Source organism: Amborella trichopoda, chromosome 6 (genome assembly GCF_054954075.1).
Source record: "Amborella trichopoda isolate Santa Cruz 75 chromosome 6, AtrichopodaSantaCruz75HAP2 v2.0, whole genome shotgun sequence".
NCBI lineage: Eukaryota > Viridiplantae > Streptophyta > Magnoliopsida > Amborellales > Amborellaceae > Amborella > Amborella trichopoda.
The window spans coordinates 46,671,634-46,815,812 of NC_142341.1; the positions used below are offsets into that span (position 1 = coordinate 46,671,634).

The 144,179-nt window shown below is 35.9% G+C and overlaps 5 protein-coding genes across 24 annotated transcripts in view; 3 read left to right on the forward strand and 2 right to left on the reverse strand.

The window, feature by feature from the left end:
• The first annotated feature begins 5,700 nt into the window (after window positions 1–5,700).
• On the forward strand, window positions 5,701–38,042 carry AUG3 (HAUS augmin-like complex subunit). Of its 4 annotated transcripts, none has more exons than XM_011627873.3 (19): window positions 5,702–6,198; window positions 6,928–6,964; window positions 9,278–9,381; window positions 10,557–10,752; window positions 13,434–13,500; window positions 13,842–13,945; window positions 14,348–14,432; window positions 20,121–20,178; window positions 27,343–27,474; window positions 29,583–29,652; window positions 29,885–29,942; window positions 30,025–30,080; window positions 30,323–30,475; window positions 30,776–30,887; window positions 31,085–31,226; window positions 32,329–32,404; window positions 36,579–36,674; window positions 37,166–37,317; window positions 37,713–38,042. In XM_011627873.3, exons 1-18 carry the CDS (start codon window positions 6,023–6,025, stop codon window positions 37,292–37,294), a joined length of 1,851 nt encoding a protein of 616 aa, XP_011626175.1. In that variant the 5' UTR covers window positions 5,702–6,022; the 3' UTR covers window positions 37,295–37,317; window positions 37,713–38,042. The 4 variants fall into 4 exon arrangements, with proteins under 4 accessions (XP_088724881.1, XP_011626175.1, XP_088724882.1 ...); XM_088868756.1 differs by lacking the exon at window positions 37,713–38,042 and adding an exon at window positions 37,481–37,603; XM_088868755.1 differs by lacking the exon at window positions 37,713–38,042 and having other exon boundaries at window positions 5,701–6,198; window positions 37,166–37,351.
• A 1,424-nt stretch (window positions 38,043–39,466) lies between these two features.
• EMB3012 (embryo defective 3012) lies at window positions 39,467–79,613 on the reverse strand. 8 transcript variants are annotated; one of them, XR_016056874.1, is made up of 36 exons: window positions 79,143–79,613; window positions 77,802–78,067; window positions 77,329–77,504; window positions 76,843–77,059; window positions 75,173–75,519; window positions 72,991–73,170; window positions 72,746–72,884; window positions 72,467–72,615; window positions 62,807–62,918; window positions 62,059–62,654; window positions 61,751–61,874; window positions 61,357–61,637; window positions 61,128–61,259; window positions 60,953–61,015; window positions 58,839–59,030; window positions 55,896–55,955; window positions 55,734–55,802; window positions 55,402–55,548; window positions 54,938–55,057; window positions 51,528–51,644; window positions 51,025–51,180; window positions 50,768–50,830; window positions 50,494–50,627; window positions 48,351–48,765; window positions 47,967–48,069; window positions 47,731–47,858; window positions 47,408–47,479; window positions 47,245–47,326; window positions 46,918–47,025; window positions 46,616–46,741; window positions 43,156–43,239; window positions 42,793–43,036; window positions 42,345–42,399; window positions 40,691–40,782; window positions 40,512–40,572; window positions 39,467–40,185 (listed from the first exon to the last, which is right to left on the reverse strand). XR_016056874.1 is itself a non-coding variant. In XM_006852243.4 (36 exons), exons 1-36 carry the CDS (start codon window positions 79,385–79,387, stop codon window positions 39,824–39,826), a joined length of 6,033 nt encoding a protein of 2,010 aa, XP_006852305.2. In that variant the 5' UTR covers window positions 79,388–79,613; the 3' UTR covers window positions 39,467–39,823. The 8 variants fall into 8 exon arrangements, 2 of the variants coding, with proteins under 2 accessions (XP_006852305.2, XP_088724880.1); XR_016056876.1 differs by having other exon boundaries at window positions 47,688–47,858; XR_016056875.1 differs by having other exon boundaries at window positions 46,616–46,757; window positions 47,688–47,858.
• A 5,715-nt stretch (window positions 79,614–85,328) lies between these two features.
• Window positions 85,329–95,573, reverse strand: LOC18442018 (uncharacterized). Of its 6 annotated transcripts, none has more exons than XM_011627872.3 (10): window positions 95,272–95,573; window positions 90,487–90,553; window positions 89,304–89,332; window positions 89,009–89,217; window positions 88,775–88,893; window positions 88,511–88,615; window positions 88,299–88,374; window positions 87,612–87,765; window positions 86,844–87,024; window positions 85,329–85,671 (listed from the first exon to the last, which is right to left on the reverse strand). In XM_011627872.3, exons 1-9 carry the CDS (start codon window positions 95,458–95,460, stop codon window positions 86,854–86,856), a joined length of 1,119 nt encoding a protein of 372 aa, XP_011626174.1. In that variant the 5' UTR covers window positions 95,461–95,573; the 3' UTR covers window positions 85,329–85,671; window positions 86,844–86,853. The 6 variants fall into 6 exon arrangements, with proteins under 6 accessions (XP_011626174.1, XP_020527702.1, XP_006852304.1 ...); XM_020672043.2 differs by having other exon boundaries at window positions 85,329–85,674; XM_006852242.4 differs by having other exon boundaries at window positions 85,329–85,705.
• An 18,772-nt stretch (window positions 95,574–114,345) lies between these two features.
• LOC18442015 (protein DETOXIFICATION 29) lies at window positions 114,346–122,090 on the forward strand. 5 transcript variants are annotated; one of them, XM_088868762.1, is made up of 8 exons: window positions 114,346–115,042; window positions 117,548–118,089; window positions 118,212–118,298; window positions 119,578–119,634; window positions 120,161–120,399; window positions 120,885–121,003; window positions 121,118–121,204; window positions 121,830–122,090. In XM_088868762.1, exons 1-8 carry the CDS (start codon window positions 114,749–114,751, stop codon window positions 121,893–121,895), a joined length of 1,491 nt encoding a protein of 496 aa, XP_088724888.1. In that variant the 5' UTR covers window positions 114,346–114,748; the 3' UTR covers window positions 121,896–122,090. The 5 variants fall into 5 exon arrangements, with proteins under 5 accessions (XP_088724888.1, XP_088724887.1, XP_020527724.1 ...); XM_088868761.1 differs by having other exon boundaries at window positions 114,347–115,042; window positions 119,578–119,673; XM_020672065.2 differs by lacking the exon at window positions 118,212–118,298 and having other exon boundaries at window positions 114,347–115,042; window positions 119,578–119,673.
• A 10,800-nt stretch (window positions 122,091–132,890) lies between these two features.
• The window catches only part of LOC18442013 (protein DETOXIFICATION 29), a 20,581-nt gene continuing 9,292 nt past the window's right edge, over window positions 132,891–144,179 (forward strand). Inside the window, exons 1-2 of the mRNA XM_006852237.4 lie at window positions 132,891–132,943; window positions 138,073–138,614. Coding sequence (XP_006852299.3) covers window positions 138,079–138,614 — 536 coding nt within the window. The 5' untranslated portion in view covers window positions 132,891–132,943; window positions 138,073–138,078. The remainder of the gene's footprint in view (window positions 132,944–138,072; window positions 138,615–144,179) is intronic.

The window sequence follows — 144,179 nt, forward strand, 5'->3', positions numbered from 1 at the left end:
TTTGGTTGATTGTGTTTTAGGTTTTTTATCTCAGACCTTTAGATCAATAGCTGAGTATTTGTCCCTTTTTTTAAGATGTGATTTGAAATCAATACAATATTTCTTTATCCTTCAGAGCGCAATGGATATGCTTTGGTTATTTATACAATTGTTTTTCTCTTCATTTTTGCTAATTACAAATCTAGTCGATCAAATTTATGCCCTCCAAATGCCTTAGGGAAGGGTAGGCCTCTTAGTATGTTAGAATTCGTGAGAGCTTTTTTGCTCTGATACCATGTTAGAATTCGTGAGAGCTTTCTTGCTCTGATACCATGTTAGAATTTGTGGGAGCTTTCTTGCTCTGATACCATATTAGAATTCGTGGTAGCATATATGGAGATAGAAGAAGATAAAACATAACATTTACGTGGTTCAGGCCGAAGACTTACGTCCACATATCCAAAGCCCCAACCGACTATATCTTCACTATTTTGGATGAATATTTACATCAATTAGTACCTCTGTATATAGAGGACAATCACACAATTAAAGGAGATAAATATAGTATGATAACTTGATGACCAAAGACTTTTGGCACAAGGCTGGATCAGGCACCGACCTCTCGTCACTCACCACATCCACCTTGGAAAACCCTCTTTCTACAGGTTCCATACCTTCCTTTCTTTAAACTATTAACTTATGACCTATGAAACCCTCTTTCTGCAGCTTCTCTACCTTTCTTGAAAGGTTAACTTTTGATACAGGTGCAGAACCTCCATTAACATTGGACACTCTCCGACTCCTCCTCTCTCACGAATGAAAAGGCGTGCAAGATATAAATGGAAAACGATAAGTGCCTATGGACCCCACTCTCCATTTCCCTACTTTCAATTCCTCGTCATCTTTTGATGCAAAAATTTGGAATCATCAAACTGCACGTCTTCCTATTTTGGCCCCCCTCACTTTCTCTCTCTACCCCTGCTTCACTCAGTCATGCGGGAGAAAGCAAGATTGCATCATGGTTATGGCAAAATCCTGACTGAGAAGTCATTTTCCGATCACCAATCGATCAATTTCCCTGGCCTTGGCCGAAATCCGGCAGCGACTAAGGGTACAAACCCATGGAAGCAGTCGCTATTAATGGGATACTAAGGTATGGAGAGAACTTAGTGGGTCTGCAAATGGAGAAAACTATGGTGAAGGTTAAAGGGTTTTACAGGTGGTGATGAGAGAGAAAATCCTTTACAGTGAGAAAATATTTGATGCCATAAGCTATATGAAGGGTGCATTTGTTATTCGCATGTTGTAGGCTTGCCTCGGGGCAGAAACTTTTCAAATATATTTGGCTGCATACATAAAGAGGCATGCATATAAAAGTGTAAAGACCGAAGGCTTATGCGCTGTGCTTTCTAAGGAATCCGGAGAACCAGTGAATTCGTGACAGCAACAGTCATATCTTTCTTGCTCTGATACCATATTAGAATTCGTGAGAGCTTTCTTGCTCTGATACCATATTAGAATTCGTAGAAGCATACATGGAGATAGAAGAATAGAGAACACACCATTTGCATGATTCAGGGCGAAGCTTTATGTCCACAGATCCAAAGCCCCAACCGGCTACATCTTCACTATTTTGGATCAATGTTTACATCAATTAGTACATTTGTATATGGAGAACAATCACACAATTAATGGAGATAAATATGGTATGATAACTTGATGACCAAGTAAATATTTAATCTTATCAAGAGAATTATACATATACATTTATAATTATGTATATCAATATGAACATGAGATAACTATATCCTAACCTAGTATGTGACTTGGTTTTTAAATGTTTCTAGATCTTGTGAAAATGTCAAAACTCGAGGCACTTTGTTATAAAGGTAAACCATTTCCTTTCTCTTGTCTTTAATGGCTTTGTTCTGCCCTAAAAAATCATTATGAGTAGCAAATGCAAAAGGTAAAACTTACTGATCAAATGGTGAAACCTGTTGTATACACTTTATACTTCTCTTGGATATGTTCAAACTTTTCATATGAAAAATAAAAGAACTTGAAATTGAGGTAAAATGAGATGTTTAGAAGAGGCACCATGGAATCATTATGGTCCTTGTATGGAAAGGACTTGGGCTATTATCATGTGGCTTTGGTAAAAAAAAAAAAGATTTTAAATAAAATAAATCACATATAATTTAAAGCATAAATTTAACCTTTTAAGCTTTACTATCCATGATCTAAATTGTACATTTAATTTTAAATATGGTGGATGTTGATTGATTTTAAAAAGTATGAACTTGAAACAAATATCATTATACCATGACGAGAACTTTAATGAACACTTAGAATTGACTCATTTCTAGGTCTCCTGGTTTCCAAATTACCAAGTTAATCAAACACGGTTCCTAGACTGCCTAGAATTTCAGGCATAGTCTTTATTGATTTCATATATCAAAACAACCAACCTTAGAAGTCCAAAAATCCTAATTTCTTGATAACTTCCAGTTCCAAGTTACCAAATAGGCCCTAAAGGTTTTAAAATTAACCAAACTAAAACAAAATATATGGACTATAATTTTAATAATAATATGAGTAGAAATGAGAAAATAGTTAAGATTGATGACCAATAAGTATCTGAAAGATATTATTTTTGACATATTAGATCGGTAGTCTAATATAATTATGAGATTGAGGAATATATCACACATATAATTATAGCTAGATAGACAAAGTGGATATGTACTTTTGAAGTCTTGTGCGATCAGTGCAATAACAATAAATTGAAGGAAAAGTTCAATAGTAAGATGTCACACACGGAAAACTTCTATTAGGCCCAGCTCGATTTGAAATTGGCCAAGGCATCTTTGGCCCCACATGGCCATGCTGAGCCTCCAAAGACCTGGGCCAACACTGCTCTGGCCCAATGCTGCCAGTTTGACTCAATTATTCATTACCCTTAATTTTAAAAAGGAAAAATACTATCAACGCTCGGTGTGAACATTTTAACTGTTTTCAACTATTCCAAATCATGATCATTTGTATTGTGATGGGTATTTTGAAATTGAATTAAAATTTATTGACAAAATATAAAATATCTTAGTGCATTTTGATAAAAGGTGCAGTTTGTATAGAGCCGAGGCTCTAAATAGTCAAGGTAAAGCGCACCTTCAAATAGTGTCGAGAAATGTGGTTTCAATGCTGAAAATCTTTGTGATAGCCTTAAAATATATTTTCATCTTTAATTATAAATTTTAAAGCTTAAAAAATAGTATAGATCGATTAGTTATATGAAAACTTGAAAATCTTGAAAATTGACAGTAAAAAAATATGTTACAAGATGCACTATTTCCAAAACTTGAAATCTATTTTTTTCTCATGTCCATATATAATGATGTTGAGATGATCAATATGATGATATTTGGGCATCAAAATAACCTTTTATAGAGCGCGTTTGTTTTTATGAAAGATATCTTCTTGAAAGTTTAATGTTTTTAAATATTATGAAAAGTTGAATGTTTAAATAAGTTACGGGTACTGTGTTTGATAACTTGCTGGAATGTTAAGAAAGTTATGGGTACTGTGTTTGATAACTTGCTGGAATGTTAATAAAGTTATAGGTACTGTGTTTGATAACATATACAAACTATATAAATATAAATATATAACATAATATAATATATTTTATATATTTTATTAATATATATTTGTATTATATAAAACATATAATATAATATACGATATTTATATATTATATATAATATATAGTATAATATAATATATTTGTATATTATGCATATAATATTAATATTATTATTGATTTTATTATATATGATATTTGTTTAATATAATAAATTTATTTATTATATTGTATAATATATATTAAGATATTTATATATTATATACTATAAATAATAATATTTATTATATAAAAATATAAAATATAATATAAGATATTTATATATTATATATTGTAATAATATAAATATTATATAATATAATAAATATATATTATACAATATAATATATATATATATATATATATATATATATTATATAGCATAGTACAAGATATTTATATATTATGTATATAATATATATATTATTTATTATACTATAATATATGATATTAAATATTAATATATATATTTAATATAATAAAAATATATAGTATTTATATATTACATATATTTTATATAATAAAATAAATATATATATTATATAATGTATTAGAAAATATTAAATATATATTATATAATATTATAAATATAAAAATATATAGTATTTATATATTATATACAATATAATAAACATATATTATATATACTGCATAATATATTAGAAATATATAGTAATATTATATATTACTTATAATATATAATCAATATACTACATAATATAAAGAGTAATGATCCTATGAGACCCTCCAACACCCATGTATGTAGGACTTTGAAGAATTGCCATTAAATTTGACACATATCTTTAGAAAAGTCAAGTCCCACACCTATGTGATCACTTTTGTAAAGATCTATGCCAAATTTAATAGTGATCATTTGGAGTCCTACATGTGGGAGGGTCTCATAGGATCATTATTCTAATATAAATTATATTAATAAAATAAATTTTTTGTTAGGCTACACCACTTGTGGTGTATACTCTTAAAGTGCTCAACATTTTTAGACATTTAGATACCATTATCGTGCAGTATAATAACTTTTTGTTTAAGGGTATTTTAAGTAATTACTCAAAGGTAAACTATAAATTTCTAATAGAAACAATACTATTTATTAATCATAGTGGACAATCCGATACGGTGTGTGACATCATGTCCCACAAGATGCATTATATGTTTTTAACTACTAATAGAATGCCATTATGTTTTTATAAAAATATTAATTTTACCTTTTTAAATGATAAAAATGCCCTTACTTGAAAAATTTTGTATTACAATTCAATGGTATTTTAGTGTCAAAAAATATTGAGTACTTTAAAGGTCTACACCACCTAATAGTGGAGCCTAACAAAACCCATAAAATAAATATATAATATAATATTACAGTAATATTATATCATATTGATAATATTAATATTATATCCTCCCACACCTATGTGTGCATGACCCCAAAGGATCACCATTAAATTTGATACAGATCTCTAGAAAAATCAAGTCCCACACCCACATGATAACTTTTCTAGAGATCTATGCCAAATTTAATGACGATCATTTGAGGTCCTACACACATAGGTGTGAGAGGGTATCGTCGGATCATTACTCATTTATATTATACATAGCGAATAATGATCAATAAAAAAGTGATGAAAGATTAAGTTCCTAATCCTCTTAGGAACTGAATTTTTCGTTTTTTAATAAAATAACGGGAACTTTTGTTGAAAGATTAGTTTCTGAACTTTTCATAAAAAGTGTGAAACAATCTTAGAACTTTTTCAAAATTTGAAAAAATACTTTCATAAAAACAAATAAGCCATGTGAAATTTTTGAGGTGGGCGCTAATTTAATTGTTTAGAGCCTTTGTTATGTATAAACTTTTTCCTTGGATAAATTTCCTCATAAAATATATTGTGATCCATTTAGGCCGTAAAAACTGTGGCCTAAACTTATGACCGTTCAATTAACTGAGAGGCACAGGAGCGGGTCCCACTACCTCACCGCCGTTGAAACTAAGAATGGACAGTGATAACACGATATTCTTATTACGGCCATATGGATCGTATTGTGCGGGCGCAAGCCAGTGTACGAGGGCGGCAAAACTTTGTTTTCATTTCCTTTTGCTTAAAAGCCCGTGCATTTCAAACGCCCACAACACAAAAGAAAATATAGAAAAAGAAACAGCCGGCACCCAACTCATAAAATCAAACCTCTGTTTCAGTTTTTGCTATTTTTCAGGCTTCTCAAGCTGCATTTTGAACTCTTAGAAACCCTAATTTAGTCTCTTATCATGGACGATGCTCAGAGAAAAGTTTGATTGAGGTTATTTTGACCCTGCAAAGGAAGAAGCCTTTGAGAATAATTATCGCAGAGGAGATGAGTGGGGCGAAGCTTTGCAGTGTATTGGAAGAGTTAGGTTTTGAGGATTACAAGAAGCTCGATCCGGATAGCTTTGAATGGCCATTTCAGTATGAGGAGGTGCGTCCTTTGCTTGACTGGATCTGCTCCAATCTTCGCCCCTCTAATGTCCTCTCACCTGCTGAAGTTGCACAGTAAGTCTCTCCCTCTCTATGTATGCATATTTACCCAAATATTTGACGCTTGGATGTCTGATCTCACTCTTCATTTGCTCAATTTGTGAGATTGGATTCGTAGGATTAGTAGACGGTTATCCTAAATCTCTCTCTCTCTCTCTCTCTCTCTGCATTGATCCTGCAGTCTATCGTTTGATTTTCCTAGTCGGAAATGAGAAATCTAGTATTCTCTCTCTCACTCTCATCCTCTCCCGCTTTTTGAATGTCTGTCCCTCGAGCGTACTCTTTGCTCCAAATCGTTGCAATTTACTGCTTTCAATTGGTACTATGTAATTTGCGTGCCATTTCCGTAATTTGTCATTCCATCTCCTTTCTGATATCTCCTTACTAGATGGAACCATAGGATATGGTTGACTTGCCTAATTCAAATAGGGATCTTTTGCAATGCCAAGCATGCCTAGAGCTAGGGCAACAGGAATGGCCATGAATAATTGGGATTAATATTCTGTTATACGGCAACTGATGCTGTCAATTATTTTATCTAAGCTTTAAATCCTTAAGATTTTTTCCCCTCATTTTATGCTACATAAATACAAAAAAGAAGGAAAATCAAATGTTTCATTTGCATGATTTTTTCTACTGTATGGTCATCTAATTTCCAATTCATTTCTTGACTTTTTCATTATTGCCTTATGACATTTGCGTTGATATTGCTTGGTCTTAATTATTGCAAATTTCTTTTGGCAGGTATGAACAATTTGTACAGGAAGGAAAATTGTTGGAGGTATTACTGGAAACCTACCCTGTTATTCTCTTCTTCTAGGGCAGAACATGTTGAAAAACTTAATTTTGTTAATCATTTATTCCTGCAAATACTTCATTGTGTTAATCATTTATTCCTGCTAATAAAACATTGGCAATTTCCTTATATTATATTAACTAAAGCTCGTTGCTATGTCTATTAGATTTTATGTGCGTAGTCGTGGTTGCCTTACCAACTTTGAGGTGAATTATACGAATACCTAACTAATTTTTACATTGGTGTTATGCTCCTAGATTGATATTTTATATTCTCATAGACAAGTATTCCAACATAGGATAGAAATGTAGGGTACGAATAGTGGTTGATTATTGTGTGTATTTTTAAGGGTGATCGTGGACATAAATCTTGAAGCCCAGTTCTTTAACCCATATCCTCACACGCTTGTTGACACACAAAATGTGTGCAGAATCACACCTCAGACCCAAGAAAAGGACTATGATCCTTGTGCTTTTCCTAGACTAAATGTCAATCCAAGACAATGCATTCACTACAGTGGATTTATTACATCATATTATATCTATAGTCATGTTGAATTTGATTGAAGTAGATGTTCCTTTATCTTTTCATGCTCAATTGGATAGGAAAATATAAGCTGTGTCTGTCCAAGATGTGAGCATGAATTCCTTTATGAACCGCCATAAAATTTGGAGTTAGTTTAAGATCTATTATTTTTTTGGTAAATGGTAGCTTGATAAGATATTCACGATAGTTCTTTTCAAACTTCATGAGATGTCCACTTTTATGACCATAAGTTATGTAATCTGAAAATTGTTCAAGTTTCTCATGGGTTCGTTTAATATTATACTAAACCAATTTTCAAAAAAAATGGCCTGCCAAGCACCGAGGCGACCGGCCCAGCCCGCCCCCACCTAGGGGACCAAGTTTACTAAAGTTGGTTTGTGACTAGTTTTGTGCCCCCCTCCCCACCACAAAAAAAAAGCCCTTAGATTCAAGAATTTTTTTTTTCCCCTTTTTTGAGATTAAATTTTTTTGCGAAGTTTGAGAAATCACTATAAACCTCGCTTTTTTTTTTTAAAATTCTTTTGAATTTCTCTTTTATCATTTTATTTTGAATTTCTCTTTTATCAATTTCCTTTTATGACTTTCACTGTGTGTCGTGGTTTGAAAATTGGAACTTTAGAATGTGTGTGGAGATTCATGTCCATATATTATGGACTCGAGGTTGTAGACTTGTATTTCATTTCAGCTATTAAATATTTGAGTAATTTTTTTTTTAGTTTATGAATATATAATTATTGATGTTATATCTTGGATATATATATATTTTTTTGAGAGTTATTAACTTAAATATATAACTATCAATGTTATATTTTTTAAACTTTTCTCCTTTGTTAATTTAACCTTAGATTACTAAGTGAATACTGGTTTATTACAATTATGAAATTTGGTCAATGATATCAATGTGTGCATTCAGGCGCATATATATACATCATACGCACAGAGACACACATATGCATAGTTAAAATAAATATTTAAAAGTATCATGTGAGTCACGGGATGCTTGCTCTCCCTGTCCATTAAATGTTGATCTTTAAGGTGGATGTTAGAAAAAGGGGATCTGACCAAAATTTAAAAGTAAATGATGCAAAAAACAGAAAAACACTTTTAAATTTTAAAATTTGTTTTTTTCTTTTTTCTTCATTATGTCTATATTATGATCCCTGAAAATTTGGATCTAGAATTATATTTAAGATGGATTTCAGAGGGGAATGTCATGAATAGGTGTGTCAGGTGGCAAACAGAAATCCTACTCAATAAATATAAATGCTTAAATATACATAAATGAAACAATTATATGCATATATGTACGTTTGAAGTGCACATATATGCTTATATTGTCTCCAGGGCTCCTTGAGAGCGCTTGCCTAGTGTCTAGGCGCCTAGACTTTCCCCTCCCCATGACCCTCGCCCCCCCCCAAAAAAAAAAAAAAAACCCTACAAACACTGCCTCGGCGCAGCCTGGCATTTTTTTTCAATTTTGGCTAAATCAATAACTGTCGTCTTGATAATCATGGTGTAAGGAGGGATATATAGGCATCAGTGTTGCTTCTGAAAATGAGTTTAAGTGGTTTATTTTATTTCTTTATGGGGTTCATTGAAATGGAGATACTTTATAATTGTTATGAATTGAAATTTGGAAGTTGTTGGAATGGGACAGATGCAGAACAATTTGTACTATTGTCTTGACAATTATATGCCTGATTTGGATCCTCGTTGAATATCCCTAATGGTTTAGTGACTTTAATTCTTCAGGGAGATGATTTGGACTTTGCCTACGATAGTATTTCAGCCTTTTCAAGTCGAAGGAACAATCAAGAGGCAGTTTTAGGTGCTGAAGAAGGAATAAAAGAAATTAGGTAAACACTGTTTCCACAATTTCTCTTTGATCTGTGTCGATTTTTGGCATGATGAAAGGTTTTTTAGACTTAATCAAATGGCTTTTGAATGCATTGCTTCGTGACAGTTTACCTTGTTTTGTGTGGAAGTTAGCTGTTTATTTCACTACTTAGTCAAAAAAAGAAGGAGAGAATGTTTCTGAAATTATAAAAAAAAAGGGATTGTATATTATGTTTTTACCGTTTTTCTTGCACCACCCCAACCTATGGATGTCAGCAAGGTACTTTTGGGGTGTGTTGTTCCTCAATTTAAAGTCCATCATTTTAATATCAGCATATTAAGGAGATGCTAATACACTGAAGGAAGTCCAAATGTCTGTATATGATACTTTACTGAAAAAAGAGCTAGTTGTTTATAAATTTCAATAAAGTTTCAAGTCTTTTAAGCTCTGGTGAATATATATTTGAAAGTTAAATGCTCGAATCTACTTCTAGCATGTGCCCTTTGGAATTGTCAGAGATAGGTCTATGTTAGCAGATCTTTACCAAGGAGCAGCGTTAGTTTTATGTGTTTGCTACTTCCTGGTTTACTTCTATTTTATTTGGATCAACATACAAAACATTCATTTCAAATACATTATTATGTATATGTGTCTGTGTCCGCGCACGTGCATGTGTGTGCACATATGTATGCACACGCACATCTATTATTGTTGGAGTGTCCTTTGATATGTTGGACATATATATTTGATTTATTGACTTATTTTTTTTTTCTGGTTTGATAAGTGGGCATTATTAACATAAAATGGATAAGTTTAATTTATGTAGTTCTAATAGACCTTTAGTAACATATCGTAATAGTTTAAGTCATAGTTATGAGGACTGGATGGGACAGATTTTGATTGGATCAGACTCCTCATAACACTGGTTTTAACTTGCTATACTCCTTGGTAAAGTATAAACACCCATTTTAGGCTGTGTATTTGCCAATTATTTGGCCTCCTTAAAACTGGTCGAACTTTTTTTCTTAGTATTTAGTATAATGCACTAGAAACCTCCAGTGGTTACACCTAAATTAGCTTATGGTACTGATGAAGTGCTCTTCCTTTGGTAGATGTGTTATTATTGATCTGAAAATCTTACCAACAAAAAGGGTTCTATATCTATTTAACAAATGATGTCTTGTATTCATCCAGGGATGCCACCTTGGCATATAAAGAGGAAGCTCTGGAACTGCAAAAACAGCTTAGGCGTTTGCAATCTCAGCTTGATTTACTTACCATCCAAGCTACAGGTTTGATACAAGGGAGAAGAGCACGAGTTGCAACAACATCCACTATAAATGGTGAACTTCTTTTGGTCGATGAGAAACTTTCTGCTAGGAATCTGGAGGTACCATCTCACTTGCAAAAATTCAGTCACTCTATCTGATTCTGTTTTCTTCATCAACCTACAAAATACATGTATGTTTCTCCTGCTTTTAAAATTAAAACAATGTCATTGTTTGCTACATTTTATTCAATGCATATGGTGAGAGTTTCAAGCACTAAAAATCTACTTAACACAATTTATAGCCCGAGTTCAACACATTGTGGCTCCCGATTCACTTGTTTGCAGATGTTGGTGTCAACCTTTCTACAGTTTGGATCGGAATCACATGGATCGGCACCTTATATATGAATGTCCCAAGGATTCAGGTCATGAAAGGGAAGCTGCACTTTCCTTTTCTTTTATAATTACCTGGTTCACTCCCTGGACTGTTGCTTATTGTCTCCTACTATCTTGTTTAGGTTCATCCTAGATTCCTTTTCTCTAGCATCATATCTTTCTGTTCCACTATTTGGTCCAAAGCTTAAACAACTAGGTTCTTCAATGATACTAAGTTCAGAATGTCCCTCGATATCCGACTACAAGTCTACAACAACTGAATATACCATTGAATAACTTACATCAACTCATGGCCATAAATTCCTTTAATCTTATTTGTTGGATTTTGTCTTCCTGTGATGCCCTGTAGTAATACTCCGAAACGGTCAAGGGTACTATATTCCATTTGTGTGCTTGCGCTGTTGGTTGCCCATTGTTCAATTTTGCCTCAGACATGTCTTTCCTTACTATCACTTTGACATCCAGAACCTTCCCATACATAGAGCAAATGGTCTCTAATGTCGATGATACCCAACAATGGAGCTTTTAGCTGAGGTCCACATCATTGTAATCCTGGCTGGCACTTCCATGCCTGGATGCCACCATGTCAATAGATTCTTCTTGAAAGTTATTCCAGCCACCTTCTCTTTTCGGAGCTTGAATAATGGAAACCTTCCACTCAAGACCTTAATCCTCATAGGAAACATTGTCTTCTATTGCCTAGATTCGCACGTGATGCCCATCAGCCCAACTGCATATTGCAGTATTTTTGGGCTTTGTTGGGTAGAAGACCCTCCTACCAAGTGGGACTCCTATTCATGCCTTCAATAGTTCAAAATTTATTCTTTGACAAAAATCACCCAATTTGCCTAGTTGGTTGCTACCTGAAATTTCTATTGAAGGTCTTGCTTTTTGGATAGTAAAAAGACAAAAAAAAGGTTTTGCTTCTTGGAACAGCCGTACTACATTTGAGAATGATAGATGAGATGCTTCTCTATGATAACCTTTGCTCTAGAAGTATCTTACTAGATGTAGTTGCTTACCAAGTTTGGTGGTGCTTTCTCTTTTGAGTCAATTGGTGGACACTAAAAAGATATTGGGTCTTGTTCTTTGGGTTACATGTGATCTGATTCTTGTTCTTTGGGTTACATGTGATCTGATTCTTGTCTCTACTTTTGGTTGTCCTTACTAAAGGTGCACTGCGTTATTCATCTATTGGATTCATTGCAAGGAGAATCACTTTTTAACCTTGGGGGGCGGTTTGTATAAGGCCGAGGCTCTAAACAATCAAAGTAAAGTGCACCTTCAAATAGTGTCGAGAAATGTGATTTCAATACTGGAAATCTTTGTGATAGCCTTAAAATATATTTTCATCTCTAATTATACAATTTAAAGCTTAAAAAATAATATAGATTGAGCAGATCTATGAAAACTTGAAATCTTGAAAATTGACGGTCCAAAAATGCGTTACAAGGTGCACTATTTCCAAAACTTGAAATCTATCTTTTTCTCATGTCCATGCATCTTGAGGTCGAGATGATCAATTTGATGATATTTGGGCATCAAAACAACCTCTTCTAGTTAAATTTTTTAGGTGCGCCCTAATTTGATTGTTTAGAGCCTCACACTTATATAAACGTTTTCCTTAACCTTGAAGTTATTACCTTATGTGTTATATTTTCTTTTTCTGCTGGCTTCACATGCTTTGGTTTTGGGCTGGCATGGTTGTGCTTATTTATTCTGTTGAAATCAGGAGTGACCTGAAATTGCAAGCTGTAGTTTTTTTTAATCTGTAACACCTTGCAAACATGCTACTTTATTAGTGCAATATCTAATTTACACAAGGATTTAGAAAAGTGTGTGGAAATAGTTCTTCAAAGATGTATTCACATCCTGAATGTAGGAAGGGAGAAATTGCTTTTAAAAAAAATCAGGAAGAAATTGGAAACTTTGATGATTTCAAATGCATGTATAATGATGTATGAGAATCGCAAAAGCTTAAGAGAGAAACTGGTAACGTTGAAGATTTTGTTCGTATGGCTTATGAAGCTGGGACGTAAGTGTATAATGGCTTACTTTTGTGAAGATGAGGATATGCAATGACTGATAATCTGAAATTCCTAATCTACCTTGCTTCTTTATATTATATTATTTTATTTTGATACGTAACGGTTCTTGATATATATTTTCAACCAGTAAGAGAGTAAATTATTGTTGTCAACATTAAAAAAAAAAAAAGGGAAAGAAAATTGTTGGTAATGATGATATTAATGCCATAGACTTTCTCTGCAGATACTATATTTTTGTGAATATCACATTTGTTGTATTTATCTCCATGAGATGTGTGATGCTTTAAATTTTTATAGGGCATTATTTCAATCCCACAATAATTCGTCTGCTCTACAATTCTGTTGTCCTGCTATTAGATGAATGCAGTTGTGGAGAAAATTGCTTCATCTGCACGGGAGCTGGCTCACTACCATTCAGGAGATGGTACAGTTTCATTTTTTTGTTCCTTGAACTTTGGAAGAACATAAATGACTGTATAACTAATCAATTGACCCTCCAATGATTCCTATTCTAAGAAGTTCCAAGATTGTGTTGCAATCTCATCAACTGGGTTTATACTATCTAAGTAGGGATTCATTTGAACATTTGATTTAATCCATTGTATTTCATTTTATTTTTGGCCTAAGTTGTTGATCGGGAACTTTGCTTTCCATAACTTGGATTCTTAAGAACTGCTTCATTCTTTCACTTTTAGGAATTTGTGCCTTGAATGGGAATCAATACCTCATTTAATAGTGCTCAATTTGTCAATTTGAGTTGTGCAGAGGATGGTATCTACTTGACTTATGGTGATTTTCGCTCATACTTGTTGGGAGATTCTGCTTGCTCAAAGGAGCTAAACCAGTGGTTTGTTAAACAATTTGAAGCGGTATTGCTTATTTCTGATAGTTTTTGGTTAATTACTTATAGAAGTGTCAAGATGTTTGTAACCCATGTCAAGGACAAATTTGGCACAACAATTTATCTCATTACCTCTGTTTCTCCAATAACTGGAACATTTGTGATTTTGAAAGTCACTTCATTACTTTAATGCAAGGAATCCATGAGCATATTCTCTATTGTATGCTCATATGCTCATATGCTAGAGAATATACTCATTGTAACTATAGTCTAATGGTAGGAAAAGAGCTCGGCTTAATTGGTTAGTGCTTGACGATTTGCAACGCTACGTCCTAGGCTCAATTCCTATCAAGGGTAGGGGCTCTCTCCCCATTGACTCACTAAAAAACTACAGTCTAATGGTATTCTCATTTTCTTTTCACTTAATCAGGGTCCTTTCCGACTAGTTGCTGAAGAGGGAAAATCCAAATGTTCTTGGGTGAGTCTTGATGATATCACAAATAACTTCGTACGCGGTATTCTTTTGTCCCTTGTCTTTTTACATTGCTTTATTGTAAATTTTGTTGATTTTACTTAGCAGTTGTTTTGGTTGCTTTATTATTTTTCTTGCAAATGCATAATCGTTAATTTGAGGATACATGTCCTTTTTTTTATGCTTTAGTTTTATCTTAGCTCATGTGATTAAAAAAGTTAATATGGGTGACTTAACTAGGCACCTACAAGATAAGGTACCGTGGTGCATGTTGTTCGTGGATGACATCGTTTTGATTGATGAGACCCGAAAGTCAACTCAAAGTTAGAACTTCAGAGGGGTGCTCTGGAATCCAAAGGTTTTAAAATTAGTCGGACTATGACAAAGTATATGAAATGCAAGTTTAGTAATAATAATAGAGACGAGGAAGTAGTTAATGTTGACGTTAGGAAGTACAAAAAAGACTGCACTTTCGATATCTTTGGTCGATAATCCAAGAAAATGGAGAGATTGAGGAAGTTGTCACACACAGAATTCGAGCTGGATGGGTAAAGTGGAGATGTACAACTGGAATTTTATGTGATCGCCGCATACCAATGAAGCTGAAGGGCAAGTACTTTAGGATAGTTGTGAGACCAGTTTTGCTCTACGGGACGGAATGTTGGGCAGACAAAAAATAATATACCCATAGAATGAGTGTAGAGGAGATGAGGATGTTGAGATGGATAAGTCGCAAGACAAGAAAGGATAGAATTCGAAATGAATCCATTTAGGAGAATTTAGGTGTGGTACTAATCTGCGATAAGATGAGAGAGAGTAGACTTGTTAGGAGGTGCAAGTTAGTTCAAGTGGAAGGACTGAAAAGGGCAAGGGGTAGGCCCAAAAAGACGTGGTTGAAAGTTGTCTGAAAGGATATGGAGACTTATGGCCTCACTGAGGGTATAGCCTTTAATAGAACAGAATGACGGACTGAGATTCGTGTAGCCGACCCTAATTAATTGGGAAAAGGTTACGATGACGATGATTTAAATGGAGTAGAAGAAATATATATCAAACAAACAAATATACTTTTTCATGGGGACAAAAATCTACAACCCTAAAACTTCCTTGCTAGTTACCAAATGAACCAATCAATTTGCCGAACATTTGGTTTGGTTCAATTAATGGCTAATGCCACATCCATTCGTTACCTTTCAAACACAGTCTTGAAATGTACTATGTGCTGTCCGTGGGACTTGGCAATCTTTCTGAACCGGAATTAAGAGTTTCTTTCAATAATCGTCAGCTTGCTGGCTTACTAGAATAAATTGTCACTTCTAACGTAGGATCTTCACCTTAAGCATCTCTGCATTTTTGGAAACAATGACCTTATCCTCTTTTGTATCAGTTGGAGCAGATGATTTTTAATCCTTGAAAAATGTGGTGATGCTTGATGTGATTCTAGTTATCATTTTTAGAAACTATGATTTTAGAGCTCAGTTAAGGGATCACTTGAAGGACAATGTGTTCCTACCATTAATATGTATTTTAATAGAAAAATTATTAAACATGTTACGTGATAATGTAAGATCCAAAGAGCATAGGTAATTCCAATAAACCTAATTATTCCCTTTTATGTTCAAAGTGGCTATGCCATGTTCTGTTACATTCGCTTGCTTTGTGCATGAGTTCTTTCAAATACTCTTGGGATAGATAGCAATCCTCAATTTCTGGAAAGTTAAAAAAGCCCTCCAAAAGGGGATCACTTTTTGTTAAGAATGTAAAACAAAGTTTAGTGGGTGGCCTTAATGTGTGTGCCATAACTTCTCCAGTTCTTCCCATCCTTGTCGTTGTGAACAACGTAGGTTTTCTATTGAACTAGTAGATTCCACTTGACTGCTTGCCTTCATCTATTTTTATTCCTAGTTCTCAGATTTCGAATGGCACAATATGGAGGATAAATGGTTAGGGAAAAGTTTCACGTCTTTTCAACGACTAATAGAGAGAAGATTAGCAGGGAATGAAAGGACATGGAGAACATTTGATAAAAAAGAAAAAACTGCAGACAAATCTGCATTTCCGACTTTGAGAGCTAGGGTGGTTGATCCATCAACAAGACAAGTATTTTTGGAATAAGATAGATGATGATAATGATTTGGTTTCTATAGTTTACTTGTCATATGGTCAACATCAGTAATCCAGTTTATTGTTGGGCTAGTGAGAAGAGTAAGCAAGTTACCTACTAATTAAGAAGGAGATGAAGATATATTGTTATGTTCTCCAAGGTATTGAAAAATCTCAAAATAGTAGGATTAGTATGAGTAGTGTCTGTAAGAGCAGTGGAAAAGTTGACCATGTGAAGACCAACACTTGCGTTTGTGGTGGCCATCCTTCTTGCAGTAGGTGCAATAAAGTTTTTCTTGATTTGGGTGCTTCTCTTAGTTGGGATGCCCTTGAGCTTGGCTTTTTCCGTGAATTCCACCTAAAATGATTTTTTTGTTATTTGCTGCCAGAGCAGGGAGCTGAACTGCAATTGTCAGGTGAGAACCTTTCTTCCCTTCTCCACTTTGAAGAACAATTTAAGTTGCATAAAGAATAAATAAGTTTTTCTTGATCTAAGATTTGATTCCCAGCAAACTTGAATTCTGATCAGGACCTACATGCAGCTCATAAGCCTGACACTCTTCTACTCTTGACTCTTGTTATGTGCTTTTCAAGACCAGCTGCATGATCACATGAAGGCGTGTTATGGTAACTCAGTTCATTCCACATCTCTTTTAACACACAAAAAATGCAAAAAGAGGCGGGTCATGGTAACTTAGTTCATTCCACTTGCCTTTTGGGAGTCTTTTTAGTACAGTTTCAAGAAGCCTCCACAAAAATCTCAGGTAGCAAGTAACAGGCATTCATAAGGATAACCTGTACATGGGCTCATTTTCTACGATTTTGGGGACCTGGGAATTCTGGACCCCAAGGTTTCAGGAGAGGTTGCCTCTTTTGAAGAATAGATCTTTGCTGGCTGATGCTCAAGTCCCTGGTATCCTTGGAGGGAAAAGAGAGTAGATGTGCTCCCCTAATCAGAGGATAACAGGTGATGTGTTTGAGTTCCAGATGGAAACAACCCATTTCTGAAATTTCCACCAGTCATGTTTGGGTGCTCCAAAAACAGCTATCGGAGAGTTCTTGATAAAATTTACTCTCTTCTGAAGGAAATTTCCTTGGATGTGGATGAGACCTTGTCCTGGATGCCTCAACTGACTAAGAGATTGGTTACGGTATTCGAAGTTAAGAGGTTAGGTTGTCGTGGCTTGGGTTTCTGCCCAACATTTTTTACGCTGATGTTTAAGACCCTCTAAGGCTCAATGAGGTGTTTGTAGTTGTGGTATAACCGTATAATAGAGATGGGCAGGCTACATGTTGATTCACAATTGGTTTTTAAGGTCTGACGGTAGTTATGGGGATGGTTATGAGGTTGGTGGAGCATTGATTAGGGTTGTGCAGTTTAGACGATGGAGTAGTGGGATGGCTAGAGCTGCATGTTGTTTTCATGAGTTCGAAGCATTTGTGGTAGAGATGCGGCACTTCAATATTAGATTCAACGTTCTTTTCCAGAGGTTTGGGGGCTGAGGTGTAGGGGTCATTAAATTGCACAGGCAAAGAAGGGAGTCTTGAAGCATTGGGAAATGGGGACCCTGTTTGAGAATATATGCCAAGGGGGGTTACCATGGATTCACAGGAGCACAGTGGGAAGGGGAAGATGTAGTTGGGCAAGCAGAAGGTTTATAGTTGACATTGATCAAGAAGACAGGGTAGTAGTCCACCTCCACCCCCCCCCTCACGCAGGGTTGGGGGGCGGGGGGGGGGTTGAAATGGTAGAGAAAGGGATGAGTTGAGAGCAGAGATGGGATCAGATTGGGTGGGATAGGTTTGATGTATTCACTGGGAGCAGAAGAAACACAACAGGTGGAGCCATTTCCTCTTCTAAGAAGGCCTCAAGGAATTAGTTGCATTCTGTCGTCTGCATACTATTGCATCATAAGCTCTTTTCTGAATTTTGGATTTGTAGAACTAGGGGCTTTCAGTGTCTCATGTATACGATCCATTCCATATCGCCTTAATGAGCCAATTTGCATTCATTGTTCCCAAGATAAGTTATTTCTTCCATCCAATTTGGTAATCATACAAGGAGAAAAGTGGTTACAATCCTTGAAATAAAAAGGATAATTGAAAAAATTGTTGAGATCAAGAAAGAGTTACCTAGAAAATAGGTATGCCAGTCATTAAAAATGTAATATCATTACAAAGAAAACTCCAAAATTCATGAAGCCTGAGTCATAAATACATAACGTTTGGGAAAAACTATTGGTGTTGGACAACCCCAAAACATCTGCTAGGCAAGCAGAGCAGGGATAAACAATTCAGATAGCACATAAACCAGATGCTACCTTGATATCAAAGTTCTAGCAAGTTATTGGAATGCTCAAAATGAAGATCCACTATGGTTTGACATTATCCAGCTTCAAACAAGTGGTATTTTTCAAAAACCCTATGAACTTGGTGAAATCCCTCTTTCCCTTAAAAAGAACTTTTGATTAGATACCAAGCCCTCAACAAATTTAAATTTCAAAGGTGTTTGAGCAGGTGACATTGTCAGTCTATAGCAATGTTGCAAGCCCTAGATTCCGATGCATAGAAGCTGAGCAGTGTAAGATCACTGTTCTGATACCATGTTAAATAGATTAATTGTTAAGAAAAGGTTGGATTGGTGCCGACCCACTCAACAATGTTGAATGAGAGAAACAAGACCAAAAAAAAGAAGAAACTGGACAGAACCACTGCGATTCCAGCAGCATTTCATATATTTTATATTTGTAGCATCCTCAAAAATGGCTAGGACTTTTTATGTGGTACACTGAAGTCCTTTTATGGGCTCTACATAAATATAACATAAGCGTAGTACAGAAGCATACATAAAGGTAAAAAATATGCCATTATTGGTGACATCCATCTACATAATGCCATGACTGTGGAGACCATATCTTAGTGGTTCCTAATGGCTATATTTGGAAACTGAAAATTTACTTCTTACTACTCTTAAGCTACTAATATTAAACCAACATAATAACAATGACCAGATGTAGATAACACATTAGTTTGTTTTCCTGTCTAGTCTGCCTACTGGAACATGTTTGTTGTGAACCACTTCCTCTGGGATGTAGTCGCTTGATGGTTTGCATCCATTTTAGCTGAAGTTCTTGTTCCAGATTGTATTGAAAGGATGAATCTATTTACATATTGGCTTGCCTTGTTTATGGCTAAGGGATTAGAAAAATTTGGACATATAGGCTGATAAGTCCCTTCTTTTGTGAACCTCATGTTTTGTTACAATTATCTTATGCAGATAATGATGAGTTGCATATTCTCCGTTGATTGCTCCCTCAATATTTTACCAATTTTAAGTAGTTTATCTGTTAAAACATTCTTCATGCTTTTAAAATTTTGATGAAGTCCAGCTATTTGGAATCATTTATTGAGTAAACGTTTTTTTTTTTTTTTTTGATGTATAATCATTTCTTGAGTAGTTACATTAATGATGTAGCCATCATGCTCAGTCGCTGGGTTGGGCACTTTAATCATTACTTGATCATGCAGTTTGGGCTTGCTTTGTCTCATTCTATGAAATGTTTTGTACTAAAGTTTATTGATTACATGGCCATCATAACTATATAGAGAAATCTTTTTACAATTCTAGGAGACTCAGAAAAAACTTATCGTCACCGTGTTGCTGAGCTGCAAAGGCTTCGCTCAGTGTAAGTAATTCATATTGAACACTTCTCTTTCATGTAGAGTGAATTTCAATAAGCATAAGGTCTTTATACTGTCCATTGTTTATTTTCTGTTCTGCATAAGCTACCTCCGCAGTACATGAATTTAGTTCAATACTTAGATTGATAGAAGTCGGATACCTTTTTTTTGCACCAAAATCAAGAGTCTACTGCTGTGGAGCTTCACGGGGGCATTGTTTGGGATGAGTTGGTACTCCCTAAAGTAGCCATGAGAATGAATGAAATGCCAACTTTTGAGATATATTTGTTTTTAATTGATCATTCATGTGCCTTAACTGGAAATTCTTTTTTGAGAACACCTTATCTTGGAGTTTGAAAACAAAATATGGAATTCTTAACTGTATTAAAATCAACTATTGTTTGTTTTTTTGGGGTGGGCAATTGGCAGCTTTGGATAATGTATTTTTATGGGGGTTTTAAAGTGTGAAGCATGAAATAAAATGACATGGCTGATCCTGAGATGGGCTAGATGAATATTACATGGGAATATTGAGAAATGTCTTGCGTCACATATTGGGAGCAAGTCCAACATAACATGATGGCCATTATATACAAGGTTATATCAATCATGAAAACCTGCAGGAACGCACATATAAGTAATGCTTGTGTTCTACAAGATTGATTGGAACGCAAAAAGTAGTTTGCTGTGATATACTTAGTCTCAGCTAAATTTTGTGGTTTTCCTTTATATACTGGGGCAAACCAGTTTCCTTTTCTTCCTCCTAGGGAGTTTATGTAACTTTAAATGCACACATATTACGACCAGTAGATTTTCTATCGTGGTAAATCTTTTATATCACCCCCTCACCTTGAAAATTATCAACTGGGGTCCTTGCTCCTAACTTATGTTGGTTTTAGCCGTCAAGACTTATGATTCCTTTAGCATGGTGCAGACCAGTGTTTAAAAAAACGCCGAGTCGAACCGGACTTGCCCGGTTCGACTCGGGAATCGCCATGGACTGTTCGAATCAGTGAAAAAACGGGAATCGTCCGGTTCTAGAGAGAACCGGACGATTCTGCACAGTGACTAGCCAATTCACCGTACGAAATCAGCGAGTCCGTACAGTGAATCGGCGAGTCCAGTACGTAACAAATTAATTAATTAATTAATTAGTTTTTTTTTTTTTGTAATCCATGATAGATTTTTTGTAATACTTGATCGATTTTTTTGTAATCCATGATCAAATTGTTTTTTTTTTTTTTTTTTGTAATCCATGATAGAATTTTTTGTTTTTTTTCTTTTTTGTAACCCATGATAGAATATTTTGTAATCCATGATCGAATTTTTTGTAATCCATGATCGAAATGTTTCTTTTTTTTTCTTGTAATCCATGATCGAATTTTTTGTTTGTTTTTTTTTTTTTTTTTGTAACCCATGATAGAATTTTTGTAATCCATGATCGAATGTTTTGTAATCCATGATCGAAATGTTTGTTTTTTTTTTTGTAATCCATGATCGAATTTTTTGTTTTTTGTTTTTTTTGTAACCCATGATAGAGTTTTTTGTAATCCATGATTGAATTTTTTGTAATCCACGATCGAATTGTTTTTTTCTTTTTTTGTAATCCACAAGGGAATTTTTTGTTTTTTTATGTTTTTTTTTTTTTTGTAATCCATGATCGAATTTTATGTAATCCATGATCGAATTTTTTGTAATCCATGATCGAATTTTTTGTAATCCATGATTGAATTTTTTAAAAATTTGTGATTTTTTTTTTTTAATCCATGATCGAATATTTTTTTGTAATCCATGATAGAATTTTTTGAAAATTTGTGATTTTTTTTTTTAATCCATGATCGAATTTTTTTTTGTAATCCATGATAGAATTTTTTGAAAATTTGTGATTTTCTTTTTTTAATCCATGATCGATTTTTTTGAAAATTTATTAATTTTTTTTTTAATCCATATTATTCAAAGAGAAAATGAGAGAGATGATGATTTTGAGGCCACCCTATCCCAGCCATATTATTCACATATCGAGTCCCAACAGCAACAGTGTAGGGATAAGCACGACAGTGCAGGTGAGCATGAAGGATGGACAAGCTTCGGGGATATTGGATTGGGAACACAATAAAACACTAACACTCAGGGATTTGGGAATAGTCAGACGCCTGCTAATATCGATGATTCGTTTTTAGATCGAATCAATGAATTGTTAAACGAATTCAATCAATGGCACTAGCGTGACCAAGAAGAACAATAACATCGTCTATCATTTTATTTTTAGATCATATGTTACTAATTTTATGCTTTATTGTAGTCCATGTATGTTGATATACTTATTCCATGATAATTCTATGTTTATCCTTTTGTGTGATGTAAATTAAATGCTGAATGGCGGTTCATGCAGGGAAAGAACATATCAATATTCGCATATTCATTCAAAAACATGAAAATTCGTAATGGAGTACCCACATTTTTTCTTGAATTTCTAAAAAACAATATTTATAATGAATTTTAATAATATTTTCGGATTTTTTTTAAGCTTTATTCTGACTGATTCACCTGATTCTCGATCCGGATCGTCGATTCGCCGATTCGGATCGGTTTTTTGGGTGCCCGATCCTGGTCACCGATCCGATTTTTAAACCATTGGTGCAGACATAATGGGTTTGAGGTAATATCTCTGGCATGTGGTCTGGAATTTGCTTATGAGATGCTGTATAACAATCTATTAGTTATTATAATTTCTACTTTCATAAGAATTCAGCTGTTTACTTCTTTCTGGAGAGGATGTTTGTTTAAATTCAAATCAGGAGGGGCATTCCTGAATTTTAGATAGCTTCTGGTTGTCAGTTTGGCTTGTTTATCCATTCATCCACAGTAAAAATTTGAGTATCCTATAAGGCACACCTGCTTTTGTAGTTTTGTGCTCATCAAATTTGGGGAAATAAATATCCCTTTCATTGGATATGGCATGTTTGATTGAAATGATCCTGTCGCCATATTCCAAAGTTTCTGAATAAGCTACCAAGTCAGTTTAGCTTCTTCCAGTGTCAGGGATATGCCCCATGGCCTTTTGAGGCTCAGATATTAATAGCTGTAACAAAGTGATGCACATCAGGTTTCCAGCAAGACATGGCATGGCCTTGGGTGATTCTGAAGGTATTGCTAAATGATGTGGAGCAGGTCTTGTTGTGGTCCGTATACTGTTTTGGTGTTCATGGATATCTTCATGGATATCTTCATGGAGATGTATGAAACTAGTTAAAATTTGGGGTCTCTGTTATGCTGGAGGAAATGTCTTGGGGAGTTCGTTTTGTTTTGGTAGAATATCCTTTTTGTAATTGATAATTTGGGAACCGTGTGAACCCTTGTACAAGATGTGAAGTGTTTGTGTCAATCATTTTAAGAGAATTGTAGATTGGTTTGTTGAGTCGCTCAAAAGAAATGTAGCAAGAAATGAATTACTCAACATGTTTACCCTTTTTGATACTACAAAAACCTTCTTCCTTTTCCGCATTTGCAGATGTATTTTTCATTTGTATAGAAGAATGTGTTACCGCAACATTTTTTTGACTGACTTCTGAACGTTATGAAATGGAACTTTAGCACATGCAAAGGGCTGTATTTGGAATCTCTTATCACAGTTTTCTAATAAATATTACACTGTAAGATGGATGATATCTGAATTATGTACAGCATTTAGTAGATGGGAATTTTAGGTTCATTTTGTGCTTGATAGTTGCTAAATTATAGGATGGGCTTGTAGTGACTCAAACAGGTTCAATACAATCGTTTGGAACAATGTTTGAAACCTGGATCGGCCGGGTGAATCGGTCATCCGGCCCAGATCAGCGAATTGGCGATCTCGGTTGGTGGATTGGGCAGTTCGGGCCGATTTGACCTTAAAAGGTTTTAAAAAAATTGCTTAAATTTCTTTGAAATTTAGTTTTTTAGGTTTCCAAAAAAAAATGGCCGTGTTGCATTATGGATTTTCATTATTTGACAAAAACAGTAAATATTGAGAACATCTTTCATGTCTGAGAATTTGTTGCCCATTACATTCATTTCACAGTCAAACTGAAGTTTAAAACGCAACTCATCGCAATAAAATGGATTTATAAGAGCATCCAATTATCAATAAATTATATTGTTATCATGTACCAATATAGTGATTTGAAATTCGAGTCATTTCACTAAATGACACTCACATATGGTGAGCTCCATGACTACAACAACGGAATGAATCTACTATATTAGAAAGAAACAATAAGCAGATTGTACATGGACAATATTTAGAGTCCCCTCATACGCACATCATGCTCATTTGGCTGACCAAAAATTTTGTGAAATCAAAATGAAAAATACTTTTAATATAAGGTTTCCATGATTAAATCAATGTAATAAATCATTTACTACAACAATAGTAACTATAGTTTCATTAATTATAATTATGATAGTTTTTTTTTTGAGGAAGTTAACAGGTTGTATGGCTAAAAGAAGAAGTGTACATCAGTAAGAGTCGAGAGTACCCACTGACTAGGTCTCTCAACCAAAAAATGTCCACCTAGTAGTGGACCTGTACAAAAAATGAAGGGCTAATAAGATACCCCCAAATAGAAGAGATAAACTGTGCAAAAAGGATGGCTTATAGGAAACGCCCAATTACAAGAGATAAATTGTGCAAAAGGAATGAAGAGCAAAGGTCCAGAGCAAAAAAGGAGATGGACTAGCGACCAAACCATAGTCTAAGTAGCTCAACAAAAAGTCGCATCTATACGGGGGCTTCAGCTTGGGCCCGAGCGACGTCCTTGGCCAGAAGATTTGTGAAGTTGTTTGACGTCCTCTAGATATGCGTCCAGGAGACATCTATAACCCTGCAAATATGCTCAATTTCGTCAAAAATATGGGCAAGGTACCAAGGAGGAGTGGCCTTTCCAGAGGCCCAAGAAATAATGTTTTTGGCGTCCCCCTCGACATACAACTACGAACCCAAGGTTAGGTTGAACTTCTTAATGCCCAACAAAAGGGCCGTAGCCTCTGCAAACTGAGAGTCTGTGTGGCCTAGGTGATCTTAGTAAGAGGCCAAAATATTGCCATTATGGTTGTGAAAGACCCCACTGGCTCCAGCTGGGCCTGGGTTACCAAGGGAGCATCCGTCGAAATTGAGCTGACGATACCAACCGGGGGAGGCAACCAATTATTGGCTCTTAATACCCGAGGTGGTATAAGGTATGTGAGATTCTCCGAGTCGTGAAGGAAGGTAGCAGCCGAGACTCCAACGAAATCCCTGTGGTTGGAAGCCTAAAAGATTACCAACGAGTAACTTATGAAATAGAGCTGGGACTTCACTTTTAATTCCACAGAAAATCCTGGAATTTCTTTCAAGCCAAAGGACCCATAAAGTTGCTGCTAAGGAAGCTTTCCATAGGATTATGCACGACTTCGGCCAGTGAGAATCGAAGGAATAGGTAAGTAGCACTGGTATTGAGGGTGGGGTAACCTATTGTGTTATTCTAGTGTCAATTATAATTATGGTAGTTGCACTGCATTATCAAGCTTTTATTTAGATGCTAGTAAGCTATAGTGTTATTATTAATGACAATTATAAATCTATATAGTATATGTTACACAAATCTTCAAAGAAGGGTTTTATATTCGGTGAGTTAATGTATTATTGTTATTATGTTTTTTTTTCTATTTTGTTTTGGTTTTGGATGCATACCTACCAATATGAATTGCATATCTCAAATGTAAAAGTTCTATTTAAAATATTTCACATCAGACAATGGGGCACTTTTTTATTTTGTTCAAGGCCACTTTGACGTTGGTGGTTGTCCTAAGGATGATTTTAGTACTAAAGATGAACTTAAAAATTAAAACGTGATGATTTTTAAAGTCGATGAATCATCATGTTTTTCAAATAAAGATTATAAAAAGCATCAACAATCGATCATCATGTTTTAAGAAATTTTATAATCAAAATGCTCTTCTTTTATGGCAGTACATACATGATTTTAATATGGATCCCAGATTATCAAATAGAAAATGTCCCTAAGTATGTTATTTGCCAATGGATGTAAATCAATCTTTTTGCTTCCTCAACACATGCCATCTATAAAATCTACTGTCGATTTCCTGGCCATGACAAATTCAATAGTATTTTAAGTCATTTGGATTCTAATTATTATAGGTCACGTACTCATCGGCAAGAAATAATGTACAAAATCAACAAGAAAGAATGAAGATTATAAAAGAAGAGACTACATTTTAAAATCATCAAGTAGTAATAAAGATGAGCTTAAAACATGATGATGGATAGTTGTTCTTGCACATTATTTCTCTTACAAAATCAACAAGAAAAAATGAAGATTATAAAAGAAGAGGATACATTTTAAAATCATCAAGTTGTAATAAAGATGAGCTTAAAACATGATGATGGACAGTCGTTCTTGCATATTATTCTCTTATAAAACAAAAGGAAAAATCCGCATCAGGGAATTAGGACAGAGTTTGGGAGATTGGGGCATATAAAAGGAGGCAAGTCAAGGGCAAGATGAACTTAACTTCGTCAGTGATTGCCCAGTTTAATAGGCTGTGGGTGGGACCATTTTTATTAAAAGATGGGAAAACAGTAAAGTATAAAATTTTAAAAAGAAGTAAAATATTAAAAAAGTGGGAATGAGGCAATTTGGCCAGCTGGATCGTCCTGTTTCTTGACAAAATTAGCCATTTCTGTCAGAGAACCGTCTGGTTCTTTTTGAAACCTCATGGTTCCCAATATATTTGAGGGAACCAGGATAGTCCCCAACGATTCCCAGGTAGGCTCAGGTCATTCCAATTTGACCTGGCGATTTTAAAACACTGGTTTGGAAAACATGTGACCAAATGGTGAGATGATTATTTTGTGGTTGTCAAATGCTTCATCTAGACTTCTAATTGTTGCTCCATTGATATAATGTTTGTATGATGTAAATTTTATGTTATGTGTTCCAAAAGAAGTCAGATCATATAATTGTAAGATCCATGGCTTAATAGAGTAATGTCATTGGCTTGTTGGTTATTCCGTATGAACTGATATGCATGCTGGTGTAATGCATATGTATGTCTAATGCCTAATGATTTAGGATGAATTTTTCAACATTCATGAGGTGCCATCACTTGGTTGTGGCATATGTCTGCAGATTTGGAACAAGTGAGAGACAATGGGTGGAATCCCAAGTTGAGAATGCAAAGCAGCAAGCCATTCTCATGGCTCTCAAGTCTCAAATTACATCTGATGAAGCTCACATTCATCGTGATCTGAATTCTCTACGGTTTGTTTATAGTTGTTCCTTCTCTTTTTCTTTCTTTGTTTCCCTTTGAATGTATAAATTTACTAAAGAAATATCAATAAATTCTTGTACAGATGTAATGCTGTATGATTACTTCAAACCCAGCAATTGCAAATGTTAATGTGCATAATAAGTTTGGGAAATACTCAATTGTCTGGGTTTTGCATGATATTCCCTGCTAATTGCAGAAAATGATCTCAACAGGATAATGTTGAATGATCAGATGATATCAATTATGATCTAGTTTAGTCACTCCAGTCATCCTTGTTCCTATTAACATGGAACCTGATTTCATATATTTAAACTTCGAAACATAATCTTCTCTGATATTATTGTAGTTGATGTAGCTGTAAAAGAGGTCAATGATTACTAGGAAGAGGAGATAATGATAAGTTTTGGATCCTCATATCTTGCTTGTTAATTTGAAATAAAAAATAGCTTGAAAATTGTCCCAATCCTTGCTGTACAACATAATAAAGGCTTCAACTATTCTGGCTTCCTATTGAGCTTGTGTTATGTTGATATTGGTGTTTAAAAAAGTGGACTTGGGGTTCAGGCTTGCCAGGGTCTCGAGCTCAAGTCACCCGTTCTGCCTCGGGCTTGTTCGAGTCCCACTGGGGAGGATTTATGAAAGAAAATTAAAAAATATCTAAACATGGGCTATTTGGGCGATTTCGGGATTCTTTGACCTGGAATCGCCTGGCTCCCGATCTAGTCCGACTTGGGCGAGTCCCGAGTTGTACCGGCAATGTTTTAATCACTGTTTAGGATTCCTGTTCATTCACCAATGGCAGGGGCGTAATAATGATTTCCAAAATATAAAAAGGTACACTTTTGTTGATATGGACACCATAATGGTGTCAAATGTACCTTTGTTTGCAATTGTTAATTTATGGTGTTAGATGTGCCTTAGATGCCTGGCAAGGTGACTCCAGAAATCCTAATATGTTCACAAATAGTTGTGAAAATACTTATCTTGACACTTGTTTCCTATTGTCTGACAAAGTGTCAGAATTGTCTTGATGCTTTTGATGAAATTTCTTGAAATTTCATGAAAACTTTGCGCTAGCCACTAAGTCATCTGTTAAGTAGCACGTTTCCTGTTTTTCCTGTACTGAGACATTTGGTGATATATATATATATATATATATATATATATATATATATATATATATATATATATATATATATATATATATATATATATATATATATATATATGTGTATCTATCTGTATATTTGCAACTTTGTGAACCTGTAGCTGTATTCACATATGTATGCGTGCATGTGTGCCTGCAGGTATGTCTGCTAGGGATTGTATGCGTGCATGTTGGTGCCACGATGGGTATATGTTTTCGCATGTCTCATAAAAGTGGTTGTTTGGACATATGTCTATCCATATATTAAGTTTGCGTAGACATGATAAAATATTAAATATGAAGCAGTAAGTTGTGTGAGACACATCAGTAGTTGAATAACTTGTAATTTGTAAAAATTAAGCTCTGGTTGGGAATGATGATTGAAATCTTGTGAACTCAATTTAATAATTAGAAGGATTTTTTAGTAATGTTCTTTGTAAATTTGTGTTGATTTGGATACATTAAATTTTTTTTATTAGGGAGCTGCAGCAGATTCCTTTGGGGAAAGTTGATATCTTCTATAGATTATGTGTAAGCAGAGGGATATATACATTTCCCCATGAAAAATTTCTGTGGTGTACTAAACAATATTTTCCATACAAATACTTCGGTGTTTATTTTGTGGGCCCCAAATGACTTTCAGGGGTTCCTTTATTTGGAATTTTGCAGAACATAAAACAATTAAGCACACTCTATTACGATTTTAGAACCTTGTAATCAGCCTGGGGGCCTTTTGTTATAATAATGTGTTCTATGAATTTTGTATGTATGCATGGAGTACGGACAAATACATCTGTGGCTAATCATAGGTTTCCCTTTTTTATGGACATGGACTCGTAGTTTACCTTTTCATTGAGCATTTTGTTTGGTACCCCATGGCATGTTTTAATGGCGGCTTTAATTTTTTCCAAAAAATTTTCTCTGTCTAATGCCTTAGAATTGACCTCCCAGGATCAAACATAATGAACTTGAAAGAGAGCTTTCCACTCTATATCAGATGGAGCAAAAGTTGTTGTCTGAGGTCTGTGAATCATTCAAGTTGTTTTCTGTTTTCATAATTTACATGGGTTTGTAGTTTTGCCATGTTGTTATTGTGCCTTTGTCTTTAAGATGTTTGGGATATGTTGAACATTCTCAAGTGAAAGTCTGATGTTTTTGTGCTTATTCTTGATAGTTTTATGGCCTGCAGCATCTCTTTCGAAATGTTTATATTTTTATTTGTCGAGATAAGTGACAGCTTTTTTTTCTTTCAGACGATTCCCTCCCTCTGTTGGGAGCTTGCTCAGCTCCAAGATACATATATATTGCAAGGTACCGCATGCTACGAGTTGGTAAATTGATATGAGAAAGGAATAGTGTTTCTGTTGACTAACTTCCTTACTTTGATTTATAGGTGATTATGACTTAAAAGTCATGCGTCAAGAGTACTATATGACCCAACAAAAAATGGTTTGTTCTTGTGCCTGGCATTTGTGTGTTAAGAGTACTGTGTGACAATGATATTCAGATTTTGACCATATTACTTTGGATACTATTTTGGGATGGTTAGGCACTGAACCTCCTCTAATGAATCTTGTTCTGTTACTCGAAAAAACCTTTAGAAAATGGTTTTTCTGCATCTATAAAATAGATTTGTGGTTGGGCAGTCAGGTTTGATGAAACTAACAGGAGATGATTGCTTGCTGTGACAGTTTATTAGTCATTTGGTTAACCAGCTGGCTAGGCATCAATTTTTGAAAATTGCCTGTCAGCTTGAGAGGAAGACTATGAATGGAGCATATGTGTTGCTTAGAGTTATCGAATCCGAGTTGCAGGGGTACTTGTCAGCAACAAATGGTCGTGTGGTATGCAGGCTCTTGATTTGTTTTTGTTATATAGGTAGATGCTAATTTTGTTTTTTATTTTTTTCCTTCTATTTTCTTCAATATAATATTTGATAAATATGGCTATTTGTTTCATACTTCTTATTTGTCAAAAGAAAACATTGCATCGAGATCAAATTGTATCTTAGTTCTTTTATCTTCATTTGGCTTTTCAAATACTCTATATATACTTTCAATGTGAATGCTGATTGCTTGGGTCTGTTATTTATGCATCCCTTAGTGATTTTTCTGGATTAGAAAGACATTTTTTCCTCGTTGTAGGAACGATGCTTATCATTAATTCAGGCTGCATCTGAAGTGCATGAACAAGGTGCAGTGGATGATCGAGACACGTTTCTTCATTCTGTGAGAGATCTTTTGAGTATTCACACTAGTAAGTTGTAAAATATTATCAAATTACATATCCCCTTGTGTTATTATTAATAAAGTTTTTTTCAGCTACTGGTATAAAAGGTTTGAACTATTCTAAACTTTATTTACAATGTGTCTATGTGCAATTGGATTTTTTGGTATAGGATATTGGCTATTGATTATAGTTGCAACTCTAACTATTAATTCCTATTCTTATAGATTCTCAGGGTGTATTGCCTATGTATGTTTCGGCACCTGGAATTGTACAACAAGTATCAGCCCTGCATTCTAACTTGCTTTCTCTTCAATCTGAGCTTGAAATTTCCATTCCAGACGACAGAAATCGATGTATCAGTGAGCTGTAAGATCCTGACTTGCCTATTGCTTTGAGTTACATCAAGAAACTACATATTCACATCTTCTGATAAGGATTGCAGGTTTTGCTTGGCTCAAGAGGCTAGACTGCTATTGTTCTTCAAAATTCTATGTAGTTGCTATACTTTTCAAAATGTGTCAGCTGAATTGCATGTAAATTACTTAAAACCGCATGGTTTGCTAGTTTTCCTAACACAATAATGATACACAAAGGATGCTTTATGTGAGTAATTGCTATTGACTTGTTAAATCTGAAAGTTAATGATTCACTTAAATTTTGTGGAATCTTTACATTATATAGGTAAACTTCCTTAGCATAGTCTTGAGTCCCTGACTGTAACTGTTTGGGACAAAAGAAAACAATAGCAAGCATATAATCGTACATGTTATAATTATCTTCTAGAGCACATAATGGATCTTCATATGCTAGATTATCAATTTTATAAAGGTCCATTAACAATCTCTGGATTTTTTTTCCATAAAAACATTTATTAAGACAAATAAAACATTCAATATGTGCTCCATGGTTTTAAAGTTCTTAGTCTAATAGTAATTAAAGTAGATAAAAAATTCATACTCCATATGGTATATGGTTTTGAGCAAAAGAAATTTCGTCACTTAAACTTTTGTGTTTCAAATAATACCATTTTTAGTTTTTAGTTTTTATACTTTTTCTATAAAAAAGGGATGACTTTATACCGATTTGGAACAAGAGGAGGGAGAAGATGAGGGAGAATCTGTAGACTGTCCTGAAATTCGTTCAAGGAAAGCCAAACATGTGGTAATTTATGCTGATAACGAGGAGAATACGAATACCTATACTCATACTGTTGTTGGGACTACTCATGATCCAGATAATGATCAAATGGAAGAGGTGGATGTGATACGTTACGCACAGAAACCTGCTTTTCGTCGGGATCTAATCAAAGGATTGATGCACGCTCAACGACGGAAAATAGTTACTTGGGAAATGCTTCAAAGAAATTTGCATTCCCCCGTCTGTTTGGATAGAATAGACTAAAACCCTTTTTTTTATTTTGCAATAAATACTCAAACACTAATATATGTATATGTTTGCTATTTGTTAGGTGCACTTTAATTCAAAACATGCAGCAACTCCTTTTTGCTTCGTCAACTACTGCACAACCAATATTGACACCTTGGGTAAATTTTGGCATTTGCTTTTTCAACTTTCAACTAACTTGTCTCCATTATACTCGTTCTTCTTTGAATAATATAATGCCATGCAATTTGTGAGATAGCTTTGACTTATTATTTTGGTCTGTTTTTGCAATCTTTTAGTCTTACCACTCTATATGATATTATATTGCTGCTGTTTATTGCTCATTATCATCTGTTATAGTGTTATTTTGATGCCTATGACACATCCCCATCTAAGCTACGGATAAAAGGATCCATTGTTACCCTCATCCTTAATTATGAAACATTTTTGGTTAGGCGTATATTTGATCTGTTGAGGTGTCACATTTATTGTGCTGATGTTAGCCCCCACATGGTATTAAATGGTGTCACTACTTCACACATTCCCATGCTTTATGGGTTGTTTCTTAACTTTGTATTGTCCATTGATAAAGAAATATTGGCCAAAAATTGATTTTTAATCATATCTGGGTTGACATTAAATGATTTTTGATCGAGTTATTTCTTAACTTGATAGTTTTATGCTTCACAAACCCAGCTCAGCTGTGGAACTCATACTTTGATGGGTCCATGTTACTCGGGCAAATTCGAGTCGACATGCCTGAGTTTGCATTGAGCTATTGAAAGAGCCCAAAACAAACTCAAAAAAGGGGAAAAAATAGTGAAAAATTGATAAGAATCAGACAAATTGGAAAATTAATGATAAATAATAGATGTTATAGGATTGTACTCGATGAAATTAATTGACAATCTAATGTAGCACTGAAGATATTGTAATTTATATTTTTATACTATTCTAATGCCATTTGAAATGAGGCCCATCAATTCCACTTCACATTGAAGAGTAAATATTAGGTTAATACACTGCTTACACTCTACATTGTCATAGGCATAGACTCACAATCTCAGAGAAAGCTAGAGATATAAACCCTACAAAATGCACTTTAAGTAGAAAAATATATCATTCCGCACTCAATAGGAGGACCTTGAAAGTATAATGGGTCCTTTATGTCGAGAGGGTGTCCTTCTCAAATATCCTTATCATTGTGGGAGTGGTCCCTATGCTGAAGTTTCCGAGGCTAGTCCAACCCTCATGCTTAATGCTACCTTAGCTTTGTTGCTCACTACCTGGTTGTATTGCTCACTGCCGTAGATCTATTGCCCACCACCTTGGCCTTCCTCTTTATTAGAGCTCCCACCATCTTGGCCCTCCTCAACTTCCTCTTGCAGCTCCTCCTGTTGAGTTTCCACAACATCCCCGTCTCCTTGGAGGTCATTTGGCTCATCAGTAACTTGATCATCGACTCTCTTGTTGATTACTAGTTATTCTCGCTCCACCAACCATTCTCTACTAGATCCTCCTCGAATATGAGGTCCAAGTTGATAGGACTGTAATACTTCGCCTCCTTCTTCAGCTGCCTCTTTCTTTGATATTGTTTGTAGTGCACATGGACAATCTTGTAGAGCCTCTCATTTTTCGACCTATTCCTCATAGCATGGATCAACTGGAATACTCCAGTTTATGTTACACCTCATGGCAGAACGAATTTGTATGAGGATTCTGATTGCGATATTTTTTAAGGGGGGTGTGTTGCCTCTATGTACCTTCACCATCTCGCTGAAAAGGCAAGGATCATTCAGTCAAATAGGAATGCAATAAGAAATACTAGATATACAAACATATATGACCAATGGAATGTTGAAAGCTAGCCTGGTTCTACGTGTGTGCAATTTATCCTCACGAGATTGGAACCATATTCACCTTGTGCATCTGTATACAAAGTAAGTTAAGATAATAAAATGCACATTTTAAAGTGCAAAACTACAACAGGTTAATGATCAACATTGTTTCACATTTCCATTAACTTTACTCAGAAAAAAAGAAACACTTTTTCACTTTTGAAGTTTTAAAAATTTTAAAAATCTTTACTCAGAAAAAAGGCACTTTCACATTTTGAAGTTTTAAAGATCTTTCCTTTTTCAAATTCAAGGCTTCAGTTTGGATGCGTTATCTGGCCTAAATCCTTTGTCTGAACATATGGTTTTAAATGTTTCTTCAAGTGACTGATTCCTTCTTGGTCATTGTCAGTGACAACGATATCATCACCACAGACAACAAAAACAATTATTTTGGAGTCCTGTATCCAAACAAACACTGAATGATCTGCATGATTACGCTGAAATCCATATAGTATAACAATTTCACTGAATTCAAACCGTGCACATGGGGATTGTTTCAGGCCATAAATTGGCTTTCTTTAACTTACACACTTTTTCGGAACCCCCAGTTCACAAACCCGGGTGGTTGCTCCATATACACCTCTTCTTGTAGCATTCTTGACATCAAATTGCTACAACGGCCATCCGTTGTTGGCAGGCAAAGATATAACCACTCGAACTAAATTGAGTTTAGCAATAGGGGTAAATATTATTGAGTAACCAATGGCAATTGCCAAATGTTTCTTTGTATCCCTTGGCTATCAATCGGGCTTTAATCTTTCTACAGTGCCATCAGGTTGATATTTAACTACATAAACCCATTAATGCCCAACAGCCCTTTTCTCAGCTGGTAACTCAGTGAGTTCCCATGTATCATTTGAATGAAGTGCATCCATCTCCTCTTCTATGGCTTTCTTCAACCCATATGAGAAAGTGCTTCGTGATAAGTCTTAGAATAAAAAATAGACGAAAGGGCTAAAGTGAAACTTTGATATGATGGAGACAAATTTGTAAAGGCAACAAATTATGCAATTGGATGTTGAGTATACCTTTACGGATAGCAATAGGTACATCATCAACACAAGAAGGAAGATTGATGTGCCTCCCCTCCATAAGTGGCTTATTTTTTTGGCTGCTATCTTGCAACTGGAAGTGATGTGTTTGGAATCAATGTTATTAGAACTGGACTAGATGTCAAATTGGAAAAGTTTAACGTTTATATTTTTATAGTTTGGACTGATGGTAGAGCCATTTGGACTGGTTTGTATTTTTTAAATAATAATGTAAAAAAGGACAATATAAACAGGTAAGTTAATGTGTGTTTGTGCATGTGTGTGTGTGTGTGTGTGTGAGAGAGAGAGAGAGAGAGAGAGAGAGAGAGAGAGAGAGAGAGAGAGAGAGAGGAAAGGTAGAGAACGAAAATATAGAGATTTTTTTTTTTAGAAACATTGAAAAAAAGAAAGTATAGAGAATCAGAGGTGGTACAAGGAGTGAAGGTTAGCAAAAGGTAGTCCCATGTCGCCCACGTGAATAAGGCCCCGAAGAACCAAAAAAATTTCAAAAGAAGCCTTCAAACTTGGAGGTGCCGATTCTTTCTCGACAAGATGAATTGGCTGGTTCGAGCAGTGGAACTAGTTCACTCCCATGTTTTACCAGTTCTGAGGGACTGAACCTGTTCTGGGTTTAGGAGATCATTCCGGTTCCAGTTGAGCCAATCGTTCCAGTCTGATTCTGATGACTTTGATTATAATAATCTTGGTCTTTATTGTAAGTTTCATTCTTAAGTTGGGTTTCAACAGCTTTCGTGCCTGCTCTGGGTTTCTGCCTGTTAGCAGGGGACAAGAGTGGCCTATCTTGTGGGTTCTTTAAATTTTGATAATTAGAGAAAGTTTGTTGCCATCTACAGAAGTGATTGCCGAAACCATGTTCTTTTCTTATTAGCTGTAGTTTAATGATCAAACTCCAAGGCTGAGACCCTTGCCTCGAGGCTGGATAGGATGTACATGATCCACTTGTTGCATCCTTTGTGATTGATGGGACTGCTTTCAATTTTCCATTGTTTCCTAGGAGGATGGATTCCTGTGATGTACAGTAAGATATTTTCTGCAATAAATTGGACTATACCTTGAGAACTTAAGACACTGGATTTCTTGTAGAAAGCCTTTGACAGTTGTTTGACTTGCTGAAATGTGCTTCAATTGAGAGTAACTTGTCTGATGAATTTTTACTACATTTTAGCAGTTAATTGAAGTTTGCTTCAGTGTGATTTCACTTGTAAGTGGCTTTTATTTTGAGGTGAAAACTTCTATGTTAGCTACAGATCCAAATCTGAAGTCAGTTTCTGCTGCCTATCATTTTAGGAAAATTAAGCTCTGGCCTTCAACCTACTGTAAACATGGCCATATGGCTCATTGTTTTTTCTTTATAAATTCTAAGTTGCATGCTTTCAAAATTGCAGCCTCTCATGAAAGAGCTTGCAGAAATGGAGAAAGTGAATTCACAACTCTCTGCTGCAGTTGAAGAAGTAACACGTGAGCACAGGGAAAAGGCTGAGGTAATCTTTCCTTGAGTATGCTGTCTTTCATTGCATCATGATCATTGGTTTGTAAGTTTTTGGGTAGATATGATCCTTTGGTCTGTCATTCCTAACACAATTGTCTAGAATTGGGCTGGAGAGGTCTTTGTGCTGTGTCGGTGAGAGTTTCTGTACCAGTAAATGATCATATTATAGAAAAGCTGTTTCCTATGCATGAAGTCGACATGGATTAAAGAAAAATAAAAAAGACAGATGAGAGGAGCACCAAGTTGCATGATATACTAATGAGTTATAACTTTTCAGTTTAAATACCACCCATGCTTCTGCAAAACCATATGCCATTCAAAGAGGCATGCATGGTCAGTGGAATCTTGGCATATGTGAATGTGTTTTGGTTCTATTTCAACTAAGTATGGCTGGTAGTTGCTGGAAGCTTGGCTTGTGTGCACATTCATGTGCCTAGCTATGTTGCTGTTATAAGTCACTTTAATACTTTTGATCTGGTGCAGATTGTGAAACATCATCCACATGAGGTGGGAAGGGAGCGACAGGTGTTTGTTGATTTCTTTTGCAATCCTGATCGCTTGAGGAGCCAAGTTAGGGACCTGACAGCTAGGGTCAAGGCTCTACAAGTATAAATACTTTGGTGGATGCTTCCTCTGTGAGTCTGATGTCTCTCAAAATATATGGTGAAATTTATATGCCTAATGTAGATTATAATCCTCTATTGATTTTTTAGAAGATTCAATTCGAATTTGTAAATTTGATTAAAAAGTGTAGAATTATATTTAGAGCTTAGAGCTAGATTTATGTTTTTTTGTCAGGGCCACTAATCAAGCCCCTTATATAAAGCTACTTGCCTCTCTAATCAAACATCTACTTACATTGATAGGCCAAAATAAGTCTTAGCCAAAAAAATGTGTTGTACTCATGCTCTGATCATTCTGGTATTTACATTTGTTCACTTATTTTTTCCTTTTTGAATCTCCCTATCGTGGTTGGGCAAGCCAAAATCTGGACTCTAGGATGGCCACTGAGCATGACATTGAATTGCAGGTTTATTGCCATGGGGGTTCATAAGACTGTTTTGAGGAAATGGGAGCGAGATGGTCATTGTGAGATTTGAATATGGTTGATATGCGCAATGGCCTTGATCTGTGAAGAATTCTTGGTTTGAGGATTACATTTAAACTATTTCAAAAAAGAAAAAGAAAAGGATTTCATTTTTAGAGATTTATTTCTACAAGTTCCTTACTACTATCGGAAGAAAATAAAATGTCTGTAATGGTTTGGAATAAATAATTTGTCATGTAACTCAAGCTGACATTATACACGCAGAAACTACCCTCTATATTAAGTTAATGGAACAAATAATTGACCATGTAACTGAAGCTGACATTATACACACCGAAACTACCCTCTATATGAAATTATAAAAATGTCATAATTTTTTGTATAATTACATTCATGCTCATTTTATTCCAAAATGCCCTCACTTCAAGCCTAAAGGAATAATGAAATTCTTGATTTTGGATTTTTAAGTCAATGAAATACTTGAACTTCAGATCTTAAATGCATGAAGTGGAAGTGCAGTTCGGATGAAGTGAGGGCACTTTGGAGCTTCAAAGTTTGAAGGAATGCTCTACACCTATATTATGAATATTACGTTTTGACCCAATTTGTAGGGGAAATTGACCTGCAATATTCACATGGCCTAAAGATTGGTTGTTTTGGGAAACCATTAATATCTCGCGTACTAAACTTTTTTTGTGGGAATGGTTGTAGGTTCCTTTCTTCAAATCGCAATGTCGTCGCGAACTTTTTCTTTTTGGCCATGGGCCAAACAAAAATCTTGGAATTGATTTTTTTTTTGCAGGTCCAAAGTTCTCACTTTGGAGATTTAGTGTAATACGCTCATCTTGTATTTCCACTTCATACCTTTAAAGTCTGAAGTGCAAGTATTTAGTTAGGCTATGAATTTTCATTTTCACCGGATCTTTAAGATCTAAAACAAATATATTTTGAGAAAAATTAAAAAGAGATAATTATGAGCATAGAATACAAAAAATTAGAGGGAACTTTATAAATTTGAAGGCATATGATATTATAATTAAATAACAAAAGGGCTCACTATGAAGGCATTCAAATGCAGCAACATTCAGGGTGTCAAACCCGCTAACCTCTCTAAGCGACTTAAAAAATGACTGGTCGAACTTGGTCACCGAGTTTAACATGGAATTATTGGGTAAGCAGTTTGGGTCTATAGATTCTTGGATCCTAGGAATCGCCAGGTAACAGTTCTTTATATTTTTATCTTTTCCGAATCACTGATCCGCCCGTTCCAGGTTAGTCTAGAAGGTGGCCAATTCCATGGGCTAATCCTATTTGCAAAACACTGGTACCCCAATGACAAGGATTCAAGGGAAAACTTTCAGTTATAACTAGAATTCAGAAGCCTTCGACACAAAAATGACTGCATTAACATTATTCTACAAAATATCTACTATACTTTTATTAATACATTAAAACATCCCATTGTAAAAAGAAACCTGTTAATAATAATAAAGAAAACATACTTTAGATCATCCTAATTAATGCATGCTTTTGTTTTTTCCCTTGAGAGAGAGAGGGAGAGAGAGAGAGAGTGCCACCTGCTGATAGGTATATTAGTATACCAATCTTCAAGAACATGATACAGTCCGAGGATAACTGAGATGAACCATTTCCCATCAAATGCAGAGGAATAGTCTTTCCCCACCCTCAGTTTTTGACGATGGTTGAAGGTAAATTTAGCGGAGTCTAGAACTATATGTATAATAGTGTTCAACCTCATTAACATTGTTGTAGTATAAGCATCCTTTGGAAAACATACATTTTATGTACTACACAGTTCATTTTTCTTTGTCAACATCAATAGTCATCTTAAACTCATCGGCAACAAGTTTCCCCAGTTCTGTAGCAAACCCTAAGTCAAACACATTAATCTCCAAAGTTTTGCGAGATAGAAACTACTAATTCTAAGGGTGCAAAGATCACCTTTTTTTCCTACTTGTAAGCTAATAAACATTCTTATATGGGATGTCATGGCATTCTCTTCAAATTTCTTTCTAGTCCCTTGTACGATATCCAGTTTATCTTCTTGTGCCAATCCCCATAAAAATGCAATTCTAGTATGTATAGAGAGGATTGAAACGCCTTCTCCCACCCCTTCTCAAGTGAGGGGTCCCATCCATTGTCTGCCTCACATACTCAGTAAATGGCACAGGCGTTGTCAGTGCTGGCTGAGGTGGGGTATGCACACCATTGATTGGAGTAATTGGTTGTCGCTTTGGTGTTATGGGCTCTGTGGGACCCACCAAAGTGTTCGATGGCCTAACAAGTTGTTGTCTTCCCCACCATCTAAGTAACACGATCAACAACAAAACCGCAAGGACACAGGCAAAAGAAGCAAGAAGATATAATTTGCTCCGCATGACAGGCTCTTCAACTTTTCCACTCTCATAGCTAATGTCAACCACCTCTCCCTGCCCTGTTTGTTTGATTCAGATTAGAAAGATACTTTTGATTGCAGAAACTATGAAACCTACATTTGAGGAAGTATACATTAGTCCAGTGGACTATGTGTATGGTACTCCCAATTACATCCACTGGCCATTCCCAATGTGACGGTTGGAAATTAACAGTACCAGACCGAATGTTCATGTGAAGGAGACTTGAGTTAATATCCAATGATTGGGAACAGAGTGAATGGAGTCTTGGAGGACCATGTGTGATAGTAACTGGACCAAGGTGTACTCTCTCTCGTAAGATACCTAATCCACATCATTGATGATAGAAAACACAGTTAAACAGTACCTGTGGCTGGAAGCGTCACAATCAACTTATCAGTGAAGCTTTGGTTGTGTATTACTTTGATCTGCCATAATGCATAGGCAAAAATGGATCCTCCCATTAACAAAAATCAAGATTTCTATTTAAGGAGGATACTTGTGGCTCTGTTATCTTGGAAGTTAAGATGAAAGCCCTGGGCTTACCTCATATTTTGCACGTCCCCCAATTCCTGGTTCATCAAGGGTCATTAAGGTAACTGACATTAGATCTCTGGCGTGCCAATGGATTTGAATATCTGTCAAGTGCATGAGCATCCCTTTAGCTAGAATACAATGAGTTTCTGTGAAGTACGTCTCCAGTTATATACAAACATCAATCACCCTATACATGCAATCATACAAACATATTCATACATATATGCAAATATATGCACATGCATGCATCAATATCACCAAGTGAGTTAAAAAACGCCGGGTCAGCACGGAATCACACTGTCCGACCCAAGAATCGGCCACCCCATTACAGTTCTGTGTATACATAGGAAGACAGCTGAGTCTAGAAGGGAATTGGTTCCGCGCAATAAAACGGAGATTCTCTATAGTAAAATGGTGATCCGAGTTGCCAATTCATTGATCTAAACAGGTTTTTGGCTGGTTCATTGTTTTTTCCGCACAGTAAAACGGCAATCCCGATCGCCGATTCACCAATTAGGACTGGTTTTTGTGGTGCCCAATCCAAGTCACCAATCCACTTTTTAAATAATTAATCTCCATATATGCATATATATGGCTCTTAATAGAGTAGAATGGTAGACTAGGATTTGTATAGCCAACCCTAATTAGTTGGGAAAAGGCTTTAACGATGATGATGTGCGTGTGTGTATATAGATACATATATATATATAGGAAAAAGCTAAGGTCAGCCCACTAGCTGATGGAAAAGTGTAAGCCCAACGGCTCAGATTGAATTTGGGCCGATCTGATGGTCACGACTGTATTTTGTAATATAATTTTAACATTTTTTATATAAATCCAAATAACACGAAATTTGAGGCATCCACTCTTCGCATCAAGGCGCACCTAATAAAAATATTTAAAAAATCATTCGCAAAAAATAAAATGACCAAAATACCCCGGAAACTTTTCATGGGTATTTAGGTCAATTTAGATTATTGCAAATTATTATTTTTGATGTTTTTATTAGATTATACTATTTTTAAAGAATAAACGATCCAAATTTCAAGTGATTTGGATTTGTAAAAAAAAATGAAAATTAAAATATGAAATGCAATCATGATTATTAGATCGCCCCAGATGCAATTTGGGCTGTTGAGCTTACACTCTTCCATCAACTGGTGGGTTGACAGTAGCTTTTTCTCTCTCTCTCTCTCTCTCTCTATATATATATATATATATATATATATAAAAGATGTCAACCTTGTACTATTGAAGAAGTAAGGTACACCTCAAAAATCCTAAAATCCTCTAGAAGAGAGTTTTCTGATGTAGGATAACCCACCAATTGATCATCCTGACCTTGAGATGTATGAATATAAAGAAAAAATGTATTTCAAGTTCTAAAAATAGTGCATCTTGTAACAAGTTATCTAGGCCATCTATTATGAAAATTTCCAAGTACTTATAGATCGGCTCGATCTTTATCATTTTTGGAATTTTAAATTTTATAACTAGGGATGAAAATAGATTTTCAAGCCATCATAGGATTTCTGACACTGGGACTACATCTCCAGGAAAAATTTTGAGGTGCGCCTTATTTCAATAGTCTAAGGAGGGCACTTTATATACATCTCATGTAATATAGATACATGTAAATTATGAATGTATAAGAAGACCTCACCAGTATTCCCCACAATTGTTATAATACTCGTGTTAGAATTTGGTGTCAGATTCAACTGCAAGAAACACCAACAAAGACTAACCAACTCAGGAAAGTGATATTTGCGCATATATTAATTAGATGCACAAACAAACACAAAGTCTGAAAGCTATGAAAAGAATATATAAAGGAACTTACTGATTTTGACAGGCTAATCATCAAATAATAAAAGGGAAAAATTATCAAAATACTCATGTTAGATCTACTATTTAACATTTTACCCATCTTGTTTGATTTAATTTCAAAATACCCTTACGAAACACATGAATCACGAGTTGGAATTGCGCCAAAAGTGTAAAATGCTAAAGAGTGCATCTTCATGGGTATTTTAATAAATTTCCCATAATAAAAAGACGAGGCAATAGTTTTTATATAACAGTAATGAAATTGAGAAGCATTTCCTGGTTACCTTTGTTTTTTCAAGGATAACAAATCCTCCACAAAGGGCAGCAACAGCTGATCCAGCCATCTGCTTTAACCCTCTTGGAGAAGCTGTAATTGAAATGTACGTAAGCCCATCTTTAATCCTACTCTCCAAATCTGGTCTGGTGGCTTTCATCTGGGGTATGGTACGAGCCAAATATTCTGGGGAATAAGGGATAAAGAGGCAAAAATGTTTGCCAGACTCGGGATCTCTCCATGGTTTTGTGTACCTATGAATTGCACAATTATAAAACAACCATGAGAAAATACTTTAGGAGGTTGGACAATAAGTAAATATTTTAGGAGTTGGAGAAAAACAAAAAAGTCAAAGAACGAAGATGTATCACACCCTATAAAGGCTGGATCAACATGGCAGTCGTACAAGACCCCCACATTGTTTCCGACATCTTCAAACTTCTCGTCATGTGTACCACTACAAGGCAAATGGAAGAAAATTAACAGTTAGGATCTTATCAAAATAATGAGTGCAGGATCTTGTTCATCTATCAAGGCATGTAAAATGTTCAAGAAGCTCAAAATGTGGATGGAATTAAACCACAACAAGGCAAAATGTAGAATACATTTGAGAATAGAAGTAGAATTAGTGTTTTCTGTGTTTACTTCAAATACTCATCACTTGATATAGTAACCTCTCTCTCTCCACGGCGTGTGTGTGTGTGTGTGTGCACAAGTTTGTGCAGAGAGGGAGGGAGGGAGGAAGGTGTTAGGTTATTAAAGGCCATTAGCTCGTGCTTGTTTTATGTACCCTGGTTATTTTTTAGTACTCATTCTTAGAATAGTACTCGTTTTAGATGGTGTATTGGGCTCTGTGCTTTAAAGAAGTTTCTGATATGTCATGATGAGTGGGGCTCTTCAGAGCAGGCTCAATTAGCAAATCTAATATATAGATTGGGCTGGCATTTGCGTTAGTGCACTTAGGGACGCTATTCTTCAGTTTGCAGTCTGCGAGCCTCGTAGAGTCAGATCCACATCACAAGACTGCTAAGGTTTTGATCCTCACGGATAGCCTGTCAACGCTGGTTGTCTAGTGTTGCGTTCATCAACAAGTGTATGCATAGGCCACTGTGTGGAGAATGGGTTTGTTAGGACAAGGGCCATAACCCTAACACATTCATACTTACGGCATAAGGGCATGACTTCTGCATTGACCTAGTAATGGTTATATCCTGGATTTGGGATGGTGTATGTCTGCTAGAGAGAGACCTTTGAGATTGCTACACAAAAGTCATTGCCGGAATAAATTGGCTAGATATGACTTGTCCTTGAAGGGCACATCTCCAATCCTAAGTGAACTTATAATGTTATTTACTTCTTGGCTGGCTTTGATGGGCCAATCATGAACCCCTTACATGAGAGTACTTATGGGTCATTGGGCTTATTGGGTCAGTTTGAGGATAGGCAGTAATTGAGAATATTATCTAAGAGCGCCTAGTGGAAAAGGAATTTTTTTCTTCCCAAAGCATACTCACTTTTCCAATGAGATCTTCCAAGTTTTTGAGACAAACATATTTAGACACCACAATCTTGTTTTATGGTTTGCTTAATTAGAAAAGGACTTCCAGAAAATATTAATTTGTCGTAAGGAAAGTAATTCTCTGCAAATACTATTTTTAATTTTTTGAAAGAAACCATAATTGGAATTTACAAAGGAGGGCACATGTATTTTCATCACATGTTTCCCTTTTATAAGCACACTTGTGGAGCCATGTATGGACATGTGGGACCTGCTTCAATGGGTGCCACGTGGAGCCCACATGTGGGGCCTACGGGTGGAAAGCCCCACTCCTTTTTCATCTTGGATTTTGTAAATTCTAAAACAGAGGTGGTTAGCTAAATCCTCCTGGATCCTAGGAATCCTAGGAGAATATCAGTTGTTTTCTAAAAGGAAACAATTTGGTTACTTAGGACAAGATCTAATTGGACAGTTTTGGAAGGTTCGATCCTAATCAAATTGGAAGGTAATTGGAAATGATCATACTAGGGATAACGGTGTGATTCCAGCACTTGGATCATGATGGCTAATCAGAGTGTTGATGACTGAGATTTAAACTCTCACCCCTTACTACCTTCTCTTTTCAACCCAAAAGAAGAAAGGAGATGTGTGGAGTGCCGGAGGTTGGTATAGAAAGATAGAGATAGAGATAGAGAGAGAGGTACTTGGAAAGGCTGTTGTTTTCTATAGTACTTGAGACAAGTTTTTGTGGATCTTTCTTCTGTCGAGAGAGAGAGAGAGAGAGAGAGAGAGAGAGAGAGAGAGAGAGAGAGAGAGAGGGAAAGGCTATTGCTTTCTAAAGTACTATTTTGAGAGAGATGTGAGTCAAGTTTTTGTTGCTCTTTCTTCTATCAACATGTGCCTCTCTCTGTAACGCAACGTCAACTTACTTAAAGAAGAGATATTTGCCTACAAACTAGCTGTGCCATTGGTCTAGGGAAACAATAGGTGTGTAAGAGGTCCTAGAAAGGTACCTCAGGCAACAAATCTGTTTTCTGTTTTTGACTGCAGAAATCAGCTGTATTCAAACTGTTGGTTTTTCACGTGACAACTACTTCTCCTCGTGCAAGGTATGCCTATTTTCTTTGTTTTTGAGACTACTTTCTTCTTGTAAAATCTCAGCGAAAACCCATGAATAGTTCTTGAGATAAGGAAACTTTATCGGGAGGTGCCCTGTCTGTTTTCTGCTGAATTCTACCTTACATAACATTGATCATATGTATACTCCATGGCTTGTTCTTCAACGCGGTAGCAAAGCTATCCTAGAGTGTTATTTGCTTTTTGTGTTCCTCTCTCTTCTGTATTTACCAGAGGAGAATAGGGGTCACATAAGTAAGGTTTTGCGCATGATAGCAGAAATCAGTAAAAGATGTTAAATTTTTTTAATACAAGCCCTAGTACACACCAACCACACAACCACCCTAGTACACACCAACTACACAACCAACAGGAGAGAGAGAGAGAGCATCTGTTCTAGTTGACAAAAGATCATAGTTGATGAGCAGAATATGATTCCACATAACTATCTATCTAGAAGGATTGGGATATAAGGTCGTGGAAAGAGTAGATTTCTTGTCTCATGAGAATCTGCTTGTTTCTATCCTGAGTGATTTCTTTTTGGCCAAAAAGATAGGTTACATGGGCAGATTGGCTCAATGTGTTTTTCCTCAATATTCTCCACATTGTCTGGCAATTAAAAAGGATTTCTCTTCCAAGGCTTCAATTTGCACTCTTTCTTCAAATGCTGATTAAACATCATTCCATTTGTGGTTCTACTTAATTTTCCAGGGTATGCTGAAGTTTTATCTCCAAAGGAGGATCTCTGGTATCTCATTCAACAAACAGGCACACTTAGAGACTCAATTTAATACCCTCAAGTACATTGAGTTTTTGTGAGTCTATAGTTGTCTTTTATTTGGGCAATACTCTCTTCCAAAGCACATCAGATTGTACGCTGGTATTTCTCTTTTTTAAATATTGAGGTATTCTTCATAGGTGATGGTAATGAATATCCGCTCCTGAAAAATCTGTTTGAGGGGTAGTCTTCACCTCCCATCAAATCAACTAAAAATAAAGCGACCTATCAATTTAATTTTTTTAAATTCAATAAGAAATTTCCAAAGAGGAAACAAGAAAAAGATAAAGAGACATACAAACATACAAAGGGAAGTCTTCACTTCCCATCAAATCAACTTAAAAGATGCTCTTTCAATTTGACTTTCTTTAAATTCAACAGGGAATTTACGCAGAGGGAACAAGAAAAGTGCTTTGATCAAGGATAAGCAGGCATACAAACCTAAATCTTACAGAAAACTCATATCCCTTTCCAGGGGAGGGCACATTCGTCAACAATTCTGATGGAGCATCAATTAGGACCGCGTCTGCTCTCTTCACTGTGACTGATATTTGCAATTTGAAGCCTCTGCTTTTGAAAAATACTAGAGATAATGATAAACACCAATACAAGGAAAATAAGGAGGTGATGCATGAACTTCAGATATATGTGAAGAAGAGGGAGCATACACTTATAACAAAGGATCCAAATTCTGATACAGAATGGATAACTTCCACAAATCAGAAAAGATTTTTAACGCGTACCTTGAGTTGCACCTTCTCCAACACCTTGTGCTTCCCCAGATAGCCTATCAATTGATATAATGCTTTCATTGGCACTCAACCATTGACCCCCTTCTACATCAGCAGTTTCTGCAAAGAAGCACTTATCAAGAGGAAAGTACAACTGTCGAGAACTTATTGCAGATGTTGAATTGAATGCCTTTTGGGATTAAGGATGAAAGATTCTCATGTGCACATTGATCCCTTAATTTTCACAATGATTAAAATAATTTGCATATAAACCTTGAACTTAGTTAGCTCAGATGTCTACCACAATTCAGTGTTGAAAATACTAAAGGCATGTTCTACCTTTTCCAATAATGGTGAAGTTAACATGACATCCAACTTGGAGGACTGGATTCTGGGGGCTGATGTAGGCACCCACTGACACCTGAAAATAGACAGTTCTGATACAGCTTAGGCATTATAATATTACACAAGGCAAGAAGTCAAGAGACGGCAGAGACCATACCAAAACATAAGCTGACACCTTTGGATTGTTGTTGATTGATATGCGCACAAGTGCTCTCCCATAATGCAAAGCCTACAGGAAAGAAACAGTCAGAAAACAAGGTAGCGAAGCTTTAGAGGAAGCACTTAAAATTAAGGAAATAAACAATCAGATAACTGGCAAATGGGTGAGTATGTGTGTGCTTTGCTTTCTAGATCAAAAGTCATATAATGCAAAAGCATATTGAAACCGCTTCGTCGTTTAGTTAACATGTCTCCTAGAGATATTGTTCCACCCTTACCACGAAAGAGGGACCAACATACGTGAAAAACGCCACCACAAACCTTCAAATGAATACTTTGAATGTTACTGAGTGTGTAGTTTTCCTCATTGAGATTTAAAATGGACACTACATCTGGATGATTGGTATCAATGGATAATGGAACAGCACCGGCTTCAAAGAAGGGGATGCCTATGTACATATAAATATACGCAGAGAAAACAAAAACATGGGATAAGTGAAACGATAAACCCAACTCAGCTTTAAAGGAGGTTCAGGCATAAGGGGCTGTATACATACCAAGAGAATCATGATAGTTTACTGCTAATTTCTGACTTGCACCAACAGCAAGGTTGATGATATGAGAAGGGAACTCTTCAATATTTATTCTTACTTGGGCTACCTGCTTGAAAAAGAAAACCTCCTCATGCTTAAATCTAATAGGCTAATAGCAATCCACTAGCACTATAAAATTCAACAACTAATTGTCCATCTCACAGAACCGGATTAATGATCTAAAGTTTTTGCAAGCTCTGTTTTCAGAGATATCACAAGGACAATAATGACAAATAATTTATCTAACAGAATTATATAGCAACCTGAAGATTAGAATAGGTATGTTGGGACTTTTTTTTAACACTCCAGCTGATTTACAGCCATAGGATATAAAGTAAAATATCATACCTCAGCAACTCTTACACAAGAAGCAATTTCAATTCGTCCACTTAAACGGTCTTTTGCTTGAATGCAGTTAATAACGTTACTGCCCATAGTCACCACACGCCCTCTATTGATAGTAATTGAATCCTGTTCCATAGTACCCTGTTTCTTACAGCAGGACTTTAATACTGAGTACACAATATTTCCTTTCCGGCTCCGCGAGTCCATATGAGAGGAAGCTTCTGATGACATAGGCAATTCAGTCGAGGATGTATAGAAAGGTGGAAGGACCCAGGTAATAGGAATTCCAAGAGATAGGGGAGGATCAGCAATGACCCATAACACTTCTGATGCATTATAATTTACTGTATGTGAAATATGACCCGAATAAACAAAATCACATGAAAATGAGACATTGACCTTTGTTCTCCCTGGGAACCTGGTGCAGCAAAAGAGCTTATTAGAGCAACAAGATGGAGAACTGAATGGATGAAACGATAGCAGTTCTACGCACTTATTTCTGTGTAAGTAAGAACCGCTGAAGGCACAAAGTTTTCAGATATGAGTGCATTGTAGATAACAGGGCAATGTAAAGCATAAAGAAACCATGAGTCCAGCAATGCAGTACCCAAGAATGACCTTCATACTACAAATTACACTGATCCATATGGACAATTAGTGTGAAACCAAACTTGCACCAACCCATGTGTAATCAACCATCATGGGGACATGATATGAAGGGTATATATATATATATATATATACTTATAGCCCCTTAAATTCATTCATTCACTTCAAAGACCATTTCTACAATGATAATCAATTTAATATCAGACTGCAGAAAAACTCCAAGAAAAGAATTGCATACTGCAAAAGAATCCTGGAAATAAAAACATGAATGACAGCTTCTTTCGTAGTGCAAAAGACACCCCAATTATTATTATTATTATTATTATTATTATTATCATTATTATTATCTTTTTGGGGAGTTCATTGATAGGAATCGAAGACAACCCGATTAGTTTTCTTTTTACGTTCAGTTTTGGGGATCAATAATATACAATTGCACCAAGATACCGAAATTTGGTTTGAAACTTTTGCCAATTCATGCTGGTATTGTTTTATCATTATTGGGAGTCCATATTAAAAGAAACTTCAGAAAGATGATACAAGTTGCCAAAACACAAGTGACTAGAAGGTTTGCTGCCAAGGATTTCATTTTAGATGTCATTATTGATCCAAAAGCATGCTGCTCAAAATCATGGTTGCAAATGAAGACAGAATGGACCTAGATCTCAGGTTAAATTTGATGAATTTAGAATGAATGTATGAATATTAAGGGTGCTTTCAAGAGAGACCCTAGTAATTTGCTTGGGCGTGCCAAAACACACATGATGATAGTGGCACTTAAGGGAAGACCGGTAGGTATCAAGAACCAACAGTGAATAGATAAGATTCATGCACTTTTTAATTTTTTATCACATATTGTGGCAATGTTGGTCATGCCAATTTGGTAGCTTGTGCAGCACTTTCTCATTTTGCAGCCTGTGTTATATGCGGGCCAACAGATGTTTTGGGAGCCTAACACGAGGTAAAACCAGAAAGTATATTTTCATAGCTATGCTGTACCATACCCAAGTAACAATGTATACCAATTTGTGTGGCAAAAAAGCTAGGTGTGTCTATGCGTTCACAAATATCCATCCTACAGGCATGTTGAAGGTGTGATGCAAGAATGGAAAGAGATGGATATTTTAAGGAGCGCATGAATTGTTCGATAAGCATTTATAATCCACTTAAGATGTCTAATAGCAGCGGGCACAGGTTTATCGAGCATCCAAGTTAGGACCTCTGTTTTTGTGGTAAGATGCTTGCTGAAGGGATCCCATGGATGTTCGTTTCTGTCAATCAATACGTTAAGGGGTGATGAAGAAATGAAGCAAAGGTAGACAACTCACTAAGGTGACATGAGATTTAAGGAACCCATGTCCGAGTACGTTGTCAAAGTGATGGCCATCAGGTCAGATCTCCTAGGAATAGGATAAACATTTAATGTATACAAATAACTCCTTCACTTCGACAAAAATACCATAACACACACCGTATCAGGTGATGTTTTCATTAAATCTAAAACACAATATGTTATGTACAAAACTAAACATCTCACCTTCCATATACTGTATTTATAAAACCCATATCATCGCTATCCGAATAGAAAATAAAACCCTTGTCTGTGGGACTTGAAAAAGAAGCCTCATGCTTATCATTCTGTAGCAATTTACTCATCTGGAAACCTAGTACCTGGCATATAATGGGAGAGAATATTATTCTGCATATATATTGGGACACCAAATGGACTTTATATATGCCGACATGGAAGTAAACAACAGAAAACATGGGCAACAAGCGTTGAAGTATCCTGCCAAGGAAAAAAAAATAACCTGCTCATCTTCTATCATCCATTTGTACCCCTTGCAAAGCTCGTAGAATGAAAATAAGTCACCCTGAATTTCCAATTTATATGTTAATTTCTCACATGTAAAAACTCAGAATTAATAATTGAACTAATGGGGACCTAAAAAAAAAGGAAGTAGCAGAAGAAGAAGAAGAAGATATGGATCAATAGTACTGAAGCTCTTTGTGTCAACTCCAATCACTAGATTCAGGCTAATTACAGACATGAAGAAAAAGAGCTCACATAAGATGACGTAGGGTATATTGACATTTCACGGCCAACAGCCAGCTGTTCACTTTGAAAATTAATATACATTGAAGAAGGGATTCCCACGTTCACTGTTCCATATGCTTCACATAATAAAGCGCTGCCACTATCATAAATGGCAGCACGTATGCTCTGATAACAACAGATAAAAAACCCATCTTTAGATCCATAGCACACACCAATGAAAGTGGGGGGAATCTATTTAGAAAATTGAACCTTGATCTTGACCAAATGAAAGATTCTCAACAGGAATAAAATGAATAATTGCTATTTTTGCTAAAAGTACCTATATATATATATATATATAGGTGGGATCAGCCAATTTGATATTCCCACCCATGTTTCTAGATAGAATACCAATAAGATATAGCAAACCCCCCAAAACGGGCAATCTAAATTTTGGCAATAAACAAAGCCAAGAAATGAAGGATCCAAATGAAGGATCCGATTTGTAAATACTGCAGTTTGGTTTTACATACAGTATTTCCTGGTGAAACTGCCAAGAGTTGTCCAGATGATCTCTGAACAGTTGCAGTGGTTTCATCCATACTAGCATACTCAACATTTCCAGTCCCTGGGCCCCCTGTCACAGCAAGCTGCAAAATGGGCTATTAGAATTCCAATCACCATTATATGCAAGGGGAGAAGATGAGCAGGCCAGAGTACAAGAGGTAATCCAAAAAATTGAAGGCATGCTCTTCATCTAGGCATTTAACAGTAAACATTAACCCAAAAAAACAAAAAAAACAAAAGCACAACTGTCATGTTAGAAGATAGTATAAGCTACAATATAAAATGGTTAGTAATTCTATGCTTCCATCGGCTGAAACTTCAGTTCAATGACTTTCTAGTCAAGAGAGAAGAAGCCACTTTAATTCAAGATGCAATAAAAATAAGATCTGGATGACGTAGAGGAAAGCAAATTAACTAGACCCATATTGAAACCTTTACCAACAAGGAAGGAAGTTAAGAGCCATCATCTATGAGCTATGCCCCTTGCCAAAAACCTCTAATGGAACAAGCATGACTCCTTTAAGCAGAAGTTCCTTGAATTCATGATGCAAATTGGTACTCAATTCCATGTTGCAATGATATCTTTTTCTAATGAGATGGAATTGTCATTCTTGAGAGATACAGGAGGAACTGCATATGTTCTAGAAAATGGGTAATTACTTCAAATAACTTATCATACAGAAGTGACCAATGCCAATTATGAGTATCTATAGAGGGTATAACTTCTGCTAATCAATGTATTATCTTGTACAGTCATTCATAATTTAATATGCATTATAATCTATTCCATATTAAATCGGGATAGCTCCAATAGGCGATAAAATGAGAGAAAATATATTGTCTAGTCATGTAAAGCGTCGACCTAAAACAACACTAGTTAGGAGGGGTGATTTGGTTCAAGTGGAAGGCTCTAAAAGGACAAAGGAAAGGCCCAAAGAACATGAATAGAAGTAGTGAGAAAAGATATAGTGAATTATGAATCGAATGAGAGTAAGACCTTTGATAGAGCCATAGTTTCAAAAAGCGTTTGGTGGGTCCTAGGCGGCCTGAGGGGTCGAGGCCACCCAGCACCTAGGACCTAGGTGGGCGCCCAAAACCTGGGCGGCCCAGTCGAATCCAAAAAGGATGCCTAGTCAAATATGCTTCTAAGGCCTCAAAATCTTCTAAAAAACCCCCCAATAGATTTACAAAACATCAAAAATTATATCTAATATCAATGGATGATGTTTTGATCAATTTTTATCAACTTTGAAAAAAACAAATTCCGCCCTTGGTGGGGCACAGGCCTTGGGCGACCTCCCTGGGCTGGGCGCCTGCCGCCCAAGGACTGCCGCCTAGGCGCTAAGCGGTTTGCTTTTTGAATTACTGGATAGAGCAGAATGATAGAACAAGAATCGTGTAGCTGACCTCAAATAGCTGGAATAAGGATTGAATTATGCTAATGATGATTACAGTTTGTGCCCCATAACATATAACATCGTTGTCCTCTACATATGAGTTATAAGATGTCTAAACGAAATTAAGTGAATTTCATATTACAAAATGATATTCGGAAACATGGAAAACACCTTTTCTCAAGGAGAGCACAAGGAGCAATGGGAACTTCAGAGTATTGAAAGCTAATAATTTATCTAGTGTTCAATCAGCATAGGTTATAGTATTAAAGGTATTAATTGTTACGCTAAACTTAAGAATAAAAATACAATTCTTTACATTATAATATAAATTTCAAGGCTTTTGAAAGAAAGAAAACCATCAAATTTGTCTTTTTAGGCATTATATATCCATGTATAAAATAAGATATACTCCCACCACTCCCCCGCCCCCCTCAAAAAAAACAAAGCAAAAATGGAAAAAAATCGCAGCACATTTCTGGCTTCTTTGTTTTTTTCCAAGAGGGCCAAAAGACAATGCGAGCCCTCTTGCACAGATCATGTTTAAAACAACGCTTAAGAATGAAAAATGGTAATTGAAATATCCATAATTCATGGGAGCCTTTTAAAAACAGTGAAATACAAGCATATTGATTACTTGTATTTCACCTTTTTTTGAACTCTTAAAAATGAAAAAGGGTAATGGAAACACCAATATTTCATGGGTGCCTTCTAAAATAAGCTAAAATACATGGGGTTTGAATAACATATTTTGCCATTTTATTTTTAAAAATCCTAAAGATAAAATAAGGGTAATTGGAATACCCATGTTTCTTGGACACCGACAAGACACGGGTGTTTCAATTATCACATTTTATTTTTTGGATTTTTTACTTGGAACCCTCTCTCTCAAAAAGTAAAAATATGTGCATCAATTACCCTCATTTTATTTTCCTCCATATGCGTACAATATTTCTTTTAACTTTCCTCAAATTTCATTGTTTTCCCATCTTTTGGCCAATTTGTATTATTTTTTTCCCTCCCTTTTCTCAACCAGGAGCGAACACACCAAGCCAACTCGGTCTTGCCCTTTTAGAGCCCGACATGGTTCTAGGTTTTAAAACACCACATAAAACAAGCATACTATGTTAGCAATTTTAGAGATTTCACTAATTTGACATGTTTCTAACCACCAAAACCTGTATCAAATTCCAAACTTCCAATGCATATCTGAGACCAAGAATGAAAAAAGGAAGAAGCCATCACATAGATCATGATGGAGGGTAAAATTATACTTATTTTTAACTTCAATTCAATTTTAAAGGTTGCATATTTTGATTGTAGTTTTAGGATTTATTTTAAATATTTTAAGTCTTATATTTTTTTATTTGCTATTCATAAGTACTATTCATGGTACTATTTTTTTTTAATCTAGGGATAATTTTAGAGAGAGAGAGAGAGAGAGGGGGGAAGAAAGATAAGGAAGTTTGAATCCTTGAGCAATCCACAGGGTTACTATTCATGGTACTATTCACAGTTACTGTTCACACATTACTTTACAGTAACTGTTCACGCTCTACTGTTTACATTGGTATTTTTGGAAGTTTTATATTGTTGTAAGGGTATTTTAGAGTCTTAAATATTTATTTGGATCTCAAGCTAATTAAGGTTTCATAAGCTTATAAAAGGTTGGATGTCATATTATGGGAGGCATATGTTATTGAAATAAATTTTATTTTATGAATAAATAGAGTTCTTCTTCTCTTGGCTTGATTTGCTGACATGTTCTTCACCCAATATTGCTGATTTTAATTGTTTAAGGTTCAGGAAAATGGTAGATTTAATTTCCCATCTTTCCTTCCTGCATCATATCATCAAACAAATGGCAATACTATTGCATAATAGAACAATTGTCATCATTAGTAAAATCATTAGAAATGCATGGCAATGGCACATCAAGGGATTCAGGACAAGGTCAAGAATTATACTAGTCCCATACATACCACATACGATGCACCGGGAACAAGAAACACATCCCTTGGATTAATCCTCAATGGAGCATAAACCTCCACCTTGATAGTTTGACTTAGGACATCACGCCCAGATGATAGCCGAGCACTGACCTGAAAATATCAAATTCTTATGAGACATCGAATGTAAATGGCTGAAATATAAATAAGCAGGCACAGGCACACAGACATGAAAAATGCAAGAATTAGAACAATATCATTTATACATGCACCTGCACAGCTGCACATACCAAATGGACACACAAGAACTAGAGCAGAAGCAAATATACACGAACCTGTGCCGGTGCGTGCGTGCGTGCACGCGCGTGCACACACACACACACACACAGAGAGGGAGAGAGAGAGTGTGAGAGAGAGAGCAAATAAGAAAAATATGCAATAAGAATGAGTCTCTTATTGAAAGGTGAAAAGAAAGCGTAGTCAACATATAAGCTTACATGTAAAGTAGTCATCCCAAGTGTGACAGCATAAACAACAAAACTCGGACCCACAATTTTATTTGCATCAGAGCTTGGAAATTCATCATCACTAACAAGCTCCAGCAGCCCATCCTCTAGATGCACACGGATGTTCATGTAGGAATACTTCAAGAAAGAAATGGATTATCAGCCTGACATGAAATAGGCAAATCCACAACTCCTAGGCATCTAATAGGTAAGGAATATGCTCAACAGAGCTACCAAAAATAGAAAAAAACAATTACATGGCACTATAGAGCATTTACAAACAAGCTTATATGGCACCGTAGATCATTTACAAACTAGCTAACCTGTGAAGGGTCGAATACAGTTCCATCATCTGTCCCAGCCTCAAGATTGATGGTCTTTCTAGTGCCAACCTACACACAATAGCATGAATCACATCAAAGAAAATTCATCACGGATGCTAGCATTCTAGTGAAATACAATGTGTATTAAACCAATCAACTAACCAGAAGGCTTATCTCTTCGGGTAGAAGAATTTTAATCCAATCCAGACTCGCGACACGAACCTGCATATCATGCAACTTGAGTATAACACAAAATATCAAACAGAAGATAGGGTATGACAATGACTGCAGGATTGATTAACTTAAAAAAACATGTCAGCGTTCAAACCTGCTATGCCTAATACACTTGAGTACAAAAATAATAGGCATAAATACAAAAATCCAGTAAAAGTTTGGATATAGCGTTACTTGAGACATATCACTGCAGTAAGAACTAAATGAAAAGAAACTATGCCAATAAAATTAACAGGTACAAGATTCGTTAAATATGACATATGATATCAAATTGAATTAGAAAAATACATGTAACAATCATGAACAAGGTAAGTGGGAGAGCTTCAAGGATCAAATTTTCAAGAAATACTCGCAACATTTTCTTCCTACTCAAAACATTCATATTGAACAACTATCTGTTGGGATTTGTAGCCTCCAAAAGGCCATGAGAGCATGTAAAATATACTTATAGTTGATCATAGATCATACACTTCAGTAGGAGTGTGTGATGCTTATGCCCAAAGGTTAGGTGGTTTATGGCCCTCGTCATGTCCAAAATCCTTTCTCTTGAGCATGTGGCACTAAAAAGGGTGTATAACAGGTCATCCCTTGTTGAGGTTGGAGAGATGCTTAGGGATGGTTTGCAGGCCAGGAGAGCTATGTGGTATATTGTGTACGGATATAGGCTTATGAGAACAAGGACAAATCCTCAACAAACTTCCAAACGGCAAATACATATGATGATCACATTAGCGGGAAGCAACCCTGAAGAGGGATACATGTACACGCGCATAAAGGGAGTTGCCCTTGCACTATAGTGATATGTGCTTGACTCAGTGTTCGCAAAATCGAACCAGAATGGTTAACCGGACATGGGCCCTGAAGCTGTTTAACCGGCCTAACCGGTAAACCGGCCGATTCAACCGCTCTAACTGGGCAAGTCCCAGGCGGTCAAAAAAGTGTAAGAAAAAAAAAAACAAAACAAAAAAAATCTACTAAAATATGAAAAGCATATAAAGAATAATTAAAACAAAAAACATTCAAATGAAGTTGAAAATTAATGAAAAAAATGGATTTTAACCCATTTTATATTTTCCAAGGGCTATTTTTAAAATTTTCTAAAAACGATGGGAAAATATAAAAGTGAGTATTAATGACCAAAAAATTTTTTAGTCTTTACCATAATGTAAAGAATATTTAAAAAAGCATTAAAAATCAAATTCCTTATTTTTTAGAATTTATATACATTTTTCTGAATTTTTCTTAATAAAATACCGGTTGATCACCCAACATGAGACAGTGGGTCATGGGTTTCATTAGGTCGGTTTGAGAAGAAAATTGTGGATCACAATCACTAGGTCAAGTGGAGTGCTCTTTTAGTTACTAACTTTGATCCATTTGGTACCAATCCACTTCTAGATATTTTATTCGGTATTAGATTTGTTTTTGAGAATTCCAGAATTTTTTTCTAGAACTTTAAAATTATTTCTATTATATTTTTCTCGAAAGCGGGTAGTTTTGAAATTTTGTGAGGAAGGGCACATGTGGAGCCCTTGGATTCAGCCCCACATGTGTGCCACATCCGATGGGTGGGGCAGGGGGGCCAATGGGGGCCCACATGTCCCACATGCGTGGCATGCCCCCTTCTCTTTTTATGCTTTGTTGTATTTTAATTAAAGATGTTTTTAAGTTAGTTTGTCTTCAAAAAAGAGATGTTTTTAAGTTAGTTAAACATAATCTTTTTAAAGAAAGACGGTGTGTTTTATTTTGTGGGAGTTGGATTTGATCAACATTATATTACTCCCATTTCTTATAATTCTAAAGATAATAAAAAAAAGTTCTAGAAGGTTTTTAAATTGGTTTAATCCTAATTAAACTAGAAGTGGATACGCGTCAAATATTAAGGGGATACAATTCATAACATGCCTGCCAAAATCATGACGACTAATTCGTGGGATGGATGGCTTTGTTTTATTCTCTCACCACACAAATTTCCTAAGTTCCCGTTGGTCAAGGTGAGTCATTGGACATGCATACCTAGGGGGCCTTAAGGTCTATATAGACCTCCTTGTATCCACTCTCATAAAATAATTTTTGGAGCCTCTCTCTACTAATACTCTCTCTCCTCCATGCCTTAACACACGCTCGCTCTCTCTCTCTCTCTCTCTCTCTCTCTCTCTCTCATGCCCATCTCTCTTTGATCTCATAGCATTAGTGGTACGCCACCCACAAGCAAATTAAAGAGGGGGGCACACTTAGCCCAAATTAGGGTTTCCTAGGAAGACAACTAGTCTAACCCTAGAAAAGGGGAGGTGCCTTTCCTTTTGAGGCATGTTTTAATTGTGTTTATATGCTCTCTAAAACCTTAGTTTAAGAGGTATTGCCTAAGGAAGCTTCCCTACACTGAAATTCTAACAAGACCAATAGGATCAAAGTGCGCCATCAATTAGGAAATCAAACAATGGTTCGTACTAAGTCTTGTGTGGATGACCCTAGGCATAATCCAATAAGTCTTCCCAGCTATTTAATTTATTTTTTTCAATTAAATTTGCATATTTATTCTGAATTTCCAGGAACATTATTTGTGTTAAAATTGATAGTAGAAGTTTAGTTTTTATTCAAGTTTTGTCTTTTGATTTTGGCAGTAAAAAAAAAGATCCTAGGTTGTATTTAGGTTTTAATTTTCATGTGCAGCAGTACATTGTGGCACTTATAAGTGGAATTACGATTTAATAACAAAGAAGAGAAGAAATCTTTTTAAAATTTATAACATTGAGTTCCATATAGCCACATCTTTGATTATCTACATCAAGAAGTCAAAATTTTCCGGCATTAACAACATTACAAAACATCAAATTAGAAAAAATGGATGACAGAAAGGAGGGAGATTACCAAGGCAGAAGCTGTTACGGGAGGAGAAAGCCCAACATCTCTCACAGTGACGACTGCAGAGCCCAATCCTCTAGCACCCAACATCAAATGCTTGCATGAAGGACTTTGTTCCTCTTGGATAACTTGTACCACATTGCTAACATTCAAAACAGGAACCACATCGCAGGTTCCCCCCAAAATAGACAATCTAACCTAATAAAGATAAAAGAAGAAAAAGCAAATAGTGTCAAATCCTTTATTTACACAGGAAAAAGGAAGAAAATAAGAAAGGGCCAAATAGAATGTCAAGAAAAAAATAGCATACTTCACATTTTAAAGGACATATAACTTGCTTGACATGCAAGAGACAAAGAGCTATGAACTGCTCTCCTAAATTAAATGTTCTAAAAGTTAAGAAGCAGACCAGAGAGAAGCAGGAACATCAAACATCGCAGATATGCACAGTAGTGCATTTAGCAAAGATCAACCTTATTTTAACTAACATAATATACCATACATATTTAATTAAGGTGTCAAGAAAAGATGTGCTTTCCACAAGCTGGTTCACATATGTTGAGAATGTAATCCAGTAAAAGTAGTAGTAAATTCTTCACTGAACGCACAAAACGCAGAAAATGGCATGAGTAAAGACAGTTTTCATAAAAAGAGCTACACGGACAAGTCTAGATTTTTTTTAAAAGAAAAAAAAAGGCACACTTAAACACCCAATTGACGCTTGCTGTCCTGAAAAACCCAACTGAATCATGAGAAATTTGGTCTTCGTAAAACTAAGCGTACTTGTGGACACAATAAAACAAGACTGAGCCTCGAGATAGCATTTCGTTTGTCACCAAAAGATGTTGCGTCACGTTTATATATGCAAGATACCTGTTCAGGATGTCTAGGCAACAAACATAGAACTCTGAAGCTTGAATGGTAGAACAAATATAGAGCCTAATATGAAACAGGAAGAGTTTCAAACAAGAACCCAGAAAATTTCTTGGTGAATGCATTTCAGACAATGCCTTTTTCAGAAGGATTACTTTTAAATTCCAACATTATATGGGTGAAATTTAATGATGTAAAAGTGTTTTGTAAAGCGACGGCGATATAAGCACCCAGCCAAGAAGGAATAAAGGCAAATTGTAAATTATAGAAGTGAATTAAATGATGGAAAAGTGTCACAAAGTTGCAAGGACATTGCTGTATATAGCGGCAGCCCAAATCTCACGGGAAAAATGAGTCCCTGTGCTGAAACTCTGTTAATCCATCATCTCCACCTCAATGAACATGGACTGAAAAATGTCGATTTAAGTTCTAAAAATGGTCATCTTGCAACATTTTTTATGGATAGTCTATTTCAAGTCTCCATAGATCTGCCGGATTTGCACCATGTTTGGAGCTCCAAATTTTACAGTAAGTGGCAGAAATAGATTTGCATGCCATCTCACTGGCACTGGATACAAGTTTTTTTGTGAGATTTTGAGGTGTGACTGTACATAGTTGATGCCTTACCAAAACCTCATCCTTAAATGATTATTACACGAACTATTTCTTCACATGATTCATAGTAGTTCTATTACTGGTTTTCCGTTCAGTGCCAGTATTATTTGATAAATTGCATTTTGTTCCCTTTACCCTTTTACTGATATATTCTTTCTGTCCTGTTAAGTTTCCTCATTTGCAGAGCTTTTTGCCACTGCAGTTTTCTATTGTTTTCTCACCAGTCCTTCCATTTTGCTCTCCCCTGACTTGTTTTGCTTTCTCTTTCTTCATTTGCCAACATTTCATGGGTCTTTGGGTTGAGCTTATCACCGATTTGAATTTCTGAAGCATTGGTTTCTTCTACTGCCGTGCCTTTCGTTGCCATTTATAAGCATTTGTGAAACTTTAATTATCAACACTCTAGCAATTTCCCTGTTGTTTATTCCCTGTTATTTTACCAAGTTTAACAATTGACTGCTGTGTTTACACAAGCAATCGAAGTTCACTTAAATGTCTACAAGAAACATGTCTCTTGGGTGCATCTTAAAAAGGTGGTTGAACGAACTCAACCACACTTCAGTTATATAAGTTGAAGGTTATTGAGGAAGAGGCCAAGAGAGAGAATCTGAATCATCTGAGGATTGGGGTACCTTTGCATCTGGGTGAAAAAACAACAAGATAGACTCTGGAACAATCCTCAGTGAAGAAACCAGCTGAAACACACCATCAAACAGTAAACAATTAGTCTAAAACAGGAATAAGGAAGATCTGCATGAATACAATATAAATGTGAAAGCCAAATCGTCTAAAAAGATGATATAATACCTGTAGTTGAACAGCATCTGCAAGTCTATTTTCTGCACTTTCTAGAAGTTCAGATACTTTTAGAAAAAGCATCCCAGTTGCGGCTTCAGAAATAGCTTCAGAAATACCAACCACAGTAGCTCGCACCATGCACTGAAAGTAGTACAGGTAATATGTTTTCACTTAGATTCTAACCATTCAAAGTATACTATATATTCTAGATGAATGCAAATTGCAAGAATTTGTTTACCAATCCAGACTCATTTTGCAAAACCAAGAACCTCTCCCAAGTGGTTTTGAATCTTTCTGAACTGCTACTATTTTCCTCCCAATATGCCAGTTTATCACAGCTGCTAAGCTCCCAATTCAGTGATAGCGAAGATGAGTTCGCAAAAGGCTTCCCAGATTTGTGAATGCTAACAGCAGCCAACCGAATAGTGCAGCCATTCATCACAGTGATAGGTGAGACACGGATTCTGCCAGGACCACGAGCAGCCTGAGTTGCGGACCATATAAGGTCAGGCAAGTTTGCTTTAGAACAGGCAAGAAAATATATCAATTAGATATGAAAAACAACTTGCAAGAAAGTCAAAATGGTAAAACCAACAAATCCAAAGACAGTATAAAGGCTAGGAAAAACAAACCTGGTTCATTGACAATCAAGATGATTGAAGAAGGAAAGCTACAAAAGAGAGAAACTTCCACGTTTGCAAAGGCTGGAAAAGGATGATATTCCTCAACTGAGTTCCCACGTGAGAAGAATAGCTTCTGTTTCAGGAAAAGAAGTGTGCTCAATCCAAATTTCCGTACATACATTACTTACAGAAGGAAAGAAAAAAAAAAGAAAGATTCAGTAGATGGACAAAAGAACTTGATTCAAAGGGAATCTACCCAGTAGTCCAAGAGTGAAAATAAGTTTAATATTGACAATATGGGGAATCAAATAACTCACAAACTTTCCCAGGGTTTGGCAGAAAATTCTATACAAACTTTGACCAGGGCTAGATGCCTTCTTAGCAACTACTACATCTTTTATAGGAGGTGTTTCGCTCTGTTCAGTAATGATATCAACAGACTCAATGAGATCTATCCCTGGATGCCACCTTTCAGGCCCTCCAACAAGAAATATATCGATTCCTGTCCCTGGAACAAGGTAAAGCTCATCCAAAGAAGACTGGCTTTTATCCTCAACCTTGTAACCACCAAATTGGTTCCCATCTCCTGCCTGTAGAGCAACAAGTGGAGAATATGCAGCGATAATAGTTGATGCTTTTAGATTAAGAAGCTTATCCAAGGAAGACTGAATTTCAGAAGGCTGAAATTCTTTGGAGAAAATTGCATGAAGTGTTGCTCTCCCAGGTTTGGAAGCATACAGTAGGGTCCATGCACAAAGCGAAGCATCAAGAAAACTGGAATCCTGCACATATGGTAGCAAGCTCAAGACATGTGCATGGTTCGATGAATTGACAATTTGAAAAACCTCTGCTCCACTAGAAACTTGCCACCTGATGGCAGAACTAAAAGCATCACATTTATGGTACCCTTCACCTGCAGTTGCCAAAACATACAGCTGATAAGGACTTGGGAGTGGGATGCAATGGAATTGGAAAAAGCACGGGACAGAAAGTAAACTCCTATATTAGATTAGCTTATGCCCTTTCTTTTTTTGAGATATAAAATATTAATATATACTTAAATACCATTTAGCGTTCTCATAGTCACAGCAGCTGGAAGATGGGTTCCAATCATAGCCTCGACAGGCAAACTTGGTAGAACAACCATCGATGAAGGAATCAATACTTCAATAACCACCTATAAAAGCAGAGATGCCATTAGAACACCTAATCGACAGATCAGAAATTAAACTGTAAGGACACAATCAAGCAAAAAACAATAGTGTAATACAGAAAAAGAAAATTAATAAGTAGTGGATCCAGATCGCACTATAAAAGCCACAGGAGAAAAATGGTATCTCAATTGAACATCACAAAAAACATGGATACACTTCAATTTAAACTATTTCTCATTCACACAAACTACATGAGAGGAAGAATGAAAATATGCATATATTGCAGAGAAATAATTCCATAACATGTGTATATATACATACTGCATAGTGATACATACAAAGGTCATGTGTAGGGACCATATGCTAACAACAAACAAAGTTGGAGTCACGCAGACCATCCATCCAATGTCCATTATTTATCCACAGACGGAGATGAATCGTTGTTCTCCTAATGTAGAAGGGCATTTAAAAGCAGGACGGCAAGTAATCTCCACAGTTCCTTGATAAAACAGTCAATGGATGGCTAGCATATGTTTGCAATACTTGTTATATGTAAAAGAAAACACATAATCTTGCACACTTGAGCAAACATTTATGATAAATACATGTGCAATTGTGAATTTTAAATGCACAATGAAATTCCCAACAAGGCACTTGTTCAAAAAATTAATGACTCGGGCACGGAATCGCTTGACTCACTTGGAACCGACGACCGTGGTTGCAGAAGGTCCTTACTTGCTAGAGCCAGACACCTTGAACAACCCACTAGTTCACTGGAGCATACTGGCATGTTCTTTGTTGGACTTAGACCCGTCAAGTTCGATTGCTTTACCTTATATCCAGTGCTTAAAAAACGAGTGATCCAGATTGGAACCAGCCGATCCAGATGAGGAATCAGTCTGACCGATCTAGATCCCCTACAACATTAAGAACCGGCCCGTTCCCCCATGAACCGGCCGGTCCGTACTGGTTCTCTTCCAAAACCACCACCCGGTTCGATAAGAGAACCAGTACGAAGCAGCTCCACTTTGTTTTATTTTTAAATTTTTTAAAATTGTTGAATTGGTCGGTTCTCTGACAAAACTGGCCAAAACCGACCCCACTATCTTTTTTAAAACTTTTGTTAATCTTTTTTGGATCGCCGATCTGCCAAACCGGATCGGTAATCTAGTGGGGCGATCTGATTACCGACCTGTTTTTTCAAACTTTGCTTATATCGATTAGGTCTAGCAATGGATTAGCCCAACCCAGGAAAATCTAGGCGCGAAAAACAAAATTTGATCCAAAAACTAGACCCAAGCAAGGCTTGGCCTAGAACCTGGCCTTCCCAACCCTAGTTTTTCCCTTCTTGGAATTGTTTTCTCCATTAGTCCCAGGCTCCCAGCAAGCCCCGTCAAGGTTTGGGCAAGGCCCAGGCCATTGCCAACAGTAATATCAATTTTGGTGGAAAAACCCCCTCTAGAAGTTGGCTTTTCCTAGCCAATAGGGCGTATTAAGCCCCGGGCCCTTCGAGCGCTTTTGAGCCCTCTATTAGATCCATAAAGAAGATTGCAAAAGATTGACAAATGTCCACGGATTTAAAAGAATTCAAATTTCTAATTTCAAGTTTGAAAACATTAATTGAGCCTCAAAAGGTTAAATTTCACTGATTCCGAAGCCTAACCACAAAAATAGTTGTGGTCCAATTTTGCAGCCTTAGGATTGATCTAACACTGTTAATTGTTTTTTTTTATAATATGAGAATATGGTGCCCCAAACTGTCATCCCTATCCCTGCTTCCTCTACTGCTCATCTCGTCGAGCAGTAGAAATCCTTGCTTATTGGTATCTTCCACCCTCAGCCAAACGACTGCAAAGGTATCGAGAGATGGGCGAAGGAACTGTGGAAGGAACCAGGTATCACATGTCGTCCCCTATCTAATGGGTCTTTCCTGTTTTCCTTCCCAGCATTGGTCTCTGCTCTTTCCCCTCTCACGAGTTCTGCTTTGCCTCGTTCAAGGGGTTACTCTTCACCTCTCCAAGTGCTCTGAAAAAGTCGAAGCCTTTCGTCGTCAAAAAGTTTGGGTTATGGCTTCTGACATCCCTCTTCATTCATGGTGCCTTGACAGCTTCAAATCCATAGGCAACGCTTGCGGCTCCTTCATCGCCATGCACTGGAAATCCATGGAGAGCTTACCCCTAGGATCTCTCCATCTTATTGTAGACGTCCTGGACCCCCAGAGCATACCTTCTGTCCTTTGGCTCGATGTGGTTGGAACTTCTACAAGATTTTCATATCCAGGTCGACGATCTCCCCTCCATCGCCTCGCTTTGTAGCTCCACTCGCTTTTGGGAAGGCTTCATTACCTCTGCATCCTTCTTTCGCTTCCCCCCTAGAGGCCCAAAACCATTAGACGTTGGTGTCCTGAAATCGACAGACCTGCAAATTCCACAACTTCCAACCTCCCCGAAGGGCTTGTTGTCCCTTAGTGCCCCCCACACACCCCCCCCCCCCCCCCAACCCTCGGCACCACCACCGCCTCACCTTTCGCCACCACCCCCCTCAACACCCACTCTGCCACCTACTATGCCTCCTCCGCCACTGGCTACAATCTTCCCTCATCCTCCATATCCTCCGCCCTCACCCTTGGCCCCGACCTCCCTGCTTCGCATGTTGGTGTCTCGAGAGTGGCGACTGCAGAAGTTGATCGTCAGGACACGAGTCTATCGCAAGTGCCTGCGGGTCAGGTATGTCCCACCAACCCACACAACTGTCAGCCCTCCATATCTCATAGGGCCATTTCGACAATTCCTCCCATGCACACCACCTACCAACCCCGATTCTCCCATCCCAAGGTTCTCTCTAACCACAACCCCCATCCCCTATTCTCTTCAGCTCCTTGCCGGTATCCCTCCACCTTCCTCTTTGTGGGGGCCTTTCACCATCCTACACGCTATCTACCATCACCTCCACCCTCGATGCCTGCCATCCCGTCAACTCACCGCCTTCATCATTTCGCTCTACAACCATCCCCTGCCTGATATACCTTCTTCCCCTTGCTGCCTTCTCTAAACCGTTGGATCAAGCTTCCGATGAGATCCATGCCTACAATCCCTCTTTTCCTCCCCTCATTGATCTTCATTCAGAGAGGGAAGCAGGCTACATTCCTCACCATCTCTCACAGCCGAAATCCCCTGAACCAGAGTTCCGATTGCCGAGAAGTCCACGAAATCCATGGACCCCCGAGAAATGGCGCTTCCACCTGTGCTCCAGGACTACCCGACAGACACCTCCTATGGTGCTCCCATCATTCTCTCCGTCCCTGTCACCTTTTGTCACCTCGTCCCCTTCCCTTATCCCAACCCCCTATTCTCTCTCTACCTCACCCCTATTCTAACCCCTTTGCTTCTCTTCTCCCACCTTCTTTCTCCGCCCCTCTTTTCCCAGCCTTCACCAGGGACCTATCTTTACCCACTACCTTCCCCTCTTTGCCTCCCCGCTGCCTTTCTTTCCACCTTTTCACCTTCAACTCTTTCTCCGCCTTCAGTTGCAGCCTTCACTACTGCACCCCCCACTTGCCTTTCTTCCTCACCTTCACACAATCACTTGGAGTCGGTCGTCATCGATCTGGCACCCACTTCTATGGAAGCTTCAACTGACCTACACCCCTCCTCTTCTCCGACTACTATGAGTTCCTCGCCTATCGACGACCCCTTTGGCTTGTCTTCGGGCATCTTCAGACCGACAGTTGCTGATGGTTTGGCCTTCCTAGTTCTACCGGCGCTTCCCTCCCCTGTTGCTCTATCTCCTTCTGACTCTTTTGATTCTCTACTCTCGGTGGACACTATGTGGGACCCTATGTCTCCCCCCTCGGTGGATTTGGATTATGTCAACAGTATTGACAAGGGCCAAGGCAAGATTCGAGACGTGATGAAGGTTTCCCTCAAGTGGGACTAGACGAACCTTTCCAAGAATTTTTCAAGTCTGACCTGCGGGCCAAAATCCGAGTAAGCAAGAAGGGATCACAAGAATTGGCCAACCTAGCCCGCACAGTTAATTATGACAAACCTTCTACCTCGCACCAATCTTTCTCTCCCACCCTACAAAATCAATCCTCCAGTGGCTAGCTGGTGAGATGTTCCCTTAAGAACTCCCCTCTCTCTTTTATCCCCCAATGATAATCCTATCTTGGAATATTAGAGGGCTGGGACAGGCCCAACAAAAACAGGTAGTTAGAGACCTCAGCTTGAGGCACAAACCGACTGTTTTTGCCTTCACTGAAACCAAACTACCCATCCCCACTCTTTCTCTGGTCTAACAGATGTGGGGGGGCAGACCTTGTCAATGGGCCACTCAACCTTCGGAAGGCGCCTTGAGGGGAATCTAGGTGATTTGGGATCCCACAGCCCGCTCCATGAATTCCACCCACCTGGTGAGATTCTCTATTTCAATCCTGATGACAAGGATTGCAAACAGTCTTTCTTGGAAATTCTCTGTGGTCTATGGCCCCAACGTAGATTTAGACAGACCTGCTCTTTGGGAGGAGTTAAACCTCGTAGCCCAGCTACCCGACCCTGTGTAGCGCATTGGAGGGGACTTCAATGTAACCAGGTGGTTCCACCAAAGGAATTCTTCTTCTAGGATCACTCCAACCATGACAGCCTTCTCTGATTTTGTGGCCCTAAATAACCTAGTCGACTTACCCTCGCTAGGACCCAGGTTCACATGGTCAACCCCTCGCTTTCCAAGTTAGACAGATTCCTAATCTCTATTGATTGGGCATCCTCACTCCCTGGAAGCCATTCTACCTCTCTTCCCAGACCTACCTCTGCCCACTGCCCAATCCTGTTAGAAACCAAGCTTGTTAACAGTAGTCCAAAACCTTTCAGATTTGAATTGACCTTGTTAGAAGAACCCTCTCTTCTTAACCTTATCACGAATTAGTTGCTGGCACTCTCGGATCTGGTAGAAGGCTGGGGTGGATTTAAACTCCAGCGTAAACTCCAATTATTGAAGATCTCCCTTAAAAATTGGAGCATGGACCTACCAAGTTTCCTTGGCCCACAGAAATCTGCTACGTTCTAGGCAATCCAATCTTTAGATGTCATGGAAGAGTCAAAACCTCTCTCGGACTCTGAACTTCTTCAAAAGGATCACCTCAAGCTTCTCTACCAATCCATCCTTAAGAAAGAGGAGATCTACTGGTACCAAAGATCTAGGATCAAGTGGCTGAAGGCCGGTGATCTCAATACTAGCTTCTTCCATAAAACGGCCAATTGTAGGCGAAGAGAACTAAATCTCCCACCATACTGATGGGAGCAATGTGCTAGATCAACCCCCCGACATCAAGCAAGCCATCCTTGGCTACTTCAAAAATCTCTTTTTTGCTCCCCCAGACCTCGACCTCCCATGGGGGACCTAGCCTTCTTAGCTTTGCCTTCAAACAAAGTCTCATGGCTAGAAAGACCGTTCTCAAAACCAGAAATTGTTGTTGCCATCTCTGATTAGGATACAAACAAAGCCCCCGGTCCCGATGGCTTTCCCGTCGCCCCCTTCAAACAGTTTTGGGTCTCCTTTAGAGAAGACTTCCTCAACTTCTTCAATGAATTCCATTCCAAGGGGGTAATTCATAAGGCTATGAACGCCACTTTTATCTCACTTATTCCCAAGATCGAATGGGCCACCCAACTCAAAGACTTTCACCCCATCAGCCTAGTTAACTCCACCTATAAGATCCTTGCCAAAGTTTTAGCGTCCCGACTGAAAGAGGTCCTAATTTCTACCACTCAAAGTGCCTTTATTAACGATAGGCAAATCTTGGACGGGGCACTTGTGGCCCATGAATGCATCCATTCCAGACACTTGGCTAGAGTACCTGGCATCCTAGCCAAACTCGACTGGGAAAAGGCCTCCGACCATGTAGATTGGGTCATACTCGAAGAGACTCAATCAAGGGAGATTTGAAAGTACGTGGAGGAATTGGATGAAAGCATGTTACTCCCATCCTCACTTCTCCATCATCATTAATCAAACCCCCAAAGGCTACTTCCTCTCTACTATAGGCCTCATACATGGAGACACACTCTCCCCCTTCCTTTTTCCCATAGCGGCAGGGGTATTCAGTAGGGTACAACTCTAGGATATATTCGGCAAGATGCCTTCATGGCTTCTCAGTCGATCCACAGGCCCCCATTGTTACCCACTTACAATACGCAGATGACACCTTAGTGTTCTACAATGTTGACCACGCAGAAGTCAGAAACCTTTTCGTTTTTCTAAGGTGCTTCGACTTCGCAACTGGCTTCAAAGTAAACTTTGAGAAAACCAAGATGCTAGGGGTCAATGTCGACCCTACTATCCTCTCGGAGTTTGCCAATTGCTGGGGCTGTGGGGTATAGACTTTTCCCTCCAAATACCTAAGTCTTCCTCTTTGCTTAGGCAAACCCAGAAAGAGACTTTGGTCCCACATAGTGGACAAAGTGGACCACAGATTGGCAGGCTGGAAAGGGCGCTTTCTCTCTCTGTGAGGAAGGCTTACTTTAATCAAAGCCCCACTTGCCAATATTCCAATGAACCAAATGTCCACCTTTCACATGCCGGTCACTGTAAGCTCCAGAATTGAACAAATTATGAGGTCAGGCAGCAAATTTTATTTGATTGCTCGGGATAAACTAAGGCAGCCCCAGAACAGGGGAGGTCTGGGAATTAAGAACCTCAGAACTCAAAACATGGCGCTGCTGGGCAAATGGAGCTGGAGATTCTCTACCCTCAATAATCAGTTTGGATTGACATCCTTAGACATAAATATCATCAACCGAACTCCCCTTGGCTGCCGAATTTTAGATCCAATCAGAGGTCATCAAGCATTTGGAGGTCAATTTGCTCAGCATTCCATGCCTTCAAAGCTCGCATTAGATTTCACCCGAAAGCAGGGAATTGAATCCTCTTTTGGCACGACCTTTGGTTGGGCCATACTCCCCTCCGGGATAGATTCCCCGATCTCTTTTCACGAGCCAAAAACCAAGAGGCCTCGGTCGCTCAAGAAATGCTTTCGACCGGAGCACTTTGCTCATGGAATCCAACATTCAGAAGGCCCCTCACGGATCCTGAGATTGATAGCTTTGCCACCTTCGCGGCAGAACTGCAATCCCACTTCCTACCCCCCTCAGGTCAATATCACATCATTTGGTCTCCGCCCCCGACGGGAACCTTCTCTGTTTCCTCATTTACCACAGCCTAAATCTGCCACCAACTTTCCCTCTAGCTCCCAATGCACTCGCAGCCAAGGCATGGATATCTTGTGTACCACCTAAAATCAAGATCTTCACTTGGTTGGCTCTGTCCCAGAGAGTACTCACTGTATATCAATTGCAAAGAAGAGGGATCCCATCCCTAACCGTTGTGTCATGTGTCTTGAAGCCGAAGAGACCAACGACCACCTTCTACTGCACTGCCTTTTTGCTTACAACATTTGGGGATCCATACTCAAATTGTTCAATGTGCAATGGGTGCTACCAGCCTTGGTAACCTCCATCATCACCCCTATTTATCCTTACCCTTGGCACAAGGCTGGGATTCTCCTTTGGGAATCCATGGTGGCAGCAGCTTTGTGGGTCATCTGGGTTGAGCGCAACAACAGAATTTTTGGAGGGGAATTCTCTTCTTGGCTCAAAGTTTTCCACAAGCTCAAGTCTATGATCACCTTTTGGGCAACCAATCATCAGTGCTTTAACGGAGTTCCAGCCTCGGTTTTTCAGCCAAGACTGGAGTAATATTCTGCATTTCCATCGACCGCGCATTCAAAGGACCTCTCGATGGAAACCTCCTCCATTGGGCATCTTAAAACTCAATTTTGACAGGTGCTCTCTCAGCAACCCAAGCCTGTCAGGGATAGGAGTTGTCCTAAGAGACCATCTCGGCACTTTCGTGGCCTCAGTCTCCAAACACATCGGCCACAAAAACTCCATGGAGGCTGAAGCAATAGCCCTCCTGGAAGGTCTAAAACTCACACAACCCTTCCATCTGCATTCGCTTGTAGTGGAGGGAGACTCCAAGAACACCATCACCTGCGCACAGAGTCCTTCTTCTTCCCCCCCTCCTTGGACTTTGGCACACGTCTTTGATGAAATTGATGATCTTTGCAGGAATACATCAGTCGTGTGGATGCATACTTGGAGGGAAGCAAATCAGGATGCTAACTCCCTAGCAAAAGACGCGGCGGCTACAGTTATCATCTAGCCTTTTTCAGTTTTTCCTTATTTTGCGAATCAACCTATTTTTCTAGGTTGTTGTGCCTCACTGTAACCTCTTAAAAGAGGATTTTGATTCAGCTTTTTGTTGGTTCTATCCCTTGAGTATCCTCACATGTGGATAGCCAAGGTGTTTTGTATATTCCCTTTTATCAATTAAAGGTAACATTATAAAAAATAAAAAAAAAAATTTGCTTTTATACAATTTGTTCTAGTAATTCCATATTTTTTCTCAAAGTTAATGTTTTCAAAGTAAAACTAAATTATTTTTCAAAATACCATAGGAACATTGATGGAGGCTTCATTTCAGCTAGGTTTAGATTTCATTTGTTGATCAATAGCTACAACATATACTTATTCTTATATTTAATATTTGTTTAATGTCAAATGATATATATATATATATATATATATATATATATATATATATATATATATATATATATATATATATATATATTTAATTTAGTTTTAAGATTTAGTTTTTGGGTTTTTAAGTTTTGCAGGGGTATTTTTGAAATTTCAGTATAGAATAGGGGTATTTTAGAGTCTTTAATGTTGACTTGGATCTTAAGTTAATTTTAGATTTTCATAGGCTTATAAAAGGTTGAATGTCATATTTTGAGATGCTTATGCTATTTCGAACGAATTTTATTTTATGAAAAAAGAAAGTTCTTTTTCTTGGCTTGATTTATAACCATGCCTTTTCTCCATTATTGCTGGTTCTTACTTGTATGACGTTCGGGAAAAGGTGGATTCAATTTCTCACATTTCCTTCCTGCATCACCAGGCTACTAAAAAACAAGTCCGACATTGTTTTCTCTAAATAAGGATGACTACATAAACCTTCAAAATGGAGACATACACCGACAAATACAACCCCATGCATGATGGCCTATTTTTGTAAGGTTATATAGTGTTACTCACTAATACATTTACAAATTGCAAGTTATAAAATCATATATGCTAGATGGAACAGTATAAATTTGGCCAATTGATAACAGGACAATAAAGAAAAGTCAAGTTGCTATAAGATGGAATAAAAGAGAGCAAGTGAAGTAATTTACTCATCAGATTTACTAAATTAGGGTTTAATTGGACAAGAACTTCACGGTATGGGCACTTTCTGTACTTGAAACTAGAAGCAGTTCCCAAATGAAGCTTCAAATAAGAAATGACATAATTCGTCACCAAAGAAATGAACGCTGAACTTTTTATTTTATTTTACTTTTTCAATTTTGAGGTTCAATGAACAAGGAATGTAAAAATTGTTGTTCTTCTTTTTTATAATGATAAAATTGTTCACCCTTATGTTTAACATTTGGCAGCTTAAATTTTCCCACCTCATCATAGTTAAGAGAGTCAAAGACAGATTCCACTTTAATGATAGCTTGACCAGGGCGCTTTGCCTGAACATATCCAGAAGCCGAAACAGATACAATACCCTTGTCGGATGAGAACCAACGGTAATCTCTCGATGATATGGCACAACCTGTATTATTAATAGTTAAAAGCCAAATTAGTGAACATTCAAAAAAAAAGCCCAACATTAGTGTACCACACATCAAAATGCTGGAATATGAATAAAAGGACTGGAGGGATCATATGATTCATGGTTCAACCTCCTATTGCCTTTAAGTCGACCTCCTGGTACACACCAGGAGCCCAAGGAATGCGAATGGGCGAAGGCACAATATCCACTTCACCCAAAAAGATTGTGACACGATTGCAGACTTGAACTTCTTGCATGACACAAAGAACCTATAATGAGAATAGATAGCTAACCCTTAGTCGCCATTAAACAACATCAGAGCAGGCATATACAGTATTTTCAACCAAATAAAACAGGCCTGCAGAGATAGCCAACCTTAGACTCTTCTGGATTTCCACTATGATACGTTAAAGAAGCAGACAACTTTCCTATGCCCTCAGAGATAGCTGTCAGGCGTGTGCAATTCAGCCAACCATGTTTAATAGCAATCTCACCTGGGACTGCAGACATAACCCAATATTCAGGCTTATCATATTCCAGCTTCAAATCTTCATTCTGCAAAGAAGAAAAGTGAATAAAAATATATGCAAAAGAAAACATATGCCAAAGCATCTAAAAAATGGTTAAAACATTTTTAACCTTTGCTAGCTAGCCTGTGTCAATATAAAAAAGTATATAAAAGAAAAAAGATGTATAGTAATTTTTCTCACTCAGAACTCTTAAGATGCAAATCCACTAGACATAAATAGTTCAAATTCAGAACACTCTCAACAATCATTACCAAATATACTTCCAAATATCTTCAGTTTTTAAGGTAAAGAACTACAAATAAATGAAAAGTTGAATATGACTTCGCAAGTTTCCCTTGCAAAAACCCAACCACAAAAGCTAAAAATGCCCTTCAATCCAGCAAAGATCTAGGTTTTACTTGCACCAAAAGGAGTATTAACAACAAAATATAGCCAAAGAGCAATTTCTAATTTATTATATTGCAATATTTTTTAAAACAGAACATGGATGTTTAGTTTTCTGTAAGATACTACCATGCCATGTTCTAAAACTCGTGCCTGGGTCAACTTGGTGAGTTTCACAAAATTCACATGAGTTTAGAATCGACTCAACCAAGTCGTTACATGACCCAGCAAAGTCAAACCAGTCTGACCAGGCTCAACACCAGGCTGAGTCCTGAGCCTAGTTTGACTTAAAAAATACCACTACCGAGTCAAGGATGAAAAAATGGCCCAAGTGTCTCCTCCTTCCCTATATGCCCAGGAAATGAATGTAGAAAACGGAACTATAAATGTTTTGGATTCTTGACAGCTCTACAAGTCCAAATATATGAACTTGGTAAGTTTGATGAGTATTCACCAAGTTGACTACACACCTCAGAGAATCAAGTTTAACAATTAAAGATTTGCCATCTGAAAATGCCTATATCTTTTAGTATAGAATAGGCCAAGACTCATCATCCTTAGAACAAGAAGAGCATGATGACCTAATGTTGAAAGTTATAGGCAACCAGTTGCCACTAAGCACAACCAGAAGAAAAGACATGATCGAGTTTTCAGAAGAGCTTTCAAATCCAACACAATGATCAGGATCTTTCAACATGAATTCATTCCTTGAGCCAGACAAGACCAAAAGAGGCTGGCGTTAGCAGAATTATATGATTCATGGATAATGGCATTTCCATGATAATATCCATTTCTACGCAGGTGAGCATCAATTGAGGGGAAACTTACCCTCCCCATTTTTCAGATTAACCTAAGGCAACATGGAGGAGCTGAGGGTGATTATACAATGACACTCCAGTCCAACCAGTACTTCAAAGTTGCCATGTTGCCCAAAGCTAGGGCCGCCTTGGGAGGAGGGACAACCGAGTCTAGGGTAAACCTCAGTCCAACGATAACCAAAAAGAAATTCCACAAAAGTGATTGGATTGCTAAAAGTAAAATATCATCCCTTGAAGAAATTGGATGGGATGTTTTAGAAATAATTCATGTTAAATTGCTACATTGCCCATGTTAGTTAGGCCTAGGGAAGCTAATTCAGTAGCTAATAAGTTGTAGCAAAAGGCCTCAAAGCTTAACTGCAAAGTTAGAATTTTGTTTTCACAACTTTAACCCCAGCTTTAGACCAAAATGGTAAGCATTAAATTCTTTAATTTGGAGCACCAATCACAACAACAAAATTGCCTGCAAATTAAAGAGATCCATGCACAACAGAACTCTCTTAAAGACCTGTTACATCAACCAATGCAACATTTTTTATTTCCTAGTGGTATTTAAGTATCATCAGTGCACCAAATCTGTAAATTCTAGAGGAAAAAAAAAAGAAGAAAAAAAATGAAATATCAACAAAAAAAATTGCCCACAAACTAAAGGGATGCAATCACAACAAAACTTCTTAGAAGACCTATAACATCAACAAATACAGCTATTTCAATTTCTCTACAGTATCAAAGCATCATTGATGAACCAAATCAGTAAAACTAGAAAGAAAGGCATAGAGAAAAAGAAAGAAATGAAGAAAGCAGTGAAGATAATTGGAATCAAACCTTAGTAATGTACAACGCTCTCTCTCTATATTCAGGTGAGAAAACCTTCAAATGGACAACATAATCTTGGCCAACAACTAGGTACCAAGGGACTGAAGATGGTATAGCCTCCCTCCCTTCTAGTGGGACAGATGAAATTGTTATTGGCAATAAAAACAACACAATCCTATCTGGCATGACTACATGCATCGATGATATCTGTTGATGTCCAGCGACCCTTATGTCCTCAACAATGATATTTGTGATTCCCAAGTTCTGAGCATAAGCTATACCCATTAGAGGGTCAACCAATGCGACAGAGGAGTTTACAACAGACCAAATATGATATTGTGACGGCAATGGAATTGCTGTTACAGACAAGAGAGAGTAAGAACACACACAAGCGACCATAAAACAAAAATATTAGAAAAAATGGTCAATTGGCCATCAATTCATGCAGAAAGAATAAATCATATGAGTACAAAATGAAGCATCGCCACAAATGAAATAATGGACATTTGAAGACCTCAAAATCAAACAGAGAACAACTAACCATAACAACTGGCAGCACTATATAGAGAATGAATATAAAACACATCAATAAGAAGAAACACATATAATGATAAAATACATAATTATACTAGAAATCAATTTAATGAACAGATTCTAGTCTCTTGTGATAGATAAGCAGGCTTTGAGAAAATATCTTAAATATTACATGAATAGACATGTCCACATGATGGATATCCTAAGTATATAAAGTCTTCCATGTCAATGATCTATTCTCACTAAAAAACAGCAGACGAGCAAAGGGTTTTTTGGGGACAAACTTCAAAGGTCTCAACCCTTTGGCTCCATCATACAAACTGATTTAGACACATCCACTTTAATTGTTCTCTTCAAAAGAGAAAAGAGAAAGAGATGGCTAGGATATACTAAAATAGAAAGAAGACAAAACTGTTAATTATTTTCTGTCTCCCTAGTCATCATTTTTCTGCTTTTCCTTACAAATTTAACCAAAATTATTTTCTTCATGAAGCTTAGCTCTACCAACCAGTCTCACATGATATCCAATGAACTCACTAGTCAAATTTCAACAACAGTGTTATGGATTTTCAACAGTTTGGACAGCGCATCATGCAAAGTTTATGAAAACCAACAACACATTTTAGTGTGCCACAAAATGATTGATTATGATTAACTCCATGCACCTATAGGAACCATACCTGCATATGCTTTTGGGTTGTTTAAATAAGATTCGAACCTTGGATTCATTGAATCAAGAAATCCTAAGCATGCTGATATTATAAATGTATGATTGAAGATTCGCAAATAATACATACACTGAACCTGAAACGGCAGGATCACTACTTAAAAAAGAGATGTCATGCTTTAATGCATCTAGTTCACACAGTCAGAAAATGATTTGCATATGAAACAATTTCAACTGTTGAACCACAAAAAAGGCCCCGGGAGCTAGAATAATTGTCACTATCTGAAATTATAAGGATGAGCACAAGTGGTTCAAAGAAACTACAGGAGAGCAAGATAATAATGCATAATAGTATAGATCAAACTAGAATTGCAGCAATTTAGTAAAAGCCACTTTGTGCAATTAATAATACAGATTCTGTGCACTTGATGACACAAATTTAGGTGAAAAGCTATTACATAAATTGGTAGGAACAAACCTTGAGGAGTATTCTTACGGAGAACTCGCAGACTGTAGTGTACACAAGCACCAATAATGACCAAAACAGGAGATGGAGGATCCAGAGACATAGATTCTACAATGGTCAATGTAATGGTATCTTGAACGTGCTCAAGGTGGGGTTCAAGTAGATGAACAGCAACAATCTCATGGCCAATACCAATTCCTCGTACAACATATAAATCAGATCCCACACCCTACAGTGCATATGGAAGAATCATTTTATATGATAGCAAAGGCCAAGTTTGCTATCAAAGGCCAACCTTTTAGAACAGAATTACATCTCATTATATATGATAGCACTACGTTATAGGTATCCACTTACACTCTCTCACACCCTACAATGCATATGGAAGAATCATTTTATATAATAGCAAAGGCCAAGTTTGCTATCAAAGGCCAACCTTTTAAAAAATAATTACATATCATTATATATGATAGCACTACGTTATAGGCATCCACTTACACTATCTTCAATCTTTATTTGGGTACTTATATCCCCACAAAAACCACCACAATCACTCAAGGGGGTATCTTTCAATGGAACATGAACAAGGCGATGAAGTGGCTCATCAACCTCTGCATCCTTAGGCATTAGATGCCACATAAATCGTAGGCCCGCCAAAGATGAAAATATGTTGTCTGCATCAAATGGCCATCTATGAGTCGGTATAAAACTACAAACAAGGAAAGTTCAGAGCTTAGATAGAATAGAAAACGATTATAGCACTTAACTCAATTAGCCAGAATAAGCTAAAGTACTGCCTCCCAAATAACTAATCAATGCAGTCTAGGAATGCATCGGATATATGTATGAGAGTTAGAATTTGAATACAAAAGAAAATAACCGATGAAAATGCCTCTCAAAACCACCATATTAACAAAGTGCAGTGGCCAAACAAGTCACAAATCACAGCAAAGGGCGCAGGTATAGAGCACCTTCATCATCAAATGCACGAACTTGGAGAGTAGCGAGCCCATCAAGATCCAATTTAACTGAGTGATGAAATATCTGAATTCGAGATATTTTATCAATAAAAACTTCACATCTAATGACGGTCCCACTATGAATATCAGTAGCATAAACAGCAGACTCCTTCCGACCACCATACGGTGCAATTGATATTATCCGTGCACTGGTTGAACAGTGGCTAGTTCCATTATACTCAGGCTGGACATATAAGATATCATGGTGATCCCATGACCTGTCAGGTGGGAGAAAGATTCCATGAATATCAACTAATATAACCCATGACAAATATGATCCAGAAATTATCAGAAGAACTCGATGTTCACTTCAGATATAAACAATAAAGTTGGTATATTATGGTACACATTTATGAGCATGAATGTTGTCATATAACTATGTAGATATTTCTTTAGGAATATTTGTTGAACTATGTTTTATTTGGTTCATCTGAAAAGCACATTGTAACGTTCACAATTCATGACTTAAGACTTTCAGCATGAATTCCATGAGTCAAGATGTGAAATTCATTGGTTACAAATTATAGCTAGTCATGCATCAAGAAATAAAATGTAATAAGCTAGAGGCTATCGAAGTCATGAATTCCATGAGTCGAGATGTGAAATTCATTGGTTACAAATTATAGCTAGTCATGCATCAAGAAATAAAATGTAATAAGCTAGAGGCTATTCATATATAGCAAATATTACACATACCCTCACCTGAATTTCCCCCTTTGTCTGTGAAGGGCTCCTCCGTAAGGATAACAACAGCAAAACAGCCATACATAAATTACCAACTAGACTGAATCATTTCAAATATAGAGAAATAAATACAATATTATTCATATCAATAAAAAACAGTAATCTGGCAAAACAACAAATGAATTAGACAAAGAACAATCAAGCAAATGAGCTGATACTAACCACACATACTGATCAAGGTTCACAATTTTAAATTTCGTTAACGAAAAAGTAGAGTTCCGAGGTTGCAAGCTTGACGCAGCACTCATAGTACATCTCATTAAACTAGCACCAAATAAAACCATTTCAAAATGACATTCTCGAAATAAAAACAAAAAAAGCAAAGAAAAATACTAAACAAGTAAATAAGCAAAAAGCTCTGAACTAACACTATATATGCACTGTGATCCTATTTACGGCCAAATTTCACTCCAGATTCATAAACTGGCAAAAAAAATCAAACTCCACCAACTCTGACCAAACAATTTAATCAATCTTCTAATTCCATCAATATCAGCACAAAATCCTTTGTTCCCAAAAATTAAAAACAAAAACAAGGTAAAATCGCACCATGAAAAACAACCATCAGTTCCTTGAAGGCGATACTCAACAGGCTTAGTTATCAGAGGAGGCAAAAGCACATTCAAATCATTTATATGAGGTCCAGAGGCTGAGTCCACTGGTGAAAGCAAAGCTATCAGAAACCCGCCCATGGCTGAGTAAAAGCTCAATAAATTGAAGAAAGACATTCCGAAATGGACTCTATTAGGTTCTGAAGTGTGCTCCTGCATTGTTAACCGTCGGTTGAGGTCCATTTCTAGGGCAGAATCAGTATCTTTTCATCTTTGAGTTGCAGGAGCATCAGCGAGAGAGTTGAAAAATAAACAAGGGGAAAAATGGATTAACAGTGATAAACCCTAGTAAGAGGGATAAACCCTAGAAGGCCATGCTCTGTGGTTTTCTATTTTTTACGTTCTTTTTTCATTTAACTGGACTAGTAAACGCGGGAAACTGCTTTTGTGCGAACGTCACATGGCGACTGAGGAGTGGAGGACAGGTGCTAGGGTTAAGGGCACGATGGCACGAGTCTTGCGCAATGTGGCCTGACCAGTCCTTTTCATAGATCGGGCCGGGTTTACATACTTTCTCTAAATTCATAAAATGAAAACAAAAAGCGACAGGGCTAGGCCATAACCCCTACCCTAGGGGTGGCAATCAGGGCGGGGGCGACCTGAACTGGGTATGCGTCCAGGTCCATAGTTTAGACCTAGCAAGACAGGTCTAGGCCCAAATGACTTGCACTAGTTCGAGTCTAGGTTCAGCATTGGACCCTATCAGGCCAGGTTATACATAAAATGTATTATGTAATATATATATATATATATAGAGAGAGAGAGAGCCGAGGTTCTAATCAATCAAATTAGAGCATACATTCGTTGAAAAATGTGGTTTCAATACCAAAAATATTTGTGATAGCCTTAACATATATTTTCATATTTATTTGTAAAGTTTAAAGCTTCAAAAATAGTGTATATATATATAGAGAGAGAGAGATAGAGCCGAGGTTCTAAACAATCAAATTAGAGCCTACCTTCAAATAGTATCAAGAAATGTGGTTTCAATACTAACAATATTTGTGATAACCTTAAAATATATTTTCATATTTATTTGTAAAGTTTAAAGCTTTAAAAATAGTGTAGATCAAGTAAATCTATTAAAACTTGAAAATTGACGGTCTACAAATGCGTTACAAGATGCACTATTTCCAAAAGCTTGAAATCCATTTTTTTCTCATGTTCATGCATACAATGATTTGAGGTGGACTTCAAATTTTTATAATTGAATATAAATATAGATTTTGAGATAATCCTTATAATTTTTTACACCAAAATTACATGTCATGATAAAATTTAGAGGTGTGCCTTAATTGGATTGTTTTAGGTTGCAACCTTATAGAAACCACACCCATTTTTAAATTGCCAATATCACATTTTTCTCAAAGGCGTATTTTCTTTTTCTTTTTTCTTTTTGTTGTCATTTTTCAGTTTACAGTGTTTTGGATATCCAATGTTTGAACACATCTCCTACTTGCAGCGAAACAAAAAATAAGTGGTTTCAAACATTTATCAACCCACTCATTTTCTAAATTTGGACAAATTTTATAAATATATCCTTTTACGTGCATAAAATTGCAACCTTGATTGGGTGTATCAACTCACTAGTCCACACTATCAAATTTATTTGGATGGTATGGATTTGATATTACGTTAAAAGATATGTCGTATTTTGATACTATTCGACAGTGTCAAATTTAAACCATTCAACTAAAATAAATAAATATAGTACACTGCAGCCTTACAACTTTAGAAACCAACTAAAACAAATCATATATAACGCTACAGCCTTACAACCCTTAAAAAAATGTCTCTTAATATTTTTTATTTTATACTTATACCTTTTATATAGGGTTATGTTAAGGTACTCACAATATGGAAAATTTATCATTGTACTCAACAAATTTTAGACACTTCTATACCATTGTTTTGTACATGAAACATTTTTTTAATAGGGGTATTGTTAGTAACGTTGCAGTTTGTATAGAGCTTAGGCTTTGAACAATCAAATTACAGCCTACCTTCAAATAGTTTCGAGAAATGTTGTTTCAATATTGGAAATCTATGTGATAGCCTTAAATGTATTTTCATCTTTATTTATAAAGTTTAAAGCTTCAAAAAATAGTGTAGATCGACAGACTGTGAGAACTTGAAAATCTTGAAAATTGACGGTTAAAAATTGTGTTACAAAATATACTATTTTAAAAACTTAAAATCCATTTTTCTCTCGTGTTCATGCATCTTGATATCGAGATGATCAATTTGAGGATATATGGGCATCAAAACAACCTCTTATAGTGAAAATTTTGAGGTAGGCTCTGATTTGATTGTTTAGAGCCTCAACTTTATATAAACATTTCATTTTTAGTAATGTTCCATATGAGTGATATAACACCCCATGTAGATGACGTCACACCCATCTTAATGATAAAAAATGCCCCTACAAAAAAAAGTCCATGTATAAAGAAAATGTATATAAGTGTCTAAATTTTGTTGAGTACTGTGTTAAATTACTCCATAATGTGAGCATCTATATTTATTAAAAATTATTGATGTACAAAACAAAGATATAAAAGTATCTAAAATTAACATAACCCATATAAAAATTTTATTTTTCTAAAATACCTCCATGACTAAGCCACGTTTGGGTCAGTAATCCAAATTCCTAACTATTTTTGTAAACAGTTAAAAATTGTTGATTAAACATGAAGTTTTGATTGGATTTATCGCAGGTTGGAACTATATCTTCCAAAGACAGTATTTTTTTTTTATGTTCAAGTCGGGCCTCAAAGTCCCACCAAGCCCACATGCCTTTAAAACCTCATCACTTGCAATTTCTTCACATGCACTCCCTCTCGCTTTTTTTTTTTTTTTTTTTTTTACCATTCTCTCACTCGTCTTTTCTTTTTTGTTACCATCTCTCTTTCCACGTCTTTTGATTTTTGTTACCGTCCCTCTCTCCATGTCCTAATTCAAATGGTGTTTGGAAAGCCTATGAGCCTAAGTTCAAGAGCTCCCTACAGCTCAACGCACCCTCCCACTCGAGGGAAAGGTTAGAAGTTTTATACCCCGATCTAGTCGTTCAAGTTAGATCAAATAAGTCATTGATTATTTGATGTATCGAAATATTTTATTTTTAATTCTTATTCTACAAATTATATGAGCGTAAATTTTGGTTGTGCCATCATTTCGATGGAGCACATCTAAAAAATAAAAATAAAAAACAATATTTTTAATAAAATAAAATAATCAAAATACCCCTGAAACTTTCAAGAGTATTTTGATCATTTTATTTTATCAATAATACTTTTCTATATTTTTGCAAGTGTGGGTTTCAGAGAAAAGTGGACGACAAAATTTTGGTGTCAAAATTAATTGTTGAAAAAATAAAAAATAAAAAATAAAACAGTGGTAGACATTGGAATTGGATTCATCTCAACTGTTCATTCAAATCTGATGGCTAGATGAGGGGAAGTATAAAACACTTATACATTAAGGAAAGTATAGAAAGCTTGCCTCTCACTCCAAATGTACACTTCTCTATTTAAACCCCAGTGTGTCTCCCTTTCATCAAACTCTAGATACCTATGTTCCTCTTCTAGGAAAAATATATAAAAAGACTTTTCATTCAAGAGACCTTTCACAATCATTCTTGTCCATTTGAGTTCAAATCGGATAGTTGTGAGTGTATCTTTGAATAGTCTCACAGCTCAAACAAATATTTCCGAAACTTCTTAACATACTCCAAGCCATCCAATATGAAGCCAGGAGTATTTGTGACCTTCGTGTGCCAAAGACAATTTCAATACAATCTCCCTCTTCTATGTGTAATTATTACTTTGTTTTGTAGTTGTTCCCATGTTTTTTCTCCATTTTTATGTATCATTTCACTCTGATAGTTGAATTGGGGTAACACGTTAATAAGTTAAGGGTGTGGTACGCATAAGTTTGCCCTTAAACAATCCAATTAAGGCACACCTCTAAAATTTATCATAAATGTAATTTTGAGAACCTATTTTTATCTCTAATTATAAATTTTTAAATTTGAAAAATGGTTTAAATAAAGTAGATCATAAACATATGAAAATCTAAAAAATAGACGGTCCATATAATATGTTTCAAGACACACTATTTTTGGGATTCAAAATTTTTTTTTTCTTTTCATATTCATTCATCTTGATGTCGAGATGATTAAGGGGGTTTCCAATACCAAAACAAACCTATTTTTCAGGTGCACCTTAATTCTTATATAAACTTTTTCGATTAGTTAATCTCAATGTTGTCTATGCCTATATCTTCCATGTAGCGAGGTTTAGACATTCTGCTGCTTGAAATATAACAAGCTTTTGTAGCTTGAAAAGTGATGCCCGACTTTCCCATTAATGTTTATCAAGATGATTTCTAATGTTTGTGAATTGCTTATAGTCTAAATTTGGAACTGCTCGGCAAACTTGTGTGAAACATAATGCTACTCGATGGCATTGCTTATATTTGTATAGCACTTTGTTGTGTTTCTATGCTCTCTTTGCATCTTGTTTGATTGTGTTACGAAATTTGAGGTGCGAGTTAAGGAATATGAGGTTTCGCACAGGAAGGTTATAATCAACCATAGTGATCAAATGTGAAATTCAACGGCTTTGGGTAGAGGGGTCTAAAAACTTTCTCTTTGAACTTTGAGCTCAATTAATGGAAAACTCCTAACCGTCAGATTTGACGTATAATGTTAATAGTGATTACGACCTCCTTATACTAAAAACAAATAGGTTTTTTTACTTTCCTTTGAGTAATCCATAAGTAATAATTGCTGAAGTGTGTAAGCACATAAAAGTTCACTAATAGAGGGTTTAACTTTTGTATTAACAAACAAATATTTTTAAAAGATATGGGAATGGGGTTGGCGGATGATGCCTTAATACAATATCCAACCCTACATTCCCACAAGCTTAGAACTCTGACCAATACTACTTAAAAATATATCGTGTAGACTATTACGTGACATGAATATTATTTTCAGTAATCATACCCAAAACAATGGAAAGTTTCGGGTAAATTAATCACCCCCTTTAAGCATCGATTATATGGCATGCGTTGATGATTTAGGTGTGACCACTAAAACCATTGGGTGGCAAAATGGAAGACATGAAAGCACATCAGACTGCTGGGTGTCAAAATGGAAGACATGAAAGCACATCAGACTAGGCTATATTCCGCCTGTTGCGGACCTCCAAAATAACTGCTGCAGTTTCCCTAGGGTATTGAAAACTAATCATATAATTCTCAAAATATTGCAGTCATTAACTAGGTAGGATCTATGATGCTGGAGGACAAGTTCTATACAACTGTTTTAAGATCAACTTTGTTTTATGAGACGGAATTTGAACAGTCAAGAAACAATATATGCCCAAAAGATGAGTGTCGCTGAGATGTAGATGTTGAAATTGATGGGTGGCAACAAAAGAAGGGACAAAATTCAAAATGAATTACCTTCAAGAAAACTTAGATGTGGTTCCAATAAGCAATAAGTTGAGATAAAATAGACTTAATGTACAGATGATATGCAACGCAAACCCAATACAACACTTGTTAAGAGGTTCAAGTTAGATCAAGTGGATTGGCTAAAAAAAGACCAACAATAAACCCGAAAAGACATGATTGAAAGTAGTAAAAAATATATAAAGGGTCTTATAATCTTACAGAATGTATGACCTTTTTTTTGGATAAGTGAGTGTATGGCGAGAATGGCGTGGAATTTTGATAGTAATATTGCCGAGCATCATGGTGAAATCTCTGACTCCATTCTCACTAAAAAGCAAGAGCGTTTTGGTAGTAATATTGCCGAACCCCATGGTGAAGTCTTTGACTCCATTGTCACTAAAAGGCAGAAGCCAAATCCCCACTGACATACCACTTTAAGAAAAAAGCCCAAGCTTAATTGGTTAGCGCTTGACGATTTGCAACACTGCATCCTAGGCTCAATTTCTATCAAGGGTAGAGGCCCTCTCCCCACTGAATCACCGCTAAAAAAGGTGAGTGTATAGCCTTGATAGAGCAGAATAGTAGATCACGATTCATGTAGCTGACCCAAAATAATTAGAAAAAAACTTTGATGATGATGATGAACTAGTTATGACCAATCACCACATACGAAAAACTTCATGGACTAATACATTTTCATGCAGTACAATTCAACTGCTATAAACAAAATAGCTGACCAAAAATAATTTCTGGCCAACATTTAAATAAAAAAAAACATCTAGGCATAGAGAAACTAGCCAAGACATTCCTTTATGTACAAAAATGTTATGGTGGCCACATAAAGCTCTGACTCTTCAGTTTACTAAAAGTCTCCTAAAATCTCTCAAGAAATGCTTTTTACACAAAATTGAATTTAAAGTGGCTAAAAAACAATTTGGCTCTTCAGTTTCCTATATCCCTCACTGGTATTGGGGGCACTGCCTCAAAGTCCACTCGTCTTTCTCGCTAAACTGCTTCAGATCAACATTCAAAATATCCTTTCAACTACATCGCAAATAGCAGTTAGAAGCAGTGTCTACAAGCACCTATTAAAGTATTAAACTACCAACAGTTCAAAATGAGTTAGAGAGTATAAACTAGCCATAGTTTCCAACAGTGTTTAACCACTCGGCCAAGTCCACTCAGACTTGGTCCCTTGCCGAGCTGAGTACCTGGGTACAACTCGAGCATATTAAACAAATAAAAAAACATAAAAATTGTATATCATCACGGGATCAATGTGTACATATTGTATGTGTAATTTGGATGTTTTTGCAATGACTTGTGAGCTTTTTCTGTCATACGCCATATTTTTGTAGTTCCCTCTTTTTTTTTTAATCTTTCCGAAATGCCGACAACCATAAATCAAAATTTTCTAAATCCATCTTTCATGACTTTTTCAGCATATTTGGGCATTTTCGGTTTTATTTCATTTTTTAAAATGTATTTTATTTTTAGCAATTTTTATTTAGTAAATTTTTTGGGTTTTGTACTTTACTCAGCCAAATCCACTCGGATTCAGCTGAATTACATAGGCCAGGGCCAAGTTCGAGGCCTGAGCCGAGTTTAAAAACATTGGTTTCAAATGTTGACCAAACTACAATAGATGCGAAGAAGTTTACAGATATATCAGTCATTCATAAAAAATTACAGATGTTAAGTTTGAAATGCATGATAAGAAAACCACTGGGATCGTTCCCTCCCTCTCTCTCTCTCTAATGCATCATAAGACAACCACTGGGATCTCTCCCTCCCTCCCTTTTCTCTCTCTCTCTCTCTCTCTCTCTCTCTCTCTCTAAGCCCACTGTTACACCAAGCAATTAAAAAGGTTGAGTTTGCATGGATAAAGGCAGTTCCATCACAACCACTAGGCAGATGGCAGCATTATTGCAACGATAAGTGGGTTATAGCCTTGTATGCTTTCCAAACGATTCATAGTATCCCAAAACAAGTGAAGTAAAAGGCTGACAAATAACTTGTCCAAGAGCATAATAGTTTATGGGATTGAGGTTCCCATAACAGAGCAGTTCATGAGATTGATATCTCACAAAACAACCATAATAGTTTATGAGATTGAGGTTTTCCTATAATTATTATTCAAATTCTAGCTTAACAAAATTTTGAAAGATTCATCAAAACTTACCCTTATTTGTTTAATCAGATGTTCTGGAAATTTCCCCCGATTTCTGTAATGTAAGTTGAGCTTTCTGAAGCAAATTATTGGAACTTATCCAAAGCTCTTTTGATAGCTTCGGGTCATAAGAAAGAAAGGTCGACTCAAGCGTCCTGCCTTTTCCTCCAAAAAAGTAATGTCCAGATGCTTCCTGAGAGCACAAAACGAGCATTAGTAGAGGTGTAAATTAGTTATGGTAAAATCATAAATGCAATTTAGCTGATGCAACCAAAAAAATGCAATCATACAAAAATACATGATAAATTGTATTTTGATTTTTGCACAACTTTTACAAAACAGCCATTGCTTTTCAGTAGGTGATGAAAGAGATCACCACACTTTTTATAACAAGATGTGAATGTGTCTTCTCAATGGACTTCGAGATGGACAAATAAAAAACTAACAGAAAACACACTCACCAAAATAGCTCAAATTCAAAGTTACAGAAAAAGTACAGAGCTCTCTATCTGCCTCCCATCAAGATCGGGTGTGTAGGGCCATTTTTCTCAATATCTAAAACCATGAAATGGTTCATTTTGCCCTGAAAGCTAGTGGAAACTTTTACTTTTATTACTGAACCAGTTGCAATATTCATTTCACAACAGAACACACTTAAGGAGTATTCCAAAATTATCATCTTTTTTGAGCTCTCTACCGTGCACCAAGCTTTCTGTCCCAGCCAAACAAGTGACTTGAGAAGTTCAAAATTCACTAAGAACACAAGAAAGAAACACTTACTGGAGGTGCAAGGGCTGCATCGATAATAGATTGCACCCCACTTTCAGGAGAGTTCAGAACACACAGAAGATCCAAAGCAGTATAGGCAAGCTCTGCTAAACTTTGAGGGACCTCCCTCATGATGTTAGTTCTTACGACCCCAGGATCAGCGGCCCTGTTAGCCAAACAAAATTCACAAACAATGTTAGCTCAAACAACTTTTATCGAAGCAGTAATTTACGTTTTTTAGCAACCCCACATCAATGAAATTGACAAGATATGTTGAGTATTCAAAAACTTAAATAGGTCTTGATCAATGCCATCAATCGTCGAGTTTTTTTCCCTTTTTTTTTGTTTAAAGAATTAGGGGAATTGAACCTACTCATCACCTAAGTCCAGTCACACTGCTACCACATTGGGAGCGATCATTCAAGAAAGAAAATTATATGCAAGAAAACTCCGGAAATATCCAAGTTTTTTTTTTTTTTTCATCAGTATATCCCAAAATTTTCACTTATAGGGCACCTGACTAGTCAATTTTACTCGATTGAATTTCTCTCACTCAAAACAAGTTTTCATTCATCACCCATTATATCTTTGTAGGAAACAATTTGTGGAGATTTGTGTTGCAGAATTAACAGAAAAAATATAAAATACAAGATAGCAAAAGACAGAAAATGAATGGACTGGATTTGTCTCAACACGTACATGACCGAGATGTGATGAGAAGGATCCGCTAGGAAAAGCTGCCTATGGAGCTCATATGAGAACAGAAGTACACATACTGTTAAGCATCAAGAGAAGAAAATAATGTCGCATTAGTGTTCTTATGAAAAGCACGGAGGCATGCAATGAATTAAAACCACCCCAGTTGTAAAAAGTACAAAACTTTCCCTAATTCCAGGGAGAAAAGTACCCACATTTTGAGTACTCATAAATGCGAGACAATGGATATGATTTTCCACTTGATAAATGCTGCAAATTCCTGCCAGCCAATGACTCCTCATCGAACTGTGCACCAGACACTGCAGGAATAATAAAAAACATAGTTTAGAATGAGATATTTGCGACTTGCTAAAGGATAGCTAATACAATGAGCATATCGATAATATATCCATTGTTTTAATCAAAGATGGTTTGGACATACATAGCATTGCAAAAAAGAGGGGCAGGAAAGAGCTTACCACAATGATGGGTGAAAGATGTGACATTAACTATTCGTGAGGGTTTAGAACTGTTCTTGAGTAGTGGCAAAAGTACATTGGCCATGGAAAATGCACCCATGTAATTAGTCCCCATCATCCTGGATTGGAAATATGAAACAGAACATCACATGAGAGGGAGAGTATTTTGAGCAACCCAAAGAGAGACTTAATGATCTACAAACATTTATTCCCAGGAAAAGCTCCGGTAGTTACTTATCATAGCCTTCAGCTGTGAATCTCCGGGATGTTGCCAATATTCCAGCATTGTTTACCAGAAGTTGAATAGAAGGATGCATGTGTAAATCACAAAGCCATTGTTGAACGGAATTCTTGAAATTCAGTATTGAAGCTAAGGAAGACACATCTACTTGAAATGCTTTTAGGTGAGCATCTTCTTGCTGTTGCTTGATTTCTTCAATGGTCTGTTCCACAATTGGCAGAGACCTGAGGACACAAAAAGATAGAACTATGTCGCTTTGGGCTTTTGGACTTTGGCCTAGGGATTTACCTTGGATAGGAGGTGATCTGAACGGCCAGCTACCAATATGGCAAAGAACAAAAAAATTTAGACAGGGAATATGCATGACTACAGAACTCATCCTAAATCAAACAAGGCATCATACTTGTAACCAAAATCAAATTCATTAGATTGTAATACTGGGTATCAGAGCTAATGTGAACCGTCAACTCTTTGAGCTCTTCACATCGTATACCTACACCAGATTTTGTGGGTTCAAGATTTCCATATTTACCAATTACCAGTAAAAAGGAAAGAGAAGAAATGTATGATAGGTGCAAGTTTAATGGCTATATGTAAATACAACACATGGAAGCATTACTATGTTGAGGAGTGCATATTCCATCCCATGATTTTCTATGTTGCGTAGTTTTGAATGGCTGCCTGCTTTATTATCAAATTCTAACCAAATTCTGATTTGATTACTTATAATGTTTAGCATGCTAATCTCATCACTCACAAAATTACGTCTTAAAACATCGTTGCAAGGGAACTTGATTCCAGATGGCAAACAAGCCGTAACAAACAAAGACTACGCAACATTGTGAAAAATGCATAACAGATAATCTCGATTGACCAATAAAAAGGAGAACTAATATAAATTCAAGATCAATGTGTAAGAAAAGGATCAAAATTCTCTATGGAATTAGTAAAAGATAGATCCAGAAAGTTGAAGAAGTTATATGGAGATTAATATGCCTTTAGAGCTAAATACCCCCATCTATTATTAAATGCCCTAGCGTGCATAAGATTTATCTGGCAGAGTAAGACTCTAGTGGTGCAAAATACAGTGATCTCATTTCAATTCTGTTTTTAAAGATGACAAGAACTCTGCCAAATGAATTGATGCCACCCCAACTAGAGTCATGAATTGCAGGCCATAAACATTGCATTGATGGATTCTACTAAAACATAGAATAGATTTATTTCAGGGGAAGAAAAAGGTCTAAAAAACCATAATAAAATTATTAAGAAATAAAAAGAAAAAATACAAAAGCCAAAAGGTCTAACAGTAATGTTTAACATAGACAGTGATCAGAGTGGACCAAGAGTTCCATTAAAAAATTAATAATTAAAGTAATTTGAATTCAATCGACATCACCCAGTTCATGGTTTGACGAGGATCATGCTTAATGTCAAATAATAACAAGATTAAATTATAACAAAATCTTACCAAGAATTACAAAGTAACGTTCCATTGAAAGAGCGTGAGCTGCTGCTTTGCCCAAACCAGACGTGGCCTATATGCATCAAACACCAAGACAATGAAAAAACAAAATAAACTAAAAGAAAGAAGAGGCATATGAAACATGAAGCATTCAGACTAAATCGAAAACGTCATTGTACATTGGAGAGAAGAACAAAGAGATATGGCTTTATGCATCCACAATATACATATAAGCATTTGTACTTTGGAAAACCATGTAATTCTTACACCTGAAAATTCAGTTTTTTTTTAATTTTCAACCACACTGGATTAAGGGAATTTGCAAACGAGTAAAATGTTATTTGAACAAATAAATGTTCTTTTTCCAACAAAATGATTGATATTACAAAATAGGGCCCTAATATAGAAGGAATTCACAAAAAAACACCATATTTGAGATTTTTACTCAATTATACGATGATACAGTATTTCTGAAATAATTGACAACTTGAAGTAAATGAAACCACGGATTAAGGAAACAATTATATAAGGTTCACACCTTAAAATGTAAGATTTAACAATTCTAAATAAAATATAAGATTTAAAAATTTTGAATATAAAATAAAATATTTTCTAAAATTATATGGTACCTTTCATGAATATGGGGGCCCAATTTAGAACATGTGGGATTGGGTGGGGCCCATGTGTGGTCACCAAAGGGTGGCAGGCCCCACCCAAAAGGACTAACTTGTTCTCCAAGATTGGGTGATAGTTATCCCCTTGTTTGTTGGCTTTTCTTTTGGGTATAACCAATTTACATGATAAGGTTGAATATTTAGTAAATCTTTGATCAAGATTGTTTGAACCAAGAAAAAAATATTTATTTAAAGATTTGATAGGAATAGATCTAGGAAAGGGAGGATAAGGCTCTAACTCATCTCTTTGAATTTTGATGGTGGACCAAAGAGGTGGATGACTCAAATCTCTCACCCCACAAGTCTCCTGAGATTGACGTTCAAGATTTGACCATACGAATTGAGGCAAACCCCAAGGCATAGAAAATCTATAAAAATAGGCTCTCCCACCTCATAAAATCTCTACACTTATTTTTTCTTATCTTTCTCTCTCTCAAATATCTCTTTATAGGTGGCACGGCCCACCTAGGGCTTCAAGATCTCTCCCAAGTTTTTTCTAAGGGGAACATACCCCAACCAAAATCTCTCTCAAGGTCAAAAGGGCACGCCCAAGTCATCTCTCTCGTTTCTAGGTGGCACGCCCCACCTAGGGCTTCAAGATCTCTCCCAAATTTTTCTAAGGGGAACATACCCCAACCAAAATCTCTCTCAAGGCCAAAAGGGCACGCCCAAGTCATCTCTCTCTCGTTTCTAGGTGGCACCCCGAAGCTAAGGTTAACTTGTGGTGGTTTGATTTTTGGGTGACAAAGGGGATGATCCCCTTGCTAGTAGATCTCTCCCTCTCTCTTTGATCTATCTCTCATCTCTCCAAAGATCAAGCCAAATGGGTTTGAGTAAGACTAGGGCAATAAGGCATTAGGTGGTTGGCTTTAGAACGAGATCCATATGCCATTGAGAGGGTTTTGCCATATGTAGGAGAATCAAGAGACCGATCATAGATCCTGAGCACCATCGGAAAGAGGAGATTCGGTGTGGACAATATTAAGCCCGATTGAGGTAATCTCCGGCACTCTCTTTTTGTTTCTAGTCATATTTAATTATATCGTATTTATATTTTCAAGCATAAAAATTGTAGATATTTTCTTTGTTTAAAGAAAATTAGTTTAATGGCATCAAGGTTTTTAAGATCTTGGATTTGTTAGTTTTATTTTCTTTGAAACAAGAGTTATTGTAATAAGACATTGCAATAAGACTACTTGTAAGTAATATTTGCCAAAAGAAAAGAAAAAGAAAAGTGGTGAAAAGAAAAAAAAAAAGAATACATATACTCCGACAAGATTACATTAGTCTTTCATTCATTGGTATCAGAGCTATTGAGACTTGATGTCATTAGTTGTCTTTTCTCTTTATTGAGTCTAGATCAAGCTTGAGAATGAGATCTAAAAAAGCTAATGACCTTTGTGGTCGCGTAATACATCCATGGTTAAAAATTATTGGAATATTCAAACACCGAAAAAAGGTATTCTATAGAATGGGTATTCTCTTCATATCAATGCTCCAAAATAGCCCAGAATACCCATATTCTATAGAATGGGTATTCTCTTCATATCAATGCTCCAAAATAGCCAAGAATACCCATTCTGCAGAGTGCAGAACCTTTTTCGGTGTCTGAATATTCTAATAATTTTTAACCGCAGGTGTATTACGTGACCACGAAGGTCATTAACTTTCTTATATCTCATTCTCAAGCTTGATCTAGACTCAATAAAGAGAAAAGACAACTGATGACATCAAGTATCAATAGCTCTGATACTAATGAAAGAAAGACTAATGTGATATTGTTGGGGAATATATATATCCATATATTTTTTTCTTCTTTTCACCCTTTTTCTTTTGGCAAAGATCACTTACAAGTAGTCTTAATTTCAAAAAAAATAAAACTAATAAATTCAAAATATTAAAAACCTAGATGCCATTAAACGAATGTTCTTTAAACAAAGAAAATACCCACAACTCTTATGCTTGGAATATAAAGATAATATAATTAAATATGATAAGAAACAAAAAAAGAGTGCCAAAGATTACCTCAATCGAGCTTAGTACACCCTACACCGAGTCTCCTCCTTCTAATGGTGCTCGGGATCTATGATCGGTCTCTTGATTTTCCTACATATGGCAAAAACCTCTCAATGACATATAGATCTCGACCTAAAACCAACCACCTAAGGCCTCACTTTGGAGAGATGAGAGTAGATCAAAAAGAGAGGGAGAGATCTACTAGCAAGAGATCCTCCCTTTTGCTACTAAAAAATCAAACCACAACAAGCTAACCTTAGGTTGGGCGTGCCACCTAGAAACGAGAGATATGACTTGGGTGTGCCCTTTTGGCTTGAGAGAGATTTTGGTTGGGGTGTGCCCCTTAGGGAGAGATCTTGAAGCCCATTTGGCTTCAGACAGATTTTGGTTGGAGTGTGGAGAGATCTTGAAGCCCTTTTGGCAAGAGAGATTTCGATTGGGGTGTGCCCCATAGAAAAACTTGGGAGAGATCTTGAAGCCCTAGGTGGAGCGTGCCATTGATAAAAAGATCTTAAAGAGATCTTTGAGAGAGATAAACCGTTAGAGAGAAGAGAAAATAGGTGTAGAGATTTTATGAGGTGCCACCTATAAAGAGATATTTGAGAGAGAGATACACCCTTAGAGAGAAAAGAAAATAGGTGTAGAGATTTTATGAGGTGGGGCAACCTCTTTTATAGATTTTCTATACCTTGGGTTTACCTCAATTCGTAGGTCAAATCTTGATCATCGATTTAAGGAGACTTGTGGGGTGAGAGATTTGAGTCATCCATCTCTTTAGTCCACCATCAAGATTCAAAGAGAAGAGCTAGAAGCATATCTTCTCTTTCCTAAATCTACTCCTATCAAATATTTAAATAAAAAAAATACTATTTTATTTTCTATTTTAGTATATCCAATCTTTATTTCTTAGATTAAGCAATCTTGATTCAAAGATTTACTAAATATTTCAAATATTCAACCTTATCATGTAAGTTGGATATACCCAAAAGATAAGTAAACAAATAATTGGGCCCATATTTATGGAGGGTACCATATACTTTTAGAAAATATTTTATTTTGCACTTAGAATTTTAATTTATATAAGGTTCACACCTTAAAATGTAGAATTAAGGTAAACCTATAAAATCCTTTGAAAAAGGTTGTTTTGATATTGAAAAAATATCTAATTGATCCTCTCGACATCGAGATGTATAGATATAGAGAAAAAGAGAGATTTCAAGTCCTAAAAATAGTATATCTTGCAACATATTATCTGGACCGTCCATTTTCAAGATTTTTATACTAGATTTGAACTATTTTTAGATTTTAAAATCTTATAATTCGAGATAAAAATAGATTCTCACACCATCCTAAGAATTTCCGATGCCAAAATCTCATGACATAGTTTGAAGTTGCACCTTAATTTGATTGTTTAAAGTTGCAACCTTATGCAAACCACACCCATTAAATAAAGAAACAATTCTATTAAATAAAGAAACAATTCCATGAAATGCAAAACAAGTTAACACATGACAGTCAGCATTAAACAGTACCTGCCTGAGTAAAACAGATTAGAGGGGAAAAAGGGAGAGGAAACCATTTTAAATAAATAAAGAAATCAACACTCAATAAAGTGAAACCAATCTAGGTTCAAAATAAGTAAAAGAAAATATAATCCATAAGAAAAGGACTACATAAGAACTTCCGCATAATTAAAAGGTAGAGGACAAATGATTGAAAAATTATAATAAACATATAGAAACAAAAGCTTTGGGAAGAACACGAATATATCAAGCTAAATCAACAATAAAGAAATGGTGGGGGAAAAATGGAAAATGCAATAAATAACTGTTCAAAAAAATAAAGGAAAATAAAATTTACTCCAGTGATTATGCATACAGGCCTGGTACTAGGGTTTAACAACCGGCATAAAGTTTCCCGTAGTTAGACGAAATTTGGGGATAAATGATCTAAAATATAATAAATATGTAGGAGAAAACGTTGTAAACATGAACTTAGGGGAAAAAATTGAAATAATACTATGAACAATAAAGAAATAGTCAAGCTTAAATGGAAAATGGAATAAGGATTCAAAATGATAATGGAAAAAAAAAAGACTTACTCCAGTAATTATGCAAACGGGCCTGGTGCTAGGATTTGGAGGGACGCGAGGAAATGCCGGGGTTTTTATTGAAATTCCCCTGAAAAGGAGCCGTAATTGCGAGAAGATGACAGCTAAGGTCCATAAGATCCCCATTCTCATAAAATCCACTGAGAAAATGAAATTAAGAGCCCTCCGATCCAAAGCCATGGCAGAATCTCAAAAAAACCCTAAAACTTCTCTCTATTAAAACCCTAGAATTCCTTGTCAGAAACCCCGATCATACTCAAAAGCCTAGTTTCATATGAAGAAACCCAAAGCCTTTATTACGCAAAGCCCGAAATATTTCTTCCACTCGATTTATACTTTAGAAACCCGATCTTTCACCTGCAAATCCGGTGAAAGAGCGATTACCGGTGGAAACAAGATTTCCCGTCGTCGTTACCGTACAGATCGTGCACCTTCTTCAAAAGAAAATTGTATTTTATTGTATATGTAATCCTCATGACCATGAAAAATTCGTACAGCCGTAGGATTCGAAACTAGATGGCGAATCAGTGATGACCTTATTGATTTCCCATGGTCATGCGGGAGTAGAATGTCCATTACTCCTTCCATAAAATCCTACTCTCAAATTTTGGGGATGTAACTATTTTTTTTACTAATTAATGCTTAAAAAAAATAATGTCTCGAGATTAAATATATAGTATCCAATTTTTAAAAGTGAGATGTAAATGTTGAAACACTCCAATTTCAAAATTTTTTAAAGAATATCATCTAATAGTTCTTAAATAATTCCCAAATTTAAAAAAATCCTCCCGTCCAACTGAGAAGAAGCGCATCTTCTTCTGACGGAGTAGAAGCACAACTATACTCCTAAAGGAGCATACTATACGTGCCCACCAGCATATTACTCATTTTTTACCATTCCACTATACGAAGCCAGAGGGATAGGGAGAGAGTGTGCGTGCCCTCCCTCTTTAATTAGGGGTGGCAATGGACGCGGAACCGACCTGTGATCTGATGGGTAAACCCGACGCGGTTTGGATTTGGGTCTGTGTTCGGTAATATTTTTTGGGTCGTAAAATATTGTTAATTATTTAATTTTTTGATCGGATCTGTGTGAAATATCGTTAATAGTTTAATTTTTGGATCGGATCCAATCAGGTTTGGGTCTCAGTCTAGGTCCCAAACTATATTTTCAAGTCCAGATTTAGGTCTGGTGAATTTGGGTTTGGAATCAAGTTCCATGCCATTTTTTTAGCCCTGGTGTAGTTCTGGCCGGGCCGACCCGACCCGACCCCGACCCGACATGTTGGTACCCCACTCAATTAGAATCTTGCGAGAGACTTTAGAGACATTGTCGATCGAAGCAAACAAACAACGTACTAACCCATGTGCCATCTTTTTAGCACATTAGAGTGTCCTATACAAACGCTTGGATGCATGCATGAAAGCCAAAAGCTATTATACAGTGTCTCCATCTTAGTAGATAAACATGAGAATTTTTCATCCAAATTTAGTTAGATAAAATTTAGCATATGTTTTCACTCGCCAAATTTAGTTAGATAAAAGTTAGTGTATATTGTCACCCTCTAAATTTAGTTGGGGAAGATTGTGAAGGGGATGATGAGCAATAAAGTTGGTGAAGAGAAGGTGAAGGAGAGTAGCAATGGTAATGAGAAGAGAAGAGATGAATTTGGAAAAGAGGGGGAGAAGAAGAGAGTGGAAGAGAGAGAAAAGGGAATTTTGGGGATGAGAGAGAAAAGGGTGGAGCAGAGAAAGTCATTGCCTCATAAACAACAGGGCTTGAGCAAATGTAAATGATGCAGTACCTCTTTCTTCTTTGATTTGCAGGTTTCATGTGGAATGTAGCTCTTACTTCTCCTCATCCCTCTCTCTCTCTTACTATCTCTCTTTTTGTAACTCTCTTCATAATTCTCTACTCTTTTTCTCTTACACTATCTCTCTCTATTATTTGTCATTGAATAATGCTTATTTCGGAGCACCGTCTGAAGTTCCAATTTTCGGATCATGGTTTTTTTTAAAAAAAGTAACAAGCGAGGTTCTAATTCTTGGATCGAGATTTTTTTTTAAAAAATAACAAGCGGTCTAAAGATGGAGATGTCAGACCTATCAAAAAATCGAGCTGTACACAGTCCAAGGGGTGGTAAGTTGTTTTCTATCAAAAAAGTACATGTATGAGGACTCGAACTGCGGACCGCTTGGGCACCTGAAATTTGGTACACTGCCCTACTAAATAATAAAAAAATAAAAATAAAATGCGGTTCTAAGTATCCCATCCTCGGATCAAGAGGTAATTTTGGGGAAAGAATATTACGTGTTTACTAATTTATTTATTTTTTTTTGTAATTTTTCAGCTATAAACGAAGTATACTGTATTTTCAATACTTTTTTTAAGGGCCGTATGTATTTTTCTTTTGGTTTTATGAAAGGGGAATGTGACCCCAACAACATATGAGTTAAATTTGATTTCACTTTTTTGTCGATCTGAATTGAAAGTTGCGATTATTCATGTCATGTCACGTCAAACACTGTTTTATTTTTCATTCTTTTTCTATGAAAATTTTTTGGATGAAATTTTGGGCCTCCAATCATAAAATTAAGGCAAACCTGAAAAATATAAAAAAAATATTTTCCATAGAAATAAATGAAGAAATTCCCCTTAAACTTTGAGGGTGCTCGTAATTGTTATCATATTGTTTTTATTTTTATTATATGCGTTCTTGTCAGATCTACGTATACCTCAAATTTTGCTTTAATAAGGGCATTTTTTTTTTATGCTTCCTTAACAACATAGAAGTTCTTTCCTCTTTTTTTATCCAACCCTCCATCTTGAATGGAGGGTAAGATTGTTCCAATCACAATGTTATGTCTCTACATTATTTTATTTTTAATTTTTTTTATAAAATATTTTGACATTAAATTTTGGATGTCCATTCCTCTATTAAACTCATACTAGCGAAAAATATAAAAAAATATTTTCAATAAAATAATATGATAAAAATATTTTTGAAAGTTTTAAGGGGTATTTTGGTCATTACAATTAATTGAAAAATTATTTTTAATATTTTTTATAGGTGCGCTCCAATGAGAAGATGACACGTATCAAATTTCATATTCATACAATTTGTATAAAAAAAGTTAAAAATAAAATACTTTGAGACATCAAATCTAAGATCAAATAGTGAGTAGCTCTCTTGATCAAAATTGGACAGCTGGATGGTAATGAGAGGATAGAATTTCTATGTTGTAGGGAAAGCATGGAAACCTTTCTCTACCATATAGGTGGATGAGCATGGAAACCTTTCTCTACCGTATAGGTGGATGGGTTTCTATAGAAACATTTTCCTTTATGAAAAGTTTATTTCCTTAAATCACTACACACGCCAGTATTTGAATCAATACATGCAGTCAATCAAAGCCTAATTTGAGTCCTAATTTATATTTCTTTGTTGTGGTGTCCATTGTAAACCTTTTTCTTTAAGGTTTTCTTAAGAGATAATTGTATGAATGACCCTATCATGTCCTTGTCAAACTGGCCAACAATTTGGAACAATCTCTCTCGAAATGTAATATATTATTGAAGGTAGATTTAGAAGATAACATCTGGAAAAATCGATTACTAATAATAAGATAATAAAAAAATGAGTCGTAGAATATGATCTTAAAAGATTACTACTCCTCCAAGAAGTTTTAAAGGAAAGTCCAGTCCAAATTACTTTAGTACAATTTACATCATGTACATGATTAATTTACGAAAGAAAACATATAATCAATTAAGGACGTGGTTCATATTAGGTGTCAAATCTTAAATACTCAAGTAAGGTGCATTTTTTAATCTTATTAAAAGATGTAGTTTCGGCGTCGAAAATTTTTACGATGGAATTTATTGTCACACTTAATAATAAATTTTAAAGCTCTAAAAATGGAGTAGATCAATCCGATCTATAAACATTTAAATTTAGGGATTGCATACAATGTGATCATTTATTTTTTTTTTACAGGAAGGTCACAATTAGTTACAATCAGTTTGATGTGAAATCTGATAGCTTGGATGTGTTATAAAGCTTCAGAAATTTTTTTTTGAACTTTGAACTTGGTCAATAAAATAAATATAGCTACTCAATTTTACATTCAATGGTCAAGATTAATTATGACCACTTTGTACTAAAGATAAATGATTTCATTATATATTGTTTTTTAAATTTTTTGAAAATAGACACTGGGTTATAATATGCACTATTTTTCAGGACTTTGAAATTCAATTTATATATATATACCTCGGGTCAAGATGATCAACTGTCTAGGTTTTCAATTTCAAAATATTGTTTTGGAATGGATTTTTAAGGTAGCCCTTACTTCTATAATCTAAGATTAAAAACTTATATAAACCTCGGTTGTATGGTAAGTTATGGTAAGATTTGTGTCATATGCAATCACAGTTTCAAAGACTAGGATTAGATTTAGGAACATTTTTTTTTTTTTTTTTGGCAATAGCCCTATTTTTTTCAAATATATTTTTATTTATTTATTTAAAAATCGAACTTGAGATATAGCATTGCTTGACGTCAATTGCTAACTACTTGAGCACAAATCCAAGCCCAAGCCCAATTCCTCTCTTCAAACCTCTTTTCTTAAGTAGGAGGCATGCCGCTCTGACCACAAAAGGGTCAATTCTTTTGAAGTCTTATTCATGTTTAAAATGTTGCCATCCTAAAGCTTCCCTAACACTATTAATAGGGCTGAGAATTTATCCGATCATACCTGGAACCTAAATTTCAGACTTTATCCGATGGGTCGGATCTGGATCTAAATATTGGATTTAAATAGTAATTTAGATTGGATTTGGGTACAAGTGGATTCGATCCGACTCAGTTATTAAAATATCATATATCATATATATGAATACATTATATAGTAACAAAACCCTCTTTAAACACGTTCTGTATGTTATTTTTATTATATATTATTTTATTTTATAGATATAAAATAATATATAACATAATTTTTTACGTTTGATTAGATCTAATTTAGATCCGAATTCCATATATATATTTTTAGATCGAGATTCGAATCTGAATATTTGGAATCCAGGCCATCCCATATAGAATTTTCGGATCCAAATGTGAATCTCCATGGACCCAGACCCCCATCCCACCCCTTCTCAGCCCTGCCATTAAAACGCGTTTTTTGTATTTGCCAGAGAAGTGAACATCTTAGAATTGCTAAGGGTATAGAAAAGAAAAAACAAAAAAAAAGCTGCTTTTTTGACATGATTCTCACATAAATGTATTTCACTTTTATCAACAATACAATTCATCATTGAAGGCCAACCCTATTCCACTATAAAGGATTCGCCTATCCATCATCCAATATGATTTACGTTATTTAACTCCTTTTTTTTTTTTGTCTTTTCTAAAGTTAGAAAGTGATGCAAATTGATGTAGGGAGAATAACAACACTAGAAAAATAAAAAGAAAAGGTTTAGCGAATATACCGTATTTCATAAGTCTAAGAGGAAATTCATCTCAAAATAATTTTTTCGACCAAATTTTATTAACTCATTTATTTGAAGCCAAACGTCCCCATAGACTAAAAAAATTAATAAACTCATTCATTTAAAGGGAAACGTCTTTTAAATAGACTAAAAAAATTAATAAAGAAAGATAGACAATGGACTTTCCTATTTTATTGCTCCCCCTATTTTCCTATCTCTTAACCTAGTTTTTTGATCATCCCTATCTTCTTTCTTTAACCACCATGTACCAAAATTTTTCCACATTTTATCCAAAGCGATGCTTCCCACGTTTTTATGTAAAGCATTCCTAATAAAACTCCCTTAGATTTAACTAACTCCCCTAATTTAACATTATCTAATTACCTTTCTAAACTAACCAACCAATTGATAAGTATCATGCACATGCACAAACGAAACTCATGCTCACCTATCCCTGCGTACCTCCTAATTTAAAAGATAAACTAAAAAACTAATCATAAAAAAAATTAATTAATTAATATTTTTTTCACTGCATCGTTTTTTTTCTCGGGGTTGGGAGAAGCTCGACCTCGAGCTTGATTCAAAGCGGATCTCCTTCTTCATCACCATGGAGGTCTATTTGTTGCATGTGATATTTTGGAACTTCTCTTTCTTCCTCAGTCAAGTGTACCTCTATTTTCTTTTTTGGGCATTCAAACGAACGATGTTGTTGTTCGTTGCATCGACAACACATAAACTTTGCAGCATCTTTTTTTTCTTCATTAAATTTCGGTTGGCGTAAAACCTCCTTCTGGGGTAAAAGCACTTATTGCTGCTCCATTGGTATTTCGTTTCTACTCGTAAAGAAACGTCACCCCTTATGGTAGGTTGAATGCCATTTACATATCAGTGCTCCATTGGTATTTCATTTGTACTCGTAAAACAAGTTGAAAAGCTTCACTTAAAGAAACCTCATCCCTAATGGTAGGTTGAAGGTTATTTACATATTGAGCAATCTTTTGTCCTTTCGCCTCTTGGAGGTTATTTCGAACAACTAATTGATAAAACTCCCCGGTATAATCATCTACTTTTTTTTTTTTTCATTATGTCGAAGATTTTGGAGTTCTTGAAAGAAAATTTGCTCATCTTCATTAAATTTCGGTTGGCGTAAAACCTCATTCTAGGGTAAAAGCGCTTATCGGTGCTCCATTGGTATTTCGTTTTTACTCATAAAACAAGTTGAAAAGCTTCACTTAAAGTCCATGGGTGATGTAGAAAAACCTCATCCCTAATGGTAGGTTGAAGGCCATTTACATATCGAGCAATCTTTTGTCCTTCTGTCTCTAGGAGGTTATCTCGAGCAATGAATTGATAAAACTCCCCAGTATAATCTTTTACTTTTTTTTCATTATGTCGAAGATTTTGGAGTTCAGAAAATTTGCTCATGATCAGCAAGAAGAAATTTTTTTCTCAATTTCTTTTTCATCTTTTGCCAGTCAGTACTTTTTCCGTTTCCATTACGAATTCGGGATTGTTGAACCTGCTCCCACCAGGCCGCAGCGTACCCACAGAGCTTGGTAGCAACAAGTTTAACCTTACGTTCCTCTGGCAATTCATTTCATTCAAAATAATTTTCAATTGCACTTAACCAATCAATAAAGCCTTCGATGTGGAGCTTACCATGAAATTCTGGGATGTCGACTTTAATACCAAAATCTCGTGGTCAATTTATAGGACGTGGATTTGGCTTACAATCTTCTCGTGGTGGTCATTCTATAGAACGCGGATCTGACCTATAATCTTCTCATGGTCGCTCTATAGGACCTTGTAATCTTCGTTACGCTCAAAATCAACAACCTGGTTTTGTCGTGGAATTCCTGATGCAAGAGTAATGTGGTTGCTAGTACCTTCTTCGTGAGAAAGGTTATTCTCCAACCGCTGCAACCTCTGATCCAATCGTTGCATCATCTGATTCATCTCTCATACTTTAGTTCGAAAATCCTCTAGGGCTTTAGTTCTAATTTCTTCCCAACGATCATCCATAGCCGGAGTCGGATTAGCTTGGTTTGCTTTTGGTGGCATTGTAAACTCTAGACCTAACTTGCTCTCTTGATCTGACTTGCTCTGATACCAACTGATGCAGGGAGAATAATAACACCAGCAAAATAAAAAGAAAGAATTGAGTGAACGACCCTCTCTCAAAGGTGGGAAAAAGAATACACCTCAAAATATACCAAATTTTATTAACTCATTCACTACTTTACAATGAAGGCAAACATCATTTTAAATAGACTAAAAAAATTAATAAAGAAAGATAGACAATGAACTTTCCTATTTTATTGCTCCCCCTATTTTTCTCTCTCTTAACCTAGTTTCTTGATCATCTCTATCTTCTTTCTTTAACTATCACATCCCTATCTTCTTTCGAAGTTTTATCCAAAGACATGCTTCTCACGTTTTTATCTAAAGTATTCTTAATAAAACTCCCCTTAGATTTAACTAACTCCCCTAATTTAACCTTGATCTATTTACCTTCCAAAGACATGCTTCTCACGTTTTTATCTAAAGCATTCTTAATAAAACTCCCCTTAGATTTAACTAACTCCCCTAATTTAACCTTTATCTATTTACCTTCCTAAACTAACCAACCAATTGATAAATATCATGCACATGCACAAACGAAACTCATGCCCACCTATCCTTGCGCACCTCCTAAGAAAAAGAAAGAAGGTTGAGAGAATATACCCTATCTCAAGTTTTGCAAAGGAATCCACTCTAAAACAATATCTCACGAGACCAAATTTTATTAACTCATTCACTCTCATTTACAATGAAAGGAAATCTACCTTAAATAGATTAAAAAAAGATAAACGCTTCCTATTTTTTCTCTCTTAACCTACCCCCATCTCTTAATCTCATGTACCTATTTCTCCCTTACGTTTTATCCAAAGCCACTTAAAAGATTTGCTTCCAACATTTTTATCCAAAGACTCCCTATTGCTGCAAAGATAAAACTTCTTTTAGATTTATCTTTATCCTATTCACTTTCCAAACTAACTAACCCAATCTATACAAGATAAACCCAATATAATTTCATGCCCTCTTAATTATCGTACCCCATATCCTATTCTTAAAAATTAAAATAACCCTAACAATCTAAACTAACGTAATTTTTAAAAATTCCCGAAATATAACCCTACGTAAAAAAATCGAACTAAAAAGGCAGCTGCTAAAGTTCCAATTTATTTGACGACAAAGGGGTGATAGGAAACTTGAGGCAACACCAGGTCCTGTGTATAAAGTTCCTGTCCTATTCATTTGGACAACTATAAAAAAGAATTTGACAATTCTTTAGGGTCCATTTGGTTTCTCAGAACTGGGTATCATAAGGAAATGTCTCTCCTAGAATTAGTGTCTCCTGGAATTAATATATTCTAGAATATATGTATCCGCTATTGGGATAGTTAAGAGATATGGAAGATGCCTATCCACTTGAATTTGACCTCAACCCGTTCTATAAAATATTATACAACCCAAGTTTTTGGGGCCCTTGGCTATCTTTTAATTTCTTGAAAATGTTAATTTCACTTATTTTGATTGAATTGATATTTTTTTTTAAAAAAAGGCTTAAAATGTAGAAATCAGTCTCCACTCAGAAATAGGACTCCGGCCTTGGGAGGGAATCCAAACATCATTTACATGTTGTTTCCATAAGAAACAAACAAAACAAACAGGCCCAAAGGCATGAAAATCTTCTAAGTCACCCAACTCAACCACAACCTATTAAATTAGGAAAAGTATATAAATAGACCATTTACTTTTAATACTAGGAGATCATAGTCATTCATGTCCATCATATTTCAAATCGGGTGATTGTAAATGTACCATTGATTACATTAAATGTAAAATTTTTTTTTTCTCAAACTTTGTTATACACCCCAAGCCATCGTTTTTGGAATCTAATTACCATTTACAATTGTGACCTCTTTGTAACAAAGATAAATTGGCTCATTATATACAATCCCATTAAATAAATTAAGAGTAGACTCTTAGGTCAGCCACTTTTAGATATATCTCAATAAACCTCAGCACTCGAGCTCCTCTCTCTCTCTTATAACCTTTCTCACTCTCTTTTTTTCTCTCTTTGTTTCTTTTTTCCAAGTGTCTCTTATTATTATTTTTATTTTATTTTTTAATGTTAACGATAATTTCATTTAGTGAATGAAAACGTGCAACAAGGGATACACGACAGAAGAGGAAAGTAGAAAGACAAAAGGTGAGGAGGGAGGAAGAGAAGAAAGGAGACGAAGAAGAGAGAAAGAGAAAGTACAAAGACAAAAGGCCAGGAGAGAGGAAGAGAAGAAAGGAGACAAAGAAGAGAGAGAGAGATGTAGGGAGAGAAAGGGGTGGGAAAGACAGTGGAAGAAAAAGAAGGGCAAGAGTACCTACGATGTGGCCCTGCTACGTTATTTTCCTTGTTAATAAGGGATAAGTTGACTACTCTGTTTTGTAGTTTAAGCATTATTTCATCAATGGCAGAGGTCAATTGTTAGGGAACTATAGTAGGGTTCTTATACCACCTAATAACATTTGCTTAGTCTCCCTCAATGATAATTCATTGTTGAGCATCGCTAAGTTTTATCAAACATTATTTTCTTTTAACTACTAAAGCTCTGCCTCATTAATATCACAGAAGTGAAGTTGTGCACGGTAAGTACATACGATATTTTTAAGTGAAGTCCTCAACATACCGCCATAACCAGTCTACCTGGATTCAGTCTACTTGTTTTCACTTCCTCCCACTTTTAAAAGACCTAATGTCTGGGTGATTTCATTTGAAAGCACAAAGAAAATGAGCAAATGCTTTTTTTAAGTGTTGTGTTTGCTAGGTTCTAATACAACTGGCATCGTGGTTTAATTTGCTTGGTTCTAAATTCTAATTAAGGCTAGTTGGCTTAGGGCCAATCTAGGCCTACCAAGATAACTAGAGGCCCGACCCTGACAGACCAGCTGAAGTGGCCGTTTCCCAAGCCTGGCCTGAGCCGAGCCCTTGTGCCAAGGTGGCCTGACCCTTTGGCCAACTATTGCACCATAGCCTATTAGGTTTCTATGGGGCCATGCCGATAAGGACTAGCAGGGCTACTCAGGCATTGCCTATCCTTGCTCTCTTTCTCTCTACTATTGCTCCCTAGCCTACTAGGTTTCCATGCGTCGGGGCGACAAGGACTTGTAGGGTTAGTCGGGCATTGCCGACCGTAGGTCTATCGTTCTCTCTCTCTACTATTGCACCCTAGCCTACAACGTTTCTATGGGCTAGGCCGACTAGGACTAGCCGGGCTACTTGGGGCATTGCTGACCCTAGGTCTCCCTCTCTATCATCGGAATAATTTCGTAGGTTGATTTGCTATGAGAGGTTGGGATCCAAAGATAAATCCCAAATAAAATTGGTGTCTCGTTAAAGTCAGTAGATTTCAGTGATTTTTATAGCCCAACATCTCAAATTCCATTCCCACCTTGTCGAGAAAAAAACAACTGGACGACCGAATGCGCATTTGATTTAGTATTTGCATTTAATTAAGTGACAATAACCTTCTTTCTCACATCAAAATTTGAATTTAATTGGCACACACTCTCTTTCCCCGTTATCTCTCTCTAGTACGTGGCGTTTGTCAATTAAAAAGTATTCGACTTTAACAACGGGCGATCAGGAAGTGTATATAGTGTGTTTGAAAAAACGAGCTCGCCCCAAAAACCGGCCAACGCTGGTTCCGAGTAACTGGTAAACCAGCCGGTTTAAATGGCCTAATTCGGCAAATTTCAATCGATTCAAAAAATGTTAAAAAAATAAAAAATAAAAAATATATTTAAAGTATGATTAAACAAAGCACACCCAAATGAAATGAAATTAAAAAGTAGTGAAAATAATGAAATAAAAAAAAATCGATTTTTTTTATCTTTTTAAAAAAAATAAAAAAATGTAAAAATAAATATTTATAGCAAAAAAAGCTTCCTACTCTTTACCAAAATGATAAAAAAATTAAAAAACACATACGTTACAAACAAATGTCTTTTTTTTTGGGATTTTATATATTTTTATATTTTTTGAAAATATCCAGTCGGAATACCAAAACCGAATCGGCCAATACCCAATTCCGATTTTACCGACCCGCTCTGAGTTGGACCGATCGAGTTTGTGAAAACCGGGCAAACCTTCAAAATGGACTTGGCAACAGGCCGAGTGGCCATCCCTAAACATGGTCCGAAGGCCAAGTTGGGGTTAGTACGGCCCCGTTTAACCCCGCCCCACCCCACCTCACCCTCTTTTTTTCATGGTTTTTTCTTTTTTGTTCATTTGTTTTTAGCCCGTGCCACGGATAGGCCCGGCCTGTTGCCACCCTTACTTCGAAACACTCTCCCAGTAGATACCTTTCTCATTTTTTGATTGAATACCTTTCTCATTCGCGTGGTTATCTACTTCGAAAATGTGGATTTGAGGTCTTAGACATAATAATCTTAAAAACCTTTGATGTGACATCCATCCATGGTGTCGAACGTTAGTGCTGTTATGTCAAGGGAACATGACATAATACTACTGGACAAGAACAATCTGTCCTTGCATCTTTGCCATTTTCCTACCTTCACTTTTGCTTTTTTGGCATTGCTGCATTATATTATGGATGCTGTTTGTACTCAACAGTCAAAATACAGCATACCTCCAAAACCATGTCATTTCAATACGGGAAATTTTTGCGATCGCTTTAAAGTATATTTTGATATTTAATTATAAAATTTAAAGTTTTAAAAATAATTTAGGTTTAGCTGATCTATGAAAACTTGAAAATTTTAAAAATTGATGATAAAAAGTTACGTTACAAGATGCACTATTTTCAAAACTTGAAAACTATTTTTTTTTTCTCATGATCAATTTGAAGATATTGGGACATCAAAACAACCTCTTCTAGTGAAATTTTTGAGTTGGGCTCTAATTTGATTGTTTAGAGCCTTGGGTCTATGTAAACTTTTTTTTTTTTAAAAAAAATTATTGATATGTGCAAAGCGACCATGCATACAAGTAAAGCCTCACCTCAAAACTCACTATAGACTACAATTTTGGGGTAAAAAAATCTTCAAATCGATCATCTTAGTCTTGATCATTATGATTGTGAAAAAAATTAGGATTTCAAGATATAAAAATAGTGTATATTATAACATAGTATCTAGAGTCATAGATCATCTATTTCATCCTACGAATGAGTGATCACCTATCAACAAGATCTGTATCATTGTTTGAGCTTCAAATTTCATATTTGGTATTGAAAACTTATTTTAGGGGATTGCAGAGTTTTGTAGAAGCTCTGATACCAATTGTAAAACCCGACACGACGATGAAGTGAGAGAAATACCAACTATTATTATTAAAAGAAATATTACAACATATTTCTAACACTCAACCACCCCAAATGCACTCTTCAAAACTTACATGCTCAAACCATTACTACTCAAATTCTTAATTCTTACATGCTCAACAAATTGCAAATACATGCGCTCCTCTACCCCTTTATTTGGGTTTTTGTACCGCTATGAGCAATATGATCCACCGCTACAAAGAGCTTTCCTATGGCGGTTTATACACCAACGCACCGCTATTCTAGTTCTTTCTAGTTGAAAACAAAACATGTAACTTTAACTTGTGGTCCATGTTGCCTCTTGGTGACCAAGTGAGGACGTTTATCTTTTGCTTCCACCTCATGCGAAATACCTAGAGAGAGAGAGAGAGAGATAAGAGAAGGAGCAACACACATGTTGCTTTCTACAATTCTCCCCCTCAACACTAAGATACTCCGATCTTTATTTTATTATTATTTTTTTCTTTTCTCTTTTTCTTTTCCTTATTTTCTTGTTCTTCTTGGGAACATTACATTGATCTCTTTTCACATTGCAGCCTGCCATTCAGCAACTCCCTTTTCCTCATCAAACGTAGCTGGTTCTTTCACTTCAAAAACGCTTGATATATCACATAGCACAAGTGACATTTCTTGTTCATGGGCTGCTTCTACATACTAGGATTTGGTTTTCGAATATGTGAAACCTTTGCAGTCACACTTTGTTGTCCTCACCTTTTTTAATATATTTTGGTTGTGATGGTTGCAACTCCTTAAGTGTAAGAGTAACCTGCAACTCACTTTTCGCATCAACACCCAATGTCATGGGGTGACAACTGTTGCTGCTTAACACCATTAACAGAACTATCACAAAAATTATTTCTTGTGATTTCATCAGTTACTTGATCAGTGAAGTTATTTCGGACGTCACATGTAGATACTGCAAACAAATGCTTGTCCATTTGTTGCCCATGGATGATCATGTCATTTTTAGTTTTCACCTTCTCAAACGCTTTGACATCATTTGGAACATGATGCACGTCCTCTCCTGTATGATGCTCGACTTCATCTACCTCAAATGTAGTAAGATCAAAGGATTTCTCTCCCTCATGGTGAACTTCGATTGAGGTTGTGTCCACGATCTGTGCAAACCTGTCTTGCGTAATCCAGTCATTGTCCTGCAACTTTAGTTGTACACCGTCATCCACAAATTCCTCGAATTCCTCCAATCGTCTCAGCTCGACTGATTGATCACCCTGTAATTGGTCTCTTGTAAGGCTTCTTGCATCGTCCAATCGATAATCATCCAATTCCAAGCTCATCAGTTCGGTCTCTTCAGCTACTGCAAAAGATGCCTCAGTATCCTAGTCATACTCGATCTTGAACTGGTGACTTGTTGTTGTCACCGTATTTCCTTCAGCTGACTTCTTTTTCATTGACCAGCAATTCTGAGCAAAGTGGCCATTTTTGCCACAATTATAGCACTCAATGTCTTGTCTGGGTTTCCTTGATCACTGATTTGAGCCGGTATTGCCTCGTCTAGCTCCCCCTGGCTGGAAGCCCTCTCTCATTCGATTAGTCTCGACAGTCTCTCCAGCCTTCTTTCATGAGAAGAGTGCCTCCTATTCATCCTTCACGGATATACCGGCCATTTGTTTGACCAACGTCTCTTGATTTGCCTGCTAGCAACTTTCTGACTCTACATGGTTGTGTTTGCCACCCTCTGATGGCAATCATGAACCATTGTATTCGGGTCTTAGTCCTCTGATAATGATCCGTCTCATTCTGCCTCATTAATCCGAGATTCCGGATCAAGTTTTGAAATCTCATCGCAGAGAGATTGTACCTTTGTGAAGTAATGGCTGATCATCATAGTCCCTTGTGACACCAATCTAAGCTCGTTTTCCAAAAATTGGAGTCGAGCATCATTTGTCTTGACAAACAATGTTGCCGATGCATCCCAAGCTTCCTTCGGAGTGGTGGACTCTCGAATGTGGTCCAACAACTCCTTTTGAACTGTTATCTTTAATGCGAACATGGTCTTCCAGGCCTTGATGCACTATCATGGTAGTGCCCTGACATTCTCTCTCTCTCGGGTGGTATGGTTTCACTGCCGCCGTCGATCTCCCAAAGGACCTGTCATTGTAGGTATGATTCTATTTGTAACCGCTAGTCGTCGTAGTTGTAGTGGTTAAGCTTCTTGACCCCTCCAGATGCATTCGCTAAGTCTGTCATCATGATTTGTGCGATCGTACGTTGATCTCAACACCTAGAAGCTCAGTACCTGACTGATCGGCTTCACAGTATCTCACTACTCACATACACTTGATTAGTGTGATAACATTCGATCTCAACACTTAGAAGCTTAGTCCCTGACGGATCAGCTTCATAGCATCCCACTGCTCACTTACAATGGCCCCTGACCAAACCCACTCTGATACTAATTGTAGAGTTTTGCGGAAGCTTTGATACCAATTGTAAAATCCTGCACGACAATGAAGAGAGAGAAATACCGATTTTTATTACTAAAAGAAATATTACAACATATTTCTAGCACTCAACCACCCCAAATATACTCTTCAAAACTCACACGCTCAACCCATTACTACTCAAACTCTTAATTCTTACACGCTCCTCTACCCCTTATATAGGTTTTGTGTACTGCCATGAGCAATATGATCCACCGCTACAAAGAGCTTTCCTATGACGGTTTATACACCGACTTTCCTATGGCACCGTTATTCTAGTTCCTTCTAGTTGAAAACAAAATATGTAACTTTAACTTGTGGTCCATGTTGCCTCATGGGTTACCAAGTAAGGAGTTTGTCTTTTGCTTTCACCTCATGATAAATACCTAGAGAGAGATAAGAGAAGGAGCAACGTATGTTGTTTTCTACAGGGATTGTCTACAAAGATATCATTTATCTTTTGTATATGGAGGTCACAATCATTCTTGTCTCTTAAATTTTAAAATGAGTAGTTGTAAGAGTGTCATTGAATAGACACTAAGTTCCAAAAATAAATTTCTCGGATTTTGTGGCTCATCTCCAGCTATCCAATTTGACATTTAATGAGTGGAAAATAATTCTGACCTCCAAATATAAAAGATAAATGGTCTTTTTGTTGATAATCCCTTATTTTAAAAGGATCATAGAGATTTCCGATGCTCAAAATGTTTTCTGGATGAGGATTTGAAGTGAGGCTTTACTTTGTTTTCCTAAAGCTTAAGCCTTATAAAAAATGCATCCATAAGATAAAGCCTTTTTCTCCCTCTGTTGAAGATCAGTTTTCCTAAAGCTTAGGCCTTATAAAAATTGCATCCATAAGATAAACCCTTTTCTTCTCTCTCTGTGTTGAAGATCAGTAAAGCATAAATACTCCTCTCTCTCTCTCTCTCTCTCATCTTCATAGAGAAGGCGACACATCGGGTGTTACTCAAAGTTTATGACATCTTCTTCAGTTTTACCAAATGCTCGGGCCTACCGTTCTAAGTGCCATAGATTTAGGACAACTATGTGGAGGTCATTTTCTCTCGATGCGTGTGATTGTTTTTTCCTTGAGAGGGACCGCTAATCCATGTCACCTGCTAACCACTTAAGTCCAAATCCGAGTTAAAATGATAAAACGATTTGTTCTTAGTAGTGTTTCTAGGACTTGGACGATGCGAGTTCTAGGGCCAACTCGGCCTTTTAAAATGATTGAAAATGTAAAATTTTGTTTCAAATTCTTAATTAGATCATTTAGAAAGATGTCTTTAGATTATTTATATGGTGTTTATGATGATTTGGGAAGTCTTGTCTCACTATGTTCTGATTTTTATTTATTTTTAGTATTTCAAGGTATAAATCAAATTTTTTAATGAATTCTGAATTCTGTTACTTATTTTATTTGTTTTCTTGATTTTTATTTTTTAACAAATTTTTATGCCTTTTTTTTTTTATTTTTTTTACTTTCTTAACTACTCGGCCAAGTTATTCAGCTTGGGCTAAGGCCAAGTCTTAGGCCTGAGCCAAGTTTAAAAACATTGGTTGCTTGATTTGGGTGTTTTGGTATTTTTTTTGCATAATTCGTGAATAAGATATTATTTTCCTTGATTTTGTTGTTGTTAAAACTACGAATCATAAGGACTATTAATTCAGGGTGTGGTTTGTATAAGGTTGCAGGCTTTAAAGATCCAATTAAGGCATGTCTCCAAATTTTATCATAACATATAATTTTAGTGTAAAAAATTCTTAAGATTATTTGAAAATCTATTTTTATCTCTAAACATAAAATTTTAAACTCCAAAAATGGTTAAAATCAAGTAGATCTATAAACGTATGAAAATCTTGAAAATAGACGGTTTAGATAATGTGTTGCAAGATGCACTATTATGAGACTCAACAATTTTTTTTTATATTATATATATGCATACATCTCAATGTCGAGATGATCAATTAGAGGGGTTTTCAACATTAAAACAAATTTTTTCGATAGATTTTTGGCGTGAATCTTTAATTCTACATTTTAAGGTTGTAACTTTATATAATTTTTAATTAATTAATAATTTAAAATTTGGTAATTATTTTGACCCTATAAAAGCCCATGTCGAATGCTGAAATTACAAAATACCCCATTGGTCTAAACGTTAAAATATCAAATTTCTAATTCAAAGTCTTTTGGAACTACAGCCATGTGGGAATACTAACATTTTGGGGTAGGGTTGAGCACCATCAAACATCAATTACTTTTTCCCCGTAACAAGTAAAAAAAAGGGGACTGCCTATAATTTATCTTTTGTACACAGCCGCAATCATTCCCACTCATTAGATTTCAAATTGGTTGGTTTGGGGAGAGTCATAAAGTTTAAGATTTTTTTTTAAAAACTTTATCTATTCGATGACACCTTTACAACCACCAATTTTAAAATTTAAGGGACAAGATTGATTGTGATCTAGAGGTGGCGATGGACCTGACAAGACCCGGGACTTGACGGGTAGACCTCAGACCCGGCCTCAGGTCTGAGTATGGGTCCAAATTTTGGACTCGAATACTATTCGAGTCCAGATCATGTACTCGTAGTCATAGAGTATATGATGACAATCATGTATCTTTAGACCTGCGCAAGATGTTCATATTGTCATAATATTGGCAACATTTACAGTATTATTGAAAAAAATAAAAAGTTCTTAATAATAGGGTATATGATGGTAAAAAAAGGGAAAAAAAGAAAAAAGAGCTCATAGTCAAAGGGTGGCAATGGACCCAACCAGACCCGGGATCTGATGGGTAGATCTGGGACTCGATGGGTAGACTTGGGACCTGACAGATCCGGATATGGGTCCAAATTTTGGACTCAAGTGCAATTCAGGTCCGGGTCCAGCTAGACCAGACCTGTTGCTCCCCTTAAATTGTGAGCTCCATATACAAAAGATAAATGGTCTTTTTAGAGACAATCCCAACAAAAAATAGGAAAAATATACGTTGACACCATTTATCTTTGGTACAAGGTGGTCACACTTAATCTTTCAATATATTTGAATTTTTCAATATTTTAGGGCTATTTGGGCCATGTACAATATCTAGTCGAGTCCACTTGGACTGGGCTGAGTTACCCGGGCCTCGAGGCGCGAGCGGATTCTAAAACATTATTGTGATCCATATGACCATGCTAATAGTATATTCATAAGCATTATACCTTGGTGATGAATGAACACTGGGGCATGCAGTCCAATTTGAAATGGTTGGTGGGGCAACTCTTCAACACCTATCCATTCTACTGATTTCAATGATGGTCATATGACCTGCTATCACACTGGTCATGCGGATCCTTATAGGAAATATATATAATAAAAACTATGTATCTTTTGTGGAAGGAGGTCAGTTACTTTTAGCCAGATTTGAAATCAGAAGGCTGAGAGTATTAGGCTACAAGTTAATAGTAATGTTTTTTTAACTCCATATCATACTTTAAGCTGTCTGATTTAACACTTGATAGTGGGATTTGATGTAGGGTGTATTTCTATAAAATTGCAACCTTAAACAACCCAATTAAAGTGCACCTCCAAATTTTATCATAACATCTAATTTTGACGTAAAATATTTTTCGAATTACCTTAAAGTTATAAATATTTTTCGAATTACCTTAAAGTTATAGTAAAAGAAGGGTTGATACAGGGTTATTAGTTACGCATCCAAACAAACTTTAAATGAAAATGAGAAGACGTGTGAGTACAGGCTTATTGGCCACACATCCAAACAAGTTTAAAAAAACTCCAAGACCCGTACCCATCTTCTTCTCACCTATCTAACTTCTTCGTCCACTAATGCTTCAGAGAGAGAGAGAGAGAGGGAGAGAGGTCCATTTCACTTGGAGAGAGATGTCATTCTCCATTTAGTTTGTGGGTTAAGCAATATTACTTGAGTGAAATTCCGAAGGAAGAGAAGCTCCATCTCCCTCTCATACTTTCTATTAAGAACGAGGGCATAGCAAGTCACATAGAGAGAGAGAAACCCATCTCATTCTTTATCTGGTTTTGATCGTCACATAGAGAGAGAGAGAAACCCATCTCATTCTTTATCTGGTTTTGATCCTCAAAGGAGAGAGGGAGACAGAGAAAGAGAAAGAGAGAGCGAGATGGAGGATGAGCATGAGCCTCTTTTGAATCGAGAAAGCCGAGGAAATGGGAATAGTTTCGTCGAATTTGAAGGGGACATAGAACCCACAAGGAGCTTGGGTGAGTTCAGTAGAGAGTTTGCGGTTGAATCGAAGAAGCTATGGTATTTGGCAGGGCCAGCTATATTCACATCGATATGTCAGTATTCGCTGGGTGCGATCACCCAAGCATTTGCAGGCCATTTGGGTACCCTCGAGCTCGCAGCTGTTTCCATGGAGAATTCTGTTATCGCTGGCTTCTCTTTCGGTCTTCTGGTAAGAAAAACCCGTTTCTGTCTCTCGTGTTAGGAAGGGTATCTGTTTCTCTCTGTCTATGTAGGAGAGTTGGATGATGCAAAACCCAAGCTTATCTCTCTTCCCAGTGGTACAACGAAACGTAACACAATTTTTCTCTCTCTCTAAACGTGACAACAATTTCTCTCCCTTACCACTCGAAACACAACACAATCTCTCTCTCTTGGACCTGGAGATTTTTAATATTTTCTGGGGTAGAAGTCAATTCTAATCTTCAAAGACCCATCATCCAAAATGGGTTTCGATGGGCTTGGAATCTATTGAATTATTCCCAAGCTTTCTCTCACTCTCTAGCAGTTTCTCTCTCTAACACCACCGCGGTAAGAAGATGAGTTTAGTTTAGAGAGAGAAAGGAAGAGACCTTTATGTCGGCTTAATGTAGAAAGTGAGCTTACTTTTGTGGGAAAATTACAAATAACTACAACGAAACACTATATATGGGACTGACCACAACTTAATTTTTTTCTCATTTTTTTTTTTCCCAAAATATATATTTTTCACAAATACCCCCCAAACATAAAAGTACACATTTTTTTTTTTTTTACAAAAATACCCCTTCTTGTAAAAAAAAATAATTAATATTAGCCGACATTCCAATGACATAAGTACAATACCAAAAGCCACATGGGCTGCCGGACTACCAAAAATAGTAGACTTGGCATTTTTTTATTTAATTTTCCCTACTTTCTTCTAATTTCTAACTAACCAGAAAAAAGAAAAATTTAACAAATAAGAAAGTAATACTACCTTACTAAACAGGCCTACAGTATCGTATATGGATTATTTTGTTTTTATCTTTGTTCTTTTTCCTTTTACACATGATTGTAGTTTTTGTTGTCATGGAGAATGTCCTCATTTCCTTTGATGTGTTCTTCATTATTTAGTAGTTTCTTATATACCACTGTTATATCAGTGTTTTAATGCCCTGAAATTTCTTATTCGGATTGCTGATTTAGATACAAACTAGTCAGCTGGTTTTAGGAATGTATGAATCCGGTTCACCCTTAAAAATTTGTTTATATTGTTTTTTCTTTTTTAATTAAGGAAAAAGTTTATATAAGGTTGTAACTTTAAAATGTAGAATTGCAGATGCACCTCAAAATCCATCTGAAAATGTTGTTTTAATGTTGAAAAACCCTCTAATTGATCATCTCGACAATGAGATGTATATATATATATATATATATATATATATATATATATATATATATATATATATATATATATGATTTTGAATCCCTAAAATATAGGAACTTGCAAAAGGCATTTCGAAGTCTATCCTTTTTTGTTATGCTACTCATCTATCTTAGCATCTTCAATTTAGCTAAATATTCTCGAATGTATTTATTTCGAATTCTATTCCTTTTTGTTGTGCCACTTATCTATATTAACATCTTCATCTTAGCTACATTCATTCTATGGGCGGTGAGTTTGCGTTGCATATGACCAGCCCATCTAAGTCTACTTCCTCTTATCTTATTTCCTATTGGCGACCCACCTAAATTTTCCTAAATGTATTCATTTCGAATTCTATCCCCTTTTGTTGTACCACTCATCTATCTTTACATCTTTATCTTAGCTACATTCATTCTATGGGCAGTGGAGATCAAGGATATCAAATAAAAATAAAGATGAAGCCGATCTATAAACACTAGAAAAATCTTAAAAATGGATGGTCCAAATAACTTGTTATAAGATACATTATAATAAAGAGTTGAACTTGTTTCTTTTTTTCTTTCTCATAAAATGCTATTAATTGTATGGAGACATGAACGTTTTTGTTTTCTTGGGTGACTTTCCCATAGAAAAAATTTAGAAAAGTGGAATATACATCGGTTTGTTTTTTATTTTATTTTTTATTTTTTTCTTAAGGGTTGTTCATTAAGTTGAAAAGCTTACTTTTCATAATCTGGGTCCTAAATATTCCAAAATAGGTTTGCTCATGCGAGTGAAAGTAAGAGAAGCTCATATGAGCATGTAATGTTTTTGACCATATTTAAATGCATGGGTTAGGAGATGCAATTTAGTTCAAGTGAAAGGATCAAAAAGAAAATTGGGAATGTCTAAAAAGGTGTAGTTGGAAGTAGTGAAAAGAGATATGATGACTTATAGCTTGACTGAAAGGTTGATCCTTGATAGAGTAGAACAACAGAACTAGATTTGTGTAACTAACCCCAAATAATTGTGATAGGACTGGGACGATGATAATGATGATTTAAATGCATGTAGTTAGTGGTAATACTTTGGTTTTATGGACCGACTACCACAAAATTAAAAAATAAAAATAAAAAGAGAAAAAAAAAAGGAAGAAAAGATAGTATTGATTTTTTGGAACTCTTTTGTGCCTTACAAAGTGTTTGTTCACATGCACATTAATTCTTCATGGTACCTCTAGGATAACTCTATCATACTTGCAAAAATGGCTTCTTATGTTCCTACCCCTATTAAACATTTGAACATTTGCAGCTTGGCATGGGAAGTGCACTAGAGACACTATGTGGGCAAGCCTATGGTGCTGGGCAATTGGACATGCTAGGCATATACATGCAAAGATCATGGGTCATCCTCATCACAACTGCCCTCATACTCTCCATATTCTATGTCTTTGCCACTCCATTCCTCATTCTCATTGGACAAGACCACAGAATAGCTGCTGCAGCAGGATTATTTTCCCTATACATGATACCCCAACTCTTTGCATATGCTGTGTATTTCCCTATTCAGAAATTCTTACAAGCACAGAGCAGGATGATGTCTATGGCTGTCATAGCCAGTATTGCTCTATTGCTCCACACTTTCTTCAGTTGGTTGGTGATGATCAAGTTGAATTGGGGCATGGTTGGAGCTGCAGTGGTGCTGAATGGCTCATGGTGGTTCATAGTGGTGGCTCAGTTGGTTTATATTTTTTGTGGGAGTTGTGGAAGGGCTTGGAGTGGGTTTTCATGGATGGCATTTCGAAATCTCTGGGGTTTTGTTAGACTCTCCGTAGAATCTGCAGTTATGTTGTGGTAAGGAGAGAGAGAGAGAGAGAGAGAGAGAGAGAGAGAGAGAGAGAGAGAGAGAGATAATTATTCATTTCAATGTTAAAACATTTTTTGTATTTACTTTTTATATCACATTTTTTGTATAGTTTGGAGATATGGTATTTCATGGTGCTAATTCTTTTTGCTGGATATCTTAAGAACCCTGAAGTTTCGGTCGACGGATTGTCCATATGGTAACCATATTATCCCATTCTCAATTCATATGCTGCTTTAAAGAATCTCTCTCTCTCTCTCTCTCTCTCTCTCTCTCTCTCTCTCAAGATAAGTCCCTTTGACCATTAACTCTATCCCTCTTGTCCCTTTCGCCACTAATTCTCTTATAGTAGCCCATTTGCCATTAAAGGAGTTGTTCAAGGTAGGGTTGAGAATTTACCTGATTAATTTGATCCAAAATTTAGTAATTCAGATAAGATCTGGGTACAGATAGATCCGATCTATATCCATCCCAATTTTTATCAAAAACTAGCCAGTTTAACCCATGAACCGTTTGATTTTGCCAGAGAGCCAGTTGCATTTTATTTTTTAAAATTTGTTTCATCGCTAGTTTTCTAAAATTTTGTAATGGTTGGTTCACCAGGCCGGATCACCGATCTGCTGATCTGGACCAATTTTCTGGAAAGGCGATTTGGATCATTGAACCATGTTTTTAAACATCGTTTTTAAGAAAATACAACTTAGGAAGGCTTATGATAAAATTTTCTTAAATTAAAACTTAACATTAACATTTGTTTTTACTTCTCTTGAATCAATGGAGAAAGCCTCATCCACCCCTAGCCTACACTCGATCGACCAACTCATTTTTGCTGACCTTAATAGGCCGTTTAATTCATAGGCCTTTAGGGCATATTTGGTACGTGAGAAAATACTTCCATTAAAGTATTTTCATGTGAAAAAACTTTTTCATGTGATTAGGTTTGAAATTTTTTTCAAATCAATTGGCTGCCAATTGGTGTGAAAAAATGAGCTATAACTAATTGGTATAAAAAACTCACATACCTAATCAGATGAGAGTGTTTTTCATGTGAAAATACCTTCATGAAGATATTTTTACGAGTATTAGATGCGCCTTTAGAGAAATCAAATTCAATTTTCCTTTTTGGGAGTTCTCATCCAATGAACATTATGGAATTGTAAAAGTTGTGATGGTAAAAATCCCTAAGGACCATCTTTGATATTAAGTACTTCCTTGAATACAAGTTTAATTAATAGGAACCTATCACCTATTTTTTTGATACTTTATCTTTTAATCTTTCTCTACTACTATGCGTACCTCATTTCTATTATTATCATTTTTTGTATACCAAAGTTTATAGCCATCTGTTTTTTTAGTTTTTTCTCCTTTCCATTTATTACACGTGCATATTTGCCTTCATTAAATGCACGTGCATATTTGCCTTCATTAAATGATACTATCTTACCCTTACATTGGTTGTGTCCATATGGTTAATGCAGCATGAATATCCTGGGATGGGCTGTTATGGTTGCCATAGGATCAAATGCGGCTACAAGGTTAGCAAAAGAATTGTTCCAAGTCAAAAATATTCACAAGTATGTCACTTAGAGCTTAATTTTAAATTTGAATGAGGTTTTGGTAAGATCACAGTTTTACTAGGTTAAGGCTGTGTCATGAAAACTCATCGGAAATATCAGATCTGGCACACAGTTTTGCTAGTCTGCTGGGCTGCATCTCAGAGACTTGTCAGTGAAATCAGAACCGGCACTGGAAAACGGTGCAAATCCATTGTTGCTTCTAACTGTGGAATTTGTAGGTCCAAATATGGTGCAAAGTTAGTGGACTTGTGAAGATAATAAATGGAAGATATGAAAAAACTGTTGCAAGATGAATCATGTTTAGGGTTTGGATGACCTTTTTTTTTCACAGCCATGATTGTCAAGGTGGTGATGATTGATTTGCCGGATTCCTGGAGAGATTTGACGTAGCTATGTAGGACTGCGGCTCTTCGAAATACTTTCCCTTAATTTTATACCCCTCTATCTCTTTGTACTGAATTGGGAACTGTAACTCTTTGTGCAGTGTGAGGGTGTCAAATGAATTGGGAGCTGGGCATCCAAGGACTGCAAAGTTTTCAGTGGTGGTAGTGGTGACCACATCTTTCATCTTGGGATTTGTTCTCTCTATGATTTTGTTAGCAACAAAGAATGACTGGCCAAAAGCATTCACAAGCAGTGAGGAAGTTAAAAACCTGGTCTCTGAGCTCACCCCCCTCCTTTGTATTTCCATTGTAGTGAACAATGTACAGCCAGTGTTCTCAGGTTAGCGACATTTACTCCTAAAATTGAGATGCAGCCTTATGCCTTAATTTACAAATACATTTCATAATACCTTCTTTTTACCACTAGCACTTCTTGATAAGACTTATAAAACATATTTGTTTAGTGGAAGTTTCAGTTTCAGAAGCCAAAACCTTAGGGCATCTCGACTACATAGAGGGGCGTGGAAGGGGCAGCTGTAGCTTCTATTCTTCTTCCCCCCCTTTTGGAACCGAATGGGGGAAAACTGGAAGCCGCTCCTTCTGTTGCCCTCCACGGAACCGAAACATTCAGAGTTTTTGACTTCCAAAGCCGAAATCTCCCCCAAACAAACACACCCATAAAGAAAAACCATCAAATTATTGATAACCTCCACACTAGTAAAGGAAGTTCATCGCCTATTTTATGGTGAAATTTAGATGAAATTGCATCTCATAGTTTATACAATAAATCACACCATCCTTTTTTTTTTTTTTTTTTCTTTATAGGGGTGGCCATTGGAGCTGGGTGGCAAGGTCTGGTGGCTTATGTGAACATTGGATGCTATTACATTTTTGGCATTCCTCTGGGTCTCCTCTTGGGCTACAAGCTTGACTTTGGAGTCAAAGTATGACACTCTATCCCAAAACAAAATTTCATTGATTTCAAGATATCCTTTTCCTAAACTATTTTAAGGGTTTGTTTCAATCACCTAATTATCAAAATTAACTTGGCCAATCAGGGAATTTGGAATGGGATGCTTGCCGGGACTGTGGTGCAAACGCTAATTCTCATTTGGATGACAGACAGAACAAATTGGAACAAAGAGGTATATTACTTTGTTTCCTTATGTTATTTTAATAATCTCGATTAAGGAAAGGTTTCTATACTTCCCTTGTATAGAAGATATACACTTCCCCACCTATCCATCTGTCCTGATCGTTTGATCTAGAACCGACGTCTCAGAGTATTTTATTTTTATTTTTTTATAAATTAATTAAATATAAAATTTGGTACATGCCACTATCTCATTGGGGTACACCTAAAAATAATATTTAAAAAATATTTTAAATAAAATACAATGATCAAAAGATCCCTAAAACCTTCAAGGGCATTTTGGTAGTTTTATTTTATTGGGAATATTAGTTTTATAGTTTTTACAGCTGCGAGTTTAAAAGAGGGGTGGACGCAAAAAATTTGGTGTCAAAGTTCTTTGTAGAAAAGAAACTAAACATAAAACAGTGTAGATGTGTGACATTGTAATTGGCACCATCTCAGCCATGCATTCAGAATGGACGGTTGGATAAGGGGAAACATGTAAGTTTTATACAGTAGGGAAAGTATAGAAAGCTTGTTTTTTTTTCGACGGATAAAACCACTTTGAGATTTTATTTACTTGTTAGTTGAGAAAGAATTGTGCTAACGTGTTGTATGCTCCTAATGTTTTGGTGCAGGCATCCATTGCTGGGGACAGGTTAAAGCATTGGGGAGGAGAAGTTGCGAAGGCTAATGATGCATAGAAGTAGCAGTAACTCGATCTTCTTTTACTTGCTTTGTGCAAGATTGTTTTCCATTTACTTTGGCTTCCATCACTGGAAGCTTTTGCTAGCATCAATTGGATCAAAAGAAAGAGAAGAATAATGAGTGAAAAAAAAATGCTATCCACCATTTCTTTTCTCAAAAATTTAAATAATAAAGAGACAAATCTAGGGATCTATGTTGGTCTAATTGTAATTTCTAAAGAGGTCTTCAGATGAGAGAGAGAGAGAGAATTGCTCGATTGCAACAAAAAAGAGAGAGAACCGCTCGATTGCTCTTCATTGCGGTAAGCCCCTCAACTACAATAAATCCTCTCCCTCAAAATCAAATTGTGTATTACTAACTAATAAATCAGAAAAGTGTAAAAGAAATACCAAGAGAAGCAAATAAAAAAACAAAAAAAAAAAACAAAAAAAACAAAAACAAAACAAGAGCACAACAAGTAATAAACCACAGTCCAAATAATTGGAAAGAAAAAGATTTGATTATCATGAAAGAATTCCTAGAGTTGTGTAAATACATGAGTTACGTCTCACTCAAGAAAGCCTCGCAGATTTTTATTTCCACTAAAATTAAAGAATCATCGGACTAATCTTATGTTGGAAATCAATTGGGTGAAAAGGGGGTAAAAAGATAGAATGTATTAGGCAAAAATTAAGTAAAAATTCTTCTTATTTTGCGGCACGCAGAGTACTTTTCCAAGACGATATTTGCCCTCCTTCGATACTGTACATGGGATGTATATGGAGAGCAATTCATCCTAAGGATATAAGAAAACAAAAGGTCCCTTGTTGCACTTCTAAGTTCTATGCACACTAACCAAAAGCCTATTGTGCACAACACCATCGTCTGAAAGAGAGGAAAACACGAGTAAAGAGAGGGATCAATGCTCAAGCTTTTTGGAAATTCGTAGTGAGAATGATGTACGAAAGTGTATATCCCGAATGGGTAAAAGGATCTATTACATATAGTTTTAAGAGGCTACGTATTTACTGTTGAAAATGTTACATGCATTAAAAAACGTAACGTCCTTAATCTTAACAGCTATGATGCAAAGTGGGCCATCAAACGCGCCTGTCCCCTCGCATGTATACACTTCATGTACTCCACACATGTACTATCATCTTTGTTCTAAGAACATAAATATGAGAATACCCATACTTAAATACTACTCAATCTACACTCTTCTATTTATTGTCGGACTAAAAACCCACACCTTTCTCTCTTTACAAAATAAATCTTAGGAAAACCACACCAAACATATTGTTATTTTGAAATGCATACAAGTATTTTTACAAAACCAAAAAATACTAACATCTTCTTTCTCTCTCTCTCTCACGCACACACACTAGAAGCCCATTACATACTTGAAAGCAGTAGCAATAGTGGTAGAAAACAATTTCTTAACAGCGGTAGGGTAGACAATTAATCCATTGCATTTTATTTTTTTATTTTTATTGTTTGCTATCATGGTTTCTACTTTTTTTTTGTTATCAAAATTTGTCTTTGTGTGTGTTTTTTTGATGTTGTGGACATGTTGTTGCGATGAATGGAATATGAGTTAGGTTCCAATTTGACCGGCCCATTCCGAGTTGGACCACCAAAACCGAATCGACCAATGCCCAAAAATGTAATAATGAAGTTTTTATGTATGATATAATTAAATATAAGTAAAACTAATTCAATAAATGATATAATTGAAAAGAAAAAAAAACATAATAATAAAGTTTTTGGTCTTTGGTTTAACCCATATGTAAGCATAACGCATAAGAGAAAAATATCCATATATTGTGTATTCACATTATTGTTTCTGATTTATTTTTATCAAATAAGTTTACCTTCTCTCCATAATTACGTGAAGATAGATCTATTAGAATCTCTCTCTATAATAAAAAAGTCCTTTTAAATTATTATTTTAAAATAAAACTTTAGTTTTTAATTAATAATTAATTTCACGTAATGTCGGTGAAGAATGAAAACCTTGCCCTAACCCTATTAATAACTCCCGACAGAGAGAACTACGTTTCATGTTTCAAGTGTGTGGATATATTATTGTTCCTCTCAATGGTTTAAAAAACGGATCGGTGATCCGGATCGAGCACCCAAAAAACAGATCCGGATCGGCGAATTGACGATCCGGATCGGCGAATTGACGATCCGGATCGGGAATCGGGTGAATCAGTCAGAATAAAGCTTCAAAAACATTCGAAAAAATTATTAAAATTCATTATAAATATTGTTTTTTAGGAATTCAATAAGAAATGAGGGTCCTCCATTAAGAATTTTCATGTTTTGGCATGAATATGCGAATATTGATATGTTCTTTCCCTCCATGAACTACTATTCAGCATTTAATTTCATCACACAAAAAGATAAACATAGAATTATCATGGAATAAGTATATCAACATACATGGACTACACTAAAGTATAAAATTAGTAACATACGATCTAAAAATAAAATGATAGACGACGTTATTGTTCTTTTTGGTTACGCTGGTGCCATTGATTGAATTCGTTTGACAATTCATTGATTCGATCTAAAAACGAATCATCGATATTAGCAGGCGTCTGACTATTCCCAAATCCCTGAGTGTTAGTGTTTTGTTGTGTTTTCAATCCAAAATCCCCGAAGCTTGTCCATCCTTCATGCTCACCTGCACTGTCGTGCTCATCCCTACACTGTTGCTGTTGGGACTCGATATGTGAATAATATGGCCGGGATAGGGTGGCCTCAGAATCATCATCTCTCTCATTTTCTCTTAGACCCCCTTCCCACTCTCCCTCATTAGGTGCAATATCATCGACGAATTGTGGATACGTTGGTTGATTGCTTCCTCTTTCATGCTGCTCATCACTTTCTTCAAGATCTTCATCACTGATAGCCTCAAGGAACGCTCTCTTGTGTAACACTGGCTCCTCCTCTTCTACTACCTATTGGTTTGCTGTGTCTGTGACAAATATTGTGTCTAAGTCTATCGGCCCATAGTCTTCAAGCTTCCTTCTTATTTGTCGCTCTCGGAGGTTTAAATTATAATGAACGTAGACTAGTTTATGAAGCTTCTCAAAAGCGAGTCGATTCCTCTTAGTAGTGTGCAACTATTGGATCGTACTCCAGTTGCGCTCACAGCCAGTAGCAGACCATGTTTGAGAGAGCACCTTGATTGCTATCCTCTTTAGGTGAGGTGCATCAGTACCATATATCTCCCACCATTCAGCTGAATTTAAATGCAAAAAGCATTGTAAGGGCAATAACAACTCATAAGATTAAATATATGAATGAACAAAATATTAGCTAGGGGATAACCTGGATCCATCATAGTTCGAGAGTTCCTGGCAAGTCTAGTTTCGAAAGATCCTATAGCATCCCTATGCATAGCAAGCTAAAACAAATATATTACGTTTTAGTGCATTATTCCTCATAAATATAACAACTCAATGAAGTTCTTACCAAAACATTAAATAATACCTCTTGTATTGCTGTTACTTGGTTTCGATGGCTTCTCTCAGACCTTGCAATAATGTATTTGACCCCTTCCATAATCTTGTGGGGTTGTTCAGGTGTCATATAGAAAAATTTTGAGTTGAAGTAGTAACCTACAAAATATATAGGTAGAAAAATGTCATTTACAATTTCATAAAAAAATGATTTAAAATGAAACATTGTAATGATATAAATATATATTTACCAGTATAATGAATTGGACGTCCAAATTTGGTGTTCCACCTCCTTTCTATAATCTCGATCACTTTGCTAGCAAAATTACACTTCTCCCCAATAGCTGATTTCGCCCTCTCAATACCTTCATAAAGGATACCCATGGTAGCTTTTTTGTCAGCATCCACCATTCTTAACACCGTGACCAAAGGGGCAGTGGCCTCTATAACACTGGAACATCGAGACCAGAACCGCCTATTTGAGACTATGTTGCCCACTTTTATACAGGTACTGGACTTCGAGAGACGGTCATTTAACCATTCTTCATAGGTAAACAATCTCTTTAATGCATCTTCAGATTCTCGAATAGAGTCCACAGCTAAGTAATCGGTCGCAAAGCGGGTTATGGCAGGCCTGATTATCTCTTTTTTCTTAGAGTGTTCTTTAAATAGAAATAAAATTTTAGAGTGATTGTATATAAATCTCGACACCAACCTTGGTTCTTCTAGAGTCTCCTTCACAATTTTGATCTCACCGATCTCTTCTAACATAAGATCGATGCTGTGTACAGCACACGGGGTCCATACTAGATGCTTCCTCTTATCCATCAACTTGCTGCCCGCAAAAACACATGCACGCGCATTGTCCATAATAAACTGGACTACATGCTTATCTCCCACCTCCTTCATTATCTGATCATATAGTCGTACGTAGAAGTTTGCATCCTTCTTCGTCCCTGATACGTATTTGCTAGACAAAAAAGCTGTACCTTTTGAGGAATAGGCCAAGAAGTTTAAAAACTCATTTTTGCTAACTTTATTCAACCAACCATCACTCATGAGAGTAATGCCTGTCCTTGGCCAACTCTGTTTATATTCTTCAATCCACTTTTTAACTTCCTCCACCTCTTCATCTAATATTGGTCCACTGAGCTCATATGCTGTCGGGGGTTTTACCCCGGGCCCGACTCTCTGGATTGCACTGACCATAGGTGGAAAATATGGGCTATTGGCTGCATCAAAGGGAATCCCTTTATCGTAGAACCATTTACCAACATATCTCCTCAACATGTTTCTTGTACCTTTAACCATGCCTTTTAGGGTCATCTGTTGTGACTTAGGCTTTGAGAGAAATGGGTCGTTACGACCATGACCTGTAATACTGACACTCCTAGGTAACCTAGAAACAATTTCTTCAACATCTGATTCTCCTTGATACATATTGCCACCAACCCCTCCATACATATTTGAGTTGGACCCACCATACATGCTCGAGCTGGGCCCGCCATGCATATCTGAGCTAGGCCCACCATGCATGTCTGAGCTAGACCCACCAGGCATTCTAAACCCACGTTCCCTCTGATATTGTTCATGTAAACTCAATCTTGTGGCCATGTCCAGCTCATTATTATATTGCTCTTCTAGGTCATTATTATATTGTTCTTCTGTATCATTTCTGCTTGATGGCGTATATAAACTAGCTATCTCCTCATTCATCATATGTTTGGCAATTTTTTTACCTTTGTTAGCATTAAGAATTACCGCCATATGTTTTTTTACATTACTAGGGACACTAATGCATACAGAAACTTCTCCCTTAACCCCTGCCAAGTGTTGCTTGAACCTATGTACCCCACTACTTATCACTCTTTGACAGTAATTACAAATAATTTTTTCTTTTTTGTTGAGATCAAGTCTGACCCCATGTTGCCATGTAGGGTCTTCTACAGATCTTGACATGATTCAACTGTTTTAAGATGTAAAAAGTATAAAATTAACCTGACAGTTCAAAAAGAAAAATAATCACCATGTGTAGTGATAATATGTTGCGGTAGTTCATGTAGTCATATTTGTTGTTATTTGTTATTGCAAAATACCTCTATTGACAATAATATTTTCGTACATATCAATTACAAACATTCAGGATAATATAATACAAAATGCAAGCTCCAAACATGGCTACAACTCAATTATCAAGAACATACATTTTTTGCATTAAAAAATTAATAATAAAAACAATTCTTCACAGAGCCAGCTAACATCAGTCATTTCAACTAAAAAATGCATGAACAACAGATAAAAAAAATACAGTTTTGCATTAAAAATATAATAACATGCATTTTTTTGCATAAATAATCTATCAACATACAATTTTTTCAACAAAAACTTTAACAATAAAAATTTTAAATATGGTTTAATACCTCATGATAATTAAAACCTTGTCACGATTTTCACATCTTTTTGAAAAATCATCATTTTTCAAAAAATTAGATCATGGAAAAAAAAAAAAAAAAAAAAAAGTACATCAAACTTAAACAATAAAAATAAAAAATTGGGTTTAATACATCATGATAATCAAAACCTTATCAAGATTTTCAAATCTTTTCGGAAAATCATCATTTTTCAAAAAATTAGATCATGGATAAAAAGAAATAAAAAAATAAAGTACAGCAAATTTTCAAAAAATTCGATCATGGATTAAAAAAAAAAATTAACAAATTTTCAAAAATTCGATCATGGATGAAAAAAAGAAAATCACAAATTTTCAAAAAATTCGATCATGGATTACAAAAAAAAATTCGATCATGGATTCAAAAAAAAAAATCACAAATTTTCAAAAAATTCGATCATGGATTACAAAAAAAAATTCGATCATGGATTAAAAAAAAAAATCACAAATTTTCAAAAAATTCAATCATGGATTACAAAAAATTCGATCATGGATTACAAAAAATTCGATCATGGATTACAAAAAATTCGATCATGGATTACATAAAATTCGATCATGGATTACAAAAAAAAAAAAATAAATATAAAAACACAAAAAATTCGATCGTGGATTACAAAAAAAGAAAAAAACAATTCGATCATGGATTACAAAAAATTCAATCATGGATTACAAAAAATTCTATCATGGGTTACAAAAAAAAAAAAAAAACAAAAAATTAGATCATGGATTACAAGAAAAAAAACATACATTTCGATAATGGATTACAAAAAATTCGATCATGGATTACAAACAATTCTATCATGGATTACAAAAAATTCGATTATGGATTACATAAAATTCAATCATGGATTACAAAAAAAAAAACAAAAAATTTGGTCGTGGATTATAAAAAAAGAAAAAAGCAATTCGATCATGGATTACAAAAAATTCAATCATGGATTACAAAAAACTCTATCATGGGTTACAAAAAAAACAAAAAACAAAAAATTCGATCATGGATTACAAAAAAAAAAACATACATTTCGATCATGGATTTCAAAAAAAAAACAAACATTTCGATCATGGATTACAAAAAAAAAACAAACATTTCGATCATGGATTACAAAACATTCGATCATGGATTACAAAAGATTCTATCATGGGTTACAAAAAAAAAAAATAAAGCAAAAAATTCGATCATGGATTACAAGAAAAAAAAACAAACATTTCGATCATGGATTACAAAAAATTCGATCATGGATTATAAAAAATTCTATCATGGGTTACAAAAAAACAAAAAATTCGATCATGAATTACCAAAAAAAAATAAAAAAACAATTCGATCATAGATTACAAAAAAATCGATCAAGTATTACAAAAAATTTGTTCATGGATTACCAAAAAAAAAAAAAAAAAAAAAAAGATTCTGTTCCTCACAGAGCCATCGTAAGCCATTTTAACTAAAAAAATCCACCTCTAAGTGAATAAAATATAAGGAATCAAAACCCTAAATTTTGAACACATTATTCTAATATATCATGAAAAAAAAATCAAAAGGCGGAAAAAAAAAAAAAAACAACGGAAATTTGGTTCCGCAACCATCTTTGTGTTAATCTCAAATTTTATGCTGTAATTGACCAAATTACATAAAATTGAATATGTTCAATCATAATAGACACAATAAAGATTAAAAACCCTACAAATTGAACTCATTATCTTCAAAATATGCAGTGAAATTAATCATATGGCGGAAAAAAAAAAAAACCTTACCCAAATTTCTTACCTGGTTTTGTGAACCGGAGCCTTCAATCTCCAAAAAACTCTGTTTTTCTCAACGATTATCACAAATTAGTAACCAAAAGTTTTGATGAACAACTTTACGTTCAAAATGCCTACAAATTTTGAAATATTCATGCCCTATTTTGGCATGAAACACAAGGAAAGGCGGAAACCCTAAAAATGCAAGTTTCGTGATCCAAAAACACCAAATTTCTCAACCATTTAATCCGTGTAAAAGCTGAATAAAGCTGTTTAAAGCCTGCAAATTAGATCACATGCTAAAAAAAACAAAAAAAATGATAAAAAAATGACAAATTTCGAAGAATATCGTGAAGAATACTGTGCAACCTGTGTGCTTCACGGGACTCGCCGATTTCGTACAGTAAATCGGCGAGTCACTATGCAGAATTGTCCGATTCTCTCTAGAACCGGACGATTCCCAATTTTTTAACTGTTCGATCCCTCGATGGCGATTCCTGAGTCGAAGGCTTTTTTTTAAACACTGGTTCCTCTCTTTATCGCTTTATGCAACCATCAATTGAAATGTGACGACATTTCGTACCACACATTTTTTATTGGCCGCTGTGGCCTAGAGCCCAAATCCCGTTTCAGATCCCCTGTTAACCGTTTCGTTTGACCCACCGTTGGCAAAGTCGGTGGGCTAGGTTCTGCTTAGCTGAGTTATCCCGAGTTGGTTGTCTAATTATGATATATTAAAAAAATTAAAAAAATCATAAAAAGTTCTAAAATGAGAAATTTATCTAGGATTTTTTTTTTAATGTTTTATATTATTTGGCAAATATTGGATACTGTTTTGGCCATAAATACTTTTTTTTTCAAGTGTTTGACAAATCGGCCACTCCAACTTGAACACGATTGAGTAAATTGGAACCGGCCACTGGCCGAGCCTGTTTTGGCTGATTTAGGTGGTCCAGTTGGTTATTTTTTTTAAAATTCAACAAATACATACACACAGACACAATAATCTTGACCATTGAAAAGACATGAAGTATGATATTTCTTAAGGGAAAGCATAGAATGAGACTATTTACCTTTGATACAAAGTGGTCATAATAATCTTGACCATTGGTTATGAAGTTGAGTGGTTGGAATTATTACATTGACCAAACTCAAACTTCAAAAGAAATCTTCTAGAACTTCCTTACACATCCAAGCTATCAAATTTCAGGTTGTAAGGAATTGTAACCACCTTGTCTCAAAAGATAAATAGTTTCATTGCATACAAAAAAAAAAAAAAAAAAAAAAAAAAAAAAAAAAAAAAAAATATATATATATATATATATATATATATATATATATATATATATATATATATATATATATATATATATATATTCCATAAAATAAAGGATTTGTTTGTTATGTGTTTTTGAATGTTTTTAATCATTTTGACAAATATTGGAATGTGTTTTGGCTATAAATACTTATTTTTATATTTTTCCTTCTTTTTTGTCTAGAATACCACTGATCATAAATTGATTTTTTAATATCTATTTTCATTATTTTTTAACTTCATTTGGATGTTTTTTATTTAATTATGCTTTAAAAATACTTTGCATATTTTTTAGATTTGTTTTGTATTTCTTTTCATTTTTTTTAACACTTTTTGGCTATCTCGGGACTTGCCCGGCTAGTTTCTAGGTCCGGCTCGATTTTTGTAACACCTATGTTTATATGTTCCCATCATTTTTGAATTAGTTAAAAAATGCCCCCAATCACAAGTTGATTTTTTTTTAAAAAATCTCTTATAACTTTATTTTGATGTGTTTTACTTAATCTTTTTTTAAACATACATTTCTTATTTTTTTTGTTTTTTTATTTTATTTTTTACCTTTTTTTTGTTGCTACAATATTGGATACTACTCGGGCCGAGTTACTCAGACTCAGTCGAAGTACTCGGGTCGGGTATGGGCCGAGTACTGCCTGTGTAGTCGTTTCCAACACCGGTTTGACCATGGAATTTACGCTCTTGAAAGTTGAGAGAATCCTAAATAAAAGAGAAGTCATAGCATATTTAGACAGTCACATTTATTTTTTGAGAGAATAGAGATAGAATCAAGGAAAAATTACAAAAAAAAAAAAAAACCCTAAGACCATATTTTTTTATGTAATTTTCCCAACCAATTTTTTTCTCTCACTTTTTTTTTCAAAAACAAACTTTCTATGTAAATACCCCCGAAAAAGTTCATTTTTTTAGATAGAAATGCTCTTCTCGTATACAAAAATCATTTTGGCGAGATTTGACATTGACTTTTGGACCTAGCACATTGTCGGAGCGCATTATCACATTGCTGGAGCGCACAAGTACCGAACCGCCCTAAGACAATTACCGGACCAAAACTGAGTACAGCCAAATCACCTTTTATACCGTGCTGGAGCACTAGAATCCAGTAACATCTACTATGGACCTCCCTTTGCAACTATCGGACTGCCATTTTCAATTGCAGGACCCTACTTTACACAAAGCTGAAGCCCTACTACCGGACTGCATTTTACACAGTGCTGAAGCCCTATTGCCAAACTGCACTTTACACAGTGCTTGAGCCCTACTACCGGACCACACTTTACATAGTGCTTGAGCCCTACTATCGGACCACACTTTACACAGTATCAGAATGCTTGAGCCCTACTGTCGGACCACACTTTACACAGAACCCTACTACCAGACCACACTTTACACAGTATCGGAGCGCTTGAGCCCTATTGTCGAACCACACTTTACACAGTACTGGAGTGCTGTTGACGGACTGTATTTACACGGTGCTGGAGCCCCTAGTTGGGTAGGATAGAAGAGAGAAAGTCGTGGATAAGATAAAAATAAGGGAGGGTAGTTTAGACATTATTATTAATATTATTATTCATTTGGTTGGACGGTATTTGTGTATTTTGGAAAAAAAGTGAAAAAAAAAAGTTTTAAGTTAGAGTTAAGTTGCATAAAGAGTTTAGTTTTAGGGTTTTTTTTATAATTTTACCCAGAATTAAACATTCTCCGTTACTCCTTGTCTTGAAAAAACACACACACTCTCTCTCTCTCCATTTATTCGTCTTTCGATAACAGCGAACCAGAGAGATGGCAAGCCGCACAGAGCCACTTCTGAATCAAGATAACCGTGATGAAGGACACGGCTTAGTGGAATTTGAAGGGGACACAGCACCCATCAGGAGTTTTGCTGATTTTCGCAGAGAGTTTTGTATCGAGTCGAAGAGGCTTTGGTATTTATCGGGCCCTGCGATGTTCGCTTTTATCTCCAAGTACTCTCTAGGCGCCATCACCCAAGCATTTGCAGGTCATGTCGGCACCCTCGAACTAGCCGCTGTGTCCGTCGAGAATTCTGTCCTTGCTGGCCTCTCCTTTGGTGTCTTGGTATAAATATCTCTCTCTATGTGATCCTTCTAAGTCTCTCTCTGACGTCCATCTCCTGGTGAAAGCATAGAGAGGTCCTTCGAGTCTCTCTCTCACTCCCATCTCCTGGGTAGAGCATCGATTGGGTTTATCAGGCTTTTTCAGGAGAGGGAGAACCAGAATTATAATATAGGGTACACAAATGTGCCATCTACCATTCGGTCTCATCAATGGACGGTGGATGGCAGGTAAATGCACCCTTTTTCATGCCCCGATCCATTAGGTGTTTTTGTTTATGGTTCTCACTCGACCGCTTCTCTAGCTGTATCAGTGCACGCACACTAAGAAAACTCTAATAATTATTTGAAAACATATGGGATGAGCCGATGATTCCATGGTTTACTATAGCCAGGATTGCCTATCGACTCGAGCCATACGATTACGGTTCAAAACAACAACTAAAAAAGCTAATTTAGGGGAGGCAATGGGTCGGGTCCAGTTGGACCCAAGTAATATTTGGGTTCAAAATTTGGACCCATGCTTGGACTTGTTGGGTCTTGAGTCTGGTTGAATCTATTGCCATCCTATAGCTATGAATATTTATTTATTTAACTTTTTTAGTTTTTTTTTACTGTCATATATTAAATGATTATAAGTTTTTATTTTTTTATTTTTTAATCAATAATACTATAAGTATCATCAATATTGTGACAATATGTACATATAGTGCGGGCTTAAAAAGTAAAAGCACATGATTATCATCATATATTTTATGGGCTTAAAAAGTAAAAGTACATGATTACCATCACATACTTTATGACTACAGGTATGGTTCGGGTTTGATTGGACTCAACCTAAACCTGGATAGTATTTGAGTTCAAAATAGAATTATAACCGATCGTAAGTTGGGTCTACCCATAAGTCCCTTGTCTTGTAGGGGAGCACATTTTTCATTTTTTACTGTTTACCCAATTCCATGTCGCATTCCATGTCACATCTGTGAAGTAGACAAAAGCAAACGACATTAAGCACCTCAAATGTTTCTGCCCTGCTATGATGTAATATGTCGTCCACTTTTGACTCGATGAAGATCACATGAACCGCCTCCAAATTGAAGGGGCAAAACGTTTTATAAAATTATTAAAAGGGTCAAAAGATACATTTGAAGATTTATTTTTAAATTTTTATTTCAAAATAGGTTCTCTTCCAATTAGATATGTTCTCAAAAATATGTTTTTAAATTTCTATTTTCAATGGGGTATGTCTTAAAAAAAAAAAAAATTAAAAATTTCTCAAATTGCCCCAATTAAAAATTTCTCAAATTGCCCCAATTCAATATTGTGGGCCACAATTAGGGATACTTTGGCAACCTTATCCATGAAGAGGTCTTAACAAAATAATAGAAGTACCCCTACTTGTTCAAAGTTATAAATAATTGACAATTTATTGAGCACTTGAAATGAGTAACAATAAAGAGTATTTACATCATTTGACATAAAGATCACTATGTTACCAACCCTAATTAGACTACTATCTAAAAAAAATAAAATAAAATTACCAAATTGCCCCTGTTCAATAAACAATTAGGGACGCTTTGATAATTTTACTCGTAAAGAGATCTTAACATATTGAAAGAATTATCGACTTTTTTTATGCCAACAGTTTGTTCTGAAGTTGAAATATGGAATAATAAGGCGTATTTATGTTATGGGGTTGTGTTAGGGAGCTTACATTATAGAGTAATTTATCATTATAATTAACAAATTTTGGACACTTCTATACCTTTGTTTTGTATATAGAGCATTTTTTTAATAATGGTATTGTTAGTCATTAGGAGTGGTGTGGGGTCATATCACCTATATGGAGCATACTAGTGGCATTTAATGTTTCATGTAGGTGATGTCACACCTTATATGGATGGCATTATACCTTTTTTAATAACAAAAAATGCCTTTACGAAAAAAACTCTATATACGAATGATAAATTACTCCATGGTATTGGCACCTTAACATAACCTCCATAACATAACGGCAAATGCTGGCTTAGGCCCACTAGCCTACATCTATATATAGGCCCAACGTCTGATAATGAATCTCGGCCGATCCAATTATCACGATTGCATTTCATATTTGAATTTATATAAATCTAAATCACTTGAAATTTTCGGCATGTGTTTTTTAAAAATATTATAATCCAATAAAACTATCAAAAAAAATATTTTGTAAAAAATAAATTGATCAAAATACCTTCGAAACATTTCAGGGGTATTTTAATCAATTTATATTTTGTGAATTATTGTTTTAATATTTTCATTAGGTGCGTGTTGATGAGAAGAATGAATGCTTAAAATTCACATGATTTGGATTGTAGAAAAAACTTAAAATTCAAATATAAAATGAGATCGTATCCGTCAGATCGGCCTATATTGAATCTAGGCTGTTGGGCCTATATGTAGCTGTAGGCTAGTTGGCCTACCCCATTATTATCCTAATATAAATACCCCTTATTATTCCATATTTCAACTACAGAACAAATTGTTTGAATAAAAAAGCCGGTAATTCTTTTAGTACGTTAAGATCTCTTTACGGGTGAAATTATCAAAGTGCCCCTAATTGTTCACTTAACAGGGGCAGTTTGGTAACTTTTTTTCTTTTTTCTTTTTAGGATGTACATAGTTGAAACTTAGTGGTCTAATAACGGTGAAGACTTTAAACTTTTCCTTTACCTGTCTCAAACTCGGGTTAAGGAGGTGGGCTGCGTCAGGTAGGTAATCAAGATAAAACTTTGCCATATCTTATCATGAATCATGAACCTAAAGAGAAGAAGACTCATGTAGCTAATCCCAAATAATTGAGATAATAGTTGGATACCGGTGATGATATGACATGATTGAAAGTTAGAAATTTAAAAACATATCTTCAATTATAATTTGTGATCTTTTAACCCTTTTAATAATTTTGCAAAGGGTTTCAACTCTTAATTAATATTTTCCCAACAGAAAAAAGGACTAATACTTTCTTCACTTGTTTTATAACAAGTCAAATTTATGAAAGTACCTACTAAAATCTTTCAATGTAATGATCTTCTGTCCCTCCCATCCATTAGGTGAAGGGTAATTAAAGTTTGTTTAGAACAGGAATTAGGCTTGGGTCAAGATGGAAGAGATTGGGTTTTCATGGCACAACCTTTTTAGTTCCATTCCTATGTGATCTTTTCAGGAAAAATTATAGTTCGTCTGGAAAGGGTTTTCTCTCTCACCGTTTCAAAATTTAGCTGAAAAATAGCCAAAGACTCGTCAGGACCAAATGATTTTATACTCTTATAGGACTGTACTGTACATTTGAAACCTTTCTTGATGATGCATTTGTTGAAATTCAGCATCTTTTAAAAATCAAATTCATCTTAGGGAACGATTTTGGACTAAAATTCTGCACAGTAGTCTCGGACACCATGATCATGAACCTAAAATATAATGGAATTCATCAACGTTCACTTTGGAGGTTTTGGCCAGAAAGGGATGCATTTTCGCACTTCTATTGATCAGTGGAGGTCTTGGAGTATATTGAAATAGTAAAAATAAAAAAATTACGTAATATGATGGTAATATTAAATATATAAATAAAATTATCACTTTTTAGTGTATAAAAAACCATCACTTTTTAATTATTTTTTACGAGTTTATTTAATAAACTTTTAAACATTTTTTTCCTTTGAAAATTTTGATTTGAATTTATTGCAACTTTATTTTATTTTAATTTTTCTGATTCATAATTTCCAATGTTCACGTCGCCATTAAAAGATATTAAAAGTGTTATAAAATGAATCCAAAAGGGACCGTTTATGTAGGTGGGCCTTTAATTGCTCCATGATGAGAGTGCCATTGCAGCAATAGACTTACTTAAAGGGAATGTTACCAAGAAGTAAATGATATATGGTTATGTTTTGTCCCTGCATGACTTGACCTAAAAAATAGAAAATGAAATTACTAAAGGCACGTTTGTTTCATTTGAAAGATTTTCTTGATATGGTTAGATATGAGAATATTTTCATGTCAATTAGCTGTCAATGTTCAATACATTTTTTCACCATTTGACAGCTATTTGGTACAAAAATATTCTCACACCTGACTACACGAAAAAATCACGTAAAAATATTTTTTATAAAATATTTTTACACGAACTATTTTGTTTAGTCCATATTGCATGTGCAAAACAGGTTACGGATGGTCAATATTGGCCTTGACTATTAGGAAGTAGCCTATTTTGTTTAGTCCACATTGCGTGTGCAAAAGGGGGGTTATATATATATATATATAAAATACAAAATGGTGTTATAAATGTGAAATTAATGCTTTAATTTGTCTTCTAGAAGACTTTAGTTATAAAAAAATTGTTTCATGTAGGCTGGACTGCATTTCTCTATATGCGGTTTAGAAAGTGTAAAGTATCAAATATGTGCTCCATCTAAAAGCAATGGAAACTAACGGTCCAAATGCCTTATGACTAGAATTATTATTTCTAGTTTTTAAAATTTATTTATTTTTTCATATTCACGATCTCCATGTTAGAGATTACATGTCTTTAAAAATTAAGTTTTAAAATTTATCTAAAAAATAGATTTATTAAAAGGCTTGTATTTCTACATATGTAGGCTTGGCTTCATAGAGACCAGATTCTTAGTTATATATGAGTAAGTAGTTCTTATCGAGGATGATTATTATAGTAGGCAAATGGGAAATAAATGTGGCAATGTTCTAGTGTTTTAAAACCTGGATTAGTAAGGTGGATTGTCCACCTTACAAATATGTATCAAATTGCTGATCTGGATAGGTTCGAATAAAAAATCCAAAAAGAACCTTTCAAATAAAATTAAAAAAATTTAAAGAGTGGTGAGGTCTCAGCTAGTATCGATACCTTCCCAGAATTAGTTCAGTTTGGTGATTCCCAATCTTGGTCGCCAAGTTTTGAGACACTGGTATATCTCACTGAGTTCAGAACCAAACCACTAAAAGCTGGCCAAGTTTGGTCGGTTCCCTATATTTTATCTTTATTTTTAAGAACTCAACCAAATTTATTTGACCTAGCTAGTGCCGATCTGAATCCTTGTTTTAAACCACTAACCCTAACAAAGCCCTACTAAATGTGTGCAGTTGGGCATGGGGAGCGCACTAGAGACTCTATGTGGCCAAGCCTATGGAGCAGGGCAACTGGAAATGATGGGTGTATACATGCAAAGATCATGGGTCATCCTCATCTGCACTTCACTAATACTATTGCAACTCTACATCTTTTCCACACCAATCCTCCTACTAATAAGGCAACAAACCAGCATTGCCAAAGCAGCAGGCACCTTTGCTCACTACATGATGCCCCAACTTTTTGCCTATGCCTTGAACTTTCCCATAGCCAAATTCTTACAGGCTCAGAGAAAAGTCATGGCCATTGCAATTATATCTGCAATAGCCTTAGTGTTGCACACCTTCTTCAGTTGGTTGCTTATTATAAAGCTGGATTGGGGCCTGGTTGGGGCTGCGGTGGCTTTAAATGGCTCATGGTGGTTCATAATAGTGGTGCAATTGGCTTATATCTTTAGTGGAACATGTGGGAGGGCATGGAGTGGTTTCTCATGGAAGGCATTTGAGAATTTGTGGAGTTTTGTGAGGCTCTCTGTTGCATCTGCAGTCATGATGTGGTAAGTACAATCCTAAATAAAAGGGAGAATCATAGATACACCCTAACCCCCCCCCACCCCTCATACTATATATATATATATATATATATATATATATATATTTTAATAACCTCAATGCTATTTATTTTTGCACTCACACCCATGTAAAAAAATTGATTTTTTTAACCAAAAAACCTCTCTATATTAACTCACATTTCAAAAATGTGATGCCCAACATGTGCCGGTCCAATAGAAAATGCCGACACAAAATTGTGCCAGCTCAGCACAAAATGCGTCAGACTAGCTTATATTGAAATTGCACTGGTCCGGCACATTTTGTATTGCACCAGCCAGACCGGCTTCAAGAGAGAGTGAAAATTGTGGGTTAATATGCGGGAATTTTGCCTGAAAATGTCAAGTTTTATGCTTGGGGTGTAGATGCAAAAAGAAATTGTGATATCAATTATTATTATTATTTTTTCTTTCAGTATTGGTGGTGGTGGTGGGGGGTACCTATAATAATACACCATACACATACATCACTGGCACTAGACACACACATAGTGCAATAGTATAGTACAACATACTCCACTGGTGCTTCATATATGGTACACTACAGGGACATCCATCAATCCTTCCTGCTGATGGGCGATGGAGATTAATCTCTCTGGTCCCAAACATTTGTCAACGGAAACTGTAGTTAACCTCTCTGATCCATCAAAGAGAATGGGCAGTGGGTACACAAAAACAAGTAACTTCCAAAAATTATCTCTTAGAAGAGAAAAGCCTAACTTTCAAACAATGATGTGATTCTTATCTGTTCTTTTATCCACTATGTCTTTATCTATAATTGAAAAATGAAGTAGAAAGGTCATAACCCTCGTGAATCACATGTGAGTTCCTTGTCTCAAGTCCACACACAGTTTGTTTCTCATAAATTACATGAGAAATTCAGACTTCTTATCACCTTCTAGTAAACAGCTAACTCTTTTCTTGTTCAAATTGACTATGTTGTAAAGGAAAATCGTATCATACGTGGGACCGCATTTTTGCATTTACTGTCCCTTAGGTATAAAACATCCATTTTAAAAATGGATGCAAATAGGTGGTCCATCTAAAAATAATTGAAACTAACGGTTTAAATGTTTTTTTACAAAATTATTATTTTCAATTTTTTAATTTATTTATTTTTTCATATCCATGATCTCCATGTTGGAGATTACATATTCTTAAAAATTAGGTCCAAAAATCCATCTCAAAAATAGATTTTTAAGAGATGACTCATTTCTATACAGACTCAGAAATCATGTCATGATGTAAATCATTGAACCATAGCTCTCTCTCTCTCTCACAGTATGATATGCTCTTACATACTACATTTTTCAGCTTTTTGGGATAGATTCTGGACCTTGGTCTTCTTGTGTGCCATGTCCACCTACTTGCCAAATGACAACAGCACATGCATCAACATGGAGCTCTTTTGTCTTTGTGATGTCTTGACTGCCTGTCCTAGAGTGAGTACAATTTTGGAGCAGACTTAGACCCATGTAGAAAATTTCATATTTTGTAGTTGCCACTTACCAAATATGAACTACCAACCAGTACTTCTAGGTATCCTCCCCCAATACTTCTATGACATACTATTAACCCCATTGCTATTTTTTTTTTTTGCAACCAGCCTCTTCAAAATAAAAATTTAATAATTTTTGGACAAAAATACCTCCATCTCCTTATTTTCTAACCTATGTTTCCAAACCATGACACCCAACATGTGTTACTCAAAAATTTGTTGGACTGGCTTGTGCCGGTCCAACAAAAAAATGTGCTAGACTGGCTCTATACAAGTTGTGCCAATCTGACACAAAAACATGCGGAATCAGTATAAGTTGAATATAGAGTCAGTGCAACACAAAAAACGTGCCAGACCAGCTCTGTAAAAGTTGTGTCGATCCAACATTTTTTGTGCAGGCCTGCACAAGTTGAATATAGAGTAGGTCCGGCTCAAACTGTTGGTCTGATATATTTTGTGCCGAAAGAATCGGCTTAGAGAGAAAGTGGGAAATGTGGCAAAAAAATAAGGGTATTTTAGTTCAAAAAGGTCCACCTTTTTATTTGGGGGTGTTGAAAAGCACAATATTTGAGTTGATAGTGTGGTATCAAAAATATTTTTAGTGAGTGCACTACCTAAAAAGCCCAAAAATTTGGTGGTATCTATAATTTTTTTGGGACTGGGACCTGAATCGCCAGGGTTTGATTCTGATTCACTTGCTTTGACTGACTTAGGACATTCCAAATCAGATCACGATACAGTTAACATAGAAGTTTGACAAGGGGAAAAAAGAAAAAACAGAATATGAGGTTTTCCAAATCGTGACAGCCCACTCCTTGTCCCAATTTAATTTGGATGGTTTTGAATCGAATTACTAATAGTTATATCAGAATAATCAAAGGTTTTCCAAAAAAAATTGAGGTTAACAAGTATAACTCCCGGAGATGATTTAATAAAGGGTGTGGTTTGTATAGAGCTTAGGCTCTAAACAATCAAATTAGAGCCTACCTTTAAATAGTGTCGAGAAATGTAGTTTTAATACTGGAAATCACTTTGATAGCTTTAAAATATATTTTCATATTTATTTATAAAGTTTAAAGCTTAAAAAATAGTATATTATGAAAACTTGAAAATCTTGAAAATTGATGATAAAAAAATGCGTTACAAAGTATATCATTTTCAAAACTTGAAATCCATTTTTTTCTCATGTCCATGTATCTTAATGTCAAGATGATCAATTCAAAGATATTTGGGCATCAAAACAGCCTCTTTTAGTAAAAATTTTGAGGTAAGCTCAAATTTGATTGTTTAGAGCCTTGGCTCTATATAAACATTTCCCTTTAATAAAAGGTTCCAAATAACCATTAATAAAAATATGAGATTAAAATAGAAAAATGGAAAATAATAAAACATCATAGAACATATAAAATCAAAGGAAAACATTTTGAAATGAATCGTTTTATCTTTTTTAAAAAATAGAGATATATCGACTAATAATAGCGATTGCTATTTGAAATTTTGGAATGAAGAGCTGATATTTTTGTTATTTTCGATTTGTAAAGATTATTTCAGAAAAAAAAAAAATGAAACCTAACATTATGAATCAAGTAATTTACATATAAAATCTCAAGGGAAAAAAAAAAAAAACAAATAAATGATTTTGTATTGAACAATTGGAAATATGAAAAGAACAGCAAAACCATCTTATAGAGAACACTGTTTCCAAACTCCGCTGGGGCTTCGGACTTGGTTGTGGTCCACAGTGAGATTGTGGAGTAACTTGCCGAGTCAAGTGGAAAAGAAATGATTTTCACGTTTAGAGTTATGTGGCCTAATCCAATTGATTTGAATATGCCTAATTGCTTGGTGTCAAAAAGAAAAAAAGAAAAAAAAACGTTTACAAAGAAAAGAAATGATTTTCATGTTGCTAACCCTAAACAACTAGGGATGTTTTTAGCAGTTCCATATTGCTAACCCTGTAAGTTATATATTAAAAGGCATCTCCTCAAACAAAATCAATTTGGAGCTCTAAATGTGCTCCAAATCTTGCCACCGCCAAATTAAATATTGGCCATCCATTGATTGGCCAATTGATCTATAGGATTTGGAGTTTTTGAATGCCATGTCGAATCTTATTTCTATCCTTCACCAAAAACAGGCTCCTAAAAAAATGCTTAGAGCCATGAAAATGCTTCAAAATTCAAATCAACTACCAGTTCAATATTACATGTGGGTCATCAATTTAGTGTGGAGATGTATTTAAGAGATTTAGAGTTCTTTCATAGCTTAAAAGGGGCAAGGATATGTTGATTTGTCTTGAATTCCAAGATAAGTTACGGTTAGGATTTCAAATTTTATTGAGATGTAATTCAAATTTTAGTAAACAAATATTTTGGATGTCTCTAAATTGGCAAGGGGTAGGGGCATAAAGCTTTTACCCACACGTAATCTCTCTTTAGGTTTCCTATTTATTTGGGTAGTTTATATTATTTAAGATGATTATATTTTTGGGTTATTTCTAGTTATGTTTGGATAGACATATGCATCTACACTAGATAAAGATAAACTTATGTACCCAAAAGTTATGGGAAAAGATAGAGCCTCACGTACCACTTTATGTGGGTTTGGTTTTTCTGTATAATGGTTATTTTAGAGAGAGAAAATTGATCCAAAAAAAATAGAGAGAAACTTTTGGGGGTTTTTACCGAGAGAAAATTGTAGAGAAGAAGGCTTTGTGAGATATTGAGTTTCTGGTTCTTTCACGTAAATTGCCTTGTAATTTTATTTCTTTGATTTAGTGAAAAATATCAATTGTCTTCGCCCATAGATGTAGTTACATATGTGACGAACCACGTTAATCCTGGTGTTCTTTTCTGTTATTTATTTTCTGTTTTATTTTGTTGCTTGTTCTTTTTTCTCATATTTTATTTGTCAAAAATCAACCGATCGAGTTTAGAGCTTCCATGCACAACAAGTGGTATTAGACCCCAGTTTGGGGTTGTCGGTATGGCGGTAATGGTTTCAAATGCAAAGTGTGACGTGGAGAAATTTGATGGAAAAATTAATTTTGGAATTTAAAAAATCAATGTTCGAGATTTGCTAGTGCAACAAGGTCTGCATAAAGCTTTGAAAGGAAAGTCGACGAAATCGGAATTCATGTCCGATGAGGATTGAGAAGACTTAGATCTGAGGGTTATGAGCATTATTCAATTGTGCTTATCGAGTGAAGTATTATTTAATATCGTCAATGAGTATTCAACATCAAGTCTTTGGTCGAAACTTGAAAGTTTGTACATGACGAAGTCCCTCACAAATCAACTGTTTTTGAAACAAAAATTGTACTCCTTGTGGATGAATAAAGGTACCGATATCAATGAACACGAGAACTATTTTAATAAAATTATTTGTAAATTATTGAATATTGGTGTTAAAATGGATGATGATGATAAGGCTATAATTTTGTTATCATCACTCCCTTATTCGTATGAGCATCTAGTCACAATAATGTTCTATGAAAAAGATACCATAGAAATGGAAGATGCACCTTCGACCATTCTCTCTAATGATTTGAGGAAGAGACATGGTAATGCTCAGCCACATGCAGATGGTTTGGTGGCTAGAGGGAGATCTGTTGAGAGAAATGAGAAGAGACCCGAAGCTCAGGGTAGGTCCATATCCAATTCCAGATCAGGAAAATGTAATATTTATTGTAATTACTGCAAGGAAAAAATGCATATTAAGAAAGATTGTTAGACACTCAAAGAGAAAGAAATACGAGCTTTTGAAGCAGTCAATATAGCTGATGAAAGCTTTGTAAGTAGAATAGATAATGTGTTGTCGGTCTCGCCAAATTGTGACAACTCTAAAAACTTGTGGTTCTTGATTCACGATGTTCCTATCATATGTACCTTCATCGAGATTGGTTCACCAAATACAAGAGCATCGATAGTGGATCAGTTTTGATGGGGAATGATGTAGCTTACAAAACCATTGGTGTTGGCACAATTACTATCAAGATGTATGATGAAGTTGTAAGA

Bases quoted from the DNA above. Each gene is read 5' to 3' on its own strand.
- AUG3 (XM_088868755.1), top strand. From the start codon at position 6,023: ATGAGTGGGGCGAAGCTTTGCAGTGTATTGGAAGAGTTAGGTTTTGAG. The intron at 30,888-31,084 runs GTAAGTTGTAAA...CTATTCTTATAG, and splicing joins TCTTTTGAGTATTCACACTA to ATTCTCAGGGTGTATTGCCT. The intron at 32,405-36,578 runs GTAAATTTTGGC...TCAAAATTGCAG, and splicing joins AACCAATATTGACACCTTGG to CCTCTCATGAAAGAGCTTGC.
- EMB3012 (XM_006852243.4), bottom strand. From the start codon at position 79,387: ATGGACCTCAACCGACGGTTAACAATGCAGGAGCACACTTCAGAACCT. The intron at 51,645-54,937 runs GTATGTATGGGA...CCCATTTTGCAG, and splicing joins TTCCCGGTGCATCGTATGTG to CTTGCTGTGACAGGGGGCCC. The intron at 40,186-40,511 runs GTACTGTTTAAC...TCAAACAAACAG, and splicing joins TGTGACGCTTCCAGCCACAG to GGCAGGGAGAGGTGGTTGAC.
- LOC18442018 (XM_011627872.3), bottom strand. From the start codon at position 95,460: ATGGCTTTGGATCGGAGGGCTCTTAATTTCATTTTCTCAGTGGATTTT. The intron at 90,554-95,271 runs GTAAGTCTTTTT...TGATGCATATAG, and splicing joins CCGTTTGCATAATTACTGGA to GCCACGTCTGGTTTGGGCAA. The intron at 89,218-89,303 runs GTAAATCCCTAG...ATTGTGGAACAG, and splicing joins CAGATCACCTCCTATCCAAG to ACCATTGAAGAAATCAAGCA.
- LOC18442015 (XM_088868761.1), top strand. From the start codon at position 114,749: ATGGAGGATGAGCATGAGCCTCTTTTGAATCGAGAAAGCCGAGGAAAT. The intron at 115,043-117,547 runs GTAAGAAAAACC...GAACATTTGCAG, and splicing joins GCTTCTCTTTCGGTCTTCTG to CTTGGCATGGGAAGTGCACT. The intron at 118,299-119,577 runs GTAACCATATTA...TGGTTAATGCAG, and splicing joins GTCGACGGATTGTCCATATG to CATGAATATCCTGGGATGGG.